This window comes from Peromyscus maniculatus, chromosome 11, assembly GCF_049852395.1.
Source record: "Peromyscus maniculatus bairdii isolate BWxNUB_F1_BW_parent chromosome 11, HU_Pman_BW_mat_3.1, whole genome shotgun sequence".
Taxonomy (NCBI): Eukaryota; Metazoa; Chordata; class Mammalia; order Rodentia; family Cricetidae; genus Peromyscus; species Peromyscus maniculatus.
In genome coordinates this window covers 59,311,758-59,455,936 of record NC_134862.1, presented here as the reverse complement: position 1 = coordinate 59,455,936, position 144,179 = coordinate 59,311,758, and the positions used below count along the sequence as shown (strand labels likewise).

Here is a 144,179-nt window from a genome sequence, read left to right as displayed (position 1 = left end):
TGCCTGTAAGATGTAGAACTCTCAGCTCCTTCACCAGAACCATTGTCTGCCTGCACGCCACCACACTATGATCAAATATCCTAAAACAGACAGCTAAGACCAACCAACATTGAACCAAGAGGATATAAAAGTCTGAAAAGATCAATAGCAAGTGATGAGATTGAATAAGCAATCTTGTAGCTGAAGTTTTCTCTGGTCCTGCCCAGCCCCACAGATCCCATAGCTGCTTATAAAATAATCACTCAGAAGCTTATATTAATTAAAACTGCTTGGCCATTAGCTCAGGCTTTTTTTTTTTTTTTTTTTGGTTTTTCGAGATAGGGTTTCTCTGTGTAGCTCAGGCTTTTTATTGACTAGCTCTTACACTTAAGTTAACCCATAATTCTTATTTATGTTTAGCCATGTGGCTTGGTACCTTTTTTCAGTTCTGTCTTCACATCTTGCTTCCTCTGTGTCTGGCTGGCGACTCCTGACTCAGCCTTCCTCTTCCCAGAATTCTCCTTGTCTGTTTATCCCACCTACACTTCCTGCCTGTCTACTGGCCAATCATCATTTTATTTCATCAATAAAATCATCAATGAGAGCAACACATTCACAGCATGCAGAGCACCATCACCCATCACAATCTAAAGACTTCCAACAAAGAAAAGTTCAAAATAAGATGGAGCCATTGCTGACTTTACCAGATCTTTAAAACACTAAGCCTGATGTTCCTCAAACCATTCCACAAAGTAGAAAGTGAGAAATCATTTCTGTTTTATTCTATAACTCCAATATTATTCTGATACTAAAACCAGACAATTACACACACAAACAAAAGATAACTGTAGGCTAATGTCCTTGATGAACACAAATGCAAAAATTATTTGTAAAGTGTAAAGTGTCACATTAAAAACACCATTCACAGGGCACGACATGCGTGTGCCCTCTGCCTCGTCCACCGCTGCCGCCTCCTCCTTCTTTTGCCGCTCCTGGTGCTGCTTGTGTGCGCCTTCAGTGCGGACCGGTGCCTCTTTTGTGAAGCCGCAGCTGAGGAGACCCCGGCGCTCACCATGGCCGACGAGAAACCCAAGGAAGGAGTCAAGACTGAGAACAACGATCATATTCATTTGAAGGTGGCGGGGCAGGATGGTTCTGTGGTGCAGTTTAAGATTAAGAGGCATACACCACTTAGTAAACTAATGAAAGCCTATTGTGAACGACAGGGTTTGTCAGTGAGGCAGATCAGATTCCGGTTTGATGGGCAACCAATCAATGAAACAGATACACCTGCACAGTTGGAAATGGAGGATGAAGATACGGTTGATGTGTTCCAGCAGCAGACAGGAGGTGTCTACTAAAAAGGGAATCTGCTACTTTACTCCAGAATTTTGTTATAGACCAAGAATACATTCACAATTAGAAAGCCGCAATTTGGTTCCACCACATCCTGACTACTACAGTATAGTTTTCTCTATTCTTTCATTTCCCTGTCCCCATTTCTTTATTGTACATAAAGTAACTGGTGTACGTGCACAAGCATTTGCGCTTTTTTTTTTCTTTTTTAAACTAAGTGGCCAATGTTCTGTTTTGATTGACATCAGATGGAGATGGTCGGGGGAAAGCACTGGTTCTGTGAAAATATCCCCCTTTCTCTATTAGTGGCATGCTCATTCAGCTCTTATCTTTATATTCCAGTAAGTTATTTTGCTCTCAACGTTTTAACAAAAGAACCCAAAAACAAAATCTTTGCATACCTTGTTTGATTGGAGAATTTTAATGTTTTTTCATTTATCATTATAAAACCAAGGACAATTTTATAACTTTTTTGAACATAGCTGTTACATGTAGGGCAATCTGTCTTTAAGTAGAGGTAAATTACTCTTGAACAAAATGATCCTAGATAGTTTTCCCTTCAAGTCAAGCGTCTTGTTGTTTAAATAAATTTCTTGTTTATAATGAGCTTTTCTTTTTATTCTGAGGAATAGTAAATAGGAAAGATGTTTAATGCCAAGTGTGCTATCTCACACACCCTTGATCCACGAACTGGGGAGGGAGGTCTACATAACAAGTCCTATAATACTTCTATAATAGCCACAGCTAGATAGACAGACCCTGTCTCAAAAAAAAAAAAAAAAAAAAAAAAAAAAAAAAAAAAAAAAAAGACAAAAACAAAACCAAGCCTTAAGGCAAGGTCAGAAGTGGTGGCACACACCTTTAGCCCCTAGCACTTGAAGCAGGGGGCAGGCAGATAAAGCAGAAGCAAACTGGTGTACATGGCTGTTTCAGACCGACAAGGGTGATACAGTAAGACCATCTCTTGACTTTTAAAAAGGGACAAGAAAGGGCTTAGCAGTTAAGAGCACAGTAGAGGACCCTGTTTTGGTTCCCAGCCTCCATTTGGTGATTCACAACTAATTCCAGTTAGGCAGATATGATGGCCTCTATAGGTCAAACATCTATATGAGTCAAATAAATAGAGCCAGAGATTTAGGGGGTAAATGTTATGCCTGAGGTATAGAGAAAAATTAAAACTCTTTAAGGAGAGTGTGTGTGTTCTGCAAGTCACAATGTAGATCAGTAGATCAGGCTGGCTTAGAAACTCATCTGCCTCCTAAGTGCTGAGATTAAAGTTATGTTCCACCACACCTGACCCATTTTTAGTTTTTTTAACAAGTATACATTTGCTGGACAGTGGTGGCACACGCCTTTAATCCCAGCACTAGGGAGGCAGAGGCAGGTGGATTTCTTGAGTTTGAGGCCAGCCTGGTCTAGAAAGAGAGTTAGTTCCAGGACAGCCAGGGCTGTTACACAGAGAAACCCTGTCTTGAAAGTCTACATTTGTGTGTGTGTGCATAAGTGTGCTTGTGCCACTGTGTACCTGGGAAGTCAGAGATCCCCCTGCCTGTACTTCCTGAGTGCAGGGGGCTCAAGGTGTGCCCCACAGGCAGTATTTTGCTTTTTTAGCTTGAGGGTTGAAGGTACCTTCACTGCCATGTTCTTTATTAAAATGACTTAGCTAAAGCTTTCCTGCCCACGATAGGAGTACTTGCTGGGCAACCATGAAAATGAGTTTGGATCCCAGTATCCACATAACAATCTGGGTGTCCTGTAACCCCAGCATTGGAGGTAGTGAAGACTGAAGGGACATGTGGCTTTGGCAGGCTTTGCCCTTCTCCCCATTCCCTCTGCCTTGCTAAAAACCATTAAATCGTATTCCTAAAGCTAGCCCCCATGATCTATTCTCTTATTTGGCCACCTCCTCCTGAGGCTGACTACCAAAGTCCAGCTATCAAAAACGCCCTTTAGTTCACCTAATTAACATGCCCAATTAAAATTAAACCTCATGCTAATATGGAGTTTCCCCTTGCACCTTTATAAACTGCTGTTTTCCTATGTGCTACATCTGTGTCCTCTATCCAGAGGCAGTCCTTTGTCCCTCTGGGACAAATACCTCTGCCTCCTTTCCCTTATCCTTTCCCCATTACCACACCATCATAGCCCACTCTAACACAGACCTCCACTTCTCTTAAATTACATCTGCAAGGTCATTCGCTGTGGTTTTCTCCCCGAGTCAGAAAGCAGTTATTTTCTTTCCCGCTTAATAAAGGATCTCTGTGGGAAAAACAAAAAACAAAACAAAAAAAAAAAAAACAAAAAAAAAACACCATTCACCATGTTCAATTTGTTTCATTCAAGGGCTACAAAAAGTAATTGAATGTATGTCAATCAATGGAAATAATACAGTACAAAACAAGTCACATGTTGTTGGATTCTCTTTTTCTCTAGCCCCACATTGGAACATCAAAATGTTGTTGTTGGTTTTTGCTCTTTGTGGGGCCCACCACCCAGCTCCCAAATAAATCACACACAGAGGCTTATTCTTAATTATAAATGCTGGCCTTGCCAGGTGGTGGTGGTGCATGCCTTTAATCCCAGCACTTGGAAGGCAGAGCCAGGCGGGTCTCTGTGAGTTTGAGGCCAGCCTGGTCTACAGAGCAAAATCCAGGACAGACAACAAAACTACACAGAGAAACCCTGTCTTGAAAGACAAAATAAAACAACCCCCCCCCAAAAAAAAAGAAAAAGAAATGGTTGCATAAATGCTGGCCTTGGCTTGGCTTGTTTCTTACCAGCTTTCCTTAAATTATCCCATCTACCTTTTGCCTCGGGGTTTTTTCTTTTTCTTACTTCTGTATATCTTACTTTTACTCTTACTCCATGGCAGGTGTGTGGCTGTGTGCCTGGCTCCAAGCATCCTCCTGTCCTTCTTATCTTGCTCTTTCTTCCTCTCCTTCCAAATTTCTTCTTCTATTTATCCTCTCTGCCTGGCAGCCCCACCTATCTTTTCCCCTGCCTTATTATTGACTGTTCTGTTCTTTATTAGACCATGAGGTGTTTTAGACAGGCACAGTAACGCAGCTTCACAGAGTTAAACAATGCAATATAAACAAAAGTAATACAGCTTAAAATAATCTACAACAGTCATATGATCACTTAAATGTGTGCAGAAAAAAATTTCACAAAATTCATCATCCTTCATGATAAAAGTCCTGAAGAAATTTAGTATGGATGGACAATAATTCAATACAGTAAGTAATACACACCATAAGCCGTGCTGTGGTGGTGCACACCTTTAATTCCAGCACTTGGGAGGCTGAGGCGGTTGGATCTCTGTGAGTTCAAGGTCAGCCTGGTTTACAGAGTGAGTTCCAGGATAGCCAGGACTGTTTCACAGAGAAACCCTGTCTCAGAAAAAAAAAAAACCACACCACAAATGTATGATTGTTAACATCGTACTGAACGGGAAGAAATGAAAGCCTTTTGTCTAAAATCAGGGATAACACAAAGATATCTACTCTTGTCACTGTCATTCAACACAGCAAATGAAAATCAAATTAAAGTAAGAAGTTAATGTAGATGTAACCAACCGTCTTATTAAATAAGAAACACAGAAACAATGTAAAAGAGAAAGCCAAGAGGTCAGAGCTCAGAGCTAAAATCTCACCCTTCCTCCTGCGTGCTCCTAGCTTCCTGAAAGAGACCTATTTCCTGTCTGTCCGTCTTTTCATAGTCTTTTGTTCTGCCTTCTCATTGGTTGTAAACCCAAACACGTGACTGCCTCGTCACTGTCTGAATGTACAGCCCCCTAGGTCTTAAAGGCATATGTCTCCAATGCTGGCTTTATCCCTGAACACACAGAGATCTATGGGATTAAAGGCGTGTGCCACCACCGCCACACTCTGTCTATGGCTCTAATAGCTCTGACCCCCGGGCAACTTTATTTATTAACATACAATTAAAATCACATTTCAGTACAATTAGAATACCACCACAAGTTAAAAGAAGGAAATAAAGAAAGAAGGAAATGAAAGGGATATAAATAGGAAAAGATGAAGTCTGACTACTCCCATCTGCATATGACATGACCCTGTAACTAGAAGACTCTAGAGATTGTACCAAAAGATCTTTAAACTTGGTAAACAAATCCATCAAAGTAGAAGGATACAAAACCCACATACAGGAGTCAGAAGCTTCTCTGTATCCCAATAATGAACTCCATGAGAAAGAAATCAGGAAAACAACTCACTCACAATAGCTCAAAGAGAACAAAATACTTAGGGATAAACCCAGAAGGAGAAAATCCTCTACTGTGAGACTGCTGAACACAGAAGAAAGGAGCAGGAGGTCAGCAGAGCGGATATCCTTCCAACGGCCACATTACTGCAAGTGATCCTTCAATGAAATACCATCAAAATACCACTAGCATTGGCATTTATCATAAAACTGTAAAATATCCTGAAATTGAATCAGAGAAGAGCTTGCATAACCAAAGTAATCCTAAGCAGAATGAGCAACATTGGAGCTTTCACAAAACCTTATTTCGGATTAAACTGCACAGACACAGTAACAAAATAGCATGGTACTGGCATAAAACCCAACATAGACCAACAGAATACAATAAAGGGCCCAGAAATCAACTCACATAATTACAGCCATGTGATTCTTGACAAAGGGAGATGTCAGCTTCTTCAACAAATGGGTGGAACTGGAGACTGTCATTAGGCAAATAATCCAGACTCAGAAAATGGGAATCATGTGTTTTCTCTCATATATGAAATTTTGGGGGAAAGAAAGGGCATGGAAGAGAAAGGAGGACTATTTGAGACGTATGAGGATAATGGAGAGAGAAACAGGGCATAAGAGCAATGGAGGGGAAATGACATTCATATGTATATATAAATGGCATTGGGGAATCTATCAGTATGTATAATTATATGCTAATATATGAGAAAAATTTTAAAAACTACACAGGCATCATGGTGCATGCCTTTAATCTCAGCATTCATGAGGCATAAGGCAGGTAGATCTCAGTGAGTTCAAGGCCAGCCTAGTTTATACAGGCCAGCCAGAGATACATAGTGAGACCTTGTCTCCAATAAAGAAATACATTTTCAAAAATAAAATTAAAACAAAGAAATCAACCTAAACAGATATGCATTTACCTTCTGAAGCCCAAATCCATAACACATTCTATAAGAAGACTGGAGCAGGAAACATTAATGGGACACAATTTGAAGCAATAAAATGTCTATGTCTATGAAGCAAAAAAATAAAATAAAATAAAATCATGTTTCTCTGTGGTTGGAAATGGGCATTGCCATGTCAGTCACATCATTTCCACAATAAACAACCGTGAGACTTTGGAGCATTTCAATGGGTAATTAGTCATTCTTAGTCTACACTTCTGAAAAATGCTAATAGGGGATAAATAGTAGGGCAACAATAAATTGACTGTAATAAGACCTAAGCTTTAATTTGCTTCTTCAGGAGTTGAAAAATAGTTTGTGTACAATATATGAAACATGTGATCTCCAAAATGTTCCCCAGACTTGCACTATCTGCAGAACCTGGGTGTATAAACAGAAGCTTTTCTCTGTCCTGCCCCATCCCTCAGCTGCTTCCAAATAATCACTCAGAAGCTTGTATTAATTAAATGTTTGGCTGATGGCTCAGGCTTATTACTAACTACCTCTTACACTTAAATTAACCCATAATTCTTATCTATGTTTAGTCATGTGCCTGAGAGCTTGTTACCTCATTTTCTACACATTCTGCTTGCTTGGCAGCTGGCAGGCATCCCCCTGACTCCACTCTTCTTCATCTCAGTCCCCAGTCTGATCGTACTGCCTAACTGTATCTTGCCTCGCCATTGGCCAAAACTGCTTTATTATCAACCACTGAGTGCAACACACATTCACAGCATACAGAAGGACATCCCATAGCATGAGTGCTTGTCAGAAAAGTCCATCCTTGGGTTTCATTCCAAACTGGGACAGCAATTCAGGTTTTACACTTTCAGGTGAGTTGGATTCATGCTAATGTTTGAGAGCAGGACACATCCTAACAGGCACTGGAAGAGCTTTCCATGCCATTTGCTTTTGGAAAGTCATGCTACACATTAAACACAAACAAAAGGTCCATGTAGACCTGCAGGAGAGGACCGTGATGAGAACAAAGGAACTCAGGGTGTCAGGACATCATAGCACACCCAAGGCAGTTTGCTGCATCCCAGGAGCTACACCCTCACTGTAAAGAGGCCCAAACTGGTTTCATTTATGTTCTCTTTTTTGCCTTTCAAGGCTGCTATTGGCCTTTATGTGGGGCACATCTGCCCATACTACCTTTACTAGGACATGGTAAAATGCTCTGGTCTCTGGCAAAGCCCAGATGCCTTGGCAATCTTTCCCCATGGAAGGGCCTGATATTAAATTGTTTTTCATAATAGAAAACCAGAGATGTGAGTCCAACCAGAAACCAGTTGCAAGGACTCAAAAGTTGGCACAGACAAGGGAGTCATTAGCAAAATTCTGAAAAGGGCTGAAAGAAGCCAGGAGTGAAGCCTTCTCTCTGTCTCTTTGCATGCTATTCTTTTGCTAGACATCATTCACCACTTTCACTTTAAATGCTTGCTCAAAATCAAGAATTGGTTTCAGAGCAGAGATTCTTATAATCATAGTGCACTTATAAACAAGCAAAGAAGCCTACTTCTCGGCCCCAAGCTTGAAACTCCATCAGAAAAACGACCCTGAAGAAACCAGCAAGCCTGCCTCCATTACTGCACTATAATGATGCATTATTAAACAAACAATCCTACTTTCTGTTCTCAGCAAAAGTCTAGGTCATCAAGTAATACCCTCTGACTACTGAGCCACGGTCTATTCTTTGTTAGCCTGCTGTTGACTTTTATGTGGGGCACATCTGCTTGTACTGCCTTTAACAGGACATGGTAAAATGCTCTGGTCTCTGGAGACACCCAGATGCCTTGGCAATCTTTCTCTGTGGAAGGGCTTGATTTGTCCTTTTGGCATATTTCACAATCTACTAAGTATTTTTTGAATTTCTACTATGTCAACCCTGTGAGAGTTATGTGGGACATACAAAATTAAGATATTGATTTTTAGCTTCAAGTCCATCACAGTGTACATAAAAATTAATCAGTAGTGGATTTTAATGTGTTTAACAAAATGGGAACATAATAAGTAGCTAGATTGACAATATGGAAGGCAGGAACTGACCACCTCTTGTCTTCTGATCTCCACATACTCCCTCTGGCATGTGTGTGAAAGCCTCTGCACTCAAGTATTACAAAATGTAAGTCAATTAATTATAATTAAGCCTGTATCTACATCTCGTTGTGCAATTTAACATAAAAGAAATGTTTTAGGTGACTATCAATAGCAACACTCAAAAACCAAAAAGTCATAAAAATAATCTTCTGGATAGAACAGAAGAGGAGGGTGGGGTGGTTCTTAGTATTTATTTTGGTGATTCTGGTAGATGCACTCCTTCAGCTACTTGGCAAATGCCTAAGATCTGACACATAAATGGGGATGAACAAGGTTTGAGCTCAGTTGTCAGAAATCCCTGAGTGTAGTGCATGTGTGAGTGTGCGCGTGCGTGCGTGCGTGCGTGCGTGCGTGTGTGTGTGTGTGTGTGTGCGTGTGGTGTGATGGGAGCTGAAGCTGGAGTTGAGGAATAGAGTGTAGTAACTGGAAGATGTTGGCACAGGGCTCTGGCAGTGCGTGGGTGAACCAACTAGGCAGATGGCGTCCAGGTGGAATGGACATCTAAGGACGGGCTGCAAAGGTCATATTACATATCTCAGAGCACCAGGTCCTTCATCCATCAGCTGCCTCATGGAACCTTTGCTCAACTAGCAAGTCATGAGTAAATAGGAAAAATCCAGCTGCGAGACGGGAACAACTGTAAAGAAAGGGGTGACTGAGAAGCAGTGTGGAGAACCGGAGAAAGCAGGAGCTTTTCAGTACTGACGGTGTCAAAAGGGGAGAGAGAGCATCGGAGATGAGGCCGTAGGGTCAACCAGTACCAGAGTGTGGAGCTCCTGATATTCCCGACAGGGGCATTAGGACAGTCTTGAGAGGAAATGGGGACCTGACTCTTCATTAGAGAACCTTTCGCTTCAGAATTTTTAGAAGTTTGCAGTTTGGGCTTCGGGCTTTGTGTCGGACAGTCTTGAGAGGAAATGGGGACCTGACTCTTCATAGAGAACCTTTCGCTTCAGAATGTTTAGAAGTTTGCAGTTTTGGCTCCGGACTTTGTGGCGGAGCCATTTCCTTCTCAGCACACACTGATGGTCCTGCAAGAAGTTTGCGGGGAGGGAGGGAGAGCTGCTGCTACCAGCAGCCCACGGAGACACCGCCCCTTCCCCACCCTGCCTGAGCCTTGATTCCCTGGCACCGAAGACTTCCAGGGCAAGCTGACTGAAGCCAAATAGTGAGGTTATTATGATAAAGGGGAGTTCAGCTTTAGATTTCAGTGAGGATGTTTAGAGGAGCGCCCTTAGGCCATCACGAGGGGGGCCGTCATTAATGCAAAACTCCAGATCTCACCCCAAAGGGAATAATAGATCGTTGAGTGAGCATTGTCCAGGAACACAGATTTAGGTTATGCCAAATGCCACATTTCAACCTTTTCATAGCAATGGAACAAAGTCATAAATCAACACATTTTTTTTTAATTTGTGGGTCAGTACTCCAGGTAGGTAGATTACAGCACAATGGGAAATCTGTGCTTAGGCCTCAGCTCTCTCCTTAGCCTTTGGGTAATGGACGCTAAGAATCTCTTTGTGCATTCCGAAAGGATTTACCTACTAGTCACAAGGATGTTAGGTAACACACAAAGGTAAGTGGCTATTTAAGGACTAAAATAGTCCAAGATAATTCGACTCTGAATGTGTAATGTTCTAGCATGCCATGATCCCTGGTCTTCATCAGTCATCAGGCTTTGAAGAATGTTTAACACGAGTATTTGGGGTTTTTTGTTTTTGTTTTTTCTGGGATCTTCAGGTCACACATGACATAGATACAATTCTGTGGGTTGTTCAAAAGGTGTGGTTTCTAACAAGTTTTAAAGGGTAAGTTTAAAAGTTAAATAAAGTTGAAAAATTAAGTAAAAATACACAAGCTGGTTTACTTTTCTTGAAGAATTTTCTTTTGTAAGTGACATTGTTAGATGACCTCAAGGGGACACGATGCTGTAAGTAAGCGGCATGTTGTTTTCATCATCTTTGTTTGGACTGCCTTTAGGAACAGAGCACGGTCTTTATGGGGGAATTTCAACTTCCTTCAGTTGTGTCAGAGCCATAGATCTAATGGTTCTCAACTGGCCCAATGCTGCGACCCTTTAATATGAAATTATTTTGTTGGTGCTTCATAACTGTAATTTAGCTACTGTTATGAATCAGTATGTAAGTATCTGATACAGGTTGAGAACCATTGCTGTAGATTCTTAGTCGGAGGGAGGGGCTTCCTCCCCTTTCCTTGTCCCTTAATGTTCTGTCTTCCTTTCTCCCTCAATCTCAATTTGATGAACCCTGTGAGAAGCTCCCATCATTAGATATATTCAAGATGGAGACTAACGGAGACTGCCAGGAAGGCTCCTCCCACAGAACACTAGTGCTAAGAATCTGTTCCAGCTCTCTTCTCTCCTTTCTGTTAAGAAGTAGCTTTGCTTCTGAGCCCACAGACTTGGTATGCAGATATGTGCCACATCCCCAATAAAAAGGGATAATACCTTATGGGAAATGGCAATGCCTTATGGGACGCTAACAGCGCAATCTCTCATAGTAACATTTTGAGAGTTTCCAAATGTGGAAGTGGGCGATCAGTTTTGGATGGTGAGGCTGAAAAGACAGCACTACCCAGATTGTTTCCAGAAAAACTTTCCACTCTGTCTCTTTTTTTTTTCCAGTTGCCACAGACACTTCATAAAATTACTCATCAGAGATGGGAATGCTTCTCAGTTTTATCTCAAGGGTGCACTCTACTTCACCAGAAAAGAAACGACTCACATTCTACCCTTTGTTGTTGTTGGTTGGTTGGTTTGGTCTGCTTTTCCTGTACTGATTAAGCTACAGTAATTGCTTTCAAAAAAATAATTCTTGCAGATTCCTACAGCAGCATAACAAGAGTTTGTGTATAATTTGTTATACAGCCAATGCAGGTGCCAGTTTCAAGGGTAGACCTCCATCTTGTCATTATGTAGTGTCATGGCAGTAGGCTGCCTAGAGTGTCCTCAGATTTCTTTCCTGTTGGTGAAGGACCTAATCTCATTCATGAAAGGTCTACCCTGATGGCCTAAATTACCCACAAAACACCATTTCCTTGGGGGTTAGAATTTCAACATATGAACATGAAGGAGAAGCAAGCATTCCAGTCTTCGCTCTTATTTTGTCAAAGCTATCCACTCTTCACCTCAATTTAATGCAGCAGGCAGGATAATGAGCGACGTGTACAGAACCCACTAGCACATATTCCGCAGGACCTTCCCATTTCATAACAGAGAGCTGAGTTACCGAATCATTTGATTTACATTCTACTTGGAGCAAGTGTGTGATTGAAGAGACTCTTATTCTGGTTAACCTAAAAACACACCTTAAACTTTATGGCGGCCAATGTGATTAGTTTCGAATTCTAGGTTCTTGAAGGTTTTGTTTGTTTGTTTTGTATTTATCATAATGGGTCATGGCAAATGGATGGCTAAGCTAAAAAGACGTAAGTAACACTGTTTAGAGATTATTGCAAGAAAGATAATCATTGTCATAGAATATTTGGGAAGGCAATGGAGAAGAGAATCAATGATTTGACATGACCACCACCAACAAAAGAACCTCCCTGAGCTTATGTGGTGGTGCACACCTTTAATCCCAGCACTAGGGAGGTTTATGCCTTTAATCCCAGCACTAGGGAGGTGGAGACAGGAATATAAGGCGGTGGAGACAGGATCTCGGCCTTCCATTCAGTCTGAGGATTCATAGAGATCTCCCCCATTTGGTCTGAGATTTCGTGGAGGTAAGAAGTCTCTACTGGTTGCTGCTCTGCTTCTCTGATCTTTCAGTTTTCATCCTAATGTCTGACTCTGGGTTTTTATTTAATAAAACTAATTAGAATTGCACTTCACTGGGATCATACTGATCTGGGGGGCCTGTGATGCCACCAGAACCATGGTGATGTCTGGGCCAAGCTGCTGTCAAGGGCCCCGTCTGGGTCCATGGTCCTGCTGCAACTGGGGGTCTGTGGTGAGAGGTGGATATGGAGGGATGGGGAGGCGAGAGGAATTGGGGTACATTTGTTATGTGAAATTCCCAAAGAATCGATAAAGGATTATGTTATATAAAAAAATTAGTGTCATACAATAATGACAATGAATACTAACTTGCACTGAGTGATCAGCACACAGATATTATTATGCTAAACTTTCTGTGTGTACAACCTATGTGGATCACTCTATCATCCTTCTACATCCTTCCTGATATAAAGTGGTTAAATAATTCAGCTAAGTCCCTACAGCAAGTTATTAGCAAATTCTTCCATTCAGTTATTGTATCCTAAGACTCTTCATACAAATATTCTCAGTGACCATGGAAAATTCTAAATTAGTTCAAATTGGCAATGTACCAATTAGATTATGAATTCTGAGTTCCCTGTTAGTGCACAACATGAAGACAAATAGTCTTTTAAGCCTATGTGAAAAAACAAAAAACACCCAGTTCATCTATACTGCTTCATTTTGTGTTATTTTGCTGATTTGTATTAACTGTGGCAAAATCTTAGGTATCACAGAGTATTCATATTTAAGTGGTTTATTGTGTCTGCATTTGCCTATAAACATTATGCTACTGTGCCTTGTTTTATGATATAAACTGATAGTCCAGTAGTCGGGAACCCGTTTCTGCTTCTAATTCTGTGTACTCTGTTGAACAGAAGACAGGGGTGTGGCCTGTCCCCAGAGCTTAGAGCCAAGATGAGGAGTCTGGCTTTACCAAATGTCCTCGGAGAAGCTGTGATAAAAGTTGCTGCTATAGTTCAACTTACAAATGTCTATATGATGTGTAAATGTAGGTGTCTTCTCCTTAGATGAACAAGTAATTTCCAGAAATGCAAATGAAGTAAACCACAAAACAGCCATCAGATGGCACAGGGAAACAGTGTTAGTCCTGGCCTGAGGCAGAAGTTACGGTCCGATGTGATTAGCCGCTCCTGCTGGAGAGAAATGAAAACTCTACTTGGTGGATTTTAATGAATTTTGAGACGCTTTTTGTCATCTCCACCCGTTGCCCATCAGCCTTTGCGGTAACCTGATAACCTGTAACCTTGTCCCTCAAAGAGTCTGGCGATGTTCTGTTCTTCACTCTTGTTACCAGAAACCACTAATAACGATGTGGGCTCTTTTTTTTTTTTTTTCATAGCGTATCTTCATTCTGACAGAAAAAATGTTCAATTAGTCTTTTCAAAGACCTTTCTTTGCAGCAAGCTTGAAATAAAATCTGACTCCATGAAATAATTTACCTCGAGAAATTGTTCAGAGAATTCTTTCAATCAGGAGTTGGGTTTTTGTTGATACTCATATTGGACAGTAGGAGGCGATACTTAACCTTGTCAGTCGGATTCCTCAGTTTCCCCAGTCCTCTTGGCAGGAATGGCAGACTCTGGCGATCAGACAGCTCTGAGAATGGATCAGAACCTCCTCTGAAGGCTGATACCTAAGGGGAACAGAGAGCAGGTTTTCTTAAGAGGAGAAGGCAGTACATCCACAAGACAGGCCACACAATTAGGAAACGTAGAACGTAGTTCAATGTGTGGCATTGGAGAATGGTCCTTCCTCAGCTCTGTGGATGTTAGCACACAGTCAAGGAGAGTTGGCACCGTAGCTCTTCAATTCATGGAAGATGGCCGATTTAACGCAATTTCCCCTTTAAAAAACAGTGTGATTTCCTTCTGTATCATTGTTCCAGGACTTCCCTTGCAAACTTCCCATGGACCATGTAAGGAATTAATAAGAATGATTGGCTTACTAATTTTTTCCCATCTTTTTTTTTTTTTTAGTAGAAAATTCACTCTGACTTTCTTTTCTGGTGGAAAGGATTGGCTATCTCTTGTAATGATTGGGTTTTGTTGTTGTCGTTTTGTTTTTTGGCAACTTCACACAAACCTAGAGACACCGGAGAAGAAAGAATCTTGACTGAGAAAATGTCTCCATCAGTTGGTCTGTAGGCAAGTGTAGGGGGTACTGTCTTGTTTCATGACTGATGTGGGAGGATCCAGTTCACTGTGGAGAGTACTACACCCATGGGTGGTCCTGGACTGTTGAGAAAGCAGGCCATGGGGAGCAAGCCAGCGAGCAGCACCCCTCCATGGCCTCTGTATCAGCTCCTGCAGCCAGATCCCTGCCATAGTTTCTGCCCTGACTTTCATAATGGACTGTGATCTGTGATCGGACATGTAGGCTGAAATTAACTGCCCCTACACACACACACACACAAAATGAATTGGCTCTATCTACTTTCTGAAAGACTGGCATATCTACCTTAACATGAACTATAAAACTTACCGTTTTGAACATACTTAAATTTATCTATTTTTAAAAACATAGGAGTGCTCATTAGCATTCTAAGCTGTTAGTCACTAAATTTTACCTTTGAGCACTGACTAGATTTGACCCACAAAAACCTAAAGTAGGCCGGGCGGTGGTGGTGCACGCCTTTAATCCCAGAGCTCGGGAGGCAGAGGCAGGCGGATCTCTGTGAGTTCGAGGCCAGCCTGGTCTACCAAGTGAGTTCCAGGAAAGGCACAAAGCTACACAAAGAAACCCTGTCTCGAAAAAAAAAAAAAAAAAACCCTAAAGTAATATAAAATTTAAAAAGTAATAATAATAAATAATAATAATAATAATAAAAATAATAATAATAAAAATGTACCTTCCCTAACTACCTCTTAGTTTCCAAACACGGACTCTTCATTCTTCAATCTTGAAGGCAGCCCTTCCCAGGTATCTAAGCTGAATTTCCTGGTCAGTTTTGTCCCAATCCTACTCTAAGGTCTCTACTGTAGCTCTTGGACTACCAAAGAGACAGGCTTGTGCCCTCCGCCAGCCAACATGGGAGCCATTGCCTTCCTAGATGCAAACTTCAGAGAGGTGATTCAACCTCCCCTTCCTGAATCCTCACTCCATGATCATTACTTTTTATTACTTTGGGCAATTCCCCATTGAGGCTCTCTGAAGCACGCAGTCCTACAATTGGCTGCTTTTAGGCAAAATACATATGTGTACTGAGATTTCTCTTAGGATACCCCTCACATGATGTCCATATTTCCCTGATCTTTGATTTCCATAGGAGTTGATCAATAATGCCACATAGGCCGTTGGTCAGCCAGACTCCTAGGGTGAGCCCTTCAGGTTGCCCCGGCAAGCTCAGCGACAGCTGCAAATAATTAGCAGTCACAACTTCTGAAAAGAAATCTGAAGAGCGAATGGTTGCCAATGGCTGGAAGCCTAGACTAGCAATTAGGTCACCCGTTGAGTCTTTGATTCATTGGTTTGCTTCCTGTAAGAGGCTTTTAAAAGTCAGAATGGAGCCTGACTTCCCTTGATCCAGGAAAGCAGGGTTGGGATGTCCAGGTGAAATTCTAGAAGCAGAGGGAAGGGCGGGCAGCTATCGCCAGAAGATATAAAGTGACCCATTACCCAAAAGTTGCTGTAGCTTGTTGACGAACTTCCCATCATCCCTTCAGTGAGTCACTCTGTCCAGTAGACATGATTCCATTTGTGACAACGCGTCATTTATAAGAATCACTGACAGAAAACAAGGAATTGGACACAGTCCATGAACACAGTTTTTTTTTTTTTTTTTTTTTTTTTGGTTTTGTTTTGTTTGTTTGTTTGCTTTAAAACAGTTTCCGTATTTCAAAGCTTTCATTTGCTGGGTTTGTTTATAGATCATGCTTACATATTGTTTTGCTTAATGTCAGATGAAATATAAACAAAAACTCATTTTGCTCTCTTAGGTTCTTAGATATCTTTACCCATGCTCTCTAGTTGCCTTGTGGGACAGAACAAGGTTTACTCAGCCAAGACTGCACCAGGCAGTGGCCCCACTGTCCTCCATGCCAGCCTTTCTCAGATGCTGGAGTTTCCTGTCTTCTCTACTGTATTGAGCCTTTAGGCTTTAGCTTGACCCCCTCCTCTGAAAGCAGGGCATCCTTTCTCCAGTGAGTACACAGTAGATGTAATCTCATTATTCAGTATCTTTAAAGTTCTTCTTGCTCTCGTTTTGACCATTGCTAACCATAATCATAAATAAAATGTGTGCCTGAGAACCCACTTTTTAATGTTCATAATCACCATACTAAAACCATCGATATCAAAAGCTTTTATGAATGTTGAGGCTCATTAAAAGCTTTGCAAGGAACGACAGGAGACATTGTACTGCATACCCCATGGCTTATGGCTTCCATACAACAGTGCTGTCTATCTCTATCTAAATCTCCTCTTTAGCGTTACTGTCTTTCCATCCCAGATCTCCCCACTCTCCAAAGAAAACCTACCATTCACTTCCCCCACCTCCTACTACCTTTATTTTTTTAAAGAATTTTTTAATTACATGTATCATGTATTTGTGCACTGTGGGGGAGGGGTCACCGCGCCACAGCACAGATATGGAGGTCAGAGGAGAATCTGCTGGAGCTGGTTCTCTGCTCCCATAAGGTGGGTCCTGGGGACCTAACTCAAGGCAGGCTTCGCAGCAGACACCTTTACTCAGCTAAGCCGTCCCACTGGCCTGCACTACTTTTCTTTATGGGGATGCAGAGCCTCTCCCTCTAGGCTAGTTGCTACTTTCCCCAGGGCTTATCAAAATCTTGCTTTGAGCAAAATCAATCTTGCTCTGAAAGACAGCACAGGGATATAAACTGAGTTGGTACTCCGGAAAACAGTTTTCCAGGTTGTTATTATATAATAAGCATTTTTCTTTGTATTCTCCTGTGACTCTGACTGTCTAGATGCAAAAGCAGAGCCCACGTGGTTGAGTTGGTGTCCCAGAAGACTCAGAGGCCTTTCGCTCGCCTTGACATCTGTATAAATTGTTCTACCTGTTTCCCCCGGGATTCCTACGCGCTTTCTCCCAGATACGACAGCTGGTTTTCAGGAAGGCTGCGCCATTTATTTACTCCAGAGCTTATCTTTCTTGGCCCTGCATTTATTTTCCCCTTAAGTCTCCCCACATTCCTCTTCTATAAGAAACACAGAAGAGATAAAGGGAGCAGGAGAGAAATTAATCTTTGGCTCCTTGCCTGAGCTTTGACCTTCTCTATTCATCTGCTCAGTCAGATCTGTAACAATATACTTTACGATAAGAAGATGGGAACCGCCGCAGAGGGCAGTTGCTGCGGCAACTGAGGGAAGCTGAGCCTTGCCCCTCTGAGACCTGGGGTCACTCGGTGGAAAATCCCCTCAGAAGTCATGTCTTTCCTAGACTTGTTGGGTTTTATGAACCCCCAGAATCACATGCACCGGTCACAGTCTCCTGCCACTAATGGCTGTGATTAATGAAAAGTGTGTGTGTGTGTGTGTGTGTGTGTGTGTGTGTGTGTGTGTGCATACAATGATTGTCACCCTGAGGGCAGCCCTATAGTTTCACAAATTCAACCTGATATCAATTGTTGCTGATCTGTGAAAACCTTTGCTACCAGCCTTTGAAGGACTGGCAGTCTAAACAACAAAATACTTTGACAGTACTTATTCAGAATAATAAAACTTTGTTTCCAATAATTTAAAGATAATTTTCAATTTTAGTTACATTAAAAATGAGTTCATTATACCATTAACTATTAGTCCAAAAGTTGAATAACTTGTATAAATGTCAAGTAATATTAAGTAAGAATTGAAATACTGTGCCATCATTTAAAGTAATAAATGGTCATTGTGGGGATAGCTCAGTGATCAAACACTTGACCTCTACTAAGTGCAAGGCTCTGGGCTCAGTCAGAAAAAGAAAGGAAGAAAGGATGGAAGGAAGGAAGGAAGAGTCATAAAGGCAATATAGGAAAAGTAAACCAATGAATTTATTGTCTTTACTCCAATTTAATTAAAAAGGCATGCTTATTTTTTATGCTTCTTTAAAACAGTACATAGCTCATTTGTTAATCAGATCATTCAGGACAAATACCATACATGTTGTATAGAGTCATGGAGTTTATAGAAATTAGGGTAAAGAAAAGCTGTTTCTTTTCCACAGAATTACATACTGGCCACTAAGAAAGTACATAAGACATTTAACAAAAAGGTTTAGAGTAGCAGTTAATTATAAGATGTATATTATCAAACTTTTGGGGAGCCTCAAAGCTTACATTTCTATATAAAAGCTTTGGTTTTTTTTCTATGACTCCCTGTTCTAGCCTTCAAATGTACAAAGATATAAAAGTTCCCTATGTATTATCTACATAAAATCCCTAAGTCTTCTTTAATTGAAAAAATAAGCACATATTTTATTATAAAATATCCAAAAATCCACACAGCAGATAATTCAATGAAATCCAATTATCATTTTATTTGTTGTTATTATTTTGGAACAGAGTCCCTGTATTCAAAGGGGTGCAACTGCTGGACTGCTGTTATTAGAGGGAAGGTTTTGATTGTGGGTAAAAGAGAGAAAAATATCCAGAGATATCTAGAAGAGCACAGAACAGATAGAAAAGAGAAACAGACTGGTCATGGCCAGGGCTATCTTCAAGAGAAGCAAGAGAGCTTGTGGGAGCCCAGCAAGGCAGGAAAGTTAAGATGGTGAGATTGCAGGAGATAGAGAATAGTGAAAAGCAAGAGAGAGATTAGAGAATAGCAAGAGATAGAGAATAGAGAATAGTGACTAGCAAGAGATAGAGAAGAGAGAATAGCAAGAGATAGAGAGGTTAAGAGAGTAGGCAGCAAGGGAGAGGACAGTGAGAGTACAAGAGGGCAGAGGGAGAGAGAGAGAGGCCAACAAACCCTGTGAACTATAAGGAGGATGACTAGCTGGGGAGAAGGAAAAGCCCGGATGCTAGTGTGGACTTTGAAGTGTTTAACAGGTACGTGTGTGTGGTGATGTTTTGTTTGTACTCTAACAAATAAAAGTTGCCTGAAGATCAAAGGACAGAGCCAGCCACTAGATTAAACATAGAGGCCAGGCAGTGGTGACACACACCTTAATCCCAGCCCTCGGGAGGCAGAGATCTGTCTGGATCTCTGTGAGTCCAAGGCCCCCCTAGACTATATGAGATTAATCCGGTCTAAAAGAGAAACAGAGCCAGGCAGTGGTGGCTCACACTTTTAATCCCAGTACTTGGAAGGCACACTGCTTTAATCCCAGCGCTAGGAAGGTTGAGACAGGAAGTGATATGGCTGGGTGGAAAAAGGTATGTAAGGCAGGAGGAGACAGGATTTCAGTCCTTTGCTGAGGACTCAGGGGCATTCAGTCTGAGGATTCTTGGAGACAGGATCTTCCCCTTTCGGCTGAGGAGCTGGTGAGATGAGAAGTGGCTGTGGCTGTGGCTTGTTTCCTCTGATCATTCAGCATCTACCCCGATATCTGGCTCCAGGTTTTCACTATAAGACCAACTAGGATTCATGCAACACTTGTGAGACTGAGGGCGCCTAGAGGCCAGCATGTGCTTTGAAATGCTGATAAGTGCCTCTGGTCCTCTCTGCTATAGGGGAGCAAGATGATTCCATGGCAGATGGGAACCTGTTTCACAAGTTCCTGAGGAATGCTGGCTTTTTATCTAACCTCTAACCACCAGAAATCCTTCTATAGTCCAGCTTGAGCCCAGGTCTGTATATATGGACTGCCTGTGAGACTTAACAGATATGTTCAGTCTACTTTTTTCCCCCAGCTCTGGACTCTTCCAAATGCCTCTGTCTTCTCTCTCTCTCTCTCTCTCTCTCTCTCTCTCTCTCTCTCTCTCTCTCTCTCTCTCTCTCTCTCTCTCTCTCCTGTAGCCAGAAGTTTTTCGGTCCTGCCCAGCCCCACAGTCCTGCAGCCACTTATAAAATAATCATTCAGAGGCTTATATTAATTACAAACTGTATGGCCTATGGCTTCAGCTTCTTGCTAACTAGCTCTCTTGTCTTAAATTAACCCATTCCTATTAATCTATATGTTGCCATGCAACCATGGTGTTACTGGCCTGCTGACATCTTGTTGCTCCTTTGGCGGTGGGCTGGTGTATCTCCTGACTCCACCCTTCTCTCTGTATCTCTGTTTGGATTTCTCTCCTGGCTGTAAGCTTTCTTGCCATAGGCCAAAACAGCTTTATTTATTATCCAATGGGAGCCACACATATTCACAGCACACAGAAAGACATCCCATTACTCTGTCTGTCTATTTGTCTGTCTGTCTGTTTCTCTCTCTCTCTCTCTCTCTCTCTCTCTCTCTCTCTCTCTCTCTCTCTCTCTCTCTCTCTCTCTCCCTCTCTCTCTCGTATCCATGATAAAAATCTTCCTCTTAACCATACCATGGAGCAGTGATATCATCAGTTTATACAGGTAGAATAGTGAATTTTTGTTTGTTTGTTTGTTTTTGTTTTTCCATACAGGGTTTCTTCATGTAGCTCTGGCTGTCCTGGTACTTACTCTGTAGACCAGGCTGGCCTTGAACTCACAAAGATCTGCCTTCTTCTGCCTCCTCAGTGCTGAGATTAAGGTGTGTGCTGCCACCACCTGGCTCATGATAGTGAATTAGATGAAAAGTTTCTTTAAGTTTGTTTACAGTTACATGAAAAAGAAAAGCAGAGGTTTAGAGTTGCTTGTGCTCTGTTAGAGTCATCAGGACCGCACAGCTGCAAAAGGGGCTAATATTTCCACTTTTAAACGGGAAGAAAACAAGATCAAATCACTCCCAAACCTCATCAGGTCCATCTAGTAACTCAGTGTTCCTCCTGAAAATCAAGAGTAAGAGATTTCCCGACAAATGTACCTGAGAATCTTGTTCCTGGCCTTTTCACAGAGAAAGTTACCGGAAGTTTCACGCATGAGTCCTTATTTGTCAAATGAGGATAACAGTCAGAGCTACCTCAATGTTTGGTCTTGCTTTGTTTAATTTTATACTTACTTTGCACTGATTAGGGTACCCAACAGGTGTCTAGCTGACCCTCTATTCTTGTTGATTTGGGTGGAAATGTTCAAATCCTGGAACAGAATCCCTTTCCCCTACCTCCTTACTGGGAATTAAACCTAGGGCCCAGGGGCTTGATAGACAAGCACTCTACCACTGAGGAGCGGGGCAGGAACTATATCTCTAGTGCTGTCCTCCCCTACTCACTTTGTTTTAACTATTTATTGCTGGTTGTTAGCCTAGTCTTCAATGGGAAGGCCATTTCTCTATCCTTTACTTAAAAAATTATTTATTTTATGTATATGTTCATTGTCCGCATGGATGTCTGTGTAACACATGTGTGCCTGATGTCCACAGTGGCCAAAAGTAGGATTCTCTGGAACTGGAGTTACAGACAGCTGTGAACCACCATGTGGGTGCTGGGAATTGAACCTGGGTCTTCTGGAAGGAACAGTGCTCTTAACCACTGAGCCATCTCTCCTGCCTCAGCCTGAGGCTGAGATCTGAAGCCTAGTCACAAAGGCCTGGCTGAAGCTTGATCCTAATTGGTCTCATCAATAAAAACCCAGAGTCAGACATCTGCGTAAAAGCTGAAAGATCAGAGAAGCAAAGGAGCAGCCACAGTCACGTCTCACCTCTCCAACTCCTCAGACTGAAAAGGGGCCAGCTCCTGTCTCCATCCCGCCTTATCACTTCCTGTCTCCTGTCTGTACAGACCTCCAGACCTCTGTGGTTAACTAGTGGCTAGCTCCACCCTCTGATCTTCAGGCAAGCTTTATTTGTTGGAACACAAACAAAATATCCCAACACCTGGCTGGAATAGAATTCTTAAATGGGTGGTTGTGACCTTGACTTTCCCCTAGAGAGAACATAAGCATGTCACATACCAGTTCAAGAACTTGGGAAAACAGAGTACCTGTCCACTGCCAGTGCCCTTAAGTGATTTCTTCGCAGAAGGTGCAGAATACAAATAAGCAAACAAACAGGCATCATTTAGTTCATGTTTTCCCTCCATCCATTCAACACTGAGGATTAAATGTCACATACTGAGAACCAATTGTTTCACCAATATCAAGATCCTGACCCTCCAGTCCAAGGGAGAGACAAAAGAAGTTCTAACATCAGCAGTACCATTTGTTTATGAATTCATTTTACTAACATTATTGAGCCACCTGAGATATATACATCTTACTGAGTCCAGTTTCCCAAGAAATCAGACCAAAATGGGTGAAGGGGGGGGGGGGATTGCTGGATTTGTTTTTCAAGGCTTCTGCTTAGGTTTTCTGTGTCAAATAATAAAAGCTTCAAAGAGGAGCTTCACTCTGAATGTCCTGCTTTCTGATACTTTCAGCAGGAGTTGCCCATCAACACAGGGAAAGTGATGTTAAGGTAATCATTAGGCAATGCGGGACAATCAGCCAGAATTGTGCTCCCCCCCCCCCCCCCGCAGCCCCCCCCCCCCCTACGGCATCTCTTTGAACAGACTGGTGTTCCAGTCTCAGAATGACTCACTGAATGTCTCTTGAGAGTGTCTCCTCCTGTCCCACCTAGCTGTGGTCTTTCAACCCCACCCGGCTTTGCGCCCACTCTCTGAATTTCCCAGTTCTCGAGTATTTGTCACGCTGAGTTACAGCACCCAGATTCACTTTCACTCACTTAAACGGTTCTGTGGGAATTACTCATGCTGTAGGCCACTGGGAAATCAGCTTGTAATGTTTTTTGTCTGAGATGCCGCATATTATAGTATGTCTCAATATTCTGAAATCCAAGAGGTGTGGACCTGAATAATCACAAAGCTATAAGAACATAGATTAGGAAACAGAGCCAAGACAGTGAAGTGTCTATTAGAAGCAAGGGGCCTTAGTTTGACAGGAAAAAAAAAAAAAAAAAAAAACAACCTACAATACTATCCATTACATGGAGAAACCGCACAAGGTTTGGAAAATGAACAAGAGATAAAAACATTCTTTTTTTTTTTTTTTTTTTTTTTTTTTTTTTTTTTTTTTTTTGGTTTTTCGAGACAGGGTTTCCCTGCGCCTTTCCTGGGACTCACTTGGTAGCCCAGGCTGGCCTCGAACTCACAGAGATCCACCTGGCTCTGCCTCCCGAGTGCTGGGATTAAAGGCGTGCGCCACCACCGCCCGGCGAGATAAAAACATTCTAAAACCTGGGCTAGAGAAAAGGTTTAGGTAAACAACACTTGCTGTTTCTCCAGTGGACCAGAGTTTGATTGCCAGCACCATATCAAGAAGCTCAGGACTTCCTGAATCTCTAGCTCCAGAGCATCCAATGCCCTCTCCTGACTTCCTCGTACTATAGTGGGAAAGAAGGACACTGAGACATGAGGTGCCATTGAAAAGATACAAATAGAGTTGTGGAGGAGCACAGAGAAGATAGGGATCAAGCGTGACAGCCTCAGGGCATTAAATTGGTTAAAACCATGAGCTTTGGGGTCAGACAGGTCTGAGTTAATAATATTCATAATAATATTTTCTGGCTTTCTGGCTTCACGATCTTGAACAAGATATTTAATCTTTCTGTACCTTAGCCAAAAATGCCAAATAAGTTTAGTAGTAATCATACTGCCATAAGATCACCAGGCTGGTCAATAAAATCACAAACACATGTCATTTAGTAATGTAGTTCATTAGGAAAAGCCTATATGATTACCAGGTCATTTGTTTCTAACCTTCCAAAGTTTTATCATGGACTAAACAGCAGCTAGGTAAGAGGCATGAAAGAGGGGGCTATACATTTCCCCGTCTTATGATATTTGGCTACTCTGCTTGTTTTTAAACCTAGGGGCCTTCAGGCTCCAAATTACATGTCTGTTATCTGCGAGGAATTCCTCAGGTAGAGCTGGTCCTTATGTTTCCATAGCAGCCAGGTAAAGTTCTAGAATAATAATCATAACCACACCCATACTTTATTAAGGCTCTCCATCACATGTTCAGTGTAATCCTATCTTGTCTTTCATGTGTCTCTACAATGCCAAACAATAATGGAAATTATTGCTACTCCTTTACTCAAAGACTGGGAAACCGGGGTCTAGACAACTCAGAGACTTGTAGGGAATTGAATTTCAAGACTGAGATTTGTACAATGATTTTATGTATGCCAAAGCCCAACTTCAGCTGTTGACCGCATGATCTTGTCCAGTCACAGTATTTGAACTGTTTATTTCTGAGCTGTCCAAGAGATCTTAGAAAACAGAGGTTTCCTCTCACACCCAAATGTATCTCCAGCAACTAATCCTGGGGCTGGAATTGATAATTCTATTGTTCATCAAAACTGAATAAGTGAAGCCAGGTGACTCGTGCCTTTACTCTCAGTGCTTTGAAAGCTGGGGATCACAGCAGGATCACTGCAAGTTCAAGACCAGTCTGTGCTCCATGGCTGGTCTAGGTCAGCATGGGCTACGGAAAGATACCTATGGAGAGATGGCTCAGTGGTTCGGAGCACTCGCTGCTCTTGCAGAGGATCCAGGTTTACTTTCGAGCATCCACAAGGCAGCTCACAACCTTCTGTAACTCCAGTTCCAGGGGATCTGGTGCCCTCTTCTGGCCTCCCTGTGTACCAACAGGCATGCACACGGTGCACAGACATACATGTGAGCAAAACACCCATACACGTAAAAAGTAAGACTTTTTTATTTATTTATTTTTATTCATTTTTACATACCAACCACAGATCCCCCTCTCATCCCTCCTCCTGTTCCCCCCGCCTCCTCACCATTCATCCCCGGCAAATTAATTTTTTTTAACATGAAAAAAAAAGAGAAAATGAATAAATCAGTGAATTCAATGCATGAACCATTTATTCTTAGAAAGTTCAATCATTTTTATTTATGCACATCATTAATAAGTCCTTAACCTGGGTTTTGTCCTTATATCTTATGACTTTGCTCAGCTTGCTCATTAGTTTTTCACAACTTTTCATGGGCTCTTAGCATCTTCTACATTCACCATTGTGTCCTCTGCAATAAACGGGTTTATAACTCCATTTCCAGTATCAGCACTTTATTACCAGCCATTTATTATTTAACATAATATAAATCTAATTTTTAGGATATAATTTTTGTAAACACTGGGAATTTATTTTTTCTATGTTATGTAGCTAGAGTTTTCCTGCCTTGCCCACGGTCAGGACAAATCTCTGTTACCCGCCAATCCCACAGCCGCTCAGACCCAACCAAGTAAAAACAGAGACTTATATTGCTTACAAACTGTATGGCCGTGGCAGGCTTCTTGCTAACTGTGCTTATAGCTTAAATTAGTCCATTTCCATAAATCTATACCTTGCCACGTGGCTGGTGGCTTACCGGCATCTTCACATGCTGCTGGTCATGGCGGCATCTGGCAGTCAGTCCTTCTGCCTTCCTGTCCTTTTATTTCTCCTCTCTGTTAGTCCCGCCTATCCTTCCTGCCTAGCCACAGCCGATCAGGTTTTATTTATTGATCAATCAGAACAACTTGACATATAGACCATCCCCCAGCACAGCCAAGTGCAGACCATCTCAGACACCTGCACTCAGGCCCATGGTCCTAATCATCCTCTATGCGGACCTGCTGGGTAATGCCACAAAGAACCCAAGAAGGGCTCCCACAGGACATACAGAACATCCCACAGCACTTCCCCTTTTCTTTTTTTTAAAAAGGAAGGTTTTAACTTTTACACATCTTTAAAGCCAGCTTGGTATATTTGGGAATTTGGGCGTAGCTTCTCTTACTACTTCCTGCTGGAGGGGGGCGCAGTATCTTATGGGGATACAAAGAAAATTTTAGGTTCATGGAGTAGTCCGTGAGACTGTATCGTCTGAGCCAGTTGCCTTGAAACGATTCTGGATGTTGGATCATCTGGGCCATGGTGTCATCGGAGACCTTTCAGGGGGTCTTGGCTGGTCAAACCTGATGTATCTTAATCTGGAACAAATCCATAGCCTCTGGCTTTCTGTAGAGACAAAAACAGAGCCTCTTTTCCAAAGCAACATATCCTTACATCTAAATTTTGAAGTCAAGGTACCTTTAAAATATACATTTTGGCATAACTCAACAGCCTTTGCAATCAAATGTTTTTCTTCAGCTACAAATATCAAAGAGAACATAATCCAGATTCTCTGTGTGATAGCCATCTTTATGTGGCTTATTTTTTATATTACTTTTACTTTCTCTTTAAAGACTTTATTTTTTTAAACTTTCTATTTCTTTATATAACTGTCTATGTTCCTTTTCCTCTCTCTTCCAAGCCTATGTACATTTTTACACACATTGTAAAGCATTTTAAGTCTTGTTCCATCTGAATCTGTCTTATTGCGAACTTATTGCTTTAAACTGTAGCCTTCTAAGCCTGAAACGGCTCTGTGGCTGCTGGCTCCGCCCCCTTCAATTTCCCAACTTGGCGGTGGTACGTTTTCCACCAGCTCTGGGAGCCATCAAGTCTCAGAAATAGTGGGTCTACACTTTTATCCAAGCAGCGTGTAGCCCAGAAACCTCTTTTTTTTTTTTTGTACTAGCAAAGGCTAAATCCTCCACGCAGCTTAATGTTCCATTTGCAGAGGCCTCATTCCCGCCATACTGCAGGTCAAGCGCACACGCCAGGAACCCGCCAGGAACTCAAACCGGCAGTTGCTGCTCATTTGAAAGAGACAATTAAGAAGCTGTTTTTAGTTCCGTTTTAGAATCTTTTTTCTCAGGTTTTAGGTACAAACTCTTGCCAACACGTTGGGCACCATTTGTAGCTAGAGTTTTCCTGCCTTGCCCACGGTCAGGACAAATCTCTGTCACCCGCCAATCCCACAGCCGCTCAGACCCAATCAAGTAAACACAGAGACTTATATTGCTTACAAACTGTATGGCCGTGGCAGGCTTCTTGCTAACTGTGCTTATAGCTTAAATTAGTCCATTTCCATAAATCTATACCTTGCCACGTGGCTGGTGGCCCACCGGCATCTTCACATGCTGCTGGTCATGGCGGCATCTGGCAGTCAGTCCTTCTGCCTTCCTGTCCTTTTATTTCTCCTCTCTGTTAGTCCCGCCTATCCTTCCTGCCTAGCCACAGCTGATCAGGTTTTATTTATTGATCAATCAGAACAACTTGACATACAGACCATCCCCAGCACAGCCAAGTGCAGACCATCTCAGACACCTGCACTCAGGCCCATGGTCCTAATCATCCTCTATGCGGACCTGCTGGGTAATGCCACAAAGAACCCAAGAAGGGCTCCCACAGGACATACAGAACATCCCACAGCAATGTTAGAATATTTTAGAAGGACCCTCAATTAAATTTATTCAAGTAAAATGGATTTTTCAGGAAATTATATAGCATCCAAGCCTCACATAGACCACTGGCATTTTTTTTTTTTTTCATGGCCATGGCTGGTCTCTGGTGTCTGCAATCAAACATATAAGAAAGGAGAAAAAGAGGAAGCTGGGCAGGCAATTTCATGTTAAGAAACAGATGGAAATTGAGCAAATCATTGGTATTTCATCAAAGTAAACATGGCTATGAGGTCACACCTACCTAAATGGGAAGCTGGGGTGCAATCTCTGGAGGTACAGCTAGAAGAGAGGGGGAGGATTGAGAGTGTGCTCTCCAAAAAACATTTAGAAACACTTTTACTGACCTAATGGTTAGACTTTTGGTCAAATATCCAGGAAAATGCATGTGTGTATATATACATGTGTATGTGCGCGTGCGCGTGCACGCGTGTGCGTGCACACGCACACACACACACACATATACACATACTCCTTCCTAGTGGGTGATGATGCCTTGAAGAGAATGGACAGAGTAGTCCCAAGATGTGGATCTCTATTCATATAGACGAGTTATTTCACCTCGAGGAGACACTGGTCACATGCAAAATGTGGCAGTGGAGAAGCTAGCATCTGTAGTTTCCCCCTGGCACACTTCACTTTTTCCTGGGCTGCTGCTAGAAAAAAAAGAGCATCAGAGCTGTGGAAAGGTGGAGGGAAGCCATGAGGCACAGACAGTCTGGCTGCAGGACAAGGTGGCAGCAGGGACGGAGACATAACAGACCGAGGAGAAGAGCAGCATGTTCTGAAATGATCTAGCACAGAGAAGCGCCCCCTAAGTGTTCTCTGAAGGTGTCAGGGTGCTGCTTCCTGCTAGTAGCAAGTCTAGAAAGTGATTCTCCGAAGGAATTTCATGCAGAAAGCAGCCCTTGGAGACGGGACACGACTCAGTATCCAATCTGTCTTCTCTGTTGCTCTTGACTCCCTCTTCCCAGCCCTCCACATCAAAAACCAATCCTGAGGTAACTTGTATTCCAGTTAAATGGGGTTGAAATGAACATTGACAGAATGCTTTTAATGAGGGACGAAATCTCAAAGGGAAAGCTTATGAAGCAACAGGACCATCTCTGTGTAACACAGATGGCTAAGTGCGCCAAAGCTTGCAGAATATAAAGAGTTGATGGATAAAAATGTTTCCCTACTCTAAGGGTGAACGTAGCCCGGAGAGTCTCGTTATCCAGTAAAATTAGCTGATTTGAAGGTAAATAGAGCTAGGTAAAGCTAATCTTGGCATTCAAAAGTTTCCCATTTTTGACACATGTGCAAAATTAAGGTGACAATAACAATACATTAATGGATATGTTTAAAGTTATAGCTTACACTGGTTATGCATATGTGTGTATACATGTTTTCTTTGTCAGTTTGGGAAGCTTGGACCTTACTTAAGAACAAGTATATATTATTCAATTAATTTTCAAACATCATTTTCTGAAGCTGGAGAGAGAGCTCATTGGGTAAGAAGACCCAAGTTCAAACTGCCAGGGCCCACAAAAAAAGCTGGGCTTGACTGTCTATAAACCTGGAGCCCTGGTTCTGTCTCAAGGAAATAAGGCAGAGACATTGAGGAGAAGACGTGATGTCTTTCTCTAGCCTTCTTGTGTGTACACAAACACAAACCCCACACACCTCCAAAATGCGATTTATCGCCACTATCGGATTCATATAAAGAAGGGGGATGATAGTACAGATAATTTAAAAGGCATAAATCAGGACTTAGTATAGATCTTATTCTTGTTTCCTCTTCTTGACTTTGGTAAGTCTAAGAAGCAAGATATTTTAGTTCAATCCACCCAACGAGACCTTTTATGTACATAATACAATTTTTTTTAATGACTTAAAGTGGCAAGACCCTTCCTTAGCCTCCTCTCCAAAGGAGGAATCTACCATAAATATCTATAACAAGATGTCAAATCTAAGACACAAGATGTATCCAGGACATAGAAGGCTTCTGGAAATCTTTCCCTGTAGCTGCTTCAGTCCTTTGCATCATTTCTGTCTGAAGAACTTTCTGTAGAACATGAGCAGAAATTCACACATCACAGATCGCTCTTGGCAGAAAAACTTGTCCTCTTTGCATTCTAACTCCAAGTCTCCATGAGAATGGATCTAAGGTAGTTCAAATTCTTCCTCTCGGTCATCTCAGCTGTGACAGATGCAGCCAGGCCATCTAAAGGGAAGTCACTCTGTGGATTGGGAGGTGGTGCCGGGGGAGATCACCAAGAGTCGAGCAGACAGCCTCTATATTGTCTTTATATATTCACCTGAGAAGTAAGCATATGTAAACACAAAGAACTGAAATACAATACAGTGACTACATACTGAAGTGATGGGTTTACTCAAGAGTGGGATATAATAGAAACAGGATGGAGCTTGAGTGCAAAGTTCTGAGTTCTGAGGATGGTCACACATTCTTCATTCATCACTTTTATCTTATTTATAAAATGTAGGTGATGATGTTTCTACTTAAAGGCATTGTGTGATAACTAAATGTCGCACCTACTAAATGTACAATAAATGGCAAAATTTGGGCTAAAACAGTTTGTTTCACCAAAAACTTTTTGTACACACTATCTTGGTGAATCACTAGACTGTATGTTGGCAGTAGAATTAAGATATAGTCTTAAGGAAATCAGTGTCTGTTGGTGTCCAGAGACAAATGGACAGGTAATTCCAATAAAATACAGTACATGTGTTGATTATCATCCTACATGTGACTTGGGTTGACGTGGAAGGTGCTGAGACATAGATGAGAACTTAGGAGAGACTTGAACCAGAACATTTTATATGAAAATGGAGTAAAGCTTCCAGCTGAGCTGAAAGGCAGATAGTTTACACTTCCTGTGGCAGGGAGACTCCACTAGGAACATAAAAGACTTCTTCTAAACACTGCCAGTTTTAAATAAAAGGGCCACGGTGAATACCAATACAGTTTCCAGTTTATGTTTGGTTGTTTATTATTTACTTTTGAGAAAGAGTTCAACTGTGATGTGCAGTCTGGTCTCCAATGCCTACGCTTGTGATCTTCTTTCCTCGGCTTCCAAAGAGACAGGACCACAGGCAGATGCCACTGTGCCAGATTTTCAATAGTCTTTTTACTGCAAGCTTTTTACATGGTAATGAAGCCTGAAAACTCAGAGTGTGGGTATTTTACCTTCAGGTGTATTGAGAGCATATTTTCTGTGCTTTACAAAAATAAGAATTCGAAGAAGAAGGAAGAGAATGATGTTACGTTATTGGTATAAAGGAATAATCTTTTCATCTCAAACTTACATTAGAGATGTTTCTGAAGCACCTTTACTGGATTTAACTGGCAAGAAAGGAAGAAACAGTCCCAGCTTGAGCATTTTAGAATTGCTGCTTTGCACTCTAGTCCAAGGCTTCCAGAGTGATGTACCATCTCAGAACAATTTGTTCACTTCACTTAGAAATTAGAAATGTGTTTTGGCCAATAAATCTAACTTTATTTTTTGGTAGTCATTTTTCTTAATGGGAGTGTTTTCCAGATGTTGCCTAAGTCTCGTCGCCTGGGCCCCTGGCCAACGAATGAGGAAAGCTTGATTTCATAGGTTGTCATTGTTGACTTTGCCTAACCTTTGGACTAATTGGTTCATCCCAATCCATTTGCACTGGTATATAAGACTTCCAGCAACACTGGGGAAATTCATCTATCCTTTTCCAGGTAAGTGTCGAGGCTAACATGCTTGTTGTAGTGTTAAGTTTGTCTTCATTAAATGTATTTGGAAAAGGACGGTAGTTGGAAAGTTTTGAAAAGAGTCACAGTTACGTGAGATACTTGTTGGAAGCCTATGAATTTATATTGAGTTAAAGGAAAGTTGGAAGAACTGCCCCATTGCTCTTGCTAAATTTGACTTTGTTGAAGCTGGTCATTTTATCTCCAGGATATGATTTAAGCCTTGCACTGTAAGTACAGACTGCTTCTCCAACAGAGTTTTAAAATAAGCCTATTTTCTGCTATCATCCTGGGGTATTATAGTGCTTGGTAGTTTAATTGAGGTGGCTTGTTCTGTATCATATATTAAACAGACCGATCAACTACTTTCTCAGGAATTCAAGCTGATTGCTCCTAAGTTTTGCTCTAAGGATGGAGTGGTTTGTTATGGAACTGCATTTGGAAAGTTTCTGAACGCTGTGCATGCCGTGCATATTATGTGGCGGTGAGATTAAAGAGCAGGTTTCCGACGCTTTTATTTTTATTTCAGGCAAGGGTGTCGCATCCGAGAACAACCATGAGGTGGAAAATACTTCCCATCTGCTTGTCACTGCTGCTCCCTGCTCTCTTGATTCAAGAAACTTCATCTCAAGGTAACTTCACCATCAAAAATGCTTCCACCCAACCGCTGTTGTGAAGCGCCCAGTTGGGTTTTATGACAACAAGAGAACACATTCAAAAACATATACATTTGCTTGAGTCTGACAATTTGCAACCCTAGAGCTGACACACACACGGCACATTTGTGTGTTTTGGAATTCTCCCCTTTCCCTCTGGGACTGTGAGAGCTCAGAAGGAGTTCTGAGTTTTGATAGAAAATAATGTCCCTACTCTGTTCAGCTTTTTTCCCCCAAAATTAAAAAAAAAAATTAGACATGTACATAAGAAAACTATGTTGTAGCTACACAACACCATCAAAAAAAATGAAAAAAAATGTAATATTCAAATAACACTTGCTGGTATGTTGACCAATTTAACCAAACTTTTACATCAAATGAATCAATATAAATAACTTACTTTATCATCATGTCAACATAGATAGCACAGTATAATGTACATTTACAGTGTTTCAAGTAGAATAGCTCTCTTTTTTTGTAGGGACTATTCATCCCGTTATGTGCTTGTACAGAGCTGAGTGCCATTGTTATGATATTGCAGAGTTCAGTCCTTCAGAGTCAGCCCTAGGGGGACAGCATGTTACTCCTGTTTGGAGATCCTCCGTGTCCACGCAGCATAGCCATGGCAGAAAGAGTACACAGCATGAGGTTTAAGTTGTTTAGTCATGACAATATGGAACTGTAGCTTTTCCCTTTAACATACACAGTGTGGGAGAAGGAAAAAAATCAATATCCATAATTATTACAGTGAAGTTTTATTTTTAAAATAGACATTTCTAGTGAAATGTCTAAAATTCTCATTGAACCTGAGCAGGAGAGATGGCTGCTTGCTCAGGCACGGTTTCAGAATCACCCAGAAAAGACAAGGTGGAGAAACACAGGAACCAAATATAAATGCCGAGTGAGGAATGGTGGCCACATTCTCTGTCTCGGACCCCTCAGTTTTCTCATTTAGTATTAAGACTCATGACACGGGGTGTCTCCTAAGCCACCCCTTTTCTTTCTGAAACAGTGCTTATTCAGTGAAGGTTCTTTTTAAATAAGTAAAATTATCATGATGATCGGTGGGACTGGGAGAAGAGGCTTGGTAGCAAGCTGACGATGTACAGCGTGAGAACTGGATTTCAGATCCCCGGCACCCAGTGAAAAGCCAGGGTTAGCAGCACAGGCCTGCAACCCGAGCTCAGGGCGTTAAGACAGGCTGACCCTGGAGCTCACTGGCCAAGCAGACTAGCTCCAGCAGCAAGCGCCAGGCTCCGTGAGAGATCTTAGCCAAGAAAACAAAGGTGGAAAGTGATGGAGGAAATCTGGAATCAACCTCTGGCCTGCACGTGTGCACACACACATGCATGTACCACAGACAGACAGACAGACAGACACACACACACACACACACACACACACACACACAGACAGACACACGCAGACACAAGCACACACAGACACACATACACACGCACACACTAGTGGTTTAAATAACTAGCAAAAAACATAAGGCAATAATAGACCACCTATGAAAAATAAGTGGATTTGTTCTAGAAATGTTCTAAGTGTAAAAGAATAATCTTTTGATGTTGTTTTGTCTGCTTTTCTTGCCTTCTCAACCTCTTCTCATTCTTTTCCCTTTATATATATGTATTTATATACATACACTATATATGCATTTTTGTATGTATTGTGCACATATGTATGTAAGCAACCATTCTGAAAGTTATCCTACTCTTCATTGTTTATATATGTGTTAAGACTTAACTTTCCTGGATTCTCTTGAGACTTTTTTTTTTCAGTGTATTTTGATATCCCCCTACAGATCAGGACATTCCATTGGTGGATTCCATTGTTACATCCACGCTGTTATCTCTTGGGGAGGATTTTGCAGTGTTATCTGTCAAATGGTGTTTAGAAATATTTGAGGTTAATTATTTCATCCCATCACTATGGTTTACTTGTCCCCAAACACGCAGTTCATGACCTTTATATCCACACCCAGATCCTAGTTCAAGAGTTCTCTCTTATTCCTACTGACAGAGGGCACTTACAGGAGCCTCCGCTTGCCTAAGCAGCCTCCTCTGAGTTCATCCTTGACAGCGAGAGGCAATGCGGTTAGTGGAGAAGAGGGCCATGCTTTAAATTCAGATACATGGGTTCAAATTTGACATGGGCTATTTGTTTAGGATGATCATATAATTGATTATCCCAAATCAGGGCATTTATAAGAGTAAAAGGATTTTATAAATGAGGAATATATATTCGTTGATCAATTATACACAGGTTATATATAGACACACACACACACACACATATATACATATACAAACAGTAACTAGCTGTGTGTCACTGGGCAAATTATTAAAATTTGTCTTTTTTTCTTTTTGGTGTTTTTTTGAGACAGGATTTCTCTGTGTAGCCCTGGCTGTCCTGGAACTCTCTGTAGACCAGGCTGGACTCGAACTCACAGAGATCTGCCTGCCTCTGCCTCCCAAGTGCTAGCTTTAAAGGCGTGTGCGGTACCATCACCTGGCCTATGTCCCCCTTTTTTATCTTGGAGAGGGCTACTAATACTTTCTTAGAACCATATTCATAAGCTCTGGAGAGAATGGATGGCTCAGTACCTGGCATAGGGCTGCTCAGAAACATGGCCCCTGGTAATGACAATGGAAGCAGACTCTGCAGCCGTAACAGTCACCTTCCCCCAGGACTCCTCATGCAAACATTCCTGGGCCTGACTTTCAATGGTGCATTTACCATCCCGATCTAGTGAAGAATAAAATGACATGACTAAGGCCACACAAAGGCTTACCCAAACATCAGCTAGGTCCGTCGCTGTGTGCTCTTCCCAGCATTGCCCAGTGGGTAAGGCTCTCCTTCCTGGGTGGCTTCGTCCTCCTTAATAGATGTCTCCTTTTCTAAGTGGTTTGGCCGTGTTTACCCTAGTATTGTATAATTTTAGATGTATCAAGCTGTGCAGGGAGATGTGGGGAAGGGTATTCTAGAGATGCCACCTGCAACTGTGATTATAACTGTCAACACTACATGGAGTGCTGTCCTGATTTCAAGAGAGTCTGCACTACAGGTATGTGCCGGGAGCTGGCCGCCGTCTGTCAAGCCCGCTGCTCTGATCCTGCTTTGGACCCTTTGCGCTCTGTTCCTTCTCCCTCCCACCTCCTTTCTTCAAGTGCCTTTTCCTTCACTTGCATAAACGTTGAAGTGCACCGTACCCAAGGATGGCCCCAAAGCTTCTGATTTCTGGGGTTGTGGACAGAGGCCTGGGCACTTGTCACCTGCACATCTGTACCAGCTGCTTGCGTGTAAACTGTCTTGAGTAGATGCTTAATAATGTGACTTGGCGGGTATCAAGTAGGAAGGAAGGCAGACGTCTTCACTAACAGTTGGGTTTTGATGGCTGAGGTCTAGCCTCTCAGATAGTTTCATCAAAAGGACCAATAGGCATAGAACACTGCTGTATGCTATTTGAATTTGGGGTATTAAATGTGTTTCTAAAGAGGATATTTTAAAGATCGAACAAATAGCAGGGTTAAATGATGAATTTCAAGGCCCAAACATTCTGAATTATGAGTGGTATTTCAATTGAACACTATTTGGGCCATTTCTTGTAATAGACACAGACTATTTAATTTTCAATTAATATAAATTTAATATTCAATTTATGAAAACTATAATTAAAATCTGTAAAAGTTATATTTGCATTAGAATTTGCAGGTGGTAACAATAGTGCTGTAAGTTTGTGTGTTGGGTGAAGTATTTCAAGCAGTCCTTGAGTAAATCATCGTACCTCCAACCGAGGTTTTTTCTGGAATAAGCAGGCCCATGTCATAGTCTACACCATGGCCATTAACTGAAACCTTTCAGGCTTATTCTCTTCCCAGCTTATCATCTTAAGAGTGTCTTCATTGTAGATGATTTTTGCCTGAACAGTAGTGGCCTGCTCAACTGGTTTCTTGGGATTTATTATTATAAGATGGGAAGATTCAATGACGGCAAATCTACTACAGAGAAATGGTCTTTGTGCGAGGCAGTGTTGGTGGTGTGAGGAGAGGACGAAGGATCTCATATGAAGGGCAGTTTGCCATAGAGATATTTCCCAGTTTTCTATTGTGTGTACACATGTAAAGGACTCTGGTAGCATCAGGTTGTCTCTTGGTATTTTACAAGGAAAAGAATGGTGCCCCAGCTCATCAAATTTCTTCCCTGACTGAGGCTGTCTCTATTTGGACATCATCCTTTTAAATTTAATTTTTAATCCAGGATGATGTGTGTGTACTCCAAATTCCAAATAAGAGACTTGGAAGTGCACCCTTGGGACTCCCATCAGCTGTCAGATGAGAAAGGCTACAAGATCCGCGTCAGTGCTGCTCTGTGACTAATAACGCACTTTGCCTGTTTTGCTCTGGGCAGAGCTCTCCTGCAAAGGCCGCTGCTTCGAGTCCTTCTCACGAGGGAGAGAGTGCGACTGTGACGCCCAGTGTAAAGAGTTTGGCAAGTGCTGTGCTGATTATGCCAGCTTCTGTGAAGAAGGTAAGAACCATGGCGCCAGCCCGGGCTGCTCAGTCCAGCCAGCCCCGTACCCACCCGGGCTTCAGACACACATCTGGGGGTCTTGATTGTACTAACGTATGAGCTGCTTAGAAATAATTTTGTTTCACAAAGACAAAGAAAAGCATCTTCCGACAGGAGCCTCACAACGACCTCTAGTCACGAGCAGGGGGATATGGGCTGAGTGTACACGCTTTTATCTCCCAAGGTGCTTCCCTTACAGTTTAAAACCTGTCCCCACCTAATGCTGCCGACTTCACCAAATCAGCTGTCCTTAGAGCTCTCTGTGCTCTGAGCCTTACCGTACTGAGTATATATTTAAAGGCAGAGCACTTCCAGCTTCTTTGTATACATCGAATCTACAGGCAAATCTGCTAAGAAGTTGGTACCTCAATTAATTATTTGTTCCTTTCCACCCCTCCGGTCCCCTCAGCAGTTTCTACACAAAGCTGGTGCAGGACAAAGTCAATATTTAGGGAGACTCACTTAAAAACCTTCTGTGGCCGTTAAACCTGAAGGAATACTTGAACAGTGTACCAACAGCCCCATCCTGGTTTCTTTTATAAATAATAATAATAATAATAGTAATAATAATAATCATAGAATACTTTCTCTTCCAATACCTGTTTGTAACCATTCTTTGTCAAAATGTGAATATCTGTGGAGGTAAAATTGAGATAAGCATTACTTACACGATTTGATAATGTTTTTGTTAGGCTGTGTCTCTTCTTTGTTTAGAATGGTGGAAACTTAGCAGAGTTGAGAACTGTTTCTTCACTCTTCAATATTTTCACAGGAAGTATTCTAAAAATACTGGAGACAACACCCTTATTTCAAAACCCCAGAGCACAGCATTCCTGCAGCTTTCAGAAGGCACCGTGATGGGGATATATATTTACTCACTACCTTGATAATTATTTTGGCTAAGAGACAAGCCAAAACCAAAGAAAAGAAAACAAAACAACACCCTATCTCCCAAATACCCCAAGCAGTTATTATGGCAGAGGATGGATAGGAAAGAAGACCGAGTGAAGATACAGACAGAGCATTTGAAATACACATAGCACTTTGTTTTTCTCAAGTATACCCAAGGTTTAGGCTGGAAGTGGAAAGAATGGAGGCAATACAAGGCAACTCCATTCACAGATTTCAGGAAGACAGTCAGGCTCCCAACTGAAAGTAAAAGAACTATGCAGAGCTTCAGAACTTCATTAAAAACAATATTGGAATTGCCAAGTTGTTTCAGGGTTGCTATAGATACTAGTTATTGGGATCTATCTAAAAATTTCAACATTTTGAGAATGGACAGGAGTGATATCCACCCAATTGCCTCCCAACATGGGTAGAGAGAAGCCCGAAAGGTTATCTGTTTTGGCCACGATCCCTAACTAGTACCCGGCAGAGCTATTACTCAACTTGGCATTTTGTTGCGGGGAGGAGAAAGAGGGCGAGGTACAGTGCCCGGTTCCTGGAAGTCAGAAGAGTTCTGAGGAGATGTTGGGAGCAGCGGGTGTATGTAACTCTTGTCTTCCCCATCTCCACTTCTGTTTTCTTCTCTTCCAAGTCCCTCTCCTTTCTTCTGATTCCCAGGGATGCCCCATGCTCCCTCTTTTAGGCATTAAGGAATGGGAGGAGGGAATAGAAGGCACAGGAGATACACACCAAACCATTAGTTTGTGTTAACTCGGGAAGGGCCATTCATTTGTGGAAAAGCGTAATGCAGAGATGTGAAATCTTCAAAGTATACCTATACAACTTTTACAATAAAAATCAGGGCAAACTGGCATTGTTTGACCCAAATGCACATGGAAACAGGAAACATATATTAGAGTTGACTAGGGTATGACTTTTCCCATTATCCATATACAGTATTATTTTTGTAATTGTGGGATGATGGCAAGATAGATGAAACTCATAGAATTACAACTTATTTTAGGTGGGCATTCCTCTTCAGAAATGTTGAATACACATTTCACTTTACAGATGAGAAAATGTTCAATAGTTTGGGTTATTCCAAGGTCAAAAAGGTAGACACCTAGAGAAGCATATGACCATCATTAAGAACATTGACTTCCTGAAACTGCTTTCTATCATAATTGCCCACAGTTTGAGAATCACTATTTTATAGCAACGTGTCCTCAGAATTACTGGGGTTATTCGTGTTGGGCTACAGCTATCCTGTACTGACATTTAGCGGTGTCTCCTCTCGAAGCCACATGCATCCCCGCTTTTCAGTTAGCGCTGTTGATGACTCTAAACTGGATGTTAATCAACCTGTCTTGCTTGGCCTCAGTGCATAACCCCACATCACCACCTCCAAAGACTGCACCTCCGCCTCCAGGAGCACCTCCCATCATCAAATCAACCACCAAACGCTCACCCAAACCACCAAAAAAGAAGACTAAGAAAGTTGTAGAATCAGAGGAAATAACAGAAGGTAGGAAGATGTCAGACATCACTACAGGAGATTTCTGAGCCGAAATATCCTGTAGGTGGACTATTCTTATGAATATCCTCAGAGGGAAATCTTTTGAGTCATGAAGGGCTCATTATATCTTTTTTTTTGTTTACTTGACTTAAGTTAAAATTTAAGCCAAAATATAAACCCTTGGATATTTATAGTCCTTATTTACCAAACGCAGCATGGGTGGTCCTCATCAGAAGAGGTAAATCTCACTATAAAAAATGAAAACATGATTTTTTTCTCCATTTTTTTTTTATAGAATTAGATTGTGTAACTTTTAGCAGGTGTGGGAAAAATCAGGAGAAAGTCACATTGTTAGTATGTACAATCAACTCAGGTGACTTGCTTTTGATCGACAGCTTTAAAAAGTGAGTAGTGGTGTTACCCACAACATGACAGCAGACTACAACTCTTGAAGACCAGTTATCAGCATTTCTTGTTGTGTGCAGACCAGCAGTTCTGTTTGCTTTATTTTGTTTTAAATCACAGTTGGTGTGATCAAACTTTTTATTTGATTTATAGAACATTCTGTTTCTGAAAACCAAGAGTCTTCCTCCTCCTCCTCCTCTTCCTCTTCAACTATTCGGAAAATCAAGTCTTCCAAAAATTCAGCTAATAGAGAATTACAGAAGAAACCAAAAGGTTTGAGCATTGATAAAGATCAAAGACTCTATCAATGCTGCATTAAACAATCATTTTTCAAAAAGTTATGTGTTGATAGAATGGTTTGCGATCTCAGTATTTGGGGAGCATGTAACCATGGAAACACTCAGTTTAGAAAGTACCAAATGAAGACAACTTACAGAGACTCAGTGGTAAGCAGCTAAGCCACCCTTTACAGCAAGGGATCTGAAGATGCTGTAGTAGTGACTGGAAGCACAGATGGTACTAGAGACAATAGTTTGTGGCCGTCTGTTGCAATCCCTGTCTAGCAGATCACTGTGTCTTCTTCTCTTTCCTCTCTGCCCCCAGCCTTTGTTTTCCCTTCTATGGTTTTATTTAACAAAAACCCAGTGCTTTCCCAACATTAGTCCTTGACATTCTGCTAAACCTCCAGGGAAAGCAAGATTATCATTATTATTTTCCTAACCTTTATACATTTATTTATTTATTAATTTTGGTTTTTTGAGACAGGGTTTCTCTGTGTAGCTTTGGAGCCTTTCCTGGAACTCACTCTGTAGCCCAGGCTGGCCTCGAAATCACAGAGATCCGCCTGGCTCTGTCTCCCGAGTGCTGGGATTAAAGGCGTGGCTCCACCACCTCCCAGCTTTCCTAACCTTTAAAAAAAAAAATCTGTCTCACTTCTCTCTGCAAGTTAAAGAATAGGCCATTATTTCCCGAGAAGAGATTCTATTTTACCTGTTCTTTGTATTTCCTGAAATTCTAAAATACATTCTTTCTCTAGTAAGTAGTGGAATTGTGAGGAATGTTTCTTTGGATGGTCGTAGTTTTGCTATAACCTTCTCTAGCCTGATAGCCAGATATTCTAACTTCAAGTTATTCCAAGAATCCTGCTCACAATGGAAGTGCAATACAAATCTGTTTGCCAAACAGATTTCATATCAGTGAAAAGCTTTTGGGGCTTGGTAGCTCCCCTAAGGGGTAGCAGCTATGGCGAATCTTAAGTACAGTCGATTGCACTAGCGTCCTGATTGCCTGTGTCTTCTGGACTATCGAGTTTATCGGCGCAGTCGAAAATGAGCGGTCAACAGCCTTATGGAGGGCGACTAGGCTCAGCAGAAACCTTGGAAAGAATGGGACCAGATCCTCAGTCAGTTGGAGAGAGCTTTGTAGGAGTTAGTGCGAAGAAACTACAAGAGGTTGGAATCAAGTTTCCAGGAAGAAGGGACAGCATCGAACAATACGGAATGGGGGTGGGTGGCATGGGGGAGCAGGTGAGGGGGAATGAGCATTAACACAGACATGTGTTCATGCTGCTGCTCACTTTGTTGACTTCAAGCTGCCACTGTCTTCCACGTATTTACGTTTAAGGTTTCATTTGTGGTTTTCATCCGTTTACCTCGTTTACTCAATAAAAAGCCTCCAAAGATAAAAACTTTACCTTTTACCATATATTCAGACATTAAAGGTTAGCAATTTGCCTACAGACACATAGTTAGTCAGCGATATGGCTCTGATCATTATGTTACTATTAAAGGGGGAAAAAGTAATCAAAATAACAACTTCTATTTTTTTCTCTAGTAAAAGATAACAAGAAAAACACCCCTAAAAAGGAACCGAATCCAGAAGCACCGGTTGTAGATGAAGCTGGAAGTGGACTGGATAATGCTGAGTCCAAGCTCACCCCAACTCCTGACAATCCGACCCCTTCGTCTCCCAAGACTACAGCAGCAAAACCAGCAAGTGCTAAACCCAGTCTTGCACCCAATCCTGAGACATCCAAAGAGGCATCTTCGACTTCCAATAAAGAGACAACCGTTGAAACGAAGGAGAGTTCTGAGACTAACAAACAGACTTCTGCCAGCAAGAAAGAGAAAACGACTTCAGCTAAAGAGATACGGAGTGCAGAGAAAAAAGATGCTGCACCCACAGCTGACGGCCCCCCACCCACTACCGCCAAGAACTCAGCTCCCACCACCACCAAGAAGCCAGTACCCACTACTACAAAGGAACCGGCTCCCTCCACCACCAAGAAGCCTGTAACTACAACCAAGGAACCTGCTCCTACCACGCCCAAGAAGCCTGAACTCACCACCCCCAAGGAACCAGCTCCCACCACCCCCAAGGAACCAGCTCCCACCACCCCCAAGGAACCAGCTCCCACGACCCCTAAGGAGCCTGAGCCCACCACCCCCAAGGAACCAGCTCCCACGACCCCTAAGGAGCCTGAACCCACCACCCCCAAGAAGCCTGAACCCACAACCCCCAAGGAGCCTGAGCCCACCACCCCCAAGGAGCCTGAGCCCACCACCCCCAAGGAGCCTGAGCCCACCACCCCCAAGGAGCCTGAGCCCACCACTCCTAAGGAACCTGAACCCACCACCCCCAAAGAGCCTGAACCCACCACCCCCAAGGAGCCTGCTCCCACGACCCCTAAGGAGCCTGAGCCCACCACCCCCAAGGAACCAGCTCCCACGACCCCTAAGGAGCCTGAACCCACCACCCCCAAGGAGCCTGAGCCCACCACGCCCAAGAAGCCTGAACCCACCACCCCCAAGGAACCAGCTCCCACCACCCCCAAGGAACCAGCTCCCACCACCCCCAAGGAACCAGCTCCCACGACCCCTAAGGAGCCTGAACCCACCACCCCCAAGAAGCCTGAACCCACAACCCCCAAGGAGCCTGAGCCCACCACCCCCAAGGAGCCTGAGCCCACCACCCCCAAGGAGCCTGAGCCCACCACCCCCAAGGAGCCTGAGCCCACCACCCCCAAGGAGCCTGAGCCCACCACCCCCAAGGAGCCTGAGCCCACCACTCCTAAGGAGTCTGAGCCCACAACCCCTAAGAAGCCTGAACCCACCACCCCCAAGGAACCAGCTCCCATCCCCACAAAGGAGCCTGAGCCCACTACCACGAAGAAGCCTGAACCCACCATCCCTGAGGAACTGACTCCTGAGGTGAGCGAACCTGAACCGACTACAGCAGCTAAAGAGAAGACAACAGAAAAAGACACACCCAAAACTACAACTGTTGCCCTTAAGACCAAAGCAATTACACCAGAAGAGACTACCAAATCAGAGGCAAGTACCACCACACAAATAACACCTACAACTCAAGAAACCACATCACCCCAAAAAACTACCGTGAAAGCAACTACTCTTGTACCCAAAGTACCGGCTCTGACGGAAGAGACTCTGAACAAACCTGAAGAACCAACCCCTGCACCCGAAGATTCTGATGATCCTAAGATATCTCCAAAACCCCAGAAGCCAACCAAAGCACCCAAGAAGCCCACCCCTACCAAAAAGCCAAAAGCACCCAAGAAGCCCACCCCTTCCAAAAAGCCAAAAGGGAGAAAACCGAAAACGACACCACCTCCTCTAAAGACGACTCCAGCAATGCCTGAAGCGAACACCACTCCGTTAGACATCGTGCTGCCAACCACCGCCAGCCCTAAGCAAACTCCAAACTCAGAAGCAGCTGAGGTAACACTCGATCGTGAAGATGCGGAAGGAGGTGAAGGAGGAACACGTGTCATGATTCCCAGGCCTCCTGTGTTATCCCCCATTGTTATTCCGGGCAGTGGTCACGTGGCCAGCGCACTCAACCACGGCATGAACATCAATCCCATGCTTTCAGGTACTAAGAATCAGTTCCTCTGTTGTAGAATCTCTCTATGGAGATCCAGGGTCCAGAGCTCTAACTTGTGAACTTCTCAAGTTTGATTACAGCTTCCCTACAGGTGTGCAGAGTATGAATAACCATAGTCTATTTAGTCTCCAGGACACTTGAGTAGTAATTAGCGTCAGCAATTTAGTGTTGGCAAAGTCCAGACATGTCTGTTGGAAGCAGAAATGGGGTGTAGAATGTCAAAATAATTTAGTTAGGACTGTATCCTTTAGAGAGCATAATGCAAAGAAAAAAAAAAAACCCATTTCCTTTTCTAAATCAACCCCAAAAGGCAGTGACTGAAAACAGTTCAAATGTCTAATAAATACATCATGTGAATGAAGATCTGGACAACCTCTTACACCTCACTATTTTTATGTAATACTCCTGAATCACAATAGGTAAGAGGAATTATGGAACCTTATCACCTCCTCTTCACCTTACTAGACTTTAGAAGGGTAAACAGGAAACAGAATCCTGTGAAGGATTTGAAAACAACAAATTGCTTTCCCCATTCTGCTCTTTATTAATTTTTGTCTGTTTCAGACGAGACCAATTTATGCAACGGTAAGCCAGTGGATGGACTGACTACTTTGCGCAACGGGACGTTAGTTGCATTTCGAGGTGAGCTACGAATGGATAAATGTGCTTGTTTTGTGTGGCATTCCCGAGGACAGTCACGAGGGTGCTAATTTGAACTGTACTTTTGAAAGGAAAAACTGAAAATATTAGATTGATTAATTTAGACACATAAGTACAACAAATACTTGTATTATTACTGAAGGTTTTTTTTTTAAACACAGTAATTTTAATTTTATTGATAATATATATTATATATTAACAAAAGCAATTCTGTAAAAATATATTCATTTTCAACTCAAATAGGAATTCAGTGTCAATTTCAAACTAAATGAAATGACAAGAGATTTGCATTCCCTGACCAATTTTAGAAAATTATGCCTCCATTGTGAGGTAAGAAAAGTTGTACTTTTTGAGAGTTACAGAGAATTAAGTATATTTCCCATGGACTGATATTTTAGTATTCTTAGAACACAGGTTAAGTATGAACGAAAACAAATCATATGTAGTAAAGGTTCAAGAGATTTTATTAGTCATTAAGTTATAACACTAATTCTATAAAGAAAAAACACTGAAACCCAGAGAGCTATACATCACAATGGCAAAAGATCTTTTTAGAGAAAGTAGAAACTGAGCTGGTGAGATGGCCCAGTGGATGAAGGGACCCACTGTCAAGCCTGATGACCTGGATTGATCTCTGAGACCTACATGGTGGGAGGAGAAAGCCAATTCTCAAGTTGTTCTGTGACCTCCACATGCACCCTGCAAGTGTCCACACATAACAGATAAAAAAAAAAAAAATCAAATCAAGTTAACATCAGGATGGGTGTGTAGTAGCACACTCTCATAATCCCAACCCTCAGGAGCTGGAGGCAGGTAGGATCTCTGTGAGTTCAAGGCCAGCCTGGTGTTCACAGACTGTCTCAAAACCCTCTAAAATTAAATTAAAAACTTAAAACATAGGAACTAAAATATCTCAAAATATCTTTCCTAAATTTTGGGTTTAAGAAATATCTTAGAAATACACAAATTTTCTCTTTTTTACGTGGCTCTACTTCTTCTGGGCAGTTAACACATTGAATCCATTTTTCTTGATAATCATCCTTTTCCATTTTCTCTTCTGTGGGGACTTATTTTAGTATTCAGACTGTAGGCTGACTCGTTTCTTTACTTTCTAGGTCATTATTTCTGGATGCTGAATCCATTCAGACCCCCATCTCCACCGCGCAGAATCACAGAAGTCTGGGGTATTCCTTCCCCTATTGACACGGTTTTCACTAGATGCAACTGTGAAGGGAAAACTTTCTTCTTTAAGGTAACACAAATATTGCTTGGAAACAAGGATGCAGTTGCACCTTGTCCTAACACCATCTTAACCATTTGGAGACAATGAACTGTTTGTTTTCTCAAAAGCAACAATCTGATAGTACTTACCATCTGCTTATTCAAATTCAACCAAGTTATCGTCATCTCCCTACGCTTCAATCTGAGAACCAATTCCAGAACCATGTCTACAAAAGCCTTTAACATTATTTTCTCCTTTAAACAATCAGGATTCTCAGTACTGGCGCTTCACCAATGATGTACAAGATGCTGGGTATCCTAAACCAATTGTCAAAGGCTTCGGAGGACTAACCGGGAAGGTAGTGGCAGCCCTTTCAATAGCCAAGTACAAGGACAGGCCTGAATCTGTGTACTTCTTCAAGAGAGGTATGTATCACACAACTGCCAACGTGACACTGCTCTTTAAGAACTGACTCTTTGATATCTGATTGTTAAAAATAGTATAGGACATAAGAGTTATTTAGATCTCCCGCAAAGTGAATCACAGAACATCTGGGTCTGATAAAAAGAACGCTGTCATTGACTCTGGGTTAGGCAATTTGTTGGATTCGTTTGTTCAACACACATTTCAGGTCTTAGTAATTACTGTATTTCAAGAATATTTTTCAATTAACTATTCAATTAACAATAGCCATTATTAAAGAATGTCTATATGTATTTATGAAACACAACCAAAAAATGTCAAGGCAATCTTAACCCATTCCTCTCTGTGTGGATTAACCTGAGTTTTTGTTTGCAATGTGGTTTTCCTCATATGTAACAGGTGGCAACATACAGCAGTACACTTACAAACACGAGCCCGTGAGAAAGTGCACTGCAAAGAGGCCTACTATCAACTACTCTGTGTACGGGGGAGCGGCGCAGGTCAGGAGGCGCCGCTTTGAGCGCGCTGTCGGACCTCTGCAGACACACACCTTCAGAATCCACTACTCGGTGCCCATGAGAGTCGCTTATCAAGACAAGGGTAATGTTTCCATCACATCAAGAATTCTGATCATGAAGGAGATTACTGGTCAAAAAGTGCTAACAATTTAAACTCATGGATGTAAAACAAATCCATTGGCCTTACTGAGTAATAACCAAAGATCAATTCTTTGTTTTTCTTTGTGGGTAAAGAAAGTTGTTTATTCACGTCTGTTAATTATAAACCAACAAGCACTGTATACAAGTCTGTAACCCTCCAGACAGTCCTAACAGTGAGGTGTTAATGCTACAGCAGAGAACAAACTCGGAACCTGGACTTGTGCAGCTCTAAGGCTGCAAACTCTTTCAAAGCTTTATACAAATTCTGCCCACAGGTTTCCTCCATAACGAAGTTAAAGTGAGCACACTGTGGAGAGGATTTCCAAATGTTGTTACCTCGGCGATAACACTGCCTAACGCCAGAAAACCTGACGGCTATGATTACTACGCCTTTTCTAAAGGTAAGGAAGAGAGAGCAGCTTGCGACCTTCCCAAGTCGATCTCACTTGTGGAAGCACAAACGTAGTGTAAGTGGAAAGGGCAAGTGTACACTGACTGGAAGTGAGAGACTCAACTTCAGTGTTTACTCAGTGTGAAGGGAGAGACTGCTGCACCCATTTCACTGAGCTGGAGGGAGAGCAGTTCAGTCCTACCACACCGCTAGGAGAGCAGGAGGAACAGTCCCTCGTTACTATCATGAGAGGCACTTAAGATCCCACATGGCAATACAGTCTACAAGGTGTACAAGACATTCATGGAACCAGTTTTATTAACTCAAGTCTATTACCCAGGATACTAATGTTTGGAAAGACCAGCTATCTAAATTATTCTGCCCATGACTCTGTAATATGAATGCCTAAGAGGTATACTTTGAGAATGATAAAAGCCAAATGAATCACTTTTTAGATTACCTTGGTTCTTTAAATACTTATTTCAAAAAGCAGAGTTGAACCTAGTATTACTTGAAAGATGCTGAAAGATCATTCCATCACACAAATTATTTTTTGTCAGGAAGTTAAAAAATCACCTTTAATACTGAAATGACACTGACTTTGAACCTAATAATCAACATGAACAAGTGTTTTACCTTCCTTGTAATTAAAAAGATGCCTTCTCTTTCTCATTAGATCAATACTATAACATCGATGTGCCAACTAGAACAGCCAGAGCAATTACTACTCGTTCTGGGCAGACTCTCTCCAAAGTCTGGTACAACTGTCCTTAGCTTATGCGCAAAGAAGAGTCATCAAAAGGAAACGAAGAAAACTGATAAATTTTGACATTGAAATACATTTTATTAATAAAGAATGTTGAAATGAGCATACCTATTTAAATACAAAACACTTCTCAACTTGACAATCATTATATTAAAACAGATTTGCCAATCTTATTCACAGGTGCTGTAGTTTACAGATCACTTAATTAATATTTCCTCTATTCAGTCCTCCTCTTCCTCCCATTGCATGGCTTACACCTGTAGACAGAAGTAATAAAAGGTAATCATGTTCAGTAGAAATATCTAATATTATAGATATTAAAAGATATTCCCCATGTTGACTAACAGTTGTTAAAACATCACTAGTTTTATGATGTAAATACAGTCTAATGAGTTACATTAGAAAACATGGAAATACTAAAATCTTGTATTCCTTTACTAGCTACAACAGCTACAAAACTTTTATTGCACAAAAAAGTACCTAACATCCTAAGAATGCAGGTAGAGCTAGTACATTGAATACACAGCATGCTCACACTTTAGATCCTCCAAATCTTCTTTGGATCCAATGAAATAAAAGGTACCAATTGTATGTAAGAACACATTCATTTTATAACTATGACAAGTAAACCGCCTAAAAGAAGCTTTCTGGTTGTTAAGTATTACAATATCATCATGTAATATGAATCAATCCTTATGATTTCCTTTAGAAACTTGTTGCACATGTTATTATTCACATATCAGGTAATTGGTATGTCTGGAACTCACCTCTCTGTCTGTTAAACTGACGACCACGGACGCCTTGTCTCAATGTTGTCTGAAGTCTTACTCGTCTGAAAGGCTTTGGCTGACTACTGCTAGTATCTAAAGAAAGCATTAAGATAGAAGGAAAGCGAGTTAACCAGCAAAGCAGCTCCAGTTACTAGGTCAACCCACAGACTCAGATGCGCCTGCTTAAGTGTGCTCTTATGAGGGAAGGAAACTAAACAATCACACAAACACACACAAACACGGTACAGTAGAAAGTGAAAAAAAAAACAAAACAAAACTGAAACACAGCATCAAAAAATCTACCTGGAGAAAAAAACATTGGAGTTTATTTAGTCAATTACTCAGGTATACATACACACAGTTCCTGGGGCAGGGCATATTATGGTAACAAAGAATCAGGTCCCAGAGAAGACAGACTACTGTAACATATCTGACTTGTAGTTTTGGCTAATACCTGAGATCTAATCATTAGCAAATCCTGCCAGCTCAGATGTAAAGAAACTCAGCACAACCACACATCTATGACAGTCCAAGTCACTGTCATTCGCATACAACAGCTTCCAGGTTTGGCTGGTTCTGTGCATTATGAAATGTTGGTCTCTCTCTACACCACGGTCAAAGCAACTGCAGCGTTCCCTTCACCCGTGTGAAGGATTTCAACTGTGAACTACGAAGGACAATTACGAACAACTGCGGAGGTCTACCCGACTCTTCCTCCCCACTCCTCTCACAGGCTCCCCAGTCTCAGTCCTCAGTCTGCTCCAGGCACAATGACCTCCTTGCTGACTGAATGGCCCAATGGCCCAGACACAACCCAATGGCTTCTGGGACTTTATACAACTGCAGAGCTTTGATCCCTTTCCAAATGTCAGTTTCTTGGCCACACTTCCTGTGAAATTCCCTATGGCAGACATTCAACTTTGCTGAATGAGTACCCAGACGGAGAAGGAAATTAATATTAAAGACAGTCTATTTTCCAGTAACAACCCACCACATTTTCTCACACAAGGGCTACTTTAGTAACTAGTATTACTTCTACTATTGAGGAAAGATAATTCTCAGAGAATCTCAACAGGACTAATAATTATACTTAATTTCTGATCCTTTTGTACATAAAACTGAGAGTTACATACATAATTTTTTTTTTTTGCAATTCTGACTATGAGTATGAAATGTGGACATATAAAGACGCTAGCTGCCAAAATACTAATACAGGAGTTGAACCTAGAGACGTAAGCCATTGGTTGACATGTCAGGAAAACAACCAAGAGGGACAGGAAGAAATTTTGGGACCGCAAAATTATGTGATTGTAAGCCAACCTTGCATCCTGGCTTATAGTTTATTAGCTACATGACTTTGTGAAGTAATTTAACGTTTCTAAGCCTTAGTCCTCATATTTAAAATATGGGAATGGATCCCTACCAAATAGGGTTGTTGTGAGAACAGTATGAGGATAGCCTGAAACATTGTCAATACTCAAAAGATGCCATTATTTAAAAAAAAAAAAAAAAGCCCATAGAAGTAACTTTTATTATAGGAAGACATAATCTTTCCAAAATTAAATTAAAAAACTTGAAGACAACTCTTTACATTAGTAAGTTTCAAACACGGTTTTGAAGTAAATGGAGTCCCACCTTCCAACCCTCCAATCAAAGCTGCTCTGGTTCAAACAGGAGGAGAGCTGGGAGAACACTCCTTCGATTCCTTCCCAGTACAACCACCCCCTCCAATTCAAGTAGCACCTTTAGATAGCGAACAATTCCTTCATCTGAGAAGAAACCAGAATGTAAGCAGCACAGTTAAGAAACCCAGATATTTTATAGGACCTGTGCTGACACCATTTATCTGGATAAAATGTAAGTGAACTACTCTGTGTGGATCTACCTTCTCCATGCTTCTGATTATCAACGCCAGAATAGCCTTGTAATAATAATGTAAGTTCCTATTAATGATAAAATTAAACAATGTGTTTTAAAAGTCAGGAGTGTGGACATGAGAGATACGTCTCTGGTAAGTATCTCTGCAGACAAGGGCAATGAATGCACGCTACATGGGCACAGTCCTTACCCACAGAAGAGCTGGAAGGAGGGTCCTGGCTGGTCGAGGGGAGATCAGATTCATCAGATGCTTGCACAGGTTCCTCTTCCTGCTGGCTGTCAATCTCTAGGCCTGCCTCTGAACTAATACTAAGAAAATAAATGTTGATTAGAAAACCTAAAACTGATTCGAGAATGTATCCCAAATCCTTTTTGATCTATTCGGTATATAATTAGTAACAGCTAATATTCTCAGTGGAACTTATAACCTCCCCCAAATTAAGTACCAATGTTAAAGAATACAAACAGACTTGCTTTTTACCTTATTATTATACCCCAGTAGACCTGGCTTATGAAGTATTATCAAAGAAAATTGAGTCCTTCAGCTCTAAGCAGAAAATGTGTTCTATCAGCAAAGTTTCTGACCATTAAAAAAGTACAAACTTCCCACTTTACAAGAATTAGATTCTAGTTTGAAACTTAACTCTCCATGGGCTCCTTTTAGCAAATTATTTCTGTTTCCTTAGAATGAAAAAGTTTTCAAAAATGCTTTTTAAGGGGCTCGAGAGATGGCTCAGAGGTTAAGAGCACTGTCTGCTGTTCCAGAGGTCCTGAGTTCAATTCCCAGCAACCACAAGGTGGCTCACAACCATCTGTAATGAGATCTGGTGCCCTCTTCTGGCCTGCAGTCATACATGCTGTATATACAATAAATAAATAAATAAATAAATAAATAAATAAATAAATAAATAAATAAATAAATAAATAAATACATAAATCTTAAAAAAAAAAAAAGTTTTTTAAAATCATCTCTCATAGTAACCCTAAATTCTGAAGCTGGCTAGATTCTGAATGCAAGGTAGCTTTCCCAAATATAGTCTTGGGCTTATCCACAGAGCAGGATACCACTGAAAACAGACTGACATATTTGCTTGCTAAAGCAAACAATTATGACAACAAACAATAACTATACAATAAAATCATACCCTTCAGACTCTGCCTCCACAAACACTTCGTCTCCATCGTCACCTGCTGCTGTGTCGTTTGTCGTGGATAAAGTGCCTGTGGACGTTGTCACCATCGGAACAGACTGAGAGGCATGTTCTGAAGCATCAGAGGTGGTACTCTCAGTAAACACAGTCACTTAGAAAGAAAGAGAATAAACAGTTACCTCTGTGGTTCATTAATTTTGAGCCAGAACAGATTCTATGGGGTTCTATGTCACCAATGAAACAAAATGTCCTCATTTGTTTGGCACCAACCTGGAGCTGCTACTTGGAGAGGTGTAGTGGGAACACTGCGGCCACCAGACTCTTCCTCATGAGCCAGGAAGAGGGGTGTTTCATACATTCCCAAACCTAGAGACAATGTATCAGTGAGTGACTAAAAGAACATAAAAATGCCAAAGCAAAGGATTAGCACCAAGTGTATAAGCTTATGAAACTCATAATTTAGTTGCTCCATCAGGCAAAAATCAAGCTAAGTACATATTCAAGACTTCTTTTAAACTCTTTAACACTAATTAAAGTACCTCCAAATAATTAGCAAAAATGTCTCTTTTATTCATATTAGAACATACTAATCACACACACAAAAAGGTACTTTTGCTAAGAGTTTAAAACAAGCTAATTTTATGGAGTGTCCAATTCTGAACAAGTACTCGGTTGAGATCTAGTCCTCACCTAACTGCCAAGGTTAGTAATCTTCTAGTGACACTTAACTTTCCCTATGGTTATAAAGTGAGTTAGTGGCTACTAGCCTTCTCTATTCACTTGCAAAATGCCAGACAGTTTCCCAGAAATATGCTGAATTTCACTAGTGGACTAAATGGTAATTAATTCCACAAGCACTATAATTCACCTAACAGGTATCATCTACCTCTACTACTTAATTTTGGGGTCATTTTATTTTTGTATTTTTTTTTTTTAGATTTATTTTATTTATTATGTAAACAGTGTTCTTTCTGCAAGTTTGCTGTATGCCAGAAGAGGGCATCAGATCTCACTAGAGATGGTTGTGAGCTACCATGTGGTTGCTGGGAATTGAACTCAGGACCTCTGACAGTGCTCTTAACCAAGGAGCCGTCTCTCCAGCCCGTCATTTTATTTTATAGCTCATACTTTATTTTGAAAACAAATATTAATAGGGAAAGTCTAATTAGTTATATATTTAATTAGGTTTGCCACAACTCTCAAGTTGTAAACAAAAAACACACTGCACTCCCAAACTTAAAAGAGCTGGTTAATTATTAGTCTATTTATTGGTTCAACATCTATCTTTGAAGATCTATGTGGTACTTTGAATGAGAATGGCTCCTACAGGCCCCTGTTTGAAGGCTTGGTCTCTAGCCAGCTGAACTGTCTGAGGAGGATCAGGAGGCACCGCCTTGCTGGAGGGTACGGCCTTGTGGGAGGTGTGTCACTAGGGCGGGCTTTGAGGTTTCAACAGCCCACGCCAAGCTCAGGGCCCTCTCTCCCTGCTTGCAGATCAGGATGTAAAGCTCTCAGCTACTTTTCCAGCACTGTGTCCGACGCCATCATGCTCTCTGACATGATGATAAGGGACAAATTCTCTGAAACTGTAAGCAAGTGTCCCCACTTAAATCCTTTTTGTAAGTTGTCTTGGTCACAATGTTTCACTACAGCAATAGAACAGTAATTAAGACAATATACAAATATAAAACCAGTTTTTAGGCTAAGGGAACTAGAACTTCACTGATGAGATTAGAAAAGGCAATGCTTAATAAGAGCCACATCGGTAGCTTTATGTAAATCAGGGCAGGGATTATATTATAGCAACTTAAAGTCACAGCATACTAACTTATACCTCATACATGAATTTAAGAAATCACAGGCTTATTTGCTATTTTACCTCCTTGAGAAGCAAGTTGGCCAAGATCAGAGTGGCTGGAACTTGTCTGTGGCATATCTTCAGGTGGCCCAAACCGGAATCTAGGAACACCAGCAACCTGTGGGGAACTAAATGGACAAAAATTAATTTGATGGTAAATTTAATGCTGCTTGTTTAAACCATGAAAAAAAGACTTTTTTTTTTTTTTTTTTAAAGAGGCACGTCAATAAGCAGGGAAACAATGAAAATTGTGTCAATAAAGGATATCTGGCAAAAATATCATTAAATTTAGTAATATGAATACTTTGATTTATTTAACTTTTAGCTTCCCTGGACTATGCTAATGTTTTTGAACTTGTTTGAAACACAGATACATGCAACAAGAAGCAAGCAAGCGAACAAGCGTTTTGTTTCTGACTATAGTTTTCACTGTTTAGTAATATAAATCAATTACTCCCTGGCCTACTGCAGGTTAAACATCTAGCTCTAAGATTTAGAAAAGCCCTCGCGTTAGATGACTAGACTAATTGCTTTCTGCCTGTATCCTACAATAGTATCATGTATATCCCATTGCCTATTCAGGACATAAAACAGCCTCATTTCTTTCCCTCTCTTTTCCAGCCACCCATAATTACAAGTGCTTATGGGTTATACCTCTGTGATTATCTAGTTAATTTTCACTTCTACTCCAAAGTATACGTTTAGTTAAGGCCTTTCCTTCAGGTTGGTTTTCAAACCTTCTCCATACAGCTGCTCTAGGAACCTTGAGCACTCCCCTAGTACACTTCTAATTTCCAGGCTGTTTATTTGGCCCCAAATATCAAGAGGTTCAAAGCCATTTCAACTTTAAATTTCTTCATGAAAGGTTCATGCTGGAGAACTGGTGCTTAAATTGGTGACCCTGGGGTCTGTGGAGTGGAATGTATTAAGGTAGTCCTCACAGGCAACAATAACATCTATCCTCACAGCTATAAGGCTTAAATAATGCACAGAAATGTTTAGTAATCATTAGGAATTGTAAGATTCAATTAATGCCCCCCCTTATTAACTGTTGGAATAATTACTTCATTTCTGTTAACAAAGATCACTTACACTGTCACTCCCCTAGACAGTTAGGTGACAGCTGGTTACTCTAAGCTTTCACAATGTACTCTCTACCACGACCCCTGCAATGACAAACCCTTCCACCAGCCCCTATAGGGCATCCACTGCGTTAGGGAGTATGTAAACATGTAAGCACAAACTGAACCATTATCAGTAAATGAAGTTACTCAGAAGGGACAGCGAGGAATCTGCTCTTGGGAGGAAACCCTAGAGACAGGTTTCAAACACAAGCATCCCGATTGTAGAAACCACATTCTTAAGCTCTGCCACACTCTCTTAGTAGATGTATTTTATTCACCCTATATAAACTTCCTCATTATCCTCCTATTCCATGTGCAGATCAGTGGACAGCAGGGTAGGACTCTACAAATAACGCATCAAAAAAACAATCAATTTATGAGGTAAACAGAAAGAAGCTGATGCGTCTCCACACATTCCCATTTCATCAACTTACTGAATAGCTTCAGCAAACCCATCAGTGCGATGTGGCACCACAAGAGTTGGGGTACTCGGAACTGTCCTGTCTTCATCATCAAAAAAGTGTTGTTGCTGAAACAAAGAATGCAGGACTTAACAGGCCTAACCATGTATGTGTAGATTCAATGCACACATGATGGCTAGATACTAACCATACCACCTATTCCTGGAGTCAACTGAAGTCCACGCCCTACAGACTGCCTCCGGGTCATCTGAATTCTCTGTGTTAGAGAAGGAATTACATTTGTTTTAAAGAATTAGGCAATAAAACAAACACCAAAGACATATTAATCTGGCAATGAAATAACTAACTGGAGAAGGTTTGTAATTAACAGGACATTTCTAAATTGCTACTATTTATCTATTACAAATATCAGTGATACATTTTAAATTATATTAACAAAGGTATTTATGAACCAAAAGGCACCCTAATAATATTTAATTTGGACATGTACATACACTTAGTCCCTGTCTCTTTGATTAAGTATTAACAAGTGAGGTTTTCCATTGTAGCTTATACAGAACTGACTTATTACTCCACAGTTAAGACAAATCTTCAATTGACAGACTGAATGATTTGTGATACCCACAAATGATCCCTTTAGGCTTTGTATTTTCAAATATGAAGTAATTTCCACTACCTTTTTTTTGGGTGTGGGGTGGTGGTCGAGAAAGGTTTCTCTGTGTAGTTCTGGCTGTCCTGGAACTCGCTTTGTAGACCAGGGTGGCCTTGAACTCACAGAGATCTGCCTGCCTCTGCCTCCTGAGTGCTGTGATTAAAGGTATACACCCGATTTCCACTCCTCTTATTTTAGCTCTATTTATATATAATGGTTCTTAATACACTCCCCATGTCAGGAGTAAAACCCAGGCTAACTTAATGGAACCTTTGTGTGTTCCCTGCCATATTCTGCAAGAGCTTTTGACTGAGACACAGGCAAATCTACTCCATGCTCAACAGATATTAATTATGGGTTATTAATTAACTAAGTGGAAATGTTTAATTACACATGTGAAAAAAAGTAGAACAATAATTTAAAAAAAATCTATGCACTTTATAGGAAGAAATGTTCAAAACAAATGTTACTGAGCTGGCAAAAATCATTTCACATTAATTAAAATCTAAGAAAGAAATTATAAGCCTATAATAGCAACCAGAAATTTATTTCCTCTGACTATAATCACTTTTATACATATACATACATATATATATAAAATTTTTAGCAAGCCATGTTTCCATGTGTCAATTCATTTGTGAATGTAAACTTATAAAATCTTACAGCATGCTAAAACATTAAAAATTCATGTACCATCTGGAAGGAAGGAAGGAAGAAAGAAAGGAAGGAAGGAAGGACGGAAGGAAGGAGTCTGTCTAATGGAAAGTCACATTTTAAAGGGTGCCTTTTTCAGAAGCTGTCGTCTTTTAATACCTGAACTGGTGGTCCCAACTCCTGAGGTGGAGCGTGAATGGTCAGGCGTGGGGGAAGAGGATGTGGTGGGCGCCTTGGTGACTGGGGTGCTCGAGGGGTCTGTCTCTCCGATGCTGATGTGGGCTGCTGTTCTCGAGCAGCCTCCTGAGAGAAAGACGACTCTGCTGCACTTGTACTCCCCTCACCTATGGAAGAAAGATTTCTGTTGGGAAACCGGCCACAGTAACAAGTCCCGGAGCCTTTGTCTCTGAGTTGTTTTTCTTGAAGGATTTGAGACAGGGTCTCAGTCCAGGCTGTCTTCAAACTTGCTATGTAGTAGCTGGCCTTTAACTCCTGGTCCCCCTATCTCCCAAGGGCTGGGATTACAGACATGTACCTCTCTTATGCCTCACTCAGGATCGTTAACAGAGCAAACAACATGCAAGTAAGTACATTCTCTTTAAAACTCAACATATGATACAGCAAATATTTACTAAATTTGGGCTTTGCTATTTTTTCTAATGTTTAAGTGTTTAAGTGTGCATATGTGTGTATGTATGTTCGGTGTATGTGCCTATGGCAGCTAGAAGAGAGCACTGGATCCCCTGGAGCATGAGTTACAGGTGGCTGTATGCCACCTAATATAAAAACCAAACTCAGGTTCACTGGAAGAGCAGTACATGCCCTTAATCACTCTTAATCATCTCTCCAGCCCAGGATTATTCTTAGTAAGTGTACAAATTACTTAACTCTAGATAAACAGCATGTCAATCAATCAAGATGACTAAGGAAAGGCCTCACCTAGTGATATGTTTACACTTTTATTCTCCTAAACTTCAATTGTTACTCACTCAGGTGTCTAGATCTGCTGTCTTCCACTACAGAAAAATAGGATACCAGAGAATTAAGTTTGTATCTGATCTAGAATCAGAACCTTGTCTTGACATTTGGTTATTTATAAAGTATTTAAATCATTTTACGTCTCTGTGGTTCAGATTACTAACTTAAACTTGGTTTAAGGACTCGGGACAAGTAAAGATAGTCACAGGAGTAGTAACTTAACGAAGAGAAACTATTTTTATTTCGTGTGTGAGTTTTTTGCCTGCATGTATGTCTGTGCACCACATGCATTCCTGGTATCCATGGAGGCTGGAAGAGGGTATCAGATTCTCCTGGAAGTGGAGTTACTGTGAGCCCAATGTGAGTTCAATGATGGAGCAGACAGTATAATAATGACATCTAATAGACAGGTCACGAGGGTAGAAGATTGCTAGTAAGACCCTATCCTATTACCAATTTACTTGAGTCGGATTACATCTAAGGTTAGTTCAGAAACGATTACCAGAAGTATTCTACTCAAGACCAATGATCTTACCACTGTTTTGGGAATCAGCAGCTCTCTGGTTACTTTCAGCTCCGCCCATACTTTCTTCCGTTTCCGTACCTGGATCAGTCCCATCACCACCCTAAGAACAAAATGTAACGGCTGAAGCAAATCAAATGAACAGCCTTAAGAACAAAGCCACACCACATGATTATAAGCAAACAAACCGGAGGAGAACCAAACCAAGCAAGCCAAACAAACAAAACTCCAACGGTATAAAGACTTTTATTATCCTGGTAACACAGGCTTTTCCCTATCACAGGAAACAGCAAGCTTTCTAAGCACAGCTTTTAAGGAGACAGTCACACCTCTAACCAGTTACCTCAGCATCATCAGCTTCATATCCATCATTACCATCTGCACTACCAGTGCCTTCATTACTATCTTCACCCTCATCTCCCATCCCCGTGTCGTCTTCATCATCGTCATCATCATCTTCATCTTCTTCATAATCCTAGAGGGAAAAGGCCAAGTGTGAATCAAGTGCAGGCCCACCCACTTTGCACATCCTAACACCTCTTTAAATGACTTATTATTGATTAGGGTATCGGAGTGTTTCAGGAGTTGTATGGGTTTATTTAGTTTTGCAGCAAGGAGAAAAAAACTATAACATTTTATGAAATTAGTTAAACAGTGATCAACTCTGACATGTTTCCATGCGATCTGCAAAAGTAATAGCTATCTACCAGGTGTCAGGTGGTTCACTTTATATCCAAATGTGAGTAGAATTAAAGAAAATCAAAACATGCTAGTTTTAAAAACATGCTTTATTAACAAAAGAATCTAAAGAAACACCAATACGGAATTAAATCCCAAAGTGAAAAAAATACCAAATTCTACCTAAAACTCACCTGATATGGGTGATGAACTAATTTTGGATTACTTTGGAAATGGGTACAGGGTGCCAAGAGAAAAAAAAATAAACAAAACAACTACCAACTCCCATTTCTTCTTTTTATCTCCAGAAACGACGGCATGTATCATTAGCTCTCCAGCCATTCATTTTTTACTAAGACCACAGATGAAATTGGAAACAAACCAGCTGGCAGGCCATGGGTTCCTACAATCCCAGCACTCGGGAGACTGAAACAGGGGAATCTGGGGCAGTTCTAGCAGGCCTGGGCTTTACACCGAAATCCTTCTCCCAGTAAGTAACAAAATAATTCCCCAAAACAAGGTAAACAAAAAGTTTAAAAACAGATCATCCCACGGCTTGCTCTTTGATTATTTTTAATACATATCACAGTATACCTGAACTAATCAGTATAAAAGAAAAACTCGGTGATCGAGTGAGACTGACTGGGAATGAGAACTCGCTAGCTGACATTTTAGAAGCACCAAAGACTTAAAGCACTGTGACTGACACCGGCACTCGGGTAGAGGGAAGAAGGTCCAGAGCTCAAGGCCAACATGCACAATGCGATGGGATGGAGCCCCAGCACTGGAAGGGGAGTTTAAAAAATGAGAGCAGGAAGAAAGCTGATGAACCCTGGAACTTGTCAATACTAAACTCACTTCATGTTCTCCATCATTTTCTTCATCATCATCTTCATCGTCACTGTCAATTACAATTACATCATCTCCTTTGCCTTGACCATCCTGAGAAGAAGGAGTTTGCTGATCTGACTGAAGGGGTCCAAGATCGATTTGTAGAGACTGTGAAGTTTCTTCACTGTCTTCCATAGGTGTATAATCTCCCTGGGTGACTCCCTTGAAAAGTTAGAAAGATGTTTTACCCAAACTAGAAACAATCTGGACCCATAATGAAGAAAGTAAACTTCTATTGTTTCAAAAACCAACTTTACCACCCAATACACTGAATATTATATAACTTGACTATCCCCAACCTGAAAAGCTGAACCTGAAGCTTTCTGAGCACTGGCCTAACACTTGAAGGAAGTGTGGGTAGAGTGGGAGGGAGTTATGGAGCAGACACATACAGCAATAAATAAGTAAGTAAATAAATAAAAGAATATCTCATGGGGTCACACATATGGGACAGGTAACTGATGACTATTGAGAGGGAGAGTTAGCTCATCCTAGGATGAACCCACAACTGGTTGTTCAATATACACAAAATCCCTGAAGCTACACACACACACACACACACACACACACACACACACACACACGGGACTCAGGTTGTATTTAGATATTTGTACATGCCTGCCTACATACATCCATACATCCATAGTGTAATAATGATAACTGGGGAAGAAGAGGCTATCAGTTTAAGAGTGGAGGGGGCACACGGAAGGAGTGGAGTGAGGAGACTTGGGAGGGGCTGAAGGAAGGAAAGGGGCGGGGAGAGTGCTGCAATTACATTTTAATTACAATGTATAGAAACTAAACATGAAAAGCAGCTATGGACGGTTATGCCTATCAGTCTTAATGTTGTCAACACTGGTGTAAGTCAAAGCTCTGCACTCTGAAGAACAACTTGTTCTCAGACCATCCTCTAAAAATGAGCAGGATAGAACTGGGGAGAGGCTGGGAGGACTCTGCCCAGTAAGTAAGCCAAGGCGTCCAAAGTGTTAGCACATGACATGCTCAAGCCACAGCTCCTCGTGACAACTACAGCCTCCCTCTACACATGAAGAACCATAAATGGCATTGAGAAGTGACAGGACAGTGATCCAACGTGGTGGGTGCTCTCTCTCAGCTGGTCTCGAGACAAATACTCCAGTCTGCAGGAAATGCTGTTGGCACTAAGTATTTAGGATAAGGGATACTAAGATATGCCAGATACTAAAATAATTCTTTGCTCAATTTTTTTTCCACGTTTTGTTCCCTACCGAAATAAACTTGTATTAACAAAAATTTCTGACATTTATTTTAAAATGTATCCTTTTGCTTACATACTCCGTAAAAATCTATTTCTCATGTTAGTCATCAATAACATCTATGAACTAAAGAAATTTATGAAAAATTACATATACCATATTGGGAAAAAATTCAGTAAGTTTTAGTGTAATTGAAAGTGTTCCCAAAGTGACTTGCTTATATAAGAAAAAGCAATACTTAATGAGAAGTTAATGGTATGTTTGAATCAAAACAATTTGACACTCTTAAGAAACAGCTTTTCATAGATCTGAGGTTGATTTAACTAAGGCTGGCAATAAAATAGAAACCTACACTTTATTTTATATTTCTAGTTTCTTTAAATATCATAGTCCAAAACACATGAGATACCATTTACAGTGTTATATATTATATATAACATAGGCTTCGTTTTAAATTCGTAAATCAAAGAAAAGTGATTAATTTAGAACATTAATGCATCTCATAAACTAAACTTGCAGTTTATATTATTAACAGCTAGCTTCAATTTTTTAATTTCACAGTAACATGATCCTGAAAGTTTATCCAGAGAAAGTACTCTTTCAAGCTTACGAGTATACCTTAAGTTCAAGTGGGAACTACAGTGTGGGTTCAATTCCCAAGTCCACACTAACTTATCTTGGCATTAGTTCTTACATATAAAGTAGGGTTGTGTTCTAACAATTATGAGTTAATAAACACAAGTTTCTTTGACTAACACTATAGTAGTAAGTGAAGGATTACTCTATGTTAATATTAATGACATGGATTCTCCTCTTGAGGGCAAGACCGAGTTTAGACGCCCTACAATCCTTACAATGTAATCATTTTCTCACAAGCAGAGCAATTGGGAGTTAAAAACATGCTTCTAACAGGTGGAGCTAGGCAGGAACCTAGTGGTAGAACAATACTTACTGGAAATAGCACCTTGCTTGGAAAACTTTTTACTGCATACGAACAGAAGCATTCTTACATGTCGGTTTTTGCACAGCATACTTACAGAAGCAAAACAATATAGAAATTGCACTGGTTCTAGGATATCTCAAAAATGGAAGACCAGTTTTGCTGGATGTGGTGGCCATACTTCCTTAATCCCAGCGCTTGGGAGCCAGAGGCAGGCAGATCTCTGAGTTTGAGGCCAGCCTGATTTACAGAGAAACCCTGTCTCCAACAACAACAACAACAAAATTATAAACAGTTTTAAAGTGCAATCTGCCACACATGGCAGTACCTGCCTGTAATTCCAGCACTTGGAAGGCTGAAGCTAGACTGTCTGAGTTTGAGGCTAGCCATAGTGAAAGCCTGCCTCAAAAACGAAACAACTTAAAAATCCAAAGTGTTTCAGAAGGTCAAAGTCAACTCTATTATCAATTTATTTTTAGTAATTTTAGTTAAATGTTTCTACTCACCTCTCCAATGGAATCTTGAGAATCCTGATTATAAACTTGAGTTTCCACCTCTCCATCAGTACTTTCTTCTGCCATAACTTCTTCCTAAATCACAACAGGTGATTTCTTATTGCCCAAGTGGGCGATGAAACTGGCAGTTTTTCTATAAATACTTAAATCTACAATTCTATGAAGCTATGCCAGAAAGGTTATTTATATCAAAATATACTCAACATACCTTTTCAAAGTATAAGACTTATGAGCATTAATTAATACATACAAGTAACACTTAGTACTGTTACTGTTTGATATACAACCTAATTCATCACAGTCTATCACTGAAAAGAAACCTAATTTTGGCTAACCTTAATCTTAGAAACACATGGCAAGTAAGAATGCAGAATGTCAATGAGAAAACTTCCTCATAAAAGTAGAATTTAATTTGTGTTTCTGCTTTTTATGAAAATGGGAAGAAACTCATGAAAAAAATATATATGCAAAGACTGTAAGACAACTGTTAATGGCAAAATACCTCCATCATCAGGAGAGCTTTACAGTTCAAGAATTGCTCAGATAATACAGTATGCTCCCCCGAAGTGAACTTGCCATTGGTCAGGACTGACAGCTAACCCTCAGCTCTGCGGAGGCAGTGATGACACACAGAGGAGGGATGGTACAGACCTCGGTCCCCACGGGGGTGACTGTCTTCAGCTTCTTCGGGAGAGGCATCTCCACCGTGTCATCGGAGACCTGGTCCGCTGCTTCCATGGTGCTGTCCTCCTCCTCCTCCCGGGTGCGCTTTGGCAAGGAGGAGCTGGGGGTCGCTGAAACTTTCAGACCACACAATTTAAACCTCAAATCAGAGCATGGCAACATCATTCAGACAAAGATAATACTAGAAATAGTCTTAAATTAGCAAACCTGTGTAATACATCGGATTCATTGTGACTGTACTGATAATTGCTATTTACAAAGTTTACACAGTACTTTCTATCAAACCCAGAACTCCTTAAAAAAGGAAGACTATACTATGTATAAAATGAACATTTTTAGTTTTCAGGATTCACGTTAAGTTACATATAGTATGTTGGCTTATTTTTCACCTCTAAACACAGCCCAAAATACCTGGGGGATAAGAAAAACTTTTACTTAATGACAAAAACTGACTGAAATCTAACAGTACAATATGAATGTTAAAAGTATTTCTTAGATATAATATACATTGTGACTTTTCTAATAACTTAAATTATTACAATAAATGTAACTTTTTTGGCTAAATCAAATGCATATTTGAAACTGTTCTTGTATCTATTGGTCTAATATGATTAAAACCAAATGAAGAACACTGGTTGTTCTTTAAGAGAACCTAGGTTTGCTCCCCAACACCCACATGGGAGCTCACAACTGTCTGTCACTCTGGTTCCAGGGGTATGATGCCCTCCTTTGACCTCTGTGGACACCAGGCACACACATGGTGCACAGACATACACAGACAAAATACAAATATAAAATAAAATAATTAAAAAATATATTAAAAGTAAATCTCACCAGTGCCAAATACTGCTGTGGAAGTAGATGGCCGCTCAACTGGTGAACTCTGTACCACCTCAACTATGTTTGGGGACATCTCTTGATTCGTGGGTTCAATCTGAGGGTGACTCTGTTGAGTGGGTTGCACAAAAGCTGTAGCCTGTGTTTGCTGCTGTACAGTTAGGATGGGCTGAGAAATGGAGGGCTGAACATTAGGACTAGTAGAACGAACAGATCCACTCGCACTTCCAAACACTGGAACGTGTTCCACTGGCCCTTCGGACTGCATAGCTGAAAAAATAATTAAATATTCGGGAAGTAAGCCTTTCTGCCCTTACCGAAGCTGAGTCATTACTTACCCTATCCTTTGGCATACAATGTATTCCCTAGTTTTTGTATGTGTATTACCATTTACTACACAAAAATCCTATGGGAAAAAGTTATGTATTCTGTATTGTACTGCCTTTGTGACTATACAGTAACACATAATAATCCGCTGGCTAAATTAAATGTATATTTGAAATTGTTCTTCTATCTATTGATCCAATAAAATTATGACCAGATGAAATTAGTATGAGGAAGCTGAAAATGGTCAGAAATCTTTTCCTAAGCATCATTGGCTTTGAACTGGTCTCACACTACCATCATGAGGACTGGGAATAGGGAAAGAGCTGAATGGTTCAGTGCTTGTACAACACGTGTAAGGCCCTGGGTTTGATCCTAAGCCCCCCCCCCCAAAAAAAACCCAACAAAACAAGCTTCCTCATCCCTAAAGAACATAGTTTAATTGGTAATCTATCTGATAATCTTTTATGGAATGGAGCTGAAAGGATATAGTCTTTATTTTCAGAGCGTTTACATCATATACTGCTTGGGGACGTAGTCTCACTACAGAACTTTGGTTGGCCTTGGACTCAGATGTCTGCCTACCTCTGCTTCTGACTGATGAGATTTCTAAATACTTAGGAAAATTAACTCAATTCTATTACTTCAAGGCAGTTTAAGATCTTGCAAACCTTTTATTGGCCATCTATTTTGGGACCAAGGAAAGAGATTGAATAATAAATTGAGACTCTCAATCTAGTATGTTAAAATGATAAGTGTAAAATCAAATCAGGTGCAGTAATCATTATAAGTGCAATTGGGACACAGTGAAGACAGCATCAGGAAGTACAGGTAATTTCAGTCAAAGAGTGATATCTGGTTTGAAAGTGCAATTTTATACTATGGTTTTTCAAAGTGGGTTTCATAGCATGTTTCTTAGCCACTAGAAGTGAACATCTGGTTCCAGAAAGCAAAGCATGTATCTAGGAATATATTTTCCCTCTTCATCAGCTTAAAAACAAAGCAAAGCAGAAGAGAAGGAAGAAATTTACTGGGTTTACAGTATCTTGGACAGCCATGATGGCCCATGCCTGTAATTCCAGCTACTTGAGGCAATAAGCCAGAAGGATCATGAGTTCAGAGACCAGCTTGGCATCAAAGATAAGCAAATAAGTAGGTCCGAGAATATGGGTTAGTAAAGATTGCTTGCCTGAGTTTGATTCTTATTACTGGGGAAAAAAATCAAGCACAAGTATCCTAGGGAGCACATACTTCAAATATTAACTACTTTTATTATGATGGCTGACTTAAATTTTGTATGCTCCATTTATCCTTCCTTACAGTTAGCTACTCTCACCCTCTCAAAATCCATCTGTACAAGCAGTGAGATCAACAGATGCATTATTCCACTCACCTTCCTGGGACTCCACCTGGGTGGTGGGCATGACAGTTGCCGTTGGGGTAGTGGTTGGGTTTGTGACAGTTGCAGGTGTAACCATTGGGCGGATACTTGCCCTGGGCGTTGACTTATTCCCAGCCATGGCTGCTGCTGTCACTTTACTTGGAGTAGAAACAACAGGAGTTGGCTTGATATTGGCTGTCGGTGGGTCTGATGTGCTGGCACTTAATGGAAGGAAAATCCAAGAATAACGTAGTCATAAAACTTAGGTTGAAGATCCCTTGTAAAATATGTATGTTCTATGAAAATCAAGGCATGTACTTTTAAAAATCAGTGTTCAGCAGGTATAACCTTAATATGGTTCAAATCTTACTATTTTTCTGAACACTGTTTTGAACAGACTTGGTAGGTTTAAAATAGGTAGTTTAAAGACTGAATATAGCTTTTTATTTTTCAGCCATAAAATTTGAAAACTTTTAGTAAAAAGGTTTTGAATTTAAGCATTAAAAGCTATAGGGAATAGTCCACAGTGGTATAATCTGGCAATAAGGGAAAAAATACCCAGATGTTGAGTTACTGATTCTAAGCCTCAGCTCAGATCATGCCTGTGTGAATGTCTATGGAGCACGGGTGTGCCTGGTGTCCATAAGGGCTAGAATTGCTGGATCCCATGGAACTAGATATGCAGGAGGTGGGAATCGAACCATCATCCTCTGGAAGAGTAGCCAGTGCTCTTAACTGCTGAGCCATCTCTCCAGACCTAGCCTAGACTTTTATATTTGTTATGAAACTTCACAGGGAGTGTGTAGGAGCTTATCTCAGAAGCGGATCACAAACTAAGCTGCAAGGTGTTTCTGGTCACTGAAGCTTCCCACTTAGGAATGAAAGCATACTGCAAACGAGAGTTGACAGGTACATGACAATCTTCTCTGAACTTTAAAGACAGACTATAGAAGAAGAACAAAGACTCACATTCCTCTTTCCCCGGAAGCTGGAGTGGTTTTCAGTGTGATCTGTCTCTGCTGTTCTGGAGCCTGTAAAGAGGAAAAGCATTGACTTCTGTGCTTCCCCGGCCCTCAAGTCCACCGAACAGACGTCACATAACTATCATCAACCATCTGTGGACTTGGGACGCTAGCCCACATTCTCTCTAACACAGGCTCCTAAGTAAGCAGCACCTCCTGGTCACCTTATTAGTGGGTTCCTGAGGCTCATCTCTCTGCTCAAGTTGTCTCTCTTGATGCTCTCTGAGCTCTCTCTCTAAGCGACTAATCCGGCCTTCATACTGGGACTTAAGAGCAGTCATCCGGACATCCAGTTCATCTTTCTGTTGATCTAAAGCCCCATTCCTTTGTTTAAGCTCTTCATTTTCTTTAGTTAATTGATCTTTTACACCTAAAATAAACACATAATTAAAATTAAACATCAGAAACATTCTGCACTTACATGACATGTACAATCAGTATTAGATTCTGTACTATACTACGTATTAGTTTTGATATACTACCTATCTCAATGAGTAAATGTCTAAACATACCCATGTTTATTATATATACTTACTTCAGAAAAAATACATAAATTATCCTAAAACATCAAAAAATTTAAACTAATATAAATTAACTTTAGTAGGAGCTTGCATATATATGTATATTAAATTTATTACTAAGAATAATAAAATTCACATCACACAGTCTACATAGTATATATTAAAAAACATTACTGAAGCAAGGCGTGGTTGAGCACACCTTTAATCCGAGCACTTGGGAGGTAGAGGCAGGCAGACCTCTGTGAGTTCGAGGCCAGCCTGGTCTACAGAGCAAGTACCAGGACCGCCAGGGCTGTTACACAGAGGAACCCTGTCTCAAAAAACAAACAAACAAAATAAATAAAATTAAAAAAGGGGAGCAGTAACCCAAGCCAATTAATTACCAGCATGCTTCATAAATACAGCAAACACATCATTAAATTTTCTGGGGCTGGAGAGATGGTTTAGTTAAGAGCACTGGCTGCTCTTCCAGAGGAGCCACATTCGGTTCCCAATATCCACCTGGTGGCTTACAACCATATGTCACTCGAGTGCCAGTGTATCTAACACCCTCCATTGCCTTCTGTGGGCACCAGGCACACAGGTGGTACACACATACACATACACACAATTATACATATAAAATAAAAAATAAATCTTAAAAAAATTAAAGTTAAGTAAATCTGACAAATTCAAACAAACAAATTTACAATATTGCCTTCTCTTTAGCATTTAACTTTGTCTGTACTGCATAATCAGGTTCCAGTGTGCCATTCAAATTGTAGCATCTACATGAACTTACCAGCCAGGTGTGCAATTTTTGACTTTGCGGCTACAATTGCCTTCCTTGTTTTTTCATCCTTCTCCGTTATTTGCTGCCGGAGCTGCTCCTCCTGGGTGGTTCTATCCTGAAGGTCCTGACGAAGGCGGGTCAGTTCAGACTGAAGCTGCGCAGTCTGCTCCTGGAGAGTTCTTGCTTCTGTCTCTTTTTCTGATAATGTCTTTTCAAGGAAAAAGGAATATGCAGCTCAATCAAATCAGTACAAAGTATGTGTCTTATAAAGTCTTGAAGTCTTCATGGTAAGGAGTGTCAGTGTTTAAACATATCGTTCTTTACAGAGAGAATTGGGGACATTGGCCGTCCACCGCCCCCACAATCGTACCTTCTGCAGTGTCTCCACTTGACCCTCCAGTGACTTTGTCTTTGTTTCAGATTGGTTGAGGGTATCTTTGAGCTCCTGCATTTCCTGGACAGAGATGTGCTGCTCCTGATGGTCTCCAGAAGACTGAGTGGAAGTCTCCATGGCCTAAGATGATGAGTAGTAATAACACATTGTTACCTAGTGATTCTGCTGCTACAAGTTTAAAGAGACAACCCCAACTGTACAAAAGGACTTATAAGAGCACTTAAAAGTGAATTTCAACAGAACAATTTTAATGTTCAAAACAAGAAAATTAGTTATGGTCCTCATACACATAGCTGTTAAAGATGATGCACTGTAGATGCACTTCTGGCCCTGAACTCAGCCCCTAATGATAAGTCAAACGGCACAGTGACCTAAGAGCATAGGCAAATGATACACCTTCTTTGGAAACTTGTTTTCCGCAACAAGAAAAGCACATTGAAGTGCTAACAAACAGAAAAAGGATTAAAAAATGTTAATAGTTATCATACACAACTTGTTTAAAGTGATACAAAACCTTCTTAGTTGTAAAAGCTAGTAGCTTGTTCATATTCATTAACTTGAATTAACAACGAGCTACTGTGATGGTAAATTTTGGACTATCAACTTGATTATGGTAATGAACACCTTAATTGATGTGCCCACAATTTGGGAGAATCTGAGAGGGCTTTTTCAGAAAGGAGGAACTGGGAGCAGGAAGCACACCCTGTTCTATGGTTGGCACCCTAGACTGAATAAAAAGGGATAAAGGAGGAAAGTGCTGTGAGCCGGAACTCCTCCCCCTTCTCTGCTTCATGCAGCAGGCACATTTTCCTGCCATGGAGCCACTGGGTCATGCCTCCCCAGCAGTGGGGGACTGTATCCCCTAAATATGATGCTATTGGGTCACAAGAACGAGAAAAGGTAACTGATACAGCTCTGAAATCAGTTTTGCAAAGAAATAGTATTAGAAATATGAAAAATAAGGCTGGGCGTGGTAGTGCACACCTTTAATCCCAGCACTTGGAAGGCAGTGGTAGGCAGATCTCTGTGAGTTCAAGGCCAGTCTTGTCTACAAAGAGTTATAGGACAGTTAGGGCTACACAGAAGAGACTCTGTCTCGAAGGACAAACAAACAAACAAAACCAATCAGCACTTATAATAATTTGTGGTCACTGTATAATGTACTTGTGATCATTATATAAGTATCTCTGGCTGGGTGTGATAGTGCACACCTGTAGTCCCAGTACTCAAGGAGCTGTGGCAGGAGGCTCAGCAGTTGCAGGCTAGCTTGGGATATCAAGTGAGAAGAAGGTCAATACCAACGTTAGGCTTCTATTTCTACAGTAAATGGTAACCATAAACATCTACGAGTTTAACTCTGGGGGAAACACATTTCTTACAAATACCTTATCCTGCTGCGCCTTCAGCTCTTCGTACTGAGTCTTGTACCTGCGTCCGATCTTCTTGACTTGAGTGATCGTTTTGACTTTTTCCTGTATATCAATTATTTTGGCATCTAAATCTTTCTGAATGTTTTCCTTTTCAGTTCGCACTTTGTTTAAATCTTCCTTCAGACTCTGGATTAAATTCTGGTTGTTAGTCAAGGATGCATTTGATCTTTGAAAAAAACAGAAGAAGAGGAACTTTACTGACTGGGTTTTTGTCACATGCTCTCCTGGATGCACACTAGGCGGTGCTCTATGCAGTCTGCCCTCCTATATGCCATGTTGCAACTGAACTTTCACATGAGACAATCTCAACTCAGAGCAGCAGCTACTACCAACTCTGTCCAGGTACAAACTTTCTGTTTTGTTTTTCAAGACAGGGTTTCTCTGTGTAGTTTTGCGCCTTTCCTGGAACTTGCTTTGTAGACCAGGCTGGCCTCGAACTCACAGAGATCCGCCTGGCTCTGCCTCCCAAGTGCTGGGATTAAAGGCATGTGCCACCACTGCCTGGCCAGTCAAACGTTTTGAACTTTAGTTCTATTGGAATAGAGTAAATACGGGCTGGAGAGATGGCTCAGAGGTTAAGAGCACTGACTGCTCTTCCAGAGGTCATGAGTTCAATTCCCAGCAACCACATGGTGGCTAACAACCATCTGTAATGAGATCTGGCACCCTCTCTTGTATACATAATAAATAAATAAATCTTAAAAAAAAAAAAAAAAAAAAAAAAAAAGGAATAGAGTAAATACAAGACAGAAACTTGTAAGCTATAAAGTGTTCTGAAAGAGACAGGGCAAGCACAAATTCAATCTACACCCCCACCAAAAAAACCCACTTTACAGATTTACAAAACGAGACTATTAACAGAAAAACAAAAAGATGAACTATAAATTACTGATTATATTTTTTTAAGAAAAGAAATTAGTTTTAGAGTTACAACATGTAGCTTTTAAATAATCAAGGGAAAAACTTCACAAAGGTTTAAATGGTGGTAGCCTGACTCACCAGAGAAAGAGGCAAAGAACCACATGGAAGGGTTCTACTACTTCCTACTACCCAGGAAGCACTTTAGGATCATATAAAGAGTTGAAATAAACTTGAATTCTCATTAGAGCCAGTTGTGGTGTACACACCTGTAATCCCAGCCCTTGGGAGGGTAACACTGAGTTCAAGCCCACCCTGGGTCACACTTAGGATGTCTCATGGGAAAAGAAAAATCCTCTATAACATACATTTTTAAACTTTTATTCCTAATACCTTGCAATTTCAGCCTTAAGTCTTCCAACTTCTTCATTTAGCTGCTGAATTCTCTTAGTGTGAATTTCCTTTTCAGAAAGAAGCTTTCGATATTCTTCTGTATCTGGATCTTTCTGTTGATTTACCAGATGCTAGAATAATAGAAATGCATACTTTGCTTTGCCAAGTTTTACAAACAAAAAGTACTATAATAAAATAGCAAAATATCTAATTACTTCTATTACGCACACTGCATGCAGAGTAATCAAGTACCCAACTGTAGGTTCAAAGCTCTAGTCAGGACAGTAAAATCCAGCCAAGACAGGAGGGCAAGAAAACACCAAACGTCATCAACTGTTCATCATGTTTCCAGAGCGGTGAATGGACGTCAGTAAATCTTAAAGTTCTTTTAACATTTTAGTTTTTATTGTGTGTGCGTGCACATGTGTGTCAGTGTATGTGTTTGTGTACATGCCATGACATACATGTGGAAGTCAGAAGCCAACTTATGAAAGTCAGTTCCCACTGAGTCTTTAGGCCTGATGGTAATTAGTCATCTAGAAAAGCTTTTAATATTATATACCTAATTTCACTGAAGTAACATTTATAAAGAAAAATATATGTTTTATGGTCTAAACATGTGAGACCATTCTAAATGCAACTTATTCCACTAACCATGAAAGTTAGGCCAACATAACAAAAATGCTCCTAGGTCTGGGTAGCTCAACTTCCTTTCATGACTTTTCTCACTGCCTGTCTAGTAAGGGCAAAATGAGCAGAAAAATGCTCTGAAATTCTAAAATACTATTTCCTTATCACTAAATGGTTACCATTGACCAGTATTTTCTGGGTATCAGAGAAACTACATTTCCTATTTATTTTCTGTCACCAGAACAATGCTTGAACATCCACATTTTGCAAATGAGGAAAACTATAGTCCAGAGCAGTTAAGAAACTCACATGTAAGTCACATGCCACATAACCGGTATTTACAAAGGCAGACTTCTTACTAAATGTACTATGCTATATGATCTTATCCCCAAAGGCCTAGTGAACAAGTTTTCTACATGTGCCTCAATAAAAAAAATACATGTATTTTCACACATAAAAGTATTTCAGAAATACAACTAAAGCTTAGCCACTTAGAATGACAAAAGCTTTAAATAATATATAAAGCATAAGTGAAATTAAAAAAAAAGTGAGCTGTAACATGCCATATACTTGTGTGTGTGTGTGTGTGTGTGTGTGTGTGTGTGTGTGTATTAGGCTTCTACTGATAACTGCAATTTTCACCAGTGTCCTAACTATTTTTCCATCTCTCAGTTTTACTGTATTATTTAAAACCATTTCTATGGTAGTCAATGACTAACTGTATTTACCTGGTTGCGTGCCTTCCAACGCTTGACATCTTCTTCTAGTAGCTTCTTCTCTGCCTGCAGCATACCGCTTTTCTCACTTAGCTCAGCATTGGCTTCTTGTAAAGGTAAAATATCTAACTCCAGTTTCCTCACCTGAAAACAGTCTCAAGTTGAGTTTTTTTTTTATAGCCAATGTTAAATTCATTTACATTACAAATAGTAAAAGCTTCTACTCTTGACTGGTAAGACACAAACCTTCGCTTGCATTTGCTGCAGGTTCTGTTCGAGCCTTTCCTTTTCTTCTCTGAGCATCTTATTGGTCTCCATGACTACATTCATGGTTTCAGTTTTCTTCATCAGTTCTTCATGTTGAGCCATTGTTTTTGCAGTCACCTAAAATAGACACAGACACAGAGGTCAACAGACAAATTCAAAGAGCTATCTTTTTCCTACCAGTTTCCAACTTCCCAAATAATAACAGTAGTTTCAATCTATTCTAGAAGGACTATGAAATTTTATTCTAGAAGGACTCTCGATCCCATACTGGTCGGCCAGGCCCTCTAGCACAAGGCAATGATGAGATTGATAAATTATTGATAGGAAATGTGCTGGAGGCCTCAGAATTTCATAAAAAACATCATGTCAATAGTAAAGGTTTAAAAAAGGATTTTTCCATAACCTGGCAACAAGCCAAATAGTAAAGAAATGTCCTACTTGTTCCTTCTACAATCAAGCGCTATTACCAGCAGGATGTAACCCAAAGGGTACTCAGAGGAATGAAATCTGGCAGATGGACGTGTTTCACTTTGCAGAATTTGGAAAATTGAAATATGTACACCACACCATCGTATTAATTAATTAATTAATTAAGGTATTAATACACAGCAGCTGCAATAGATTAGAAAGCTGGAATTTAAATACCATACACTCTAGTCTAAATGCTTCATGTGCAGTCTCAATCCTTATAACTATCATCCACATGTTACAGATAAGGAGACGAAGTTCAGGGAAGCTGAGATCTAATCCTATGGAAGCGGAATTACAAACCAGACAGCTAGATCAGAGCCTCTAATCACCACACACCTAGGCATACTGAGTAAAAGCCCAATGAAATTACAGGGTTAGGATGAGTGCTGACGTCCAATTAAATTCCTGTAACATGGTGGAAGTAAGAATGAGCTTTCCTTCTTTAGGCTTGGTGTATGTGCATACCTGAACCTTCTCCCTTTCTGCATTCAGGCTATCCTGAAGATCTTGCAATTCCCGTTCTAGAAGTTCAACTCTTTGTCGATATCGCAGACTCTCAACCTGAGCCACCTCAAACCTCGTTTCAGCAATTTCTTTTTCTCGCCGTATAAACCTACATGAAAACACATGTTAAAATTGTAGAAAGCTAAATATTTAGTATTTTAAAACTTGGGCAATTCTTAAGATGACAAAAAGCATTTGCTTTAATAGTTATTTTAATATTTCAATGATAGATTAGTTGCTACTTTTGGGGTTAGACAGCAGCATTAGAAACATACGCCGGGCAGTGGTGGCGCACGCCTTTAATCCCAGCACTCGGGAGGCACAGCCAGGTGGATCTCTGTGAGTTTGAGGCCAGCCTGGGCTACCAAGTGAGTTCCAGGAAAAGGCGCAAAGCTACACAGAGAAACCCTGTCTCGAAAAAACCAAAAAAGAAAAAGAAAAGAAAAGAAACATACTATCCTGGGCCTGCCAAATAGCTCAGGAGTTAAAAGCAATGGGTAAGCTTCTGGACCAGAACCAGATCTCTGGAACCCCCATAAAGGTGGAAGGAAAAAAACCACCTCCATGAAGTTACCCTCTACTTCAACAGGTGTGCTGTGGCATGGGCATGCGCACACACCAAGATACAATCAATAATATGGGAAAAAATACATTATCTTTAGGTTGTGCACAACAGCACACATCTGTGATTATTGCCAACACTTGTGAGGGAGAAGCAGCCGGGGTTAGTGAGAAAAAGACTACCTCTTTACAATTATTTATGAGACATCTAGTTTTCCTTTCTTTCTTTCTTCTTTTCTTTTCTTTTTTTCTTTCCCGAGACAGGGTTTCTCTGTGTGGCCCTTACTGTCCTAGAACTCACTCTGTAGACCAGGCTGGCCTCGAACTCACAGAGATCCACCTGGCTCTGCCTTCTGAGTGCTGGGATTAAAGCTGTGTGCCACCACCACCCAGCCTAATTTTCATTTCTTTTGTTGAGATGGGATCTTGTTATGTAGCCCAGCTGTCCTGGAATTCCCAGTTCCCTGCTTGGTCTTCTGGGTGCCAGGACTACAGATGTGCACTGCATCAGCACACACAGCTAGTGTTTAGTTTCTCACTAAGAATCAGCTCAAGCTTTCACTACCAGATTCAATCTTAAAATCACTTATTTTATTTAATGTATTTGTCAACAGTGCCACTACGTTCTTTGGCCAATTAATATGGGATGAGCCGTCCAGTGTGCATTTGTGCCTGTCTTACTACAGAACCACTTTAAGAAGAACGTATTTGACTTACCTAAGAATTTCTAAAATCTGTTCTTGAGATTTTCCGTCTTCACTGAGAGATGTATTTAATGGTGCTTGCACAACCTCCTTCATAGAGGCAACTACCTTGTCACTTAATTTTTCAATCTGATCATGAAGTAGTCTGTTTTGTTTCTCTAGATCTTCACAGCGAGACACACTCTTGGAAACTTCATCCTATAAGCCAAGAATCCATTATAATGGTTTCCCAAGTGTAAAGGGAAAAAAAAAACAACAACAACCAAAAAACAAAACAAAAACAAAAACAAAAAACCAACAACAAAACCAAAAACCTTTCATTTCTCAAAAAGGATCTACTGTAATCTGCAACAATACCTTCAACACCCTCTCTCTTTCTTCCCAGGATGCTTTACATGCCAACAACTGTGACTCTGCTTTCTGAGTTGTTTCTTCCAAATGCTGACGGACTGATGTCATCTTTGAAACCTGTTCCTTGGCAGCTTGCAGAGCTTCAACATCAGCAGCATGCAGCATCAATTCTCTCTCATACTTATTCTGAGCTTCCACAGCTATTTTAGCCTGTAATTAACAATTCCCCCATTGACAAAGATTAAAATCCACGAAGTGAATACTTTCACACAAAAAATGTATTTTCTCTGTATGCACGTATTTGAAGGCCTCTAGAGCTCCCCATCTTATTTCTCTCAGACAGGGTCTTTCCCCGCATCTGTCTGCTGCCGGCAACCCTCCATCTTCCGTACATAGTGCTGGGGTTTCACATTTTGCGTGGAAGCTGGAATCCAAACTGAGGCTGAAAGCTCACTGCTCAGAAACTATGAAAAGGACACTCACTTGTTCCTGACAGTCACGCCTGGCTTGCTGTTCATTAGTTAAAGCCGTACTTGCTCTCTGCAGAGCTTCTTGTACTTCATTCTGAACACTAGAAAGTGTCTTCTTCAATTCAGATAACTAAACAAAACAAGGGTCAGACACAGTGAACTACAAACTTGGAAAATACTTAAGTTCAGCAATCCAATTAACTAAATTGAACACAGCTATAATCTGATGCAATCTACAGTTTTTACTAATCCATATCCTCTGCCTACCAGTTTGTAAAATTTGAGGCAAAGCTTCTAAAAATAGCACTAATAGGCAATTTTGTAAACTGGTCTAAAATTTCCAAAAGGAAATTTATCCAGATGCACAGAATAGAGTGAAATACAAATTTAAAATTGATAGGTACGCATTCAATCCATTTTCTGCTGAAACAAGCCAAAGTGTAATTTCTGAACTGGTAAAGAGGATTCAACCTTTGAAGAAAGAGAGCTCTATGGACCCAGTGAACTCACCTGCTGCTCCATGCTCTCAATGGCTTTTCTCTTGTCATCCTGAAGTTCCTGTTTCTCCTTCTCAACTTCCATCAACTTTTTCTCCAACTGTGTCTGAAACTCTGCTGATTCTTTTAAACGGACTTCAATATTCTTATGCACTTCCTCTGTCACCTTCGTCACAACACAGCAAGAAACAAAAGGGATAAAAATGACACCTAACATTTTTTTCCCATTCTAAACTAAACCGGAACCAAACTAAAGTTATTATTTGTCTTATACTAAAAGAATCCCCAAAACACCGATTAGCTAAGCAGATATGCCACATAAATCTAGAAGCATAACTTCTCTTTCAACCTGGCTATTATTCATTTTTTAATTGAAATCCAAATCTCTTATTTCCCTGTCCAGCCTCATATCCATTAGCCGAAATCTACTTACTTGGTCTATCATTAAAAGATATTTTCCTTATATACTGATATCCATTGATGCCAATTACAGGAGGATTTTCCAAAATAGAGAGTGGCCTTACTGTTTCAGCCGCCACAACCATGTATCCTCAATCTACTACATTAGTCTTTGAAGAAAATTTTCTATGACACATTAAGAACCAATGGTCCCACATAAGCTCAGACATAATTTAACACATTTATCTGAAGACTTCCTCTCTCTCACTTTGACACCTTTCTCCTACCTTTGATTATCCATAGCCTCTATTCAAATGTGCATGCCTGTCATGTTATGGGAAGCCATGCAGACATAGCAGGTCTCATTCCCCTCAATGTCTGATCTGTACCTATTCCCTGCTTTCTAAGTTTTGTGGGTTTTGTTTTGATTTATTAGAACCAAGAACTTTTCAGCAGTAAGAACAATGATGCCAGTCCAACCGATACCACGCTGCTTTACATACAAGCAAGTTCTTAATTAAAGACAATGTGAGTTATACATACCTGTTTCTCCTTGTTCAGGGAATCTTCTAGACTAGTCACCATTGCCCGATACTGTTCCACATTACTAGCACTTGTCTTGAGTCTCTCCTTCAAGTCATTGACCTGCTCTTCAGCCTGCCGTAGCTGACTCATAAGATCATCAACATCATCTTTGTCACTAGGCTGACCTGTAAGACATTGAAAGCTCTAATAAAATAGATACTTCCAATTAATGCTTTAAGCAGCTTTAAAGATGACTACTACCAAGAGTGCATGAAATCAGGATTAAGGCAAAAAAAAGTTGAATACCAAAATAAAAATTAGGCCAGGCATGGTGGCACATGCCTTTAATTCCAGCAAGGGGTAGGCAGTTCTCTGATTCAGGGTTGGCATGGTCTACATAGTAAGTTCTAGGCCAGCCAGAGCCATGGCAGCCAGGGCCCAAGAAAGCAAGGAAGGAAAGAAGGAAGAAAAATCTAATCTGTTATCTCACTGCTTCTAAAAATTCAAATGATTGAAATCTCATCACAAAAATTAAAAATATTTGAGAGAATATTAAACCAAATCTACAAGCTGTAGTTTATCCCAACTTTTGTTTGATCTAAAATAAATGGACAAGCAAACTGCAGGTTGAAAAGAATGCTTTGTCATAAAATATCAGTAAGAGGAGATTACTGGATAGTAACACATCCACTAAACATGTACCAGACATCTGTATCTAAGTGTGTATTATACACACACAAGCTTGTGTTCCACTATTAATACAACGATATAGAAAGATCCTATGGAAACAGAGGTATAAATTTGAAATGGCAGATCTGTGTGAGACAGCAGAATCAAACACAGTATTTAATCCAAGGATGCCAACCAACACAAACTAAGAATTCTTTGACAGGACCTTACCATAGATTTAGTAAAAAACAAAACAAAACAAAACAAAAAACACAAAACCAAAAAACCCTGTGGTGGTTTGAATGAGACTCACACCCCCATAGGCTCATACATTTGCAAGCTTGGTTCCCAGTTGGTAAACTACTGGGAGGGGTTGGGAGGTATGGCCTTGTTGGAGCAGATGTGTCACTGGGGTTGGGTTGTGAGGGGTTTCAAAAGCCCAAGCCAAGCCTGTGGCTCCCCTCTCTGCCCACAGATCTGCAGATCAGGATGCAGAACTCTCAGCTACTCTTTTAGCACTATGCCTTTCTGCCTGACACCAAGATTCCCCACCATGATGATAATGGACTAACTGTCTGGAAATAGCATGTCTCCAATTAAATGCTTTCCTTTATAAGAGTTTTCCTTGGTCACGGGGTCTCTGCACAGCAGTAACAACCCCAAGATAATCTCTTATTTCAAACCATAAACAAATTTTAAGTATCAATAAATGGGTACAGTGTTGTAGAGAACTTGCTTTACATATGTGATGGATGCTCTGGGTTTGAGCCACAGAAAGACAGACCACCCCATCCCAAGCCAGTGGCTTCAAAGAATGGGAAACTCAGAACATTGCCTAGCCTGGTGTCAAACACTTGTTTGAATTCCCAAGTCTTCCAAATGTATTTTAGAAAAACTGAGCTTTTCGACTTGGAAAGTAAAATGGTTTCTCCAGCCTTCATTAGGAAGCATAAAGAGGGGATTTATTTACAAGACAGGGCATAAGCTTAAAGACTAATCTTTTTTTATCAATACTACACCAAGCTACTCTTTTTACCTTTACCAGTTCTCTGCGTAGACTGAGAAGCAAGCTGGGCTTCCATATTATTAAGGTGCTGTTTCAGTGTAGCAGTTTCCTTCTGAGAATTTTTTAACAGTTCTTTTGTGTTAAGATGAAGGTTTATCTCTGTATCTAGCTGTCTCTTCGTATCTAACAGCTGAACCTGTAAGAAACAAATGCATTGTAACACTATAAAGATGACCTGTAGGTTCCTAGGAAACGAGAGGTTAAAAGCAATTTCTTAAGGATCCTTAGAACCCTTGCTCAGCAAGAGTAGAACCATTGAAATTCTTAAAAAGACAAGGCACATGTTACATCATGATTTGTAGTATAAGAAAGAGAAGACTATGCAGATTCCCTGAACTGAGAACACAGTCCAAAGCATCTCTAGTTCCTGCTACAGAGTACCAGAGAGAAACTGCACAGAAAGAGCACTCTCGGGTCAACCGAGGGCAACTCTTCAATGTCCAGCACATCGGTGATGTGCACACATTTGTGAAATTATCACAAATCATCCAAAGGCTCAGCATGAAGAGGGCCTAACACTGAAAATGCCAGCCGAGATGCGGAAGGGGCCCCTGGCAGCGGACAGTGGCTAAAGGAGGGAGCACCACTCTCCCTTGGGGACCTGGCTGCAGGCAGGTTGCAGCATGGGCTTATGGGGGTCACTCATGATCTAGGGACTCGTACTAACAAGAGACAGGAAAACGAGGAGGGCAGGTGGGAGGGAGACAAGGTGGTGACAGCAGCGGAAGCTGGAAGGAGGCCTTGGACAGATGCACTCCGTGTTATGAAATGTACTGAGGTTTCAAAGAGTTAAGGTTACTTCAGAGTGTACGAACTTGGATAAAACCATGCTTCATCTTAGACAGCATTCTACACAGAACAGTACACGCAGAGGCTGACACTCACATCTAGATTCCGAGTAAGCGTATGTCTTTGTTCCACCTCGTTCTCCAGCTTCTTCTTCAGGTGAGAGATCTCGTGCTCCAGTTTTTCTATCTGACTACTCAGCCTTTGTTTGGTTTCCGTTTCCGATCGCTCTAGTATTCCCTGAGGTGAAAAGAGCGAAGATGCTCTTTAAATGCTCAATAAAGAAAGCAATACAAGGAACATTAGAGGCCAGACAGAATTATGAGATTACAGTCTACGTTGAAGGTAGAAATGAGGTTTTCTTTGTAGGTTTACAAAGGAAGTATTAGCAACTTTTCATATTACAACACACATTTATTTAATGGTGTGGGAGTGGAGGCAAGAAACACTACAGTAGTTATACAGTAAATAGTTGTAAAGCTCTGACGTGCCAATTATAGTGTTTCAATCACTTCTCTTCCTGAGTTTCCTTTAAAATATTTTTTAGCACACCTCCAATTTAAATGGTCACCATAATGAATGAAAAAAATAATGAATTGTCTTGTTAGGAAATTTAAGAAGGTACAAAGGCTAATACTATTTCAGGTGTTTTCTATTTGGTTACCTGGATTGTCTGTAGATTAGTCAGCAACAAGTTCTGTCCCCTCTGTTCCGCTAATAAAGACTCTCTTTGCTGAGAAAGACGGACTTCTGACAATTTAAGCATTTCTTTCTCCTTCTTCAAATTTTCTGCTCTTACCTTAAAATGAATACAAATGAAAAAAATGTTTGGAAATACTGCGTCAAATGTAATACACTTACAAAATTAAAATCAACTCTTCGTTACTATGTATTTCTTAATGTAATTTAGACTACAACCCTTGATCAAGTAAATATAATTCCCAGTTTCATGCACAGAATATAAAGATTGGGAATATTAACAGGTCAAAGGAAAAAAATCGATCACTCAACACCAATAGTCACAATTACTTTGCTTTAACAAAGTACTCTTTAAAAACAGTGTAACTCTAGCTGGAGACAGCTCAGTGGTTAAGAGCATTTGCTGCTCTTCCAGATGTCTTGGCACTCACACCAGGCAGCTCACAACTGTCTCTACCTCCAGCTCAAGGGGATCCGATGCCTCTGGGCTCCTCAAGCACCTGCACTTACATGCATATAACATACAGACATACGTCTACACATAATTAAAAAAATTATAAAAATGAAACAAAGCAAAACCCCAAATCCAAAACACCAGAACAAATATGTGTATAACTATGCCATAGTCAAATTAACGTAACTATGAATTATTTAAGTTTTATATTCCAAATTCGTTTCAAAGGATTTCTTTCAAAGCAATGACTAATCTAATTAGAATTCTTTTCTTCCTTAAAGAGTGCACTCTATGTCTCAAGAGAGATGCAACAGTGACTTAAAATTCAATATTTTCAAAGTATTCAGATTGAGTCCTGAGTCATTAATTGTCAATCAGAAAACTTTAAACTATCAGTTTGAAAAGAAAAAGTTCCTATTTCCTACCACAATGTAGAGCTAAATAAAGTGAAATGTAGCAGGCAAACTAAAACAGTGAATTCAAGTTCTAACTAATTATTTCTCATGACTATCAAAGATGCAAATTACTTACTAGGCTCTCGAACCCATTTCTCCTAAAAGAGATGACAAATAGCACCTACCTTATTAAATAAAAACCAAAACCTGATGGTATATTAATTTTATCACAATCCAATTTGATATTTAGTTGGGTGTATTTCTTTTTTTAATGCTCAACTAAGATTTTATTTAGTCTTGCATGGACATAGGTAGGCTATTTCGAAAATATGTATTGTAGTCCACACAATGCTTAACTAAGTTCTTTCAACCAATAAAATCGAAGGAATAACTAGGGATTATACAAGTCAGCTGGGGGAGGAACTGGTCTCACTTCGGCAACAGCGAGCTTCTCGTTGGCTCCTCTCAAGTCTTGCGTCATTGTGTTGATGATCTGCTCCTGCTTCTGAGTTGTTGCAGTGAGTTTCTGATTCCTCTCTTGCAGAGACGTTATTTCTCGGCGATACCCTTCAACATTATCTTGCAGCATTTCATAACTGGTAATAAAGACAAATATTTCTTAGGTCTCTGATGAATTCCACAAAAATTTAATTTCACACGATTAAAATTAGAATGTGGCTTGTGTAATAATGTGTGACCTTCTATATTCCCCTTACTTAGCAGGTAAAACCGAAGTTATAAATAAGGCAGTATTTTATGCTCAATAACTTACTAAAAATCATGTTGAAAACAATGTCAATGCACTTTGAATACATAAGATAACAACCACAATGAAGGAAACGCTCCAGAAATGATAGCCACTGTGGCACACACTTGCAATACCAGCCATGGTGGCACACACTCATAATACTAGCATTGGGAGGCTGAGTCAGGATTCTGCTCCAAGTTTAAGGCTAACTTTGTTACTGATTATCAGGCTACCTGTGGATATACAGTGAGAGGTACACACCCACAATACTAGCACTGGGAGGCCAAGGCATGCTAGCATGGTCTACTGACTATTATGCTACCCAGGCTACAGAGTGAGACCCTGTCTCAAAAAATTAACACTCCTCACCTCCTCAGAAAGAGCTCTAGAAACAATCTGAGGAAAGGAAATCAGCAGCATTCATTACATGAACCTCAACTGACAAAAATGCACCCTGGTCTTACCCAGGAGAATTCACAACCAACGCTAAGATATGAAGAAGCATTACAGTTTCCCATTGTGGAACACATTCCACAGAAAAACAATATTAAATTAATTCTCGAACCTGACTGACACGTATATTGAAGTTTAACATTTAACGTCATTAATTCTCAAACAAAAGAAAATTTACCGTTTAGAAGCAAAATCTAGTTGAGTTGAAATTTTGGTGTTTTGTGAGCGCAGATCTGTGACTTGCTCCTGAAGTTTCTCTAACTGCTCATTTTGAAGTTTTTCACTGTCCATTTTTTCTTTTTTATAGTTCTCAAAGATTTCCTGCAACTAAATATTGGGGATCATTAGACGATGATACTTTCCTTAAAACCTCAGCCTGAAACTAACCTGTGACTTTAGCCAGGTATCACAGTCTTTACCTGTTTCAGGGCGGCCTTGGCTTCTACAGCCTCTGTGGATTCAATGACAGGTACCGGAGCAGGAGTAGAAACAGTCTGTGAGGTACTTGAACGTTTTGGAGTTGACACAAGAGAAATATCATCTAAACTTGAAGCTTCAGAAAAAAAAAAAAAACATAAACTGTTTTGCTTACTTTCATAAATTGGTTTTAAGATTTATTTGCAAAAGCATCATTACTAAATCAAGAAGTGGAAAGCAAATTATTACTGTAGTTTTCAGAGAATGAATGAACCCATTAAAAACTATTAAAGATTGGTGGCTCAGTGGGAAGAGCTGCCTGATGACCTGGGTCTGACCCCTGGGACCCCACCCACTGGGAAGAGAAAACTACCAACTCCCACTAGTTATGCTGAACTCACACACACAGTAGCCTTCATGCGTGCACACACATGCATACACACACAAAAAGATTGTTCCTGGTTTTTTATTAGAGGCAGTTTGTTACAAATTAAAATAATAAAACAAGAAAAAACTCTGAAATTCACTAAGAAGTATGTTTTCAACAGTATTCATTGATTTCTTATTTCTTAGCAGTGTGTCAAAATGACACCTAAAAATTAGTGACATAAATGACAAACAGTAGTTGAAGTCAGTTTCTATATTAGAGTAGCTATTGCCTTTGTCACAAAACCTATTCACTATATTTCCAAAATACTTTCCTGAAATAACAAAAACCCACCTTGTAATGGAATGGCCATTCCCGTCGTCTGTGACAATAAAATCCGGTACATGTCACGCTGACGAACTATGGAATCAACAAGCTGCATTTGATGCTGTCGTGACTCACGGAGCTGTTCCAGTTCAGTCAGAGAGTTCTCAAGCTTGTGTTGAAGCTCAGAAATTCTACAGAAAATGCATAGTGTTTGTGGGTCCATGTTCAGAGGTGAGCAGTTTCTATTACAATATAAGTCATCTGAACACCTTCTGCCTTCAAGCACACCGCTTTCCTATCCTTTTCCCTTTCTTCTGCTGATAATTACTTCTCACAATTCCTACCAGAGGACTTAGCAACAGCATCTGAAAAAACTGTCAATATCAAACCAACTGAAACTTCAATCTTCTTGTTTTTTAAACTATTCTTCCTTCCCTAACACATATATCTTTATAAAAGTTCAGTACACTACTTGAGTAATGCCCACGTAGCTTTTCCACGAAGACTTGTTTCTTGAAACTTATATGAAGTCTGCCAAGCTACATATTGCTACTGACAGGCTTTTACCTATTTTAGCACTAGTCACATTAAACTGAAGTTTACCTCCTTATTAAAAATAACTTGACAGTACTGTTGCTTAGCATGATTTTCCTAAGTCACTATAGTCCCATTATCCAGCATTGCTAAGGACACACACAGTAACTAGTGCTTAGCACATTGGCGTGCTCGCTGCTTACTTAGAGGATGTTGTTTCTTGTTCTTCTCTTTCCCGGGTTTCCCCAAGTTCTCGAAGAGCAAATAAGAGACGCTGGTTCTGCTGCTGGAGCTCTTCGATATTCCTGTAAGATACTAGATGCTGCGATATCACTTCTGACGAGCTACTTATGTCAGCAGAGCTGACCTCTTCATCACGGATCACATGGTTACCCCGGGCTTCTTCAAGCTCCATCAAGAGCACTCTAATCTAGAAATGAAAATTGAATGTCATAAATAGTTACTGTTAGAAGCTTTGGTTCAGGGAACATCTAGAAGAAATGAAAAATTTCAAATGATAGCATCATTTGTAAAAAGATTAAAAAAGATTTTTAAACAAAAAAGCAATTAATGCTATCTTAAAAAAGCAAAACATCAAAATTTATCACTTAGATGTTAAAAATGTAAAGAAAGTTTAAATGAAAGTTATTTTTAATACAAAGAAAACTTACTGAAAAGCAGAAAACTGTAATTCCAGAAACATGGCTACTTTTCTAAAGCAAAACTACAAGTAGCTATTCTGTGTTTATTTTATATGGTAGGGTAGAGGAAGAGCACTCATGGTGATATCCATCTGAAATTCCAGCACCCAGGAAGATGAAAGAGACTTAGGGTTCAAGGTCAACTGGATGTATGAACAAGTCCCTTTCTCGGAAAACATGAGTAATGTACAGTATATTCTATTTTTTGTTTTGTTTTGTTTTTTGAGACAAGGTTTCTCTGTGTAACAGCTCTGGCTGTCCTGGAGCTCACTTTGTAGACCAGGCTGGCCTCAAACTCACAGAGATCAGCATGCCTCTGCCTACCAAGTACTGAGATTAAAGGCATCCACCACTACCACCACCTGGCTTAGTATAATCTAATTTTAGCAAAACACACGCTTACATATTCAGATGTGCACTTATTGATACATGAATGACACGAAGTAAATACGTACCAGTTTGCTAACACTTTACAGTCTAGGACCAGCAGGCTAGGAAGATGGGAGATGGAAACAATAAAGAAAAACCCCTCCCATTTCAATAGTTTGTGTACTCATTATAAATGTCACAATTTGAAAACGAATCAAGACTAATCCTGCTAGAGTGTTCCTACTAACTGACTAGAACACCTTCCACCTTTTTTAGAAGGGCTTTCCTCAGATACTAGGACACAGACTCAAACATTACTGGGCAGTCAGCATTACAAAGAAACCTGGAAAACATACGAAATAGTCTAACCTGTTGTGAAAGATCTTTTATTTGCACTTCCATTCTCTGATTGTCCCTTTCAAGTACTGACGAATGTTTGTTGGCTTTATCAGTTTCCTCCTGCAGTCGCTGAATTTCCTTTAAAATGTAAGCACAAGTGGAAAGTCAGTAGCACCTTCAAGGATTTCTGTGTGTGCAAGACAACCAAGCATTTTCTACCCTTATCAAGTTTATTGACAATTACAGTATATTACCAAATGGCCCCCAAATCTCCATGACCAGAAGATCTACAGTAGTAATCATGGTTAGACTGATCAACTTGAGATGTCAACATTAAATGTGCTGGGTAAGACACAGAAGACTTGATTAAAAGCATCAGCAGTACATCTACAAAGAAGCAGCATCAAACAGTGGCCATGCAGAAGGTGAGCACAGGGCTCTGCATTTCTACAACACAGCATCAGGCAGAGTTTTAAGAACCCTCCCCAAACCAGAGGGATTTAAAAATCTGTTCTATCTCCCTTTTGGGCTCATCAAGTTTTTACATAATTTAAACCTACCCTGGTGTTTTCATGTACTTTTAAGAAGCTGTGAATAAGTTAACTGCAAGGAGAAATATGACAAAAGAAGTACACAAAAACTAATAAAAGACAGCACTCATAAACCTACCAAGTCCAAAGCAAGATGTATTACAACGCATGGTAGATGTAGTTGGGTTACAATTAGAATCTTGCAAAAAAGCACTGAAGATTTACATTAGAGAACACATGATACATGTTGTGGGCAGAAAATTCCAGTTATTAAAATATATACAAATGGCCTTTAAGCCCTGTTATTATTAGGAAAGTGAAGGGACAAAGTGTTTTCTAAGGTGAAAGCTGCTATTCTAATTGATAAGTCTTTCTGCTCGTTAATTATCCACACCCACTTCGGACAACAAGAAGCTCCAGGCAATATCCTATTAACAGGGAAGCTTAATGGCCCAATTGGTCCTAAGAGAATTCTTCGAAAAATAGCACTGTGAGGGTATTTTGTCAGACTGCCAATAGTCCTTTAGGGCAAAATGTGTAAGTTACTCTGATGCAAAAGACTGTATTAGCTACATTTGCATTTCACTGCTTTCTAAATCATAACAGAAGAAAACATTTAATTCTGAATTAAGGGTACAATTTTCTCATATTCTCCAAGAAGGAAATAAATCAGTTAATAGTAGCAGAATAAATTCACTTATCTACATTTCCTCAATAAAGTTCTCCCATAAATCTTAAAGACTTTTCTCTGTAATAAGCTATACCCTAAAGGTAAATTATTATTATTATTATTATTATTATTATTATTATTATTAATATTACTACTACTACTATTGGTATTTCAAGACAGGATTTCTCTGTGTAACAGTCCTGGCTGTCCTGGAACTTCCTTTGTAGACCAGGCTGGCCTTGAACTCACAGAGATCTGCCTGCCTGAGTGCTGGTATTAAGGGCATACACCACCACTCCAGGCTTAAAGGTAAATTATTTAGAGTATAAACTACCTCCAATCATTAAGTAAAACATAACCTCCAATAGCAAAGAATATTCATGAACTTCTTGCAACGTTTAAAATGGCAAAGGAACTGTTACAAGATAATGCACAGATAGGCTAAATTTTTAAATGATACAAAAATCTGTGCCGTAATGTCAAATAGTCTAGTCCTTTCTACGCAGGCTATCAAAACCATCTGAGAAAAAATAGTTCAGGTTTACTTCTCGAGTGCTTTCAAGTATGTAAAAGGCTCTTACAATTGGGCTGAGTGAAAGTGAAACTTGGTCATGGCGGGGTGTCATGTAAAGCTTCAAGCTGTTCCGGTGCAAAGACCTTTATGAAAAAACTACCCAGTAGATGTTTCATTAGCAGCTCTGTCCAAAGCTCAAGTTCAGAAATGGAACCAACCTTCATAGCTTGCTCCAGCTTTGCAGATAAACTCGCCACAGCTTTCTGAGCACGCTCATACTCTTCACGCTGGCGTTTCAATATCGGTGCTTTGGCTTCCACTTCCTTTACTATCTCATCCAGATACTTATTAATTCTTTTATTTTCTAGTTTCTCCAAAAGCAACTGATCCTGAGTTTCCACATAAGCATTATATAACTGGAAACAGAAAAGGTGGTCAGTTCACTAAGCTGAAGTCTAACAACAGTAGTACATGGTCTACGGAGGCTCACAGTAAACATCCCTTACCAGTTACAAAAAAGAAATATTCGTTACATGCCACACACAAAGAACTAAGAACAGTTTAACAATTCCTTTGTCCTGACTTATTGCTCACTTTTAATTATATGTCTGTGTGTGCGGGGTAAAGGGGGGTTCGTGCATGTGAGTGAAGGTGCCTGAGGAGGTCAGAAGACGGTAAATCCCGAGCTGGGGCATGGTGGTGTGAACTGGGTGCTAGAGTAGTAGGCACTTTTAACCACTGAGGCACCTCTTTAGCTCCAGCATCTCCCTCCTTTGATTATTAAAAGGTTTATTACTGTATGTGTGTGTATAATGCATCTGTGTGCATGCTGCAGTGTGTATGCGGAGGTCAGGCGACAACTTTTGAGAGCTGGTTCTCTCACCAGGGGTTCTGAGGACAAAGTCTGTCAGACTGCAAGCTCAGTGCTTCTACTCATGGAGCCACCTCCCTGGACAAAGAACTCCTCCTAAGAATGATCTGCTAACCACCAGGTTATTTAAGAAAAATGGGAGGGAGGGGCGCTAAGTTTCAGAGACATCTGAGCACTTCTGTAATAATGGAACACAATCTACTACCGTTCTTACCTCAGTTAATTTCATGCCAGGCTTTACAATTTTAGCTACAGCTGCTGCAGTGGGAGACATGGCTGCAAGCTCTTCTTCAGATAAGATCGCCCCTGTGCAAACACAGGTAGAATTATTTTCCCTTTTTCCAAAATTGCAAAACAGAAAGTCACTAATGAATATTTAAAGAGAAGGTAAGTATTTTACTTATTGTATTTCAAATATAATACAAATATGAAGACCACATAATGATAATTGGCTATTCTAGGAATTAATAATCAGATGTGATCAAATGGTACTTTTATCTGATTATGCTGAAGCCACACAGTGTGTTATTTTTCTATTAATTAAGTTTTCTACATTGTAGCATGAAAGAGAAACGCTATTATTTTAAGCTACCATGTTTAGATAGGTTTTATTGGTTCAAGGAATTAACAAGTATGTGTTAGTCATACCTTTACGTTTTGTGGCAGAAAGCAGGTCATTTGCATTCTCTAATTCCTTTTCCAATTTCCCTATTTTCTCAAGCATTTCTTTTTCCATTTGATCTTTAGATTCTTCAGCTTGTAGAAGATGATCTTGTATTGTTTTGTTGGCTAAACACATTTTTAAAGACAGAATATTGAAACATTAAAATCTTGCAGTTTATCAACCATAACATAGTAAGAATCTTTCCCTCTGGAGACAACATTAAATAAAGAGGCCACACTTGATGGTTATTTTCCACTGGAAGTCCTGGTTCTCCTTATCAGCCTTGAAATACTTCAGTCTAAATGCTTCAGTCTGATGGGGCTAGTCTCTTTTTAACACTTCTTAACAATGAAAACACAAGAGACTACATCTTTGGAAACCATTTTGGCCTTTACTTTAAAACATAAGAAATGAGTAGAAAAGATAACTAAACATAAAGATCACAAACACTGTTGGCTTTCCATTTCCCTGAATTCCATATTATAGATTTAACCATGGCTTGAAAATAATGAGAAAAAAAATGTACCTGTAATGAAAATGCAGACTATTTTGTCACCATCCCATAAACAATAAAGCACAACTACTTATACTGTATTACATACTATGAACAACCTAAAGTTGGCTTAAGGGAGACAGGCAGTTGTGTGTAGGTTATAAGCAAGTCCTATACCACTTTAAATAAGAGAACTGGATATCTTTAAGTCTCCTTGATGGGTCCTGGTGCCAATTCTTGAGATGTGATGTTTATATTCACAAGGTTAAAATTATCCTTCGCTTGAATTTTCTTCAGGTTTGGCATAATTTATCTGTGAAACTTTATCTATAGTTTTTGCTAGTTTGATATTTTAACAAAGAATCTATGTGTAAATCTAAAAGCCTAAAATCTATATAAAAGCCTAAAGCCTATATAAAGGTCTAGGTATGTAATTTGAATGAATAGGTAATTACTTAGATTATCTGAGGTTTGTCATTCAGTGAACTAGAATATCTCTAAGATCACTAAGAATTTATATCCACTGTGGGATGACTAACTAAATATATATGGGGTGGGGGGGGGAGAGGAAGGAGGAAAGGAGGGAGAGAGAGAGGGAAGCAAAGGAGAGAGGGTAGGGAGGAGAAACTGCCAAGGTTTAACGACTGACAACTTAAAAATGAAGGCAAACTTATGGAGAGTACCTAATGGTCTAAGATGAAAGAGGAAGACAAGCCACCACATTAGCATCTATAGTTTCAAATATACTATCTGTTTTAAATACATTTTCTGAGCCTAGGCTCTTTATTCCATACCAAATTTTGTCCCCAATAAAGCCAAGCCTTACTTTTAAATTAAACCAGCTCCACAAATACAAAGAAATGTACTTTTACCCTCAAACAAAACCATCTTGTCATCCTCTAAAGCTTACCTTCCCCAGCCTCTTTCAGAAGTTTGTGCAGTTCATCCACCGCCCGAGTCAGTTCATTGCTCTTGGCCTCAGAGTCGTCAGCAGCACTCTACAAGTTAATCAGAAAGTCACCACCAGCCAAGAATCATACGGTAGGATGCTAATGTGTGTGGTGGAGTTCTTACCTTGTATAGATTGGAGAGTTTTATGTGAGCATTCAATTCATTGTGGAATTTCTCTTCCATACTGGCTTGCTGTTCTTTGGCCTAAAATAAGACAAAAGTACAATTATATCAATGTATACACTTGTAAGTACAGCTTGAATTATTTAAGATATTTATGAATCATCAAGAGAAAGTCCATTTTGTAAAGATAACAATTGAAACAGATTTCTGATAGTAAATTACTTTGAGGATAAATACTTTTAAAGCAAAATATTAAAATTTAAATGAACTCATACTAGTTTTGTACCTAGTATTTAGTCCACAGCATGTAACTGCTATTTATGATTCTACTCAGCCTAGTAAATATTTGGAGACAATCTGGTTGTTTTATGGGTGCTAGAGAAAGATGAAACCATGGAATCATACAGGTGTGGTAGTAAAGGCAGATGATCTTATCACTCAGGAACTAAGGATTATTAATTTGAGGCACCTTGCTTGAGCTACAGAAGTGGGTCTAGACTATCCTTGAAAACATAGTAAGATCTTATCCAAAAACCAAAAATATTCGACAATATTTTGTCAAATAACAGCAGTCCACACGTTTTAGTACTTTTGTAAACAAAATTTATTTTAGGGCCTGTAGCTCTATTGGTAGTGCTAGGGTCTGAGAATCAGGAATAATCCACCCGAAAGACTGGTCAATCTTGATTAGAATATTGATTCCCACACTATATAGAAGCAGGTGTGATGGGGGCACACTTCTAATCCCAGAACTCTGGAGACAGAAACAGGAGTTTAAAAGTTCAAGGCTATAGCCTGGTAGTGGTGGTACACACCTCTAATCCCAGAACTTGGGAGGCAGAGGCAGACAGATCTCTGAGTTCAAGGCCAGCCTGGCCTATAGAGCGAGTTCCAGGACAGGCAGTTACATACCTAGAGAAATCTTTCTCGAAAAACCAAACAAAACCAAAAAAAGCTGAAGGCTCTGCTTGGTTACACAGTAAGCCATAGTTAATGCCAGCCTAGGCTTCACAAGACTCCTGAAATTAAATTAAACCAAACCACAACAAAACAGAAAGTATTTTTAAGCAGTCATATGTACCTCTTTTAATTTTGTCAACAAATCCTCTACATGTTTCTGAAGATGTTCATTTGATGTTTTTAAGCCATTCATCTGTTCTTCCAGTCTCAAAACCTAGAAACAAATGGAAGGTGTCATAACTGAGATCAATTTAATATGAAGTTTATACTATCAAAAGGAAAATAACTCCCTTCAAAAAAGGTAATTTATAAGTATGCATTATTAAGAAAATAAGATTTTTTTTCTCTGTCATCTGCCTACAATGTGGTGAAATCCCTTTATTACAAACCTCAGCCTCCATGATGTCCCTAATCAAGACCACAGGCCAAGCAACCATCGACTGTGCCCTATGAGCCCAGAACAATCTGAAGTCTACCTCCAACAGTCTCTAAAAGAGCACCAAGGAGACACCGACTAGAACGCTGTGCCCTTTGCTATTTTACGACCGAAGACAATGCTCTAGCTTCATACAGGAAACAGCACAGAGCGCATTTGGTCCCCAGTAGCAGGAGAAAGACTATCTCTAGTTCTCACAGTGGATGTAACTCAAACAGTTTACTTTTTTGAGGAAATCCACTGAAAAGATTCTCATAAAAGTACAAGTTTCAGATGATTTTAAGGTCAGACTACTGGATTTGGTGAAAGAAGCCAAATATCATCACCTCCTGATGGCAGCTAGTCCTTTCATGATGTACAACCTGGACAGAGTCTCTTGGCAACCATCTCAGAGAAAGACTCTTGAACTTGATGGAGGTCCATACCAAACTCTTATCACCTACACTGTGGGAAAATTGCAGGTCTTCTCTCCAGAGTTCTGGGGCTATGTGCTCACTGCATCCCCTCAAAGGAAACCTCACCAGGAGTGATGCTCCCCAGAAGCAAAAACACTCTTGGCCTCGGAGATTATGCAACAAGACTTCTTTGCCACAAAAAAATCTTTGTTCTTCTTCCTCTTTTACATAGGCCACATCTCTGCTCACCCATGACAAGATTTCAGAACTGAAACCATCTTCAAGAAACTTAGCAGAATACTGGATATGCTATGTTAACTATTAATCCTTATGTGGTCTTAGACATATTCTAGTTAACCTAATGACAAAACTTAGATAATTCAAGTGATTATCCATTCATTCAAACTACATACCTGGATCCTTATATAGGCTTTAGGCTTTAATATAGGTTTTAGGCTTTTAGATTAGCATATAGATTCCTTGTTAAAATTTCTAACTTGCAGCCAGGTGGTGGTGGCGCATGCCTTTAATCCCAGCACTTGGGAGGCAGAGCCAGGCGGATCTCTGTGAGTTCGAGGCCAGCCTGGGCTACCAAGTGAGTTCCAGGAAAGGCGCAAAGCTACATAGAGAAACCCTGTCTTGAAAAAAACAAAAAAACAAAACAAACAAACAAAAAAATTTCTAACTTGCAAAAACTACAGATGAAGTTTCACGGGGAAATTATGCCAAAGAGTGAAGAAAGCCAAACAAAAGATAATTTCAACCGTATGTAAATAACTTACAACCCTAGTTGTATTGTCTTTAGCACACAACCAGACAACCACTTAATATTAGCGCACAGGGTGGATACAATAAGGCTTCCATATTAATAACTCCTAATGCATCAAGATTCCATAGGGAATTGTCTGGTTTGTGTCTTGAGGATGTATTTTTAATTGAAGGAGGAATTAGCAATCATCACCCATATTCAGGCAACTCAATGTCTCAATGACTGAAAAATAAGGTTAATGCTACTGAGAAATTTTAATGGCACCACTGTTGCTCCATTCACAAATTAGACATAGTTATAGGAGCTTGCCAGCAGGTGCACATGCTTTTAAATAGTCACTCTGTAGAACAATACTTATAAATGAGGTAACAATAAGAAATCTTTTGAACATTAACTATTGTACCTGAGTCTACTACAAAGTTTAGTATTAACCTGAAAAGATTTTTCGAATTCCTTGTGAAAGTTATTTTAGATAAGATGATTGCTCTGGACTCTGTGATCTACACAGGGAGGAGTGTGCTTAACAAGAGCACCTGCTACCCAAGGGTAAACACAGGTGGTACTGTAGAAACTACAGGGTCTAGTGCAAGGAATCAACAATTAGAACATGGAGACTCCTCTTACAGGTCAATCTTTACTCAATGCTCATTTCTTTACCTGACTTGTCATGAAACATATGTTAGTCTCTTGGAATTACCTTCACGGTAGTAATCATAGGTTTGTGTGCAGCCATTCAGTGCACCAAATGTCTCACTTCAGTAACCGTAACAAGAAGAAAACAGACATTCAACTGTTGAACCTACATCACTATGTTGTAGAATATTATTTTAAGGTGTATTACTTTTGTTTTTGTTGCATTTAACTCTGTGAAGCTGTGTTCCTGTGCCTGTCTAAAACACATGGTGGTCTAATAAAGATCTGAACAGCCAATAGCAAGGCAGGAGAAAGCATAGGCGGGGCTGGCAGGCAGAGACTACACAGAAGGAGAAATCTGGGAAGGGGGATTGAAAAGAGGAGCCAGAGAAGGATGAAGACATCTGGGGCCAGCCACACAGCCAGCAACTGAGTAAGATTTACAGAACAGAACAGGAAAGCCCAGAGGCAAAAGGCAGATGGGTAAGTTAAGGAAAGCTGACAAGAAACAAGCCAAGCTAAGGCCGAGCATTCATAATTAGGAATAAGCCTGCACGTGTGATTTATTTGATAGATGGGTGGCTGGCGCCCCCAAACGAGCAAACACCTCTAACAGTATCACTATAGTAACCGTTGGGCAAAGGCTCTAGGGTTTAGTTAGTCTCTAAACCTGCCAAGACCGGCCAAAAGAGGAAAACTGTCAATGACCTAAGCAGGAGCTCCTTAGCCTGCTGCTGCCATCCTTGTCTTACTTCCACTGTCGTGCAGGGCAGATTCACCTAGTGCACTGTGAGCCAGACCCTCAAAACAGAGGGAGTAAGGAGAGAGTCACTCGATGGAATGATGTGTCTGAATGTAACTCACAAAGTTAGGGCTACTTCTTACTATCTTTGCAAAGAAAGGTGTGTTATTAGAGCAGGTGGTATAAATGTCATCCAAACTCCTGTAAAGTCTTTATTTCCCTAGTTTAAGGTGAGTTCTACCATCCCCATTTAGCACAAAACTAACCAGGTAGAACACTGTCGACACTTACTGAATTTACAATTTACTTACGCCATGCTCAATACAAAGAAGGTCATTTTACTGCTCACCTCTTCCCTTTTGTTTTCAAGATTACACTTAAGTTCCAGAATTTCATTTCCTTTTTCTCTTCCTAGGGCCAACAGCTCATCAGTTTTGGTTTTCAGCTCCGTGTTGAGCCATGAGTTCTGGTTGTGCAGCAACTCCTTTTCCTGTTCTAAGCGTTTTTCTCGATACTGAAAACAATTTTTAAGTAACAATGAGTACAACTATATAAAGAACCTTTCATTTGTAGCTCAGGGACACATGAATTTTATTTCAGAATAGAAACATAGACTATTAAGTAAGACAACAAAAACTACAGTAACGTATAGCTCCTTAGGCGTGAGTCTGCATTCGTTGGGAGTCGATTATTACTTGCCTTCACAGCAACATCAGAAGCTTGAAGTTCATCCACCTTTAACTCAAGTTCACCCTTCGTCGTGTTGCTTTCTTTAAGTTTTTCATTCAGACGTTTAACATCCTCTAGAAAGGAGGGTGAGAGTAAGCATCTAAAAATAACGACTAGTTAACACTTGCAGGAACTAAGTATCAAAGCATATTACTAGAAATATAAACCTACTACAAACTCAAGTTCTACAACTACAAACTAAATTTCTATTGAAACCTTTTAATTTTATTATCTCTGTGTGTGTGTGTGTGTGTGTGTGTGTGTGTGTGTGTGTGTTTGTACTGTGTGTTGTATGAATCCTTTAGAACTGGAGTTACAGGTAATTTAACCAAATTCTAGTCCATTAAGAGCAGCAAATGCTCCTAACTACTGAGCCATCTCTCTAACCTGTAAATGCAGTTGTAACCAATAGGTAGAATCCAAATTTGTACACCCACCCAAGTGAATTAATTCAACTGGTTACTTAACTTCATAAATACTTAACATTAACTTTAACTTTTCAGCTAGATTCCTAAAGAGCTATTAAAATTTTTAAAAATAACCATTCAATTTAAAAGGTAAAGACAAATATAAAAACATATTAAAATGCATTTAATTTTTCTTGTTCTTTAATAACCATGTTTTTATGAAAATAACTTATTTAGTCCTTATTACCACTAGCTAGGTAATCAAAACAATCAACAAGCACTCTGAAATCATTCTTCTCTGAGACTGGAAAAGCAGGTACCAAGTGAGTATTCCTACACAACATCACAGCATAGATGTGAACACTTTTTCCTTATTTAAAGAAATTAATTTTTTTAAAAAAGCCCAAGGGAAAGTATAATTGTTTAAGCCATTTTGACAAATATATCACACATAGGATGCTGATACATTTTATATTCCTTCCTTGACAGTTTCACACATGCCCAATGAATTCCAGCAGTCTCATCCACTGTTTCTCCCTGTCCCCCTCCTTCTGCTGAAAGCCTTCTGCATAGCAAGTCCACGGCTATCTGGTCACCTCTCCAACCCTGTCATGGCTTCTTTTCAGGGCCTACCGAGTCCAATTATAGTTGCTTGCACTCAGGAACTCACTGCATAGCACAGTTACCTGCATAGCACTTGAGGAGATTGGGGCCTGTTAAAATTCCACCACAGAAGTTCTAGCAGTTAATGGTTGCAGAGGGTGTTTTCTTCAGCGGTACAGCCACCAGCAAGTTGCCCACACTCCAGTTTGTTTAAAAACACTGACTTCCTTTGAGGTTCTACAATTAAGTGTTTATGGATAGTAAAGGTATCTACATAAAATGAATGTAAGTTCAGCCTTTTCAACTGTACAATTAAACTCCTTTCAACTTGGTATTATAAATAGCACTGTAGGAATCAGACATGGTGGCATATACCTGTAATCCTAGTACTTGGGAGAATAAATCTGAACTCAGCGTGGGCTATTAAGTGAGTTTGAAAAAAGCCTGGAAACTTAACAAGACTAAATAAATAATATTGTACTATAGAGTTGTATGTATAAAATTTAGCTCAAATTACAACTACTCTCAGTTTTCATGGGTAAACTTCCTAGACACTTAAGACTCTGTCTGTCTGTCCGTCCGTCCATCCATCTAAAGACAGGGTCTCTATGTAGTTCTGGCTGCCCTACAACTCACTATGCAGACTGAGCTAGGCTGGCCTCAAACTCAGAACTGGCTGCCTCTGCATCCTGAGTGCTGGAATTTAAAGGCAGGTGATATGATGCCTGGCCAATCTCTTGATAAATGGAAGAAACAATAGCATTATTATATTGAACTCTCCCACACTAAAGAAATATAACAGAAGCATCAGCAACAGAAGCACCACCAGTAACAAAGAATGTAGTCAGAGGCACAAACATTTCTTCATACCTGTTAAATATTCAACTTCCTGAGACAATCTCTCATTGGTTCTGATTAGGTCTCTTTTTTCAGCTTCTAACTCTTCCTTTGCTCTTGTAAACTGGCTCTGTCATACCAAGAAACAGCATGTTTCAAGAACATTAGTTAAACAATCAATACAGGTGCTTGAATCATTATTTCAATTAACATTAGCAGTTACTTGAAAATGTTTTCTTTCCCTTACAACTTAGGTATCAACAACTTAAAAAAACTCATAATAATCTCAACACATCTACCTATATTTCTGATTTTTAAAATCATTCTTTGAAGTCAAGTTCTCTGTTCATTTTCAAAGAAAATTATTTGTTTCTACTACTACTTCTAAGAACTTTATGAAACTTGGACATTGGGCCCTTATCAGATATTTTCCCCCCATTCCTGGTAGCTACTGCTTTATTTCCTTTGTAGCACACAAGGTTTTCAGTTTACTGTGATCACAATTATTTTTGTTCTTGTGGCTTACGAATTTAGTGTAATTTCCAAAAAGATCATCATCAAATTAAAAAACAAAAAGCTTTGCCCCTGTTGCCTTTTAGTTTTATAGCATAAAAAATTAGATTAAAAAACAAAACAAAGACCACCACCATCAAAAAAACAACCCCAATTTTATGTCCATTATATAGTCCATATTCATCCTGTTGTACTTTGTGTCGCTAAGAAACACTATTCCTTAGACAGCATATATTTATTTACTTCTAAGTCTTCTATTTACTCTGTTGGTCCATGTTCCTGTTACAATATAAGACCATCCTGTTTTGTACTATGCTCTGTGTTATAAATCTGAAATCAATAAGTATCACATATTCAATTTTGTTATTTCTCAGGACTGCTTTGGCTATTTGGGGGTTTTGTTTGGTTTTATGCAAATTTTATAATTATTTCTTCCATGTCAGTTAAGAATGCTATTGGAATTTCATTAAGAACTGTGTGAGGCACAAGCCTGTAATCCTAAGAACCTAAGAGGCTCTGACTGAAGGATTATGAGTTCCAAGCCAATCTATGCTAACAGGCTAAATCTGTAAATACTGCTGTGGGTAGACGTCACCATTCTTCCACATTAGAAGAGATACCTTTCCATTCGTGCTTTCCTCACTTTATCAACATCGTATAGTTATTTACAAATCTTCACCTTTCTTTAAACTTACTTCTAAATACATTTAAAAATGTTTTCATAAATGGAATTGCTTACTTCTTTTCACTGTATGTAGAGAGCTACTGATTCCTGTACACTTTGTACCCTGTAACTTTTTAGAATTCACTTATTAGTTCAAGGATATTTTCCATGGAATTTCTGACAAAAGATCATGGCATTTCCAACTAGAAATGACTTTTTAAATAATTTATACTTCTTTTATAATACTTTGGATGTCCTGTTTCTTTCTGATGTCTGTTCTTGTAGTTCCATGTTACAGATATGGAAAGTGTAGGTTCCCTGCTGATACTGGAACTTCAGAGAAAAGCTATCAGCTGTTTCCTAGAAATCTTTCTCAATAAGAAATCAGTTGCTACAGCTTTGATCCCAAATGGCCATGCAAGGACCATAGTTTGGTTCTTAGTCTGTGGCTATGTTGTTATTAACTGTTATTGCTAAGTGATATTAACCTCATAAGGTGGGTCCTAACATGAGGTATTTAGGTCACTGAGGGTGTGCCTTTGAAGGAACAAGTAGGACCTCAGATCCTCTTTTTCATTTTTTTGCATCCTATGCTGAGGTGAAGCTTTCTTCACCACATTCTTCGCCATAAGCCCAAAGCAATAGAGCAAGTTGGTCACGACTGAAACCTGTAAAACTGTCTGCTGCGGGAGATTTGGAAGTTTGTCATTGTTTAGGAGGGTTGGTTGCAAGTTGTTATTGGTCATGGTCAGTGAGGAAACTAAACAAAGGAAGTTAGATTCAAGGATTTTTTTTTTTTTCCGTATCTTCAAGAGCTTTGCACTTGAGCCGGGTGCTGGTGGCACACACCTTTAACCCCAGCACTTGGGAGGCAGAGGCAAGCGGATCTCTGTGAGTTTGAAGCCAGCCTGGTCTACAGAGTGAGATCCAGGACAGCCAGGGCAACACAGAGAAACCCTGTCTTGAAAAATGAGAGAGAGAGAGAGAGAGAGAGATTGATTTGCATTTGATACCAGTGAGTGAATTTTTTATTTAAGGAAATGAAGTCTTGAGAAGTGCATTAGATTTGTTTCAGAAATTTTCAGGACATTGAATGAAGACAGAGTTTGAGTCAAATAATAGACATGTATGATCCCATTTGTGTAAGAGTAAAAAACCAGGTGTATATGATATGTATATGATAATTGTGCAAAGGGAAAGATGTGAAACTATGTTAAATTGTTCACAGTGAACCTCTGGGGATGAGAATGGAAAGGAGGTGGTTCATTTGGTTTATGTATACTGAAAGAGTATTCTGCTTTTATTTCTGTATCATTTGAGTTTTTAGTGTGTATTATTTTTGTAATAAATTTTTTTAATAAAAAAAGAATAAAAGGGTAGATTACTCAATCTACTTTTAAACTAAAAAACTACTAATCTCAAATATTTTACATTGGTATGAATTTTCGTATATTGATACAAATTTAAGGTTATTTTTGTTTTAACATACTGTATATATGTCTCTACTCTTGTTTAAGGTATTACACCTTTCCAGCTCATTTTCAAATGTAAAGTTCTAGTCTTTAAATGCTTTTGTTACAAAATGTTTAGGAAAATTAAGAAATGTAGGTTAGCAGTTAGTCATCTATAACAATCATACTTGAAGCCATGCAGATATGTTTTCAAGGTTAAATAGATGTATTTTATTTAGATATATAGGTGGTCTTCAAACACTTCAGAGACCTACAGAATATAGCATTTAAGATGTTTTTAATAACCTAAGGTTTTTCACTACAGTGATGCACATCTGCTCCTGACAGCACCAATCTACCTAAAAAAAAAAAAAAAAAAGATGAGCATAGAAGAATCTCCATATGGAACTTGCTTCTCTTGTATAAAAACAAGGTAGGGCAGTCCTTCAAAATTTTCCTGCTTCACAAAAACATATGTCAGATATTCTAGACCTGGAGGTCGAAAATGGAAGCTCCAGCATTGCAGAGGAACCTTGGGCGACTGTCCAGGCAGCCAACCCGCTGTTTGTCTCTCTATATTTTTAGTTTTGAAAGTTGTTTGCTCTGCACTTCCTGTTTACTCCAGTAATATTTTATCCTTCTTGAGTCTCTAATGGGGGTTGAAGACTAGATAGTTACACTGTTTTCTTTGTAACCAAATTCAAGAAAGAAACTTACAAAAGAGATGTAAAGTTTATAAATGTTGAGACATAAAAGCTTAAGTTGTTTATCTAAGAAAATGTTTTAAGATTAAAAAAAATACTTGGGCTGGAGAGATGGCTCAGAGGTTAAGAGCACCGACTGCTCTTCCAGAGGTCCTGAGTTCAATTCCCAGCACCCACATGGTGGCTCACAACCATCTTTAATGAAATCTGGCACCCTCTTCTGTATACATAATAAATAAATAAATAAATAAATCTTAAAAAAAATACTTTTAGGATGGTAATACAAGCTATGGTAGAAGGCGGTTTAGGTATAAAACTTTGGACTCATCAAGACAGAATACGTAATAGAGTATTTTCTCCAAAACTGCCAAATACAAACAGATTATAAATGTAATTCTTACCCGATAATTGTTCTTATTTTATATAGTTTTACTGTAAAAATTAAACCCTTTCCTTTTTATTTAGACAAAAGAAGGAAATGTTGTGAAATGTTTGTTTACACTGTGAAAACGTGTCTTTGCCTTTTGATTGGTTTAATAAAGAGCTGAACAGCCAATATCCAGGCAGGAAGCAGTTAGGTGGGACTTCTGAGGACAGAGAAGACCCTAGGAAGAAGAAAGGCAGGGTCGCCAGCCAGACACAGGGTAATCAGGATGGTAATACAGAAATGAGGTAAAAAGTCTTGTGGAAGAATGTAGATTAAAAAATATGAGTTAATTTAAGTTATAAGAACTAGTTAGGAGCAAGCCTAAGTTAAGGCCAAGTCGTTATTAGCTAGCTGGTGGGCTCACAAGAGTACAACAAGAAAGTTTGCTACAACTGTCAATGAAAATAAACCTCTTACCGTATGTTCTATATGGCATTTTATTACAGTGACTAACAGGAAGCTGGCTTACAAGGCAGTTAAACACATTATTTTCTAGCTCTACCAGTTTTGTTTTATTAAGTTGTATTTATGCTTGTGCCCATTATTCTTTTGGGTTATAGACTTCACTGTTGTTGCTGTTTTATCAAACTTAGAATGCTTATCAGGATCTTGCATTAAAGCCCGTATTAATTTGGAAAACCATCTTACCCAGGAATATGCTGTTTTTCTTCAACATACAATATAAATATGATTTTTAAGTGTTTAGAAAACTCTTTTTTTTTAATACCAAGGCAAAAAACAAAAACAAAACGCACATTAACATTTTAAAAGTGCTTAAAGCATGCTACATTTCTTACAAATTAATTTATCAACGTATTTTAGGTATTTTACACTCCTATTCAGAACCTGAAAGTATAATTTTTTTTCTTACTGAGTTTTGAAAAAAAAAAAAACTGAGTCTCAAATCAAATGTAATTTTAAAAATGTAGTTTTATATGGTTAAAGAAAGACTGGATATGACTATTAAAAAACATAGTAACAACCATCATTATCACATTTAATCTGTTATTCTTTTTTTTTTTTTTGGTTTTTCGAGACAGGGTTTCTCTGTGTAGCTTTTGCGCCTTTCCTGGAGCTCACTTGGTAGCCCAGGCTGGCCTCGAACTCACAGAGATCCGCCTGGCTCTGCCTCCCGCGTGCTGGGATTAAAGGCGTGCGCCACCGACGCCCGGCTAATCTGTTATTCTTATCATTGCTCTAAAGAAACAGTGATCCAGTTCCCTAACTGTATCAAACCACAGTGAATGCTGGACTACAGTTGCTAGTCAACAGATAATACATAAAATATCAATTTAGAGAAATTGTATGTATGCATTTCTATATACATATTTGTCAATAGTTTCTAGAACATTTCACCTTCCACTGACTAGCATCTAAGACATAAAAGCAGAATAGAAAACCTTCAAGTATCATAACTGCAATCAGCTTTATTTACTGGACAGCGTTTTTACCTGAATGCCTAGATTACGATCTTGAGCAGTTTCGAGTTCTTTGTTTTTCTCAGTTAACACTTTTACTTGGTTATCTAGAGAAAAGGAACGCAATGCACACAGATGTGTTAACTTAAAATTTGCATTTTTACCCAACTGCCACCATCACACTTTTAAAATGAACAACCATAAAGACTGATCTATAACCATATTCCAATTTTGTGAATATATTCTGGACTTACTGTATTCCAGACCAAAAGTTTAAATATACTCCAGTCAAATGTAATAATTTTACTCCCAATTTGTAGTAAAATTAGCAATGTCAGTTTTTCAATATCACTTTCTATTTAAGTTTATATAAAATAGAACAAGCAGGTCAGGTCAGGATCAATACACATAATGTAATTTGAACTACATATACGTATTCATTACATATAATAAACATGTGCAATTCTGTGCTTTTTTATTAGTAAGAACTGTGCCTTTCCCATAAAAGAAAAAATTCTGTTTCCACTCCGATTGTATTCATGATGCATTTATCCTCCCGTATACACTCAGTTATATAGGAAAAATACACACTTGGAAATTTCTTTCATGGAAGCATCTAAAGCCAGGTCTAGTGTTACACACTTATAATCCCAGCACTTGGTAGGCAGAGGCAGAAGCCAGCCTTAGTCTACAAGGTGAGTTTGGGGCTGCTCAAGACCTTGCCTCAAAGAGCAGTATCTTAGTTGTAGGGAGAGAGAGATAGGGAGGGGGTTGAGAAAGGCACAGAACTGAAAGTCTTTATCACTCCTCAGTGGGTATGAAGCAAAGCTCTCAGAGAGCAGTGTGTTTTTTAAAGATCCTTTGTGAGGTAGTCAGAGACAGATGTCTGCTGTCACCATCAAATTAGACTAAAAACACCGTTTTAAGTAGGGCGGTGGCGGCGGCGGCGCACGCCTTTAATCCCAGCACTTGGGAGGCACAGCCAGGCAAATCTCTGTGAGTTTGAGGCCAGCCTGGGCTACCAAGTGAGTTCCAGGAAAGGCGCAAAGCTACACAGAGAAACCCTGTCTCGAAAAACCAACCAACCAACCAAACAAACAAACAAACAAACACCGTTTTTGTGGTTTGGGTGGAGGTAGGTGTTTGGAAGGCCCAAGGACATTTAGAATGAGAAAACATAGGATTACAGATGTGACATTGGTCAGTCTGCCTCTGGGCCTGAAGTCAGGGGAACTGGGTGTGTCTTTATTTTGTTCAGGGCTCCGCTATCTGGAAAACCTGTTTCCAGGAGGGGCAGGCTCTCTGCCTCTGTGATGCTACACCAACGAGTAACTGAACACCCAAGATCAGTTAGAAAGATGTTAATTAAGTACTTACTTAGCTTCTCAAGCTCCAGCCGCAAGTTCTGACACTCGCGGGTTTCATTCACAAGCCGCTCCTGACTCTGGGATAACCTCTTCTCTATCTCAAAGTACTGTTGCTCTATGAAAGACAAGGCCAAACACTAAGAGTAAAGGCAAGCACACCTCCCACACCCCCAAAGGCAGCCGTCTTAAGACCACTATTCATGTCTGAAAAACTTAAGATCCACTATTGGAAAAATCGAATCTCAATAAATAAATAGATTTAGCACTGTAAAGGACTTTTCTAACATTTTCAACTGACATAATATAACAAAGATAATAATGCCTAAAAGGGGATTCATAAATTAATTTCTTCTAAGCAGGCAACAATTTTGTATCTTGGTGTTTTCTCCAGACCTCAGGAGATTGTTAAACATTTAAAAATAAGCATTTATTAAATTAAATTGTTATTTAATTAAAAACTGAATTTTTTTATAAAGGTTTGATGTAAAACAATTAAAATGCCACCTACTTAAATTTCTGTAAAAATAAATCTGCAGACTTCCCACAAAAGGACTGTGAACAAATTGTTTATGTCATCCCAGTATTGGGACATATTTTAAAAAAACCTCAATATTTGTTTTCTAAATTAATAAATAGAATATAGTATATTACGCAAGTTATTTAAATTCACCAATTACCTGTATAATTGCTGCTAATGTTATCTACGTTGCTTGATAACTATACTTTTTTGAAGTGAAATTTAATTTGGGTAGAAATTTCTAATCTCTACCAAAACACAGCACTAATTCCCTCAATTACTAGTAAACCAAGGCTGGGGCAGTGGTGGCACAGGCCTTTAATCCCAGCACTCGGGATATGGAGCCAGGTGGATCTCTTTGAGTTGGAGGCCAGCCTGGCCTACAAATCGAGATCCAGGACAGGCACCAAAACTACACAAAGAAACCCTGTCTCGAAAAACCAAAAAGTAAACCAAAACATGTAACAAGAAAAATCCTGCTGGGTGGTGGTGATGAGGCTGGGCGTCGTCGTCTTTAATCCCAGCACTTGGGAGGCAGAGGCAGGCGGATCTCTATGAGTTCGAGGCCAGCCTGGTGGTCTACAGAGCTAGTCCCAGGACAGCTAGGGCTGTTGCGCAGAGAAACCCTGTCCCGAAAAACCAATAAAACAAATTCTTATTTTATTAATGGGTAATTACTATTATCTTTAAACCAGTTCAAACCACTAAGTCCACAACTTTCTTATACGGAAGCAACTACAAGGCCATATAAGCAGATCTGTATATATTTTCTATTAATCTCCAGCTTTCTGAGGGAAACACGATACAGCCAACTCATTTAGTGCAATTTCATTGCTTTTTTTTTTAGTGATATCTGTTGCTTCCAAATTCATTTTTGTGACCATTTACTTTGTTTTGGGACGAACAAGGCACGGAAGAGGTGAAATTGGCAAAGGCCTATAAATCCAGGTGGGTAGAAAATAGGAGGAATTACTGTCATTTAAAGAACAACAAAACAGAATCAGGTTAGGGTTGCAGAGTCCTAAACATCTGGTGCAAATTGACCAAAATTTCTCCATAATTTGTCTGTGGGCCCAAGCTAAGAGTTCCTACGTAAGACAAGTTAAGGGTGGATTTAGATCTGGGAGGAGGAGGAGGAGGAGGAGGAGGAGGAGGAGAGATCGCTCCTATTCTTTTTAAAAAAAAAAAAAAAAAAAAATCCCTCAGCGAGGAGGGAAGAGAAGGCCTACACTGCACATGGAGCCTGCGTGATGCTACCCGCACACCTCGCCGAGAGTGCAAGCGGGTAAGGAGGAAGGTCGAGCCACACAGCTCCGCAACCAGAGCTCGGAGAGAGCTCACTCACTCACCGCTCTCGACCTTAAATTTCTCGTGCCGCCCCTTCAGGCCATCGATCTCGGACTGCTGGTCAGCCAGGAACTTCTCAAGTTTGTTCTGGGTCGACTTAGGGAGCTTGTTCAGCTCCGGGCGCTCCAGCACTTGCTGCAACACCGCCGCCATGTCGGCCGGGGTCGCGGCGGCGGCGGCGGCAGCAGCAGCAGCCGCCGCCGAAGGAGAAACGAAGGAGCAAGGCGAAGCGCGGAAGCCAGACGTCTGAGCCGCCCCGTCCGCCGCCTCGCTCGCTGGCTCCCTCGCGCCTGCCCGCCGGAGACTCCCGCGGCGGGACCCTGGGAAATAGAGTCCCGCGTTAGATGCAGCACTCGGGGGGCGCCACCGCGCCCTCTATGCGCACGCAGCTGCCGGAAGCTATGCACCCTGGGAATGCGAGTTCCCAGCGGGCCTCTGACCCCCAGCTTTCGGTGTCACCGGCTTCCGGACCCGAAGGCTCCTGGGAAATGTAGTATTATTCCTCCCTCGCTTCCGCGAGCTCCGTCCCGCCCCCACCTCCCGTTCCGCTTCCTTCTTTCTCCCCGCCCCCCGGCTCGCCTCGTTCCGCTGGGACAAGTGTCCGCGCGGTGGCGCTCACATGCGTGCTCGGCAACCATCGTCCTCCCCCCCAACCCCCACCCCCACCCGGGGAGCAAAGGAGGCCTTACCGTCAAAACCCCGGGATGCCATGGGTCCTCCGCGGCGGCCGCTTCGAGAAACCGAGCCACGAGCGGGTCACAGCAGGGCGGATCGACAGGCTCCGGGCTACCGCCACGCTCTCAATGGTGCCCCGAAGGGGGCGGGGTGCAGGCCACGCTTGCTTTGGTGGAAGAGCTGCGGAGATGTGCGCCGGGGGATGGCGTGCGTCATCAGGCTGCGCCCGTCGGTGCCCTAGTTTGGAGAGGGAAGTGGAGCGTCCCCCAGTCGCTCTCTGATGAGCTCATTGGCGGGGGAAAGCGGGACCTGAGTGGCATCGCTCTGACCCTGGAAGGCAGCTAGCTTGTAGTCTCACCGGAGTTCTCTTGCTGACAGAAGGCTCGAGAGGTTTGTTGGCCACGTGTGCACATTCTGAGAACAAGTGAGTCGGCCCACGAATGTGCGTGCACTCGGGCACCAACAACTTCCTCTTCGAGGGGGAAAAAAGGAAAGGATATAGTTAGGGAACATATGGACGATCACTCTGGTGCACACTGAAACCCAGTTCTGAGGAGTTGGACTCGTGTCGATCCTCGTACAAACATGGGGGAGGTGGAGGCACTGAATGATTCGGTGCGAATTAATGTAGTCGTCCAGTTAATATTTTAGACGAAAAAGAAATCAGAAAGAGTTTGAATGGAGTTTATATATGAAGATGACACTGCAGAAAAATGTCTGATGTTGATGTTTTTATATGAAAATGTTTTAAAACACTTGTCACAGTATCATCTTGCCAGAATAACAGGACTGTGTCTGTTTCCAGATCATGTTTCAGCACTGTTTTTCAGTATGTACTTTGTTTCATGGAAGAAACATGTTTTCTGGAAGAATGTGTTGACCCTTGATTGAAAATAAGGGTTAGCACATGCCTGTGATCTCAGCAACTGGGAGTAAGAGGCAGGAGGATTGTTATTATTCCAGTACAGCCTGGGTTAGTAGTCAGACCCTGTTTCAGTGAAGGGGGTGGGAGGGATTAAGTTAGTACAGATATGCTAGTTTCCATTCACAAACTGAAGGAGAGGACAGGAGCTGTCCGTTGCAATGATTTCATTGAAGGGCAGTATACGTCGTCGGTTTGAACAAAACAAGACTGTCAGAGCTTAAATCCCTCCTTTCCCATGAAACAGTTTTGTCATTTGGAGGAGTTATTTCCTTCTTTTGATTTCTTTATGTATAAAACGGAGACGACAATACTAGTACTAGCCTCGTGGGAGTATGTATTAAATGTCAATGCATGTAAAGGACTTAGAATAATGCCCTGTGCAGAATGGAAGCTACATAGTTGTCATTACTGTTTACTTATGTAGCTGTTAAGTGAGTTGTCTCATGTCAGCAATCATTCACTTTTGTACCTTCCCACTGAGTACAATTTCTAGAAAGTAATCATTTGAATCAATTTGAATCTCTCTACCTCTTAATGAATGAATCAGAAATTCGGTCTTTCATATTTTAAAAATGAGAACATGGAAGTTCACCAATAAATTAACAAAGAGAATGTAGCCAAGGAGTAGATCTAAAATAAGAAATTAGATGTGTTGACTAATGGTTTCATTATTTCCTTATCCCAAGAATGAGAAATAGCTTTAATTTCTCATGGTTAATTGGTAATTGTGATTTTTGTTATTGTTGTTTTGTTTTCTTTCTGTGTTTTTCAGGCAGGGTTTTGCTGTTTAGATCCGATTGGCCTGGAACTCACTGTATAGCCTTGGCTGGCCTCCAACTCCTGGTATCAAATCTGCCTCAGCCTCTGGAATGCTGGAATTCTAGGCATGCGGCACCATATCTGGCTAGGAGCCTATCTTTCCTTCCTTTCTTTTTTTTAAAAACATTTATGATTTTAATTTGGTGTACATACCTGTGAGGGTATGCTACATGTATGCAGACTCCAGAAGTGGGACTCAGATTTCCTGGAGCTGGAGCTTCAGGCATTTGTGCACCACTGGACTTGGGTGCTAGGAACTGATCTCAAGCCCTATGGAGAAGCAGCAAGCACTCTTTAAACCGCTGAGCCATCTCTCCAGCCCCCAGGGAGTTGTTTCTTACAGCACTGTACTCAGAATTCCAAAGCTACATTTCAATTGTACAGAAAAAGAATGCCCTATGTAGTAAATAATCACTATAAGACATAGGACAGTTGTCAGGATTGTATGACTTACTTTTTTTCTCTATTACCCATCTGTCCATTCTAAAACATCAGAAATTACATTTTTTTCCAAAAATGCAAATTTTATTTCTTGTAATTTAGGCTTTTGAATTTGGCTGTCGATAATGGGAAGAACCTACATTGTAGAAGAGACTGTTGGCCAGTATCTTTCAAACATCAATCTCGAGGGAAAATCTTTTGTCTCTGGTCTTTTGATAGGACAGGTATGTATGTATATGTCTGTTACTCTACATATTGATGAAAACAAATTACTCATTAATTTAAATTAAGTATGCCATTTAACAGTAAATTCAAGGTTGTGTATGGAAGGAACATAAATCTGAAGAAGGTAATCCAAAATGGATCGTTGAGTTATCATTTGAAAGAGAGGGAACCTGGCTGAAGTTTGAATAAGTACAATCACATTCCCTTTGGTACTGTGAAAATAACTTATAATGTCCAAACTTCAAAATTTAATTCCTCACCGACCAGATTATTCACATTTTGCTTTCTTTGTGTTTTAGACTGGATACATAGCTCAGTTGGTACTTGCCCAACATAAATAAAGCCCCAAGTTTCAGCCTCAATGTTACTGGGGGTTGTCAGCATGGTGAAAGTCAGGATCAGTTCTTGCCAAGTTCTTGGCCTCTTATCCAAATAATTGAAAATAAGGACTCACCAATTTGCAAATGTGGCAAGATAACTTTGTAAGAAACAAAGCAGAAGTTCAGATTCACTGCAGGCCACATGAGTGAGAGTCCCTAAGTGTCCGAATTATTGTTTGTGGCTTACATTTATGGGGTTCAAAAGAAGGAGATGCTGGCTTCTAAGGATATCGTTTGAGTGGTTGTCTATTGTGATTGCTAGGTTACATAAGGTCTGATACTTATTTTCCCTAATGTACATGTCCCTGCCCATAATCCACCTGATTTAATTCAATTTAAATTAATACATAGACATAAGATTTTTCCTTAAAAGTTCACTTGACAGTTTGTCTAACTGCACATGCATCTAAAACCGTTTTAGGCTGGATGGACGTTTCTATTCTTTTTACCAGATATGTTGGGAATACAGTTGGGTAGAAACTGTCCAATGTGATTGTTACCAATGACAGGGAAATCTGTACTGTTTCTTAGAGATGGAAGTATTGTGTAGCCCAATGTAGGTAGTGGCCTCAGGGGGTGAGGCTGCTAGGAGAGAGGTGTTTATGCCTGGTTCCTACAGGTGAAGGGACTAGGCTACCAAGTATATTATAAGAGGAGGCAAGTAAGTCATGACCCAAGTGAAATAGGGTCCCAGGCTAAAGGACTTCCCATGCTTGCCTGCCTCACTCAGCACCTCTTAAACCAGGCATTTTACTATGGAGCCCAAACCAGCCTTGAACTTACCGTTCTCACTATAGATGTGAACCACTATATACAGCTCCATATTGTCTTTATTTCTTCATTTTCTGCATTCTTTCTCTTCCCTTGATTCCAGAGCTCACCTTTGTCCTCGTCTGTCTTCTCAAGCTTGCTTTTTTCCTACTCGAAATGTTAGTTTCTCTTTCTTTTCAAAGTTCAACATCTTATGAAAGAAGGGACTCCTCTATGTGAGGCGTAGTGGCTCATGGCTGTAGTCCTGGCACTTGGAAGGCGGAGGCAGAAGGATCAGTGTTGGCTGCATAGTGAGTTTGAGGCCAGCCTGGGCTATGTAAAATCCAGTTCCAAAACAAAATGAGAGAAGGGATGGGGAGAACTTAAAGAAGAAGATGTAGATATATATCTTTACATTTTATTTTCATGATTTTTTTTCAGTGTGTGTGTGTGCATGTACACACATGCACATGTGAGTGCAGATGCCCAAGGAGCCCAGAGGGGTTGAAGTCCCTAAAGCTGGAATTATAGGATGTTGTGAATTACCAGATGTGGTTGCTGGGAACTGAACCTGGTCTTCTGCAAGAGAATACTCACTCCTGACCACTGAGCCATCTCTCCATCCCTAAGAGACATGTCTTTAATCAAGCCATACACTCTTGTATACATTTGAAAGTGATTTTCTGGAAATAATAATTATTTCAAGATGATGCTAATGATCTCTAGGGAGTTTTAAGTCATATTTGGAGGTAACAGCATTCTAACTACATTATGAGCCTTATTAACTAACTGAGGAACCATGCTGTAGTGAAACTGAGATACCTTGTAGTCCATAAGTTTATTTTTAGGTCTTTCACTTTTAATTACCATTTTTAACTTGTTAAAAATGAAGGACCTGGAGTTTGGAACCTCTTCGAATTTTGTTCCAAATCCCCTCCCTTGTTCTCTCAATGCATCTCTGTAAGTTTATTTATTTATTTACTTTTCACTATTATGGCAATCCAAATAAAATAAACAAGGTCATTGTCACTTTCCAAATGAGATTTTATATTTGCTAAACATCCAATCCATTTAAACGACAGAGAAAATAAATAAAATGATTGGAGTGTTGGCTAAGCACAGTCCATTTTAGTTATGTCAGTTCACTTGCACATTCAACATCAAAAATTTTGTTCAACAATTTTTTGTTTTTGTTTTTTTTTTTTTTTTTTTTTTTTTTTCCGAGACAGGGTTTCTCTGTGTAGCTTTGGAGCCTGTCCTGGAACTCACTCTGTAGCCCATGCTGGCCTTGAACTCGCAGAGATCCACCTGCCTCTGCCTCCGAGTGCTGGGATTAAAGGCGTGGGCCACCACCCGCCGGCCTCAATGGTTTTGTATAGCCCTGACCCGACTCATGTTCTTTGTAGTCCAGGATGACCTTGAACTGTGGTTCTCCTCTTTCTATTTCCTGAGTGTGCTGGATTACGTATGTATGCCATCATGCCTGGTTTATGTGGCACTGGTGATTGATACTGGGGCCTTCTCTATGCTAGGCAATTATTGTATCAACTGAGCTACATCCACAGTTCCAGAATTATTTTTAAAAACCACTCTGATGTATATTGAGGATGTCCAAGTAAATAATAAGTTGCTATTACATACATTAAAGATAAACAGCATTATGAGAGACATACTGCAAGGCTGTTTATTAAAATCAGTTCCCTTGAGTATAGCTTCCATATAATAACATGAGTATTAACAGTTTAAATTGCTGACATACTGTTTAGTTTTTGCATGACAGAGCTAATTCTTCAATCAGATATAACTGCAATAAGCTTTTACAATTTGTTTTTAAAGTGTTCTTCACAAAAGGATTATGTGATTCTTGCCACTAGAACACCACCCAAAGAGGAACAAAATGAGAACCTCAAACCTCCCAAAGCTAAGTTGGATACTTTGGATGAAGAATGGGCCACAGAACATGCCAGCCAGGTAAAATTGTTTCGCCGTATAGATGTTTGTATTTAGTTGATAACAGAAAAAAAAAATGCTTCCTGCGTTACTAGACTCGAATTTTACAGTTTTCTTTCTTAAGTGCATGCCAGTGGTTGTATTCAAAACACTTTTACAGAAGGCTCTGAACAGAAATGACTCTTAGGACTTTGTTATGGAACAAGTCAGAGAACCCATTCAGTAAGGGCAGGACAGTGTGGTGAACTGACACACAGATAATACTAGGGAAACAGCAAGCAGTTGGGCAATTGCGTGTAGTTGAAACACAAAGCGTGTAGGAAAATGTATTTAAATGGGTGGCTTTGGAATGCAATTCTAATAAGTGCACTTGGTAAACAAAAGCCCAGTGGTAAGGGCAGAGAGAGTCATGGTCCTTTTTTAAGGATGTGGCCTTAAAAAAGTGTATGTGTTGCCGGGCGGTGGTGGCGCACGCCTTTAATCCCAGCACTCGGGAGGCAGAGCCAGGTGGATCTCTGTGAGTTCGAGGCCAGCCTGGGCTACCAAGTGAGTTCCAGGAAAGGCGCAAAGCTACACAGAGAAACCCTGTCTCGAAAAACCAAAAAAAAAAAAAAAAAAAAAAAAAAAAGTGTATGTGGCCACCAGGAGATCAGTCAGGCTCCATTGGATGGCCCACACCTATGAATATATGGGCAGCACAAATTGGATGCACAGGGTTATTAAAAAAAAAAAAGTAGGACATGAAGTTAGAAGGAAAAGCATAGGGTAGTGGGCTGGATCTGGGGAGAGTGGGGATGATTATGATCAAAGTATATTGTGTGAAATCCTCAGAGTACTCATAAAAGTATTATATTGAAAAATCCAGTGGTAAGCCCTTAGACCCCTGTATTTTAAAAGAGGTTAAAGCGACTTATGCCAGTACTGTATAAGGTAGCATTTATATTGGCACAGTATTAGTGGAGAGTAGAACCTGGAGACAGAAGAGTAACTGCAGCTAAAGCAGTAGTCCAAACCAGTGAGGGTTTGAGCCTGAACTAGATTCTGAGCTTTGTGAGGGCAGGTACCTGTTTCCTGTATTTATGGCTGTAAGCTGAGAACCTACAGCATTTCCATGGTTTATAGTGTGAGTTGTAAAATACTAGATAATGCATGGATAAATTGGCTTAAACTTCATTCATAATTTCAGAGAAAGAGCTAGAATCATGAAAATTTAGTGACCAAGTGGACTGAGAATAAAGAGATTTAGAACAGAAAATAGACAAAGATGGCTGAGATTTTTACCTTGAATGTTTGTGAGACAATATTACTGTTATGAGAGAAGGAAATGGATTTAGAGGTTGCTGAAAAATGTAATCAATATGCTAATTCACTTAAAACATTTCTTGAATGAGTTGTGATATAGAATAAAAAATAATAAAGATGATTAGAGTAAGATGAAAGAATTATTGTATTTCTTTCTCAACTTAAAACCTCTAAGATAAATAAATGTGCATATATTTGTGATGGGTGAGTAGTATGCAATTATAAAAAAATTCCAAGAATTACTACTGTTGCCTCTTAAAGAAGGTATTACTTTAATTCCTGTTGATATATATAAATGACTTTCTATCCTAAATTTGCTTTTGCTTTCTTATAATTTTTTTCTTTCTTTCATGTCTTTTTACTGTGCAAGTACGCTGTGTATGTGTGTTTGCAAGTGTATAAATGGAGGCTTGAGACTTAGATCAGTAATCTTTCTCAATCACTCTGCATCTTACTCTTTGAGGCAGAGTCTAGCTTGTCTTGCTGGCCAGCTTGCTCTAGGGAATCCCTGGTCTTCACTCTCAGGGGATGGAATTACAGGCCAGCTGCCATGCCCATCCAGCATTTACATAGGTTCTTGGAATTTGAATGCCAATCCTTTTGCTTGTGTGGCAAGTGCTTTAACCACTGAGCAACCCTGCCTTCCCTATGAAATTTAATGTGTTCTGTATAATTTATATGCAAATACATACAGAGAGAGACTATGCCTGAATTTGTAATAGTAAATTAATATTTTTGGCCGGGCGGTGGTGGCGCATGCCTTTAATCCCAGCACTCGGGAGGCAGAGGCAGGCGGATCTTTGTGAGTTTGAGGCCAGCCTGGTCTACAGAGCGAGATCCAGGAAAGGCACAAAACTATACAGAGAAACCCTGTCTCAAAAAAACCAAAAAAAAAAAAAATTAAGATTTTTTTACCTCTAGAAAGATTTAACTTTGTTTTAATTTTTAAAGCTTTTAAAGGTTCCCCATGATAAATATGAAAACTGTGTAACATTTGTCAGACTGATTAAATGGAAATTATGAAATCCGAGGGAACCATGAGCTGACATAATGCAGATATAGTAGAAATTATGTTTTAATATCTAATTTTCTAAAATTTTAACTTGGTGATCGTTTGTTTATACCATAAGTCTATGAAAGCTAGCAAAAGTACCCTTGTCACTGAAATTGGCTAGCAGAGAAAAACACTTGTAGTTTTAAAACTAGCCACATCATGTGCAGGGAAAATAGTAATAGAGGGCAGATTAGTGTATACACATACAAGACTGTCTGGTTCTCCAGGGTAACTGGAAGTTCAGAGATCAACGTTTGAGGGGAAACAGCTCCCTCAAGTTGACTTTGGAGTTAGCTCACTGAATTAAGATGTCAGTGTCCGAGCAGTCAGTTTAGGCTGAGGAAAGAACCCGAGGAAAGGCATAGAATTAGACAGCCTAGGGCAGTGTGTGGGGAACAGGGAGTAGTTTTGACCATGCTTCACTATTTCAGAGAAAGTAGATCAGCTATGTCCTGAACATCAGATTGGCCGGATTCTGGAGAGATTAAAATGGCAGTCTAAGGTAAAATATTTATTTCACAGATAGTTGGAAGACCATTGAAATAAATTCACTTTACAAATCTTAGGAGAAAAGGGTCTATATATTGATGCACCTGAACAAGTTTCGGAAGTGATTTTAAGCTACAAAGTTGAGGGTGCTCTGAGAAGGGAGATATATTTATCTATATAGTTACACTCTAGTTTTTCAACTGTCTCTACCCGGATTCTATGTGTATAGTTGGTCCTGGATAGGTATTTGCTGATTTAGTGTTTACTGCATCAAATAGAAGAGACTGACATGCTTATGATAGCTAATACTGTATTTCTATCTTTAGGTGTCCAGAATGCTCCCTGGAGGACTTGTGGTTCTTGGGATATTTATTATTACAACTTTAGAACTAGCAGATGACTTTCAAAATGCCCTGCGCAGAGTAAGTCCGAAATAGCATAACCTCTTAATGAAATCAAAGTTACATATTATTTTAAGCATACATATATTAGTGTTCCATAATTCTATATGCTAGAATTATGTTGAAATAGCCTTTTCTATCCATTGGCTTGCAGATCTTATGTGTAATAAATCTAAATATTTTTTCAGTCAAAGCGACATATTTTAAAATACTTGTAAAGGTTTGTTTATTAAAGACATATATATGATTGTGGGGGGCAGGTCATGCAGCCACCTTGGTGAACTTGTGGAGGTCAGAGGACAATGACAACTTTGTAGACTCAGTTCTCTCCTTCCATCTTTTCATGAATCCCAGGGCTTGAAGTCAGGTTGTCAACCTTCCACGTCAATGCCTTTACCTACTAAACCACCTTACTGACCCTTAAAACACCTCTTCACAAGATGGTATCATGATGTTATGTAAGCAGTCATAATGGTCTGTTTTTCTTGTGCAATAGCAGTTTTCTCATAGACCTTCCACTTATTAGGAAGTGATTGCAGTAATATCAAGTTATGCTTGTCACATCTTTTGAAGTTATGAGATTAACATATAAATAATAATTATGTACTTAGTCTTCACTCCTGGAGAGGGTGCATATCCTGCATCTCTTTTGTTTGTTTGTTTGTTTGTTTGTTTGTTTTGCTACTACATCAGAAAAACAGGTAGTGTAATCAGTCCAAAAGTAAATGGAAAAGTCCCAAGCTGCTTTCTCTTAAACTCAATCCTAAAGTAGTCTTCAGGAAGCTTTCCTATCTTTACATACTCAGTTTCCACATGTACATTCACAAGCAAATCTCACCATGTGAGCAAGAGGGACTTTATACCATTCAGAAACACAAAGCTGGTAGCTGGAGGCAGTTTTTAAAAAAAGCAATCTATAGGTGCTGTAGCTACCCTCCACTTTTGTATCCTCTGCTGCAGATACTTCACCCATGACTTTGATACTTTGTGCCTAGGAAGAAAGGATATAGACCCTCCCCGGCATGGTTTTCAGTCTTTGCCCTCTTCTGTTTTAAGATTTACTTAAATTTATTGCCTTTTTCACTAATGTAGTGCGAATCCTAACTGGTCTTAATAATAAAAGCCCGGATCCAGATATCAGGCTAAATGCTGAAAGATCAGAGAGACAAAGGAGCAAGCCACAGCCACCTCTTCCCTCGCCAGCTCCTCAGCCTGAAAGGGAGTGAACTCCTGTCTTCTCCCGCCTCATATCCCTCTCTCCACCCAGCCATAACCCTTCCTGTTTCCACCTCCTAGTGCTGGAATTAGCGGTGTGTGCCACCACGGCCTAGCTTCTAGTGGCTAGCTGTGCCCTCTGATCTCCAGGCTAGCTTTATTTGTTAGAGCACAAACAAAATATCACCACAGATACTTTAATAAATAACTGTCAATACTTTTGGTCATTATATAATACTGTGTTTTGTGGAGCAATTTCTTTTGATATTATCAGGAAAGGCATGTGTCTTCTGGTAAGTTGTTTTCAGCTTATAGATCATAAGAATGAGATGACAAATTAGACCGCTCTACACATTGTTGTAAGAAAGCTTAGAGCCACATTCATCACCCTCTATCTTCATTCTAAGTCCATGTTTTACAGGTAGTATTTCTGACACAAATTTAGGTCACTATTCTGATTTTTTTTCTCCTAATTTTTTACTGCTTTCATGTTTTGTGAAATTTAAATAAGAAATACTAACTATGCAACATGTTTTATTTTTGTAGTTAAGATAATCACTACTTTCCTTTATAACAAAAACAAAGTTTGTATTCTATATTTTATATAAATGCTAGTTGCCCAAAATTAATGTATCATGTCCAATTAATTATTAATTATGAGGAATTACGTTTTTTAGTTAAAACTTAATTTTTATGTGGATTCTTTTATGAAATCACAAATGGTTATATGATGATATAGTCCATGAAATTCTGAAGATTGGGAATTATCATTGCCTTTTCCCACATTTTTCATTATGTCATAAATTCATGTATATTTTTCTATCTTTCAGCTAATATTTTCTGTGGAAAAATCTATGAATAGAAAAAGACTATGGAGTGTCTCAGAGGAAGAGGTCTCAGAACGAGTGATACTTCACATTTGTTCGTCTACAAAAAAGTATCTTTTATTTAGGTGTTTATGATTAATGTCTGTGGTTCGGGCTACAGTACTAGTGTTGCTGACTAGCCCGCACCTCCCACAGCGTACGCTGCACAGAACCTGCCTTTCCTCTCTCCTCCCCAAATCATATGCTGTGCAAATCACAATCCCACAGTTCTTTCCTTCAACATTTGTTTAAATCATCCTTTTGAAAAAAGACTATGAAGTTTGTCTTTAAAGAACACATTGTTATGATCAGGGAGGCCAGTAATCATATTAATAACGATCATGGCTACTGGTTATGTGCTGAGTTTGGTAGAGAGAAAGGACTTAGGATTCTGAATTCTTTGCCAGCTCTCTAGCCATGTATACTTTTGCACTGTAGGTTCTTTTCAGAGATAAGCTTAAGCTTATAATGTTTTTGCTGTGTTAATATAATTTTTATCTTCATTTCTTAAAGTTAAAATGTGCAATTTGAAGCCCCTATAATTGAGCTGGACAGTGTAGGAATTCTTATGCCTTCGCCATGGTTACATGGCTTCCTTAGACTCTTTCCTCTATAATTCCCCAGGATAGACAGTCACTAAAGAGGAGACACAATCCAAGGACCCACTAAATGAGGACTTGGAGAAGACAAAATTCAAAAAGAGACTTTTCCTGTAGAAGATGTGATACTGGCCTGGAAAGTGTCACAGCCCAGTAAATGTTCCTGAGCTTGATCCCATCTGAAACAGCACTGTTTGTGTGTGCAGACGATGTTTGAACAAGAACTCACAGGTGCTTCCTTTCCATTTATTATGATTAGCAATATTTACAAACAGAAGGAAATTTGTGTTTTGTTTGCTTTTTTAAGCGCCAGGAATACTGTAGTCAGCAATCATATACACACAGAATGTACATAATACCTAAACATTCGAACACTTACATAAATGCATAGCTATATATCTGTATATGTCTTTTAAGTATCTGAAGTATTATAATTTTTCAGCACTTATATGTACCATTTTTAGTTTTTTGGATCATATTTTATTATCAAGAATTCTTTTGGAGTCATTTATGACCTTAATTAGTAAAGATTATCTTGTCGAACTTATGATGTCCGTGATCCAAAGGTAAGAAAAACCACTCTTTAAATATTTTTTTGTTTTACAAGCTACTCTTAATAGTCAAAATTCATCTTTATTTATATTTAGTTTTAATAATTTTCGGTGTCATCACTTCTTTTTGATGCATATGACCACCTGTAGTTTTTTGTGTTTTTGTTGTTGTCATTGTTACTGTTGTTGTTGTTAATCTCCTGGTTTACCTTTGAGAAGCTGGTGATGGTAAAAGTGACTAAGAATTTTGTGTCGCTTCAGTGCCTATTCCAATGGTTCCCCGTTTGGCACAGAAGCCAGACCGGCACTTGCCGAAAAGCAATATGAAACTACTCACAGTGTAGGGAGCAGGGAGAGCACAGCCACAGTGAGGCGCCTCGGTGAGCACTTGCTGCACGCAGTCTTTAGAGCGGGCTGGCGAGGCCACAGGTGAACGCGGATGCCTAGGGCACCTTTTAGAATTCCCCACAGAGCTCTCTGACCCTTTTTCTGCCTACCCCCAGGAGGCTACGAAGATTGTCTAGCGTGTATGAGAGAGGACTAAAATTAATGCATGCTCACTTTATAACGTCTGTTTCCCTTAAATGGAGAATTGACAGGACGTTACAGGATGCTAGCCTGTTCAAGTTATATATAGATTTTATACCTTATATTACTTTATTAGTGCATATATGTTACCTAAGCCATATCATGTTTTGTTTTTCCACCTTCCCTCTAAAGAGTTCTTCAAGACCTGCAGACTGGAAGTATCAAAACAGAGTGTCTACCTCATGGCTGTCTCTAGAGTGTACCATTCACGTTAATATTCACATCCCACTGTCGGCTACTTCTGTCAGTTATACACTGGAAAAAAATACAAAGGTATCAAGAAGTAAAATATGTTTTCTTCATTGATTACTGAGTGGGTTCTCTGCTGTTAATCTGGTTGTGACATTTATAATCCTCAAAACTTGTACTTTATTAAAATGATTGTTATATGTATAATGAACTTGTTACTCTAGCTGGATTAGGAATTTTTTTAGCATGAATAATGTCATAATGTGTATTTAGCATAGCAGGTACTTAATAAATATTTATTAGTTAACATATGTAGACTTTAATTATGTCCGTAGATTTACTGATGACCTTCTCTTGATCCTAATTAGTTTTGCTTTTCTTTTTTCTATTCCTTTGTATTTCATCATTTTTTTTGTTTCTGTTTAATTTTTCTTCTTTAATACTGCCTTATGCTACTCAAGGCTCATTTTTCTACTTTTTAAAAGATAATAGACACCATTAGATTTTATTTCTATGCTCGTGTAGTTATTAACTTTGGAGTTTGTGATATAAATTTTAGGAAAAGATCAAAAAACTTATTTAATATGGATAAGGAGCCAAAAGATTAGGACTTAGATTTGTGGTACTAGATTTAAACACTGTTATTGACACTTGGACGTTTTCAAGATTTCAGTGTAGTAGGTGGAGAATAACAGAAGAGGAGGCTTGATTAAGATAACTTTGCATCTGACAGATTCCATCTTGTTTTTAAGAGTGGACTCACACGCTGGGCCAAGCAAATAGACAGTGGTGTTTATTTGATTAACGGACAGGTTAAAGGCGAAGATTGTGACCTATTAGAAGGACAGGTGAGTCAAGAGAAAATTGTCTTACTTAGGAAAGAATTTTTTAAGGAAAAATGGACTTCTCTTTAGTTGTTGTCTTCATTAAAGCAAGCTTTATTTACTCATTTCTAGGACCTTTATTTATTTATTTTGAGGTAGGGTGTCTATGTAGCCCTGACTGTGCTAGAACCCCAAAGATCTGCTGCCTCTGTCTCCCAAGTGGGAGGACTGAACGTGAGCGATTTCATCCTGGGTCTTACAAAGTAAAGGGCAAATGTTTTTCTCAGGAAGTGATAGGAAGAGGCTATTTCTGGTGTAACTGAGATACCGAATCCTGGGATTAGGAATGTCATCTGCATCTAAAGCCTATCTAATCTCCACATTGTGAAAGCTTCTTTAAAACTGGCTGTCTTGTGTGCTGCCATCTGTAGCTCCATGTGGAAGCGTGCGTAGGGGTCTCCAATACCTTGACCTAGATGAGGAGGAGTGAAGGTGATCTCTCTTGTGAAGCAGGGGTCTGCAAACTGGAAAAAGCCAAATAGTAAATACTTTAGGTTTTAGAAAACATGTTGGTTCATGTTCAACTATTCATCTCTCCTGTTGTCCTATTAAAGTAACCATAGACAGTAGGTAATATAAATGAATGAGCTTGACTGTTCCAGGAAATACTTATTTACCCAAAGAGGTGGCAATGTAATTTTTGACCTACAGAAAATAATATACTAATCTCAAATCTAAAGGAATTAGAGTAGGGAATAATTTTAAGAGATTATTAATGGTTGATGTAAAGTATATAATGCAGTGTGTACAAAAGCAAAATTAATTAAGATTGCATTTTATCCTTGTTATTTAGAAAATGTAAAATAGTTCTTAAATTGCCTTTTAATTTTCATATACAACCTTAACAGTCTGGCTTTTGTATTTTTAGAAAAAATCTAGAGGAAATACTCAAGCAACCGCTCATTCTTTTGATGTCCGAGTGCTAACGCAGTTGGTAAATATTTTTAAATACACTTATTTAAAATAAATTATTTCACCTAACATAACGTACAATTAGGAATATAATTGAATTAATTAAAAAATGTAACAAGATATGAAACTATCTAAGACATCCAGTTATAAGAAAATTATTCCCAAGAAGCATTGCTCTGATTAAACCATTTTGAGCCTTTTTGTCTCAAGGCTATTAAAGTGTTAACACGTAAATAGCGATTTTGAAAGCATATGTACATATGTATCTAAATACTTTGAGCTGTTGATTTGATTATTAAAGTTAGAATTCTTAGAAACTTTTAAAAGAAGATATATGTTGATAGACGGAGAGTTGTCATATATTTAATTTGAGGTATATAGTCCATCTTATACTCTAATTTGATATAAACTCCAAAGGGGAACTGGAGCAATGGTTCAGCATTTCAGAGCATTTGTTGTTCTTGCCGAGATTATGGGTGTGATTCCCAGCACCCACATGGTGGCTCACAACTGTCCATAACTCCAGTTCCAGGGAATCCAGTGTCCTCTTCTGACCTCCATGTGCACTAGACACATACGTAGTACACACATACATGTAGGCAAAACACTCATACACGTGAAATAAAATAAATCTAAAAGAATCTCCAAAGTATTAATTAGCAAGTTTCATTTTTTTCTGTATGCTATTTTAAAATTATGCATCTATATGGAAATTCAAATTTTTTAAAAAATTGGGTATATTGAAGAAACTCAATTAAATAAAAACCACTCAAATTAAAACTAATTACTTCTAAGTGTTGTTCACTTTAATACTGCCTCATGCTATTCTGAAGAACAGTCCATGATTATAAGAAGTATAAGAAATTTTATTCCAGTATTACTCTAGAGTTTGAAACCCTGAAACACTACCAGAACTTTCAGTTTTTTAACCAAATTGAGAAAGTGGAGATAATTTGGTTCATAAGGATGCTTTGCCATCTGTCTCTGTGTTTAACTATAAGACATTGCTAAGTTGGCATTGGACTTAAGCTTCTCCATCTAGTTTCTAGTGTTTTTTCACAGTACTTAACAGTACTTTTTTTTGTCTTGTATTTTCTACTTGACTTTGGATTTTAGAAGTGTCTTTTATATCAAGGCATGCTATTCTTCTACATATATAACCCTTTACTGGTTAGACTTACTTTTGGGGGCTTGGGGATCCGAGACAGAATAGCCTTGGCTGTCCTGGAACTCACTCTGTAGACTGGGCTGGCCTTAAATTCAGAGATCCTCCTGCCTCTGCCTCCAGACCACCACCTGGCTTAGACTTACTTCTTGATATTGCCTAGTTAAGAAGTCTAATTTAAGACTCTTTACAGTATCAGCTCATGTGTTCTGACTTATTTTAGATGTCTCTGTGGTGTCTTTGAATTCTGTGTGTGTCCCGGACCACTTGTCTTGCCCATGCCACCTGTGTCCTGCTGCTCATAGTCATAACCCCACCTATACATCAAGATTTAGCCACAATTTATTAATAACAAAAATAAAATATGAAGTATAAAAAAGACATGAAGTTGGGAGGCAGATAGGCACTTGGGGACTTAGAAGGAGGTCATGATAGGTGGGTATGATTAATATCACTGTTTAATGTATGGAATGTTCAAAGAATGAAAAATAATTTTTAAATAAAAATCTAATTCCCAAATGCTAGTACTTCCATTGGGTTTCATTTGGTCAGCAAAGCCAGAGGCTTCTTTTTCCAAACTTTTTGTTAGTACCAAAAGGTTCCTTCTCTTGTGAGCACATTAGGTTCTTTGTTTGTTTTGTTTTGTTTTGTTTGTTTTTTCGAGACAGGGTTTCGGCGTCTGTCCTGGAGCTCGCTCTGTAGACCAGACTGGCCTCGAACTCACAGAGATCCGCCTGGCTCTGCCTCCCGAGTGCTGGATTGTAAGAGCCAGAGGTGGTAGATGACTCAAGGAAACAGCATTTCCCAGATATAGCAGGGCTGGTAGACATTTGAACTCAGAGACTACAACTGACGGACTGATGCTTTGTTTTGTTTTAATTGGAATGTTTTACTTTCCAACACGATCAAAGGCCTTCAGAAGTATTTTCAGTATTCCCATGTTGTCCTTGTTTGGGCACTTAAGACAGTCAGACTTAAACTGTCTGAATGGGGTGGGTTGATGGCACTTGATGTTCTCAGAGAGGACCCAGGTTTGCTTCCCACATCCACTGGCAGCTCACAGCCGTCCATCTGTAACTCCAGTTGCTGAGGACCCGATACCCACTTCCAGCTTCCTCTGTACTGCACACACATGGTCACAGGCATATGATCAATCAAAACATTTATTTGCATAAAATAATAATAAACATTTAAATGTCTGGAGCATCTGAAAAACAAGAGATACTGAGTACTGCTTAGACTGGAGACGATGGGCCATGAAGTGAGAACAACTATGTCATCCCTTTGAAACTGTTAACAGCATTTCCTGGTGAGAGCTCTTGCTGATGTTAGGATCTTACCTGAGGGAAGAAGCATAAGGTTGCTTTTAGCATATGAGAGTTTGATGTATTGAAAACACAGCAATAAATGTGTGTCTAGGCGTTGGTTAGAATTCGACTGTATGTATGGTGTCCTAATTTGTATACTTTGGTGGTTTTCCTGTGTTCCGTGCTTTGTATCTCCTACTGTAGCATGTCTTCTTTCTGCTTCTTTTTATAATACTTTTCTGAGGAATCTACACATAATGTATTTTTACAGAACATACTAAGTATTAGTATTTTAAATAACATGTTAGTGAGAAAACGTTAAGATGTAGTTGGTTTTCTCTCTATATTAAGAATGTAACTTAGCCAGGCGGTGGTGGCGCATGCCTTTAATCCCAGCACTCGGGAGACAGAGCCAGGCGGATCTCTGTGAGTTCGAGGCCAGCCTGGTCTCCAGAGCGAGTTCCAGGAAAGGCGCAGAGCTACACAGAGAAACCCTGTCTCGAAAAAACAAAAACAAAAACAAAAAACAAAAAAAAAAAAAAGAATGTAACTTATGTAGAATGTAACATATGAAGAACTTAATAATTTATGGAGAATATTTTCAAGTACTTATGCAAAAAATCCTTCCTTTTCTATAAAATGGTTACTTAATGGTTAAATGTTTTCTACACTTAATAATGTTAGGACTATTAGGACTAATTTGGATTAAAATTTTGTCTTTTAGCTCCTGAATTCAGACCACAGATCCACGGCCACAGTCCAAATCTGCAGTGGTTCTGTAAACCTGCGGGGTAATGTGAAATGCAGAGCTTATATCCACAGCAACAGACCCAAGGTTAAAGATGCTGTGCAGGTATAGAAGGAGTAACTGACGTGAAGAAAATGGAAACAGCTTAACATTAAAATATCCTAGAAGTTTACTTTATTTTTATCTTACCTTTATGATTATTAATTTGGTTTTAATTAATAAAATTCCTATTGGATTCAAAATTTTTATATATAAACTGTATATGGACTTAATAAGTATTCCACCCTTGTAATATATCAATACCTTTGAAATAATTTCTGTTGAGGGGAGCTCAATTTCTTAACAGAAATATTCACAGGAAGAATTGTTAAGTAATGTTTCAGAGTCCAAAAATTTGAAAAATGATGACCAGTATTTACATTGTAATACATTTCCTGATTTAGAATATTGGAAAAATTTGTTTAGATGCAAACTTTAATTCTTTATTTGGCTTTAATATAATATTTAAATGTGGGCTACATGGATTTATCATTAAACTACAACTGTGTTAAAAATAATAGTAAAAGGTATGCTGAGTATATGAGAATAATAAGTGGAGTGATATATCAGTTATTGAGTGGACATTCTTACCCCGGAAAGCAAATTGTGGTGTTTTTTATTATTATTATAATGAAATAATTCACTTTTGAAGTATTTTATTTCTTACTGTGTTTTGTCCCGTAGGCAGTGAAGAGAGATATTTTGAACACAGTTGCTGATCGCTGTGAAATACTATTTGAGGACCTGCTTTTGAATGAAATTCCAGAAAAAAAACGTATGACTATAAACTAAGTACTTTTTTGTGTTTGTTCTGTTTCATACAGTAAGGTGTCAAGATTTAACATGTATGTCATCTTCTATGGTATGTTTTATATTAGTAAGTTGTCTTTTACTTTTATTGCTGAATAAAACCTTTTCAGACGCTCCCTCCCCCACCATTGTGAAATGTGTTTTGGACATTTTCTATTAGCAAAGCTGTTGACGTTTAGCCGTTGTACGGAAGATCTTTTTTTTTTTAATGTTTTGCACCTTTTTTCCTCATTTTTAAAATTAGTTGTGTGAGAATTTTGTGTGGTGTATTTTGATTACATTCACTCTCTCCACCATCTCCTCCCATATCCTTCTTACTACCCCAATTTGTTTGTTTGTTTGTTTAAAGCACACCAGGTATCGTTGGCGCGGCTTGCGTATTTTTTGGACATGTTGCCTTCCCCTGGAGCGTGCTTAATCTGCTAGGGGCCACACCTTCCAGAAGACCGGCTCTCCTTTCAGCAGCTTTCAGTTGCAATAGCCCTTAGCTAAGGGTGGGCCTTGCTGCGCACTTCCCCTATGCGCTGGGATTTTGTCTGGCTTGAGTGTGTGCAAATCTTGTGCCGGCCGTCACAGTTTGCTCTGTGTTCATCTGCGCAGCTGCCCTGCTATGTCTGGAAAGCGCTGTTTCTTTATAGTCCTCCACCACCTCTGGCTCGTACAGTCTCTCGGCCCCTCTTCTGCAGTAATTCCAGAGCCTTGGACAGGGGTGTGTGTGATATAGATGCCCCATTTAGGGCTCAGCATTCTGCAGTCTCTTGTTCTCTGCACCATGACTGATTAATTGCCATTTCCTGCAAAAGAGACTTCTTTGATGAGGGTTGAGAGAGACACTGATCTATGGGTGTAACAATAAGACATTAGTATTTGGTTTAATGTGATGCCCATTTAGCAGTATAATAGTCTCTCCTCTAGGGCCTGTGACCTAGCCAGCCGGAGGAGCTTCTTGGCCCTGACAACAGTGCCAGGTGTGAGTTTCAAATTGTGGAGCAAGCTTTAAGTCCATTCAGAAACTGGTTGGCTCCTGCATGTCATTCATGCACTAGTAGACATATCTTACCAGGCCCGTTGTCCCTGTAGCTGGCAGGGTTCACAGCAGACTAAGATTGATTTATTTTTCCCCCCATCTAGCAGCATACAAAGCACCTTCTGTGAAAGCTGGCCAGTGGGGGTGAGGCTTTCAGAGGAGCACCTGCTTGGTTCCGTCATGTTTTAGCACTCAGCAGTAGGGCTTGACAGTGAGCAAACAAGAACATTGCCATTAGCTGTACCGCTCAGGGATTTATGGGATCTTCCTGGCCAATAACTCCAAAAGAAGTAACCCATTTCCAGCACCGGACTTTTTATTGGTTAACCTGTGGTGTTGTAGAGGCATTGTTGCCCAAACTCTACATAAACTTTTATATATGTACATGTAAATACTTCCGGAAGCTTCTACAGTAGTGGGTTTTCATAGGATGTCTGCCATGTTAGTTCCTTTCCTGTATTCCCCCTCTACCCTGCCCTTCCATTCCCGCCCCGTATAACACTCTCTTCTATTACCCCCTTTACTCTTTATAGCTGCATTCTCCCCACCCCCCCCAGGGAGGATGTTAAAACAATTGCCTCTGATGAACTAGTTTTGCCAAAGGAAACAGAGTCAGCAGTTTACATGTAAGACTTTTTGTTGATGTTGTGGGCTTTAACACAATACTCAAACATTAACTTAGAGATGTATTTTCTTAAGTTACTGTTTATACACTGTTATGTTTTATATTTCTTAGCTGTTTCTCTAACAGACTTGATTAGGTTCAAGAAAGGTTGAATTCCATCTTTGGGGAAACATAAGCAGTTTTATGTTTTACATCATGGTAATTTGTATTAAAATAATTTTGTACTCAGAAAATTGTATTAAGTATGCTTTTGAGACTACACCTTTGTGTCTCCATTCCGACTATTCTGCTGGTGGGTGAATTTCTGATTCTGAGGGTTTTTTTGTTTTTCTGTTTAATAACTAATTAAATGCAGTGCAACTAATCTTTGGCATTCAATTTTTATAACCTATTCTTTCTTCAGGGACACTTAGAATCCAAATTTGAAATGTGCTTAAGATTCTGTACATCAGTTATCCATGCATATTATAACCATCTTCTAATTTTAACTTACTATTCAAGTATGTTTGGTTCACTCTATCCATCCTATCCATCATCACTATAACCATCATCCTAATGTTGCGTGCTCTGGTACAGACTGCAGTTATGTAATTCTAACAGTAGGAGGCAGTGTGGTCAAAGAGTAAGCCCATTCTTCCAGTGCTGCACAGATGAGATCATACCCTGCAAGTGGAGGAGTCGTGTGGTGTATGTCACTGCGTTCCCTGTGACACTTAGGAACACTTCAGCATCTCTGTCTGTAGGTATATAACGTAACCCTAGTTTCCTGAAGAGGAAGTGTAGATTGCTAATAGAATGACCCCAGTTTTCTTCTGCGTGATCTTTACATTGATAGCTTTTTAACCATACCTGATACAGACAAAGTGGTTATTATTTATGAAAATGTCTACTTCTGTGTTAGTTTGTGAGAGCCACATTTTGAGCTAACCAGCAGTTACATTTATGTAGCTAGTAATTTTTAAAATTTAGGCACGTACAGTCTAATTTGCAGGTATACAAAGAAATGTGAAACGTGGTTTGGGGAGATGACTCGGTATGTAAAAATGTTTCTTCCCAAGCACGAGGACCTGAGTTCAGTCCCTAGAACCCATGAGTCCTGAGAACAAAGCCAGATGTTATGACATAGACTTCTAATCCCAGTGCTGGGGAGACAAAGACAGGGAAGGCCCTTACATTGACTTCAAACATGCATAAATGAAGAATAAGTTAGCAGTAAAATCCACAATACTTAAAAGATTAAAACAAACAAGAAAGGCAGCAGTCTTAGGGGAGTTACAAAATTGACTGGGTGTTCCATCATAGGACACAGTGGGTCGTATATGGACATGTGATTAGCAACATCTTTATATTAAAGGTAAGGAGGGTGTATGTTTCATAGGTATATTATCCAGGTCCCTTTGAAGAAGCTAGGAAAATTGAGAAAAGAAAGAACTCAAAGCAGTTTTGTCAACTAGAAAGTTCAAAGTCATTATCATTTCAAACAGACATTTTTATATTTTTTGAAGGTAATATTTGTTGACACCAATGGCAGATATATCTAAATATTGATAATGTAATATTCTTTTTAGATTATGAACTTCCTCAGCGAGTTTTTGTTCCCCTTCCTGGATCTGCTGTAATGTTATGTGATTATAAATTTGGTGATGAGTCAGCTGAAGAAATCAGAGACCATTTTTCAGAAATGTTAGATCGTGAGATTCAAATAGAGGACTTGGAAATTGCAGAAGAAGTAAACACAGGTAAGTGAAATCTGAGTAGACCACACCTAAACTCACCATGCCTTCCTGTTTCCTTAAAGCCACTTCTGTTTGATACTTCGAATTATTAACTGAGGTATGTACGAATACACACGCATGACAGATCTCTGCACATAAAAACATAGAGTATTTTCTTTGGAAACTTACCCAAACTTAAAACACATCAGGTGTTTTTGAGTCTAGCCAATGAATCTTCATAAGACAAATTCAGCTTTAAATGTGTGGAAATAGGTAGTTTTCAGGTATTTATTTCAACATGAGAAAAGTTTTTCTCAAACTGTTTTAGAAAATTTTCTCTGTATAATTTGTCATTTTATTTATGTCCTCATTGTATAAGGGGGCACTAAAGTAAGGTAGGCAGTTCCAGAAATCAGATGAAGATGCTTTGGAGAGAGAGCATAGACTTTTGATACTATTCAGTTGTGTAGACCAGTGATTCCTCTAGACTTTGTTTACACATTCGACCTCACCTTTGGAAGGTTTTATTTTCTGTAATAAGTACAAGATATAAAGATGTGTATATAAAGAAATGTGCAGACCTATCTAAATATTATGTAATAAAATTAATTATTTGTAAATATTATTAGATACTGAATAAAGAACAGCTTAATTTAGAAGTTTCTGGCTTGGTAGAAAGTCTTTGGGTTACTTTTGAATATGAATGTCGATTAAATTTGAATGTAGCAATTGTAAAAGTTCCTTTTCTAATTTCTTACTCAGTTTGGTTTCATTAATCCCCATTCCCCATCAGGGGAGAGTACAGTGTTCATTGTGGTAAAGCCATGTGGCATTTAAGTGGGGATTTCCTTCAAATTTGTCAGTGAAGGATGAAGTTAGTTGAAGACGCCTATGTCTAGTTTTCTCCCCAACAACTCCAGTTCTGTGTTGATAATGATGAAAAACAGTTTCTTTATTTTTGAAGGGAAAAAAGATCCTAAATTGCTCAGTGTTTGATGTTAAAGGAACTGTGTGTTAATCCTTTGAAAATGATATTTTTTAACTAGCATATTCCCAAGGAGATCAAAGTTGTTTTTGAAAGTACCATGGAGGGGCTAATGCAATGGCTCAGTGGTTAAAAGCAACTGTTGCTCTCGCGGAGGATCTGGGATCAGTTTCCGGTATCCATATGATGGCTCATGGCCGTCATAACTCTTGTTCCAGGGGTTCTGATGCCCTCTGCTGACCTCACACGAGGTGCACATATATACATGGGGGCAAGACACTCATATTCATAAAAATAAATAGATTTTTAAAAAGTAAAAATATATGAAAAACAAAGTATGTTGGAGCCAGAGGAATCTGTGCCATTACAGCTACCCAAGAGGCTAAAATGTGAAGTGATAGGATCTCTTGAGCCTAGGAATTTGGGGCTGCCTAGTCTGTAAAACAGAGAGAGACATTTGTCTTCCCTGAGAAAGGAGAAGGTAGAATATTTGCTGTTCATCAAATACCTTTGCTCAGGTTAGCGACTCTGTTCTTTTTGACAACTAAGTGTCCAATGATATGTTCTAGCTTCATTGTTGTTTCTGTGCTTAAATACCCTGACAAAGACAAAAAATGGGGGAAAGGGATTTATTTTAGCTCACATTCCAGTTTATGGTTCACCATTGTGAGAAAGTCAGAGACAAGAGCTGGTCCTGTCAGCTCCACCACAGTCAAGAGCAGAGAGATGTATGCATCTTTGCTAGTTTCAACTACCTTGTTTTCTCTTTGTAGCCCAGGGCTCCAAACCAGGGGACAGACGGCACCACACACTTTCACCCCGGTCTTCCCACATCAGTTCAGGCAATCTAGACAATCACAGACATGTCTACAGGCCAGCTTGATCCAATAGTCCTGGCTTGAAGCTCTTCCTTGTGAGTCTAAATTGTGTCAAGTTGACAGATGAACTATCATGCGTGAGAAGGAAGTTTTTGTTGTGTTTACTTCCTTGTCTCTAGTACCTAATGATAATTCTTGAACCGTTCTATTAACAGTAAGCTAAATCAGTGGTTCCCAACCTTCCTAATGCTGTGACTCTTTAATCCAGTCCTCATGTTGTGGTGACCCCCAGCCATAAAATTATTTCATTGCTACTTCATAACTGTAATTTTGCTACTGTTATGAATTGTAATATAACTATTTGATATGCAGGGTGTCTGATCTGTGACCCCACAGGTTGAGATCTGCTAGGTCCTAAATGAATCTTAGAAATGTTGGGGTGATCAAGTTTCTGTAATTCATCCTTTTTCCTTTAATACAAAGATCTGTATCCCAAGGTGAGTATACAGATTCTTTTCTTCCTTATTCTGAGTAGCAGTCAGCCTTCCTGTAATGCATTCTTCAGGAGTATGGATCCAGAGACACTTGCACTGCATCCTGACTTGCATTCATGGTTCAAATTTGAGGCTAACTAGCTGTTCTAAATATTTTAGAGCTAAATAGTCCCACATACTTTATTCTCTTTGTTATAGTTACTAGAGAACACTTTTTCCCCCTTTCTTCCTATTTGCCATCTTCTAGATTAGGAATTTCTAACCTGTAAAGACCAAAGCTCTTAGGGTCTGAATTGACTTAGAAGGCCTACAAACCTCTTGAAAATGTTTGTGTATTTGCTAGGAAATGTCTTGTGTCTTTCAAGGGGTTAGTGATTTAAAGAAATAAAAGTATCATAATACAAATTACATTTTTATTGCCATTACCAAATAGTATCTACTAGACCATCCCAAGAACTAATTACCGGAATGGGTAGAATTGTATACCCATCCCCTCCAATATAGTGATGCTTTATTTCAAGTACTTTAGATTATGACTGTATTTGGGGATACTTAAAAGATGATTTTGTTAAATGATATCATTAGCATGGGCCCTAATCAACTCTTGCCAGCATCCTTAGGACAAGGCGGAATGTATATATGTACATAAGGGCACAAGGGACGATTACACACCAAAGAAAGGCCTGTGAGGACAAAGGAGAGCAGCGGCTGTCTGCAAACTGAGGAGGATGTACTCCGAAGAAACCAGAAGTGCTCATGCCCTGAGATTGAGCTTCTAGCCCCCAGAACTGTGAAGAAAAAAACATTTCAAGCCGGGCGTTGGTGGCGCACGCCTTTAATCCCAGCACTCGGGAGGCGGAGGCAGGCGGATCTCTGTGAGTTCGAGGCCAGCCTGGGCTACCAAGTGAGCTCCAGGAAAGGCGCAAAGCTACACAGAGAAACCCTGTCTCGAAAAACCAAAAAAAAAAAAAAAAAAAAAAAACATTTCTATTGTCCAAACCAAACAAGGGAAAACAAAACAAAACAATAACCTGTAATCTGATTTAAAAGATAGACAGATGTCAGAGAATATAGTGAGAACACCTAAGGACTGACTCAAGAATAAAGATCAGGATTCCAGGGTCTACAGTTACTTGATTAGTGATTCAATAAGAAAAAAGTATTTTTTCCCCAGACGTGGTAGCAGATTAAGTGCTAGTCCCTAAGTGCTAGCACTCGGGAGACTGAGGCAGGGAATTGCCAGTTTGGACTACATACTGAGTGCCAGGCCAGCCTGGGAAACAATGTGAACTCTTCTCAGATAGAACAGTAACAACAAAAATTTCAAACATCAGCAATATGCCTTGTAAGTGTATGATCGACAAGGTTTTTCTTTTTATGTCTTTAAACTGTATTTTTTTTTTTTTCTTCAGAGAGCCAGCATCCGGAGAAGACAGTAGATTGGCTTCCTAAGGTTCTGTCTTCCACTTTCTCTTTAGCCAGTCTGTTGTGTAACAGGTCAGCACAGTCAGTGATCTTCCAGCCCTCCTGTCGGGGGCTCGGGCAGACTCTGAGGTTGATGGTGTTCTTCTCCACACCATGTCCCCTCCCTGTGTAGCAGGCTGAGGGTGTGCAAACCCCAAGGCCTCCGAGTCTCGTGTTCCTGCTGAGCCTGCCAGTTTAGATGTTAAAGTAAGACCTTGGTTTCAGCTCCCACTCCTTAAGGGTAGGGTTGGGAAGAGACACCCAGCTTTCGTAGTTCACAATTCTTCCCCGTACTGCTTGTATTTGTCACTTCTCGTGCGGGCACATGCCTGGTGACAGATTGCTGTGTAATACAGTAGATAATACCAACTTTATTAAAAGCCTCATAATTTTGACTGAGTCTCATTTTTGCAAATAAATGACTTTTAGACCTCAAAACAATACACTTTATTATCAGATTAAGGGCTTGCCCCATGGGCCATATTTTATCTTTTATTTTAGCATTGCTTATATCATGTTAAATATTAATATTATCATGATCCAGGGAATATAAATATCTTAAATATTCATACTAAGATTGTACTTAGTCCCTCTTTAAATATTTAGTTGTTCTAGATAGCATGTAAATACTAATCCATATATCTGCTTTTGTGGGTTTTAACTTCTATAAGCTTTTAACTTGGAAATTTAAGCTTTTAGGTTTTTTATTTGTTTATTTGGTTGGTTGGTTTTTCAGGACAAGGTTCCTCAGTATAACCTTAGTTGTCCTGGAACTAACTTTGTAGACCAGGCTGGCCTTGAACTCACAGAGATCCCCCTGCCTCTGACTCCTTAGTGCTGAGATTAAAGGTGTATGCCATCACGCCCAGCTGGGAATTTAGTTTTCTACCTCACCGTATTTTATATTTTCTTCCTATCTATATTTTTCTTATTTGGGCAGTCTAAGGTAAAGATGATGTCTCAGTTTCTTTTCGATGGCTGTGATAAAATACCCTGGCAAACAAGTCAAGGGAGACAGGGTTCATTGTGGCTCACAGTTTAGGACTGCGGTCTGTCGTAGAGAGAGTCACAGTGGCAGGAACTTGAGTGAGCTGGTCACGTGTGTCTGCAGTCAGGAAGCAGAAAGCAGTGAATGCAGGTGCTCAGCTGGCTCTGTGTTTTATGCAGTCCAGGGTACAAGTCAAGGGATAGTGCCACCCACGTTCGCAGTAGGTCTTTCCATCTTAGGAAACCGTCGGGTCATTCCTCATGTGTGCGCTTGGAGGCTGGTCTCCTAGCATTCCAGATACTGTCAGGTTGACAAGCAATACTGACCGTCATTGATGGGTTACCTGAATGTATTTATTACAGTAACAAAGGGGACAAAAGAGTGGTTTGAAAGTTAGGTGTGGACACTTAGATAAACAGTATGTTAGCTCAGAAACTGCACCGAAAGGAAACAGTGACTTTCTAGATAGTGCATATTGTTCTGTCTCTGGGATTAAGTAATGCACTGACAATATTACCATTCAATTACCTGTGAGACTACCCAGCTTTTGAAATTTAGGAATTATAATCAAGCTAATAATTTATTATTATGTATTGATTGCCTATAATATATTGAACATTCGGATTCTATAGAAAGATTAAACTGGTACTTCTCAAGAGTCTCACAACACAGTAGAATGTACAAAGAATTAGATTGCTGTGAACAAGGTGATTAGGTCTGGAATAGAACAGTGGACGGCTTGCCAGATACACAACAGATGTGTGCTCTCTGTATTGGACTCAGGGACATTTCTTGACTTTAAGTTGATATTGAAGGAAGAATTAAGTAAAAGTGATCAGGCATTTGAGGAGCTGAACACTGGTCTGAGATAGCCAACAATAAAAATTATCTAGAATTAGGTTAGCTTTGCCTCACTCAGAATTTGTTAAATTGGAAGGGGGGATTTAGTAATTCTGTATAGTTTTAATAGAGAATATGTTCTTTATTACTTTGGGGTGGGGTAATAAAACCACAAATTTCGTGCATATATTAGGTGTTTTAAGCTAAACTTTTTGTTTGGGGTCATCTCCATTTGTCCATTCTTTTATTTCATATAATCAAAGACATTGGGTGTGTAGTTTTAGCTTATCTTTTAGATGCATAATGAAAGCCATAGTGTGATTTGACTTGAGTCTAGGCTTGCCACTAATAGCTGTATAACCTGTCTAAGGCCTTTCTGAGCCCCAGATTCCTTTGGGCTAGGGGATATATTTTCTAAAAAGTACCACACATAAATGGAGGATGGTAGGATACTTTATCAAATAATTAATTTCCTCTCATTGCACTTTTGCACATTAACAAAAATACATTAGTATTAAAGTGTGAACATAGTATTTTATAACAGACTTGGATTTTCATAAGCATCTGAAGTCAGGGTTTCTATATACAATAAACCACTTCAAGTTCAGAAGTGGAAATGAGTTATATATTTAGGACTATTAAACTTTCTAAATATCTGGTATTATTTCTAAGTTTTTGAAATTATTATTTGCTTGTCTATTGCTGTGTGGTCTATAATATAGTTGCCAAGTAGTTGCTATGTTTAAAAATACACATTTTGCCAAGTAATCAAGTAACATACTTTTAAACGACTTAAGGGATAAAAAAACAATTTGTTTGTCAAAATGACTCACTAATGTTGAAGGATAACTATGACTTTAAAATTTCTTGGATGTGTTAGTCATCTCATAGACATTAACTTAATAATTCAGATGTACTTTGTCTATTATCAGATAAAAATAAATTGAAGACACACCTTTAAAATATGCAGGGACTCATCTTTGTCAATTCTGTTATGGTATTGGACATGTTATTCTTTGTTACTAAATATTCATCGTTTATTTATTATTTTCTGTGGTTGAATCCAGGGCCTTGTGCATGGTAGACATGCTTCATACTACTGAGCTATGTCCCCATCCCTTGGTCTTTTGAGACATGTCTTGTTATGTGATTCAGGCAGACCTTGAACTCCTTCCTGCTCCCATGCACACTCAAGTGACTGAGAAATATTAATAATTTAAAGGAAAAAGAAATAATCCAGATTACTTAACTGTGATGCTAGGAATGAAACTCAGGGCCTTGTGTGTGGTAGAAAGTCACATTACCATTCAGCTATATCTCAAGCCCCGGTCCCTCCCTTTTTAAGCATAATCTGTTTGCTTCAAGTTTGCTATCTTTCTGCCTCAGCCTCCTGAGTGCTGAAATTTCAGGTGTGTGACAGCACCACACCCACCTAGGGGGATGTATTTATGGATAAATTGTTGACTGTGGTTCTACAGGGATAGGGAACCCATCTTCTTAAAATGTTCAAGTCCTGGGTAGCTGGTGAGATGGCTGAGCTGGTAATGCCACTTTGCTGGCAATACTGATGACCTCAGTCATAGAAAAATAATGAAGTAGATAAAAGCACCCCCTACACACACCTTTTTTTTCCATTTTTTTTGTACTACAGATCCACAGATACCTATTAAAATACATTTTTAGCCGGGCGGTGGTGGCGCATGCCTTTAATCCCAGCACTCGGGAGGCAGAGGCAGGCGGATCTCTGTGAGTTCGAGGCCAGCCTGGGCTACCAAGTGAGTTCCAGGAAAGGCGCAAAGCTACAGAGAAACCCTGTCTCGAAAAACCAAAAAAAAAAAATAAAAATAAAAAAAAAAATAAAATACATTTTTAATAAATACATTTTAATCAAATACATTATGGGATAACGCATAAAGACTTTTTAGTTCTTTTCAAGCCTAGTTCTCTGGAATTTTGTAGCACTGTACTGCACCACTGCTTCTGGGAGACGATGTGAGTCTGGCCAGGCTCTCCGAGGATTCTCCATTCCTGCCACAGCCTCAGTAATGCTACTTTCATCTGATTTACATATTATGATTTTCATGTCAGATTTTGTTTTCATAGGATTGGTTAGCACTTTGGAAGAGGTTAAACACTTTTAGTTGGTGTTAAGTAAATTTAGATAGGCCAATGTATATAAATTATTGCTAGCATAATGAAGTAAAAACTTAGATTTGGGCTAGGGAGAAAAAGTCTGACAATTAGAGTTCCATCTCAGGGACCCTTGGTTGAGGGAGAGAACAGACTCCTAAATGATGTCCTCAGACCCCACATGCCTACCTCAGCACATGGGCACCCACACTCATGCCCATGATGTCACACACACATACACACACACACACACACACACACACACACACACACACACACACACACACCAATAACAATACAAGTTTTTAAAAATTATTTTCTACCATTTACAAAACAAGATGAAAAAAATTACAAACCCTAAGTTGACTACCTAGAATCCTCAGCTTCACACTTTACCTACTAGGATTTGTAGAATGTGATGCAGTATTTGCCTTCCTTAACTTTCAGAGGTTTGCAAGGTAAAATTTCTAGTCATATTTTCCTGGTATATGTCAGATTTCAGAGATTAAAAGTCAGTAATCTCTTTCTGTATTAGGCCAAATAGAAAACCTTTACATAATATAGTTTACCTCGGTTCTTTCTCGTATTTTCTTTCTGGAATCCAATTTTAGTTTGAAGACTGAATGAACACAGGAGTCGTTCAGTTCAGTTTAGGTCAACAATAAAACGACATCGAGTGTTCTGAAGACTGTCACCTTGATATGCACCTCATGAAATTTAGTCCACCTGCATTCAGTAATGAACAAATTCATGTTAAGTACAAGAGGAAGAGGGATCAGGAAAGATGACTGTGTGGTTAGGAGCACTTGCTGCTCTTGCAGAGGCTCTAGATTCAGTTCCCCGCACCCTTGTGTCCACTCAGAACTTTCTGGAAGTCCACCTAGCAGGGATTTGATGCCCTTTTCTGACTTCCACAGGCGCCAGGCACACGTGGTGTAGAGACATCCATGCAGGCAAACACACATACACATAAAAATAAAGTTTTGAAATAAAAATAAACAGATCTTTAAAAAAAAAAAGTCAGTGAGTGGAAGGACAACGCTGTTGATTGTGTATATTCTTTATTATGTTGTTTAAAAATGGCAGTTCTCGATTTCTGTAGTTAGTTCTGATTTCTTGTAGCTTGTATGACTTCCTCTCTGAAGAGTGAAGTGTCACTGACCGACACAGGGGACGAACAACCAGAGCAGCCGAATACAACGACGATTGGAATGAAGATCCAGCAAAACATAGGTATTTGCTTTTTTATAACTTTAAACAATGAAGTGATTCTGAGTTTTCTTTTGATCTTAAAATTAATTTCATTTCACCAACATGTTAGATTAAGACAGTGTTTGCTGGGTGTGATGAAAGTGGCCATAGCCTCACAGGTAATGTGCATTATAATGATTGGGAAGCACCACCCTCTGGATCTGTGCTTCAGTGTCATCGAAGTGTGAAACAGCTGACGTGTGGGCGGGTGTGTGTCTCTGTGTACTTATATGGATGCGTATGTCCATACATACACGCATGTATTTACAGAAGCTTTTTAAAATACTTGTTCTATTTTCTCTTAGTGTGTGTATGTGCAATAGAGACATTTTGTCCAATCTTTGTGACCTAAGTTTTCAACTTACAACATATTTAAGAGTTCTCTGGATTTTAGTTCCTGCATATGTTTTCACATTTGAAGTAGGTGCGTGTATGCATATGTCTGCTGTGTGCACTGTCTTACAGGCCCCTCTGTTACCCACACTTCAGAGCCTGGGGGTCAGCCGAGCCATTCTTTTGCACATTCCACTTCCATTGTTTTGTGTTTGTTTCACTTTCAGGTGCGATTGCTGCCCTCACACTTGCGGTCCTTGCGGCGGGCATCTCCTTTCACTACTTCAGTGATTAGGGTGAGGCCCAAAAGCTTCCCGATCACCCGGAAACCATTGCTCAACAGCCATGAAAAATAAAGATGGAAATGGCCCACCTGCATTTAAGCTAGCAACGAGCTCTGCTGTGGCAATGTCTATTAGATGTGTTTCTGACTTACATGACATCACCAGCTGCCTGGTTTAGCCCTGCTTTTATTATCTGGCCCAGATTTCCAAAAGTAAACGATGCATCTAAATGGAGTTGCATGAAACAAATCACTATTATGTATTTTCAGAAGAGTCAAAATGTGAGCTATTTTAGAGTTTAGGCCTATTGAACGGCCTCACACATTGATCAAAATCTTGAAACTTTGAGCAGTCAGTGGAAACCATAGTTGATAGGATAAACAACTAAGTTTATCCTAGAGGACTTTTCTAATCTGCACCCAGTTGCAGTATTTTGTAGACATCGTTCAAGTTGGAGGCCGTGAATACTATTTTAACTTAAAAATGGACTGTGGTTTCCTGGATGCAGTATGCTATTTGCCTCAAACCAAAAACAAAGAAAAATGTAAATCAGAGATGCTCTTCTAGTTAGGGCAGTTAATGTTCAGTAGTGCTCACCTTGCAGCCTTGTGTAGCTCCTGGCAGAAACAAACTAGACTCACTCTTCACTTAGGCCCAAGACTCCCATAGATTATGATCAAACAGTATTTTTTCATGATTGTTAAGTCATGAGGTACAAGCTTCACTGAGACAGTAGAAGAAATAAACTATAGGAAAAATACACATGAAGCCAGTTCTCCCAAGTTCACAACAGCAATGTAGGGAATAAAGGACAGAGCCATTGATGTGGGTAAGAGCCAGGTCGTGCTCCTTAGAACGTGGAGTGCATTCTTTGAAGGAGGAGGGCAAACTGCAGGCTGGTTAATGGTAGTAGACGCAGCTGAAGAGATCAGTGAACTGGGAAGGCAGAGCATCAGGAGGGATATGTGAAGGGAGGGTGACAGGGTCCTGGAGAACCAGGAGGGGTGAGTGGAAGAGAGGCAGCACTTGAGATGACAGGGTTCTCCACGCACGTTAGCAAAACATTTATAAATTCAAGAAACACATTATAGCTGAAACACATTTAAAACAGAAAGTCCATGATTTGATCCAAGTGGTGAACCACAGGATACAAAGCAAGGTTTTAAAAAAGCCAAAGGCGTATGTAGTTCCTCAGCTAAGGCAAGTCTGACATACAGAGTAGACCCCCAGTAGCAACCGTGTACCCAAGACACCGGAAAACCGCCTTCAGAATTGTGAGTGGAACTGGAAAAGTTGGTGCAAAGCAAAACTGAGAAACAACAGACCTTCATTAAAGAAACTGAAAAAGGATGGTTAATGAGGAAAATTACTCCAAAAGCAAGATCGGAAATGAAGTATTAATGAACAAAGTGATTAATATTGTAAACTTAAAGTTGTTTGTATAAAGCAATCATAATGAAGTGTTTACAGAAATTGTAAACAGATGTAAAACTGAATAAATATTGTTATGCAACATTCCTGTGGAATTTTCAAATAAGGCTATGACTGGGAAAATCTGGTTTCAAAGGTCAGAGGGTGGTGAGAACCAAGTGGTCTGAGGGGCTGGTGCTAGGAGTCAGGAACCAGGTCAAGAACGTTTAAATAACATTATTTCAGTATGTGCTTTACTTTCGATGATACCATCTCAAAAAAGCCATCGGGAGAAACAGCCCGTGAGAGGGAGATTAGGAAGGCAGAGACAGTACAAATAAAGGAAGAGACTAGAGGGGACACACTCTGTCTATGGCTCTAATAGCTCTGACCCCCGGGCAACTTTATTTATTAACATACAATCAAAATCACATTTCAGTACAATTAGAATACCACCACACTGTGCTAACTGTATAGGTCATATTCCCCTTCTGAATAAAGAATTTCTTCCCTTTGTCTTGTAACTTAGGTTTATCCTGCAAGTTAAGATGGCCAACACATGTAGCAGAAATCATATTCGGGAATTTCCAAGCCAGGGTTCTAGGACTCAATCTCTATTTTTCTCTTGTTGGAATGTTTGTGTTGTAAGTGGGGCAAAGGCTGATTGATAGGACCTTAACCTGATAACTGTAACTGAAGAATTGCTCATATTTAGGAAGAGTAAACATTAGAGTAATGTGCTGGATAGTTTCCTTGTCAACTTGAGACATGCTAGGGTCATCTGAGAAATCAACCATCAACCTTTGGGAAAAAAGCTTCCATATGATTGACCTGTAGGCAAGCCTGCAGACCATTTTCTTGACAACTGTGTGGGACCATCCCTGGTCAAGTGGTCCTGGGCTGTATAAGAAAGCATACTGAGCAAGCCAGTGAGCAGCCCTCCTCCATGGCCTCAGCATCAGTTCCTGTCTCCAGGTTCCTGCCTTGAGTTTCTGCCCTGACTTACAGCAAACAAAAAGATTATTCTGCTGGGCGGTGGTGGCACACACCTTTAATCCCAGCACTCAGGAGGTGGAGACAGGCAGCTCTGAGTTTGAGGCCAGCCTGAACTACAGAGTGAGTTCCAGGAAAGGCTCCAAAGCTACACAGTTTCCTGCTTCCTCTGTGTCTGGTTGGTGACTCCTCATGACTCCATCCTTTTTCTTCCCAGCATCCTCTCTGCCCCAAATTCCTGCCTAGCTATCATCCATTCAGCTTCCTATTAAACCAGTCCAAGTGACAAAAATTTACAGCATACAAAAAGATTATTCCACCCGGCAGTGGTAGCACATGCTGTTAATCCCAGCACTCGGGAGGCAGAGGCAGGAGGATCTCTGTGAGTTCGAGGCCAGCCTGGGCTACAGAGTGAGTGCCAGGACAGGCTCCAAAGCTACACAGAGAAACCCTGTCTCGGGGGGAAAAAAAAAATTATTCCACAACAGAACTTAATGATAACAATGAAAGTAGTTCAGTCAGGTCTCAGATTCTATTTTAGTCAAATCCACTCTGGTTGTAGGTATACAAGATGCCTAATCCTATGAATAGAACATAGAATATCAATTAGCTGAGATGTTAGTTTACTGTATCTTTGTCTATGTAGAAATAACACAGATTTTTTTAAATAATATTTTCTGTACTTTCAAGTTAGTACTATTGAAAATGTATGCTACCATTAAATAGCTAATAAGAAATAAGTATATATAGCTAATAACTAGAAAATTGAGTTGTACTACCAGATCTGACATAAATAGACTCTTGATAAGTCAGTTCATTCCTTTGGGTTTGGGGCAAACTAACAGCATCAGCACTCATTAAACAGTGCTTTTCAATTTTCAAAGTGTTTTCTTTTCAACCATGCTTTCTTTCTTTTCTTTTTTGCTTTTCTTCTTTTAGTAATTTAGAAACTGAGGCTCAAGAAAGTGACTTTCTAAACCTAGTGGTTAATGCTTATGTAATTGTACATATTATATATCAAGAAGAAAGACGCTGATGAAAGGGAATGATTTGGAATGTAGAATCAAGAAAGGACAACTCTATAAAAAAAACTGAGAAAACATGGGTCTAAGTGTCCTCAGAAAGTGAGGAAGGTCAACTTTAAAGGAGTAAATAAATACTGGCTTTTGGAGAAGAAATGCTGGTTCTAACACAGTAGTTCATCCAGAGTAAGGAGAAAGTTGATGCTGATGTCTGTGACTGTTAGGCTTGGTGATGATAAGTGATATCTGATACCTTTAGATTTGTAAATAGAGGTTTGTAAAGTCATGCGAGAATGAAAAAAAATGTGAGAAAAAGGACATTTGTAAAACTTGTTTCAAGGAATGGGTCGTCAAGCTGACTAAATAAACAGTGGGATTGCTAAATGGCACATTTACTGTTGAGGTTACTGACTATAAATGAATGAAATTGTGTGCTTTCCCCCAGGAATCTGTCTTCTCAGATTCAAATGTAGAAATTGGGAATTGTATTGTTTAAAACGTTGGTTGTTACACTATAAACCCACTGTAGCTAAAACAATGACAATAATACATAGCAGTATTTGGAAGTCTTGTTTAATAAATAAATTAAAAACAAACAAGTGCTTGGAAATTTAGGGCAATGATGATCCTAATTCAAGTGAAGATGAACAAGAAAAGAAGTGAAGAGAAGAAAGATAACAAAGTGTACACTCATCAATAAATTGTAAATGTACTATGAAAAGAAACGTGAGCCGGGCGGTGGTGGCGCACGCCTTTAATCCCAGCACTCGGGAGGCAGAGCCAGGTGGATCTCTGTGAGTTCGAGGCCAGCCTGGGCTACCAAGTGAGTTCCAGGAAAGGCGCAAAGCTACACAGAGAAACCCTGTCTCGAAAAACCAAAAAAAAAAAAAAAAAAGAAAGAAAAGAAACGTGGAGTGAAGTGTGATCCTAATTAGTCTTAACAATAAAAACCTGGAGTCAGATATTAGGGTGAAAGCTGAAAGATCAGAGAAGCAGAGCAGCCAGCCACCTAGAGACGTCTTACCTTTACGAAATTTCAGACCAAATGGTGAGGGGCTACTGTCTCTACAAATCCTCAGACTGAATGGGCCCTGTCTCTATGAATTCTCAGACTGAAGGGGCAAGAACCTGTCTCCACCTGCCTTGTATTCCTAGTCTCCACCTCCCTAGTGCTGGGATCAAAGGTATGCATCACCACTGCTGGGCTCTGTTTCTCTTAGATTGGTTCAATCTCATGTAGCCCAGGGAGGCTTTGAACTCCTGATCTTCCTGCTTCCTCCTCCCAAGTGCTGGGATTAAAGGTATGTGCCACCATGGCCTGGCCTCTATAGTTAACTAGTAGCTAGCTCCACCTCTGATCTCCAGGCAAGCTTTATTTGTCAGAACACAAACAACATATCACCCAACAGTGGAGGTCTAGAAGCAATACAAGAACTGCACCTTTGGTATCCCACATGTAAATAGCATTATGATAATGTTTGGGGGGAAGAAACACCATACATGTCATGGCAAAGGAAGTCAATGGCTGAGGTCAAACAGGCCATTTGCATGAGATGAAGAGGTCAGGGAACAGCATGGCATTCGCAGGTGACGGGTTGTCTGTTGGAATAATGACACCCAACATAGAGAAAGGACTTGAAGTATAAAGAAAGACTCTAAAACAAGTGTCCAGTTTTTGATAAGTGAGGGAAAAGATTAGTGAGCCAACTGTCCAGTTACAAGGATAGAACAAAAGTGCCACACACTAGTAACACATGCCTAAAAGATGAAGTTATTTATAGAAGTCAGTGATTACTAGTGTGAGGTAAGGGGAAGTACCAAATAATGATCATTAAATAATAGACAGCAACTCAACATGATAAAGGAAAAGGAGACCCTGGAGAATGAGGTTTCCATTATACCAAATACGGGAAAGAAATGTTTTGAGAAAAATTTAGAAATAAAGGGAAGTGTGATGATTTTAAAGAGCAAGAGCACAGATTGCCAGGATGATGGTGTAAGAGAGGATTATGATGAAGAATGCATGGGCAGTGAGCAGAAGTTAGTGAATGCTAATTTTAGATATTGACTAATGAGTAAATGCTTGGAATCATGGTAGGTTTAGCTTCAGGGTTTTTGCTTTGTTTTTTGAGTAGGTTGCATTCTGGGCTTAATGGTAAAAAGGTCTGGTTCACTTGGCTGAAGGGAACAGTCACTGAAGTGCAGCAAGCTTTGGTACAGTTCAGAGACAGGAAAGGTGGTAGCAGGCTACAGTAGGAACATAAACTATAGCTCTGGTCTTCGGAGAGTTAAACACATTCCAGGGATAAACCCAACTTGTTCATATTTTAACTTTTACATATACTGTTAGACTCGATGATATTTTTTTTAGTTTTATTAGAGGATGAGAATAATACCCTTTAATTTTCTATTCTCTCACTATCTATCTGGTTTTGGTATTGAGATTTTAATAATTTTCACAATTGTGACAAATGCTTGTCATGTCAGCATTTAGGAGGATGAAGCAGGAAGATTAGGAGTTATAGACTAGCCTGGACTACATAGCAAATTCCTGACCAGTCTGAACTACTTAAGCCTTAGGCTATCCTGGGTTAGCCTCGATCTTAAAAATGTCAAGAAGAAAGGGGAGGAGGAGGCAGAGGAGGAAGAAGAGGAAGAAGAATATATATATGTATATATATGCATATATATAAATTTTAAAAATAATTTTCCATTTCTGTTATCCCAAAGAACTTCTATAAAATGATCTGTCATCAATTTGATAGAATCAACTTGTAAATACAATTAGGCCCTATGGATATTTGCCAAGATTTTGTAACCATTGTTCTTATTTCTTTGCTACTTACAGGACCATCAGACTTTGAGTTTTCTTAATTTAATAAATTCTTATCAGTTATGTTTTTCAGGAATTTGTTGTTCGTAATTGTTTTTAAAAATTAGTTATTTTTCTATGTGTGTGGGTGTTTTGCATGCATGTAGGTCTGTGCATCATATGAGTGCAGTGCCAGTGGAGGCCAGAAGAGGGCCCTGGGACGGGAGTTAAAGAAATTCGTGAGCTGCCATATAGCAGCTGTGAAGCATATCCAGGTCTTCTGGAAGAACAGCCAGTGCTTTTAGCTGCTGAGCCTTTCTCTACCCCATCCCTATGCTTTATTTCTGAGCTCTGTATGTAAGTTTTTTCAGATTCCTATTGTCTGCTTATGCTGCTTCCACATGCTGTTCTAATATCCTATTGGTCTTTTTTTTTTTTTTGGTTTTTCGAGACAGGGTTTCTCTGTGTAGCTTTGCGCCTTTCCTGGAGCTCACTTGGTAGCCCAGGCTGGCCTCGAACTCACAGCGATCCGCCTGGCTCTGCCTCCCGAGTGCTGGGATTAAAGGCGTGCGCCACCACCGCCCGGCTTCCTATTGGTCTTTTTAAAGAACCAGCTTTTCATATTCGGGATTCTTCTTTAAAATAATTTATTAGTTCTTTGAGAGTTTATACAATGTGTTTCATACTCACCCTCCACTGCCCCAACTCTTACCAGATTCATACTCCTTCTCTATTCACCAAACTTTGTGTTCTTTTTTTGTAAAAACCAATCCAGGCCAATTTGAGCTACCCCAATGTTCTTGGATGTAGGGTCTTCCACTCACTCACACATGATAACTTGCCAGAGGTTATACTCTTAAAGAAAACTGCCTATCCCTCTTCTAGCAGCTAACAATTGCCAGTAGCTCCACGGCTAGGGATGGGATCATGTGTCCAACTCCCACCTTCATGCTGCAGTTTTCTTTGTCTTGGGCTTGCATAGGTTTGGCAGATGCTGTTACAACCACTGAGTTCATATATGCAGCGGTCCTGCTGTGTCCCAAAGACACTGTTTTACCTTACACTCTTTCTGTTCTCTCTTCTGCAATCATCCCTGAGTCTTTGGTGGAGGCGATGCAGTATATACATTCCATTTTGGGCTGAGCTTTCTGCAGTATCTTATTCAC

General features: G+C 39.8%; 4 protein-coding genes across 11 annotated transcripts; 3 read left to right on the top strand and 1 right to left on the bottom strand.

Moving 5' to 3' along the window:
• The first annotated feature begins 974 nt into the window (after nucleotides 1-974).
• On the top strand, nucleotides 975-1,518 carry LOC102920532 (small ubiquitin-related modifier 2). The gene has a single exon (XM_015998563.3). It carries the CDS (start codon nucleotides 1,053-1,055, stop codon nucleotides 1,338-1,340), a length of 288 nt encoding a protein of 95 aa, XP_015854049.1. The 5' UTR covers nucleotides 975-1,052; the 3' UTR covers nucleotides 1,341-1,518.
• A 29,809-nt stretch (nucleotides 1,519-31,327) lies between these two features.
• Nucleotides 31,328-47,623, top strand: Prg4 (proteoglycan 4). Of its 6 annotated transcripts, none has more exons than XM_076547582.1 (13): nucleotides 31,328-31,420; nucleotides 31,962-32,064; nucleotides 35,039-35,161; nucleotides 36,505-36,624; nucleotides 38,936-39,079; nucleotides 39,629-39,748; nucleotides 41,309-43,366; nucleotides 43,943-44,020; nucleotides 45,154-45,290; nucleotides 45,529-45,685; nucleotides 46,083-46,283; nucleotides 46,618-46,743; nucleotides 47,410-47,623. In XM_076547582.1, exons 2-13 carry the CDS (start codon nucleotides 31,989-31,991, stop codon nucleotides 47,505-47,507), a joined length of 3,438 nt encoding a protein of 1,145 aa, XP_076403697.1. In that variant the 5' UTR covers nucleotides 31,328-31,420; nucleotides 31,962-31,988; the 3' UTR covers nucleotides 47,508-47,623. The 6 variants fall into 6 exon arrangements, with proteins under 6 accessions (XP_076403697.1, XP_076403700.1, XP_076403699.1 ...); XM_076547583.1 differs by lacking the exon at nucleotides 31,328-31,420 and adding an exon at nucleotides 31,641-31,662; XM_076547585.1 differs by lacking the exon at nucleotides 35,039-35,161.
• Tpr (translocated promoter region, nuclear basket protein) lies at nucleotides 47,557-105,441 on the bottom strand. The gene is made up of 52 exons (XM_006979944.4): nucleotides 105,228-105,441; nucleotides 104,541-104,858; nucleotides 102,685-102,789; nucleotides 101,341-101,414; nucleotides 96,164-96,260; nucleotides 94,254-94,357; nucleotides 93,904-94,068; nucleotides 90,701-90,793; nucleotides 89,620-89,700; nucleotides 89,456-89,543; nucleotides 88,037-88,177; nucleotides 87,603-87,694; nucleotides 86,736-86,933; nucleotides 84,834-84,941; nucleotides 83,598-83,824; nucleotides 82,888-83,051; nucleotides 82,169-82,302; nucleotides 81,928-82,076; nucleotides 80,982-81,144; nucleotides 79,665-79,799; nucleotides 79,100-79,240; nucleotides 78,185-78,350; nucleotides 76,498-76,664; nucleotides 75,569-75,721; nucleotides 75,072-75,188; nucleotides 74,595-74,798; nucleotides 74,251-74,435; nucleotides 72,934-73,081; nucleotides 71,977-72,114; nucleotides 71,743-71,874; nucleotides 70,385-70,515; nucleotides 69,089-69,299; nucleotides 67,680-67,823; nucleotides 67,319-67,517; nucleotides 66,181-66,386; nucleotides 65,964-66,025; nucleotides 65,007-65,215; nucleotides 63,287-63,559; nucleotides 62,420-62,568; nucleotides 61,760-61,843; nucleotides 59,046-59,240; nucleotides 57,853-57,984; nucleotides 57,522-57,612; nucleotides 56,168-56,352; nucleotides 54,890-54,958; nucleotides 54,715-54,809; nucleotides 53,178-53,284; nucleotides 51,569-51,664; nucleotides 51,293-51,449; nucleotides 50,338-50,456; nucleotides 48,267-48,362; nucleotides 47,557-47,756 (listed from the first exon to the last, which is right to left on the bottom strand). Exons 1-52 carry the CDS (start codon nucleotides 105,247-105,249, stop codon nucleotides 47,701-47,703), a joined length of 7,275 nt encoding a protein of 2,424 aa, XP_006980006.1. The 5' UTR covers nucleotides 105,250-105,441; the 3' UTR covers nucleotides 47,557-47,700.
• Nucleotides 105,442-105,444: 3 nt separating this feature from the next.
• Nucleotides 105,445-138,291, top strand: Odr4 (odr-4 GPCR localization factor homolog). Of its 3 annotated transcripts, none has more exons than XM_076547590.1 (14): nucleotides 105,445-105,637; nucleotides 107,501-107,622; nucleotides 110,628-110,724; nucleotides 113,875-113,970; nucleotides 115,995-116,101; nucleotides 117,159-117,195; nucleotides 117,901-118,041; nucleotides 118,710-118,805; nucleotides 119,710-119,775; nucleotides 122,950-123,078; nucleotides 123,697-123,787; nucleotides 127,043-127,213; nucleotides 136,031-136,141; nucleotides 136,720-138,291. In XM_076547590.1, the coding sequence occupies exons 4-14, from the start codon at nucleotides 113,884-113,886 to the stop codon at nucleotides 136,785-136,787; spliced, it is 1,104 nt and encodes a 367-aa protein (XP_076403705.1). In that variant the 5' UTR covers nucleotides 105,445-105,637; nucleotides 107,501-107,622; nucleotides 110,628-110,724; nucleotides 113,875-113,883; the 3' UTR covers nucleotides 136,788-138,291. The 3 variants fall into 3 exon arrangements, with proteins under 3 accessions (XP_076403705.1, XP_006980013.1, XP_076403704.1); XM_006979951.4 differs by having other exon boundaries at nucleotides 110,590-110,724; XM_076547589.1 differs by lacking the exon at nucleotides 105,445-105,637 and adding an exon at nucleotides 105,718-106,186 and having other exon boundaries at nucleotides 110,590-110,724.
• Nucleotides 138,292-144,179: the final 5,888 nt, after the last annotated feature.

What these genes read in the sequence shown, in the direction of transcription:
- Odr4 (XM_006979951.4), top strand. Translation starts at nt 107,524, where the DNA reads ATGGGAAGAACCTACATTGTAGAAGAGACTGTTGGCCAGTATCTTTCA. An exon ending in CCACAGAACATGCCAGCCAG is followed by an intron (nt 110,725 to 113,874) that starts GTAAAATTGTTT and finishes TTCTATCTTTAG; the next exon opens with GTGTCCAGAATGCTCCCTGG. An exon ending in GTGACCTATTAGAAGGACAG is followed by an intron (nt 118,806 to 119,709) that starts GTGAGTCAAGAG and finishes TTGTATTTTTAG; the next exon opens with AAAAAATCTAGAGGAAATAC.
- Tpr (XM_006979944.4), bottom strand. Translation starts at nt 105,249, where the DNA reads ATGGCATCCCGGGGTTTTGACG. An exon ending in ATCGTAATCTAGGCATTCAG is followed by an intron (nt 96,261 to 101,340) that starts GTAAAAACGCTG and finishes TTGGTATGACAG; the next exon opens with AGCCAGTTTACAAGAGCAAA. An exon ending in CCAACTTGCTTCTCAAGGAG is followed by an intron (nt 51,665 to 53,177) that starts GTAAAATAGCAA and finishes CATTGTCTCTAG; the next exon opens with GTTTGGGAATGTATGAAACA.
- Prg4 (XM_076547582.1), top strand. Translation starts at nt 31,989, where the DNA reads ATGAGGTGGAAAATACTTCCCATCTGCTTGTCACTGCTGCTCCCTGCT. An exon ending in TGCCAGCTTCTGTGAAGAAG is followed by an intron (nt 36,625 to 38,935) that starts GTAAGAACCATG and finishes GCTTGGCCTCAG; the next exon opens with TGCATAACCCCACATCACCA. An exon ending in GACGTTAGTTGCATTTCGAG is followed by an intron (nt 44,021 to 45,153) that starts GTGAGCTACGAA and finishes TTTACTTTCTAG; the next exon opens with GTCATTATTTCTGGATGCTG.
- LOC102920532 (XM_015998563.3), top strand. Translation starts at nt 1,053, where the DNA reads ATGGCCGACGAGAAACCCAAGGAAGGAGTCAAGACTGAGAACAACGAT.